The 133,516-nt window shown below is 46.1% G+C and overlaps 6 protein-coding genes across 17 annotated transcripts; 2 read left to right on the top strand and 4 right to left on the bottom strand.

The window, feature by feature from the left end:
- Positions 1-2,854: 2,854 nt before the first annotated feature.
- DNAJC5G (DnaJ heat shock protein family (Hsp40) member C5 gamma) lies at positions 2,855-16,534 on the bottom strand. 6 transcript variants are annotated; one of them, XM_043980744.1, is made up of 5 exons: positions 16,463-16,534; positions 4,804-4,919; positions 4,279-4,492; positions 3,977-4,115; positions 2,855-3,059 (listed from the first exon to the last, which is right to left on the bottom strand). In XM_043980744.1, the coding sequence occupies exons 2-5, from the start codon at positions 4,914-4,916 to the stop codon at positions 2,914-2,916; spliced, it is 612 nt and encodes a 203-aa protein (XP_043836679.1). In that variant the 5' UTR covers positions 4,917-4,919; positions 16,463-16,534; the 3' UTR covers positions 2,855-2,913. The 6 variants fall into 6 exon arrangements, with proteins under 6 accessions (XP_043836679.1, XP_043836675.1, XP_043836680.1 ...); XM_043980740.1 differs by lacking the exon at positions 16,463-16,534 and adding an exon at positions 10,330-11,003; XM_043980745.1 differs by lacking the exon at positions 16,463-16,534 and adding an exon at positions 5,052-5,998.
- A 22,171-nt stretch (positions 16,535-38,705) lies between these two features.
- Positions 38,706-46,399, top strand: SLC30A3 (solute carrier family 30 member 3). The gene is made up of 8 exons (XM_043990373.1): positions 38,706-39,001; positions 41,529-41,713; positions 42,253-42,399; positions 42,601-42,754; positions 43,168-43,366; positions 43,632-43,737; positions 44,805-44,939; positions 45,422-46,399. The coding sequence occupies exons 1-8, from the start codon at positions 38,907-38,909 to the stop codon at positions 45,568-45,570; spliced, it is 1,170 nt and encodes a 389-aa protein (XP_043846308.1). The 5' UTR covers positions 38,706-38,906; the 3' UTR covers positions 45,571-46,399.
- Positions 46,400-68,351: 21,952 nt separating this feature from the next.
- CAD (carbamoyl-phosphate synthetase 2, aspartate transcarbamylase, and dihydroorotase) lies at positions 68,352-96,992 on the bottom strand. Of its 2 annotated transcripts, XM_043987731.1 has the most exons (44): positions 96,721-96,992; positions 96,425-96,564; positions 94,118-94,247; positions 93,572-93,714; positions 93,004-93,145; positions 92,679-92,850; positions 92,256-92,441; positions 91,971-92,074; positions 91,454-91,599; positions 91,080-91,211; positions 90,564-90,797; positions 90,226-90,447; positions 89,820-90,008; positions 89,173-89,297; positions 88,925-89,055; positions 87,431-87,543; positions 86,701-86,945; positions 86,193-86,439; positions 85,651-85,749; positions 85,314-85,538; positions 85,052-85,234; positions 84,443-84,661; positions 83,560-83,727; positions 83,226-83,408; positions 82,978-83,082; positions 82,180-82,419; positions 81,326-81,407; positions 80,799-80,965; positions 80,398-80,562; positions 80,075-80,206; positions 79,614-79,815; positions 79,150-79,340; positions 78,809-78,949; positions 77,973-78,071; positions 77,140-77,236; positions 76,355-76,399; positions 75,860-76,026; positions 75,674-75,748; positions 74,651-74,863; positions 69,896-70,021; positions 69,473-69,628; positions 69,214-69,315; positions 68,964-69,058; positions 68,352-68,768 (listed from the first exon to the last, which is right to left on the bottom strand). In XM_043987731.1, exons 1-44 carry the CDS (start codon positions 96,800-96,802, stop codon positions 68,666-68,668), a joined length of 6,663 nt encoding a protein of 2,220 aa, XP_043843666.1. In that variant the 5' UTR covers positions 96,803-96,992; the 3' UTR covers positions 68,352-68,665. The 2 variants fall into 2 exon arrangements, with proteins under 2 accessions (XP_043843666.1, XP_043843667.1); XM_043987732.1 differs by lacking the exons at positions 68,352-68,768; positions 68,964-69,058; positions 69,214-69,315; ... (4 more) ...; positions 75,860-76,026; positions 76,355-76,399 and adding an exon at positions 76,698-76,823.
- A 230-nt stretch (positions 96,993-97,222) lies between these two features.
- On the bottom strand, positions 97,223-106,045 carry ATRAID (all-trans retinoic acid induced differentiation factor). 2 transcript variants are annotated; one of them, XM_043982934.1, is made up of 7 exons: positions 105,755-106,045; positions 103,456-103,574; positions 99,213-99,284; positions 98,391-98,462; positions 98,188-98,309; positions 97,791-97,888; positions 97,223-97,546 (listed from the first exon to the last, which is right to left on the bottom strand). In XM_043982934.1, the coding sequence occupies exons 1-7, from the start codon at positions 105,851-105,853 to the stop codon at positions 97,442-97,444; spliced, it is 687 nt and encodes a 228-aa protein (XP_043838869.1). In that variant the 5' UTR covers positions 105,854-106,045; the 3' UTR covers positions 97,223-97,441. The 2 variants fall into 2 exon arrangements, with proteins under 2 accessions (XP_043838869.1, XP_043838870.1); XM_043982935.1 differs by lacking the exon at positions 97,791-97,888.
- SLC5A6 (solute carrier family 5 member 6) lies at positions 105,646-119,945 on the top strand. 5 transcript variants are annotated; one of them, XM_043982930.1, is made up of 18 exons: positions 105,646-105,687; positions 106,319-106,431; positions 106,980-107,046; positions 111,119-111,669; positions 111,939-112,004; positions 112,562-112,613; positions 113,295-113,362; positions 113,527-113,681; positions 114,152-114,292; positions 114,480-114,609; positions 115,503-115,591; positions 116,094-116,206; positions 116,693-116,760; positions 117,203-117,289; positions 117,456-117,634; positions 117,809-117,912; positions 118,355-118,470; positions 118,962-119,945. In XM_043982930.1, the coding sequence occupies exons 4-18, from the start codon at positions 111,238-111,240 to the stop codon at positions 119,106-119,108; spliced, it is 1,947 nt and encodes a 648-aa protein (XP_043838865.1). In that variant the 5' UTR covers positions 105,646-105,687; positions 106,319-106,431; positions 106,980-107,046; positions 111,119-111,237; the 3' UTR covers positions 119,109-119,945. The 5 variants fall into 5 exon arrangements, with proteins under 5 accessions (XP_043838865.1, XP_043838866.1, XP_043838864.1 ...); XM_043982931.1 differs by lacking the exon at positions 105,646-105,687 and having other exon boundaries at positions 106,120-106,400; XM_043982928.1 differs by lacking the exons at positions 105,646-105,687; positions 106,319-106,431 and adding an exon at positions 106,488-106,582.
- A 2,625-nt stretch (positions 119,946-122,570) lies between these two features.
- On the bottom strand, positions 122,571-126,696 carry TCF23 (transcription factor 23). The gene is made up of 3 exons (XM_043982936.1): positions 126,442-126,696; positions 125,483-125,725; positions 122,571-122,747 (listed from the first exon to the last, which is right to left on the bottom strand). Exons 1-3 carry the CDS (start codon positions 126,655-126,657, stop codon positions 122,571-122,573), a joined length of 636 nt encoding a protein of 211 aa, XP_043838871.1. The 5' UTR covers positions 126,658-126,696.
- Positions 126,697-133,516: the final 6,820 nt, after the last annotated feature.

Raw genomic sequence — 133,516 nt, 5'->3', positions numbered from 1 at the left:
TGGGAGGGCCCAAGAGCTGGAGAGTCCTGACAAAGGGAATTTAGATATATCTTGGACCCACCACAATAACCCTGGACCTCCTTTCTACATCCACGTCAGATTCATCATAGCAGAAGATAATCCTTGGTCCTTGCCCTTCCCCGCCCCCCCCCCAGGACTCTGCCTAAGTCAGTCTGGAATGTGGCACCCAATGTGGCTGGATTCAAGGATCAGTTATTTCATAAATATGGAACTCATTCTACAAGTGCAGATCACAACTCCTCTGATGTAACAAAAGTTCAAGAATTGCCATGACTAAAAAACTGAGTCGCCTTGTTGTAAACAGCTCATGACGAGTCTCTCAGGCTTTAGCTAGGTCGGTCCTCAGACATACATAGAGTATGTGTGACCAGCTTATCCTCAAAAGCCCTTCTAGCATTGATTGTTGTTGTTTGTCCTTAGTTCTCCAAGAGGACCATGACATTAGGCTGATGTCATGACTTGCCCTAAACTGAATTTAAGTGAGGGAGGGCTGTGCAAAGTCACCAACTTCACTCTCTCTTCCAGAGCCATCTGAGTCCAGTGGCAAGATACACATCGGGATGACTGGAGATGGCCCCAGATGTTTAAGGCAATTGGAGTTAAGTAACTTGCCCAGGGTCACATAGCTAGTTTGAAGTGAGATTTGAACTCAGATCCTCTTAACTTCAGGGCCAGTGCTCTATCCACTGCGTCACCTAGCTGCCTTCTAGTTTTGATAGGACCTGGCAGAGCTTGGGTTCTGGTGGCATAGACATAAAGAACCCAACTTTGTCTCCATTTGACCACTGAGGCATCAATCAGACTTTAGTGAAAGATAGGTGCCTAGAGTGCCAGCACTTAAAAAGTGCTAATCAAGGCTTGAAATTGATTTGTCAGAGTGTATTTTTGAGACTGGATAGACCCACGGACCAAGCTCCTCTTCCCTTCTGAGTGATCTTCGAAAGGCTTTCTCTCATTGTGGAAAGAAAAATTTGCCCTCTTCCATCCATGTGCTGGGCTCTGCAGTGGCACTATGGAGGAGTATATAGACAAGGAGAGTAAATGGAGGTAGGCAGTAGAGAAAACAATTCCATGAACAAATTGTCAGCTATTACAGTTTATGGATGGGAGGGGGCAAGGAAATAAGAGCTGAGGTGAGTATAAACCCATTCTGGACATAGGGATCAAAGGTCTCCAGGAAAATAACTTTGGCTCACTAAGAAAAGGCATAATCACAAGGCTCTATGAAACACCTGCCAATTAACACTAAATTAGCAACTAAACTCGACAGCCCTGGTACCAAAAGCTTGGTACTCACCTCCTTCTTCACAGACTATTTCTAGGCTATTTTCTTTGTCTCCAACCCACACAATGGAGACTGGACAAAGTTTCTTTGTTTACTCATGTGTACTCAACCCCTCAGGCCTTCCTGCTCCCATGCAGTACTTGATTCCTACACTGAGTTACGGGGAGGTTATATAGGCTGGCCATTGGTAGAATGTTTGAAGAAAGCAGCTAACATAGGTGGAATATTTTGGCACAGAAGGCAATAAGTGAAATATTTTGTGAGAAGCACTTTTCCCTCCAGGATGTAACTAATACCTGTTTGAGGAATAAGAGCCTTGGAGATGAAGACAGACTACTTTGTCCCAAGAACAACCTGTGGATAAGGCTGGTGGGTACTTGTGCTGGTAGAAAGAACCTCTAGAATATTTGGAAAAGTATGGTAACCTCTTTCCCTTCCTTCCTCCTCACTTGTAAGAGTTGAGTCACAGTGAAATAATGTGGTTCAAATACTGTGAGTAGTAGAAGGTAGGGTAGATGGGGTCCACTCCAAGAAGGGAAGTTTAGGGCTCAGCCTAGGCATGGGATTACTGATCCAAAGGAATGGAGGGAAGGGTCGGTTGATTCATCAAGTCTAAGTACAGGATCTACCCTGCATGGTGGCCCCTGCTCTGAAGGGAGTGGAACGGGGAAGAAGAAACTATCTATCTATATGTATGTATGTATAAATATGTATATACATGTATATACACACATACATATATACATACACACACATATATAGTGTCTACTATGTGCTAGGCACTGTGCTAAGTGTATGTATGTGTGTATATATGTGTGTGTACACACATATACATATCATTCATATATATATTATATATAAAAAATTTGATCCTCACAACAACCCTGCAAAGTGGGGGCTATTATTATCATCCCCATTTTACAGCTGAGGAACTAAGGTAAATAGAGTTTGTGGTATCTGCCCAGAGTTACAGAGCCAGTAAATGTATGAGGCCAGATTTGAATTCTTCATGAGAGCTACAAGGTCTTCATGAGTTTAATCCAGTGTTCTTTCAGAGGTACCACCAGCTGCCTCTGAGGAAGACATTATCCCAGACAGCTTAGAGACACAGCCGCCACTAACTCCCATTAAGGTACATGGGAACAAGAGACAATTTTTGTGGGGAGAGGACAGCACTGTCAGTCTAAGATTGCACAAGGCTAGGATGGCATGAAATAGTGCTGCTCCCATCTACATTCAGGTTTGGGTTCAGGGTTGTAAAAATACATAGGGTTGGGGCTAAAAGAGATTGGGGTTTAGAATATTCTAGCCAGATTTGGTGATACCATGAAGGTCAGAGAAAGAATTCTCATAGGGAGAGGGCTGGAATTCAGCGGTGCTTGTGGCATTTGTGGCGCTTATAGGATTGGGGTTAAGATCAAGACTGGGGTTAGAGGTCCCCTTCAATGTTTACAGTAGACTGGGCAGCAGAAGACACATTCACAGGGTCAGCACCTGGAGACAGAAGAACTATGTACCATATTAAGATGAAAACCCCAAAAGAAAGTATACAGAAAAAACCCTTTATTACTTGTAATCAATATACAATAAAGTCATATAATTTTTCACTAATTATTTGCCTCAGCCTCTTCTCTTTTCCTTGAATACTGTTGCTTTTCAGTTTCTGCATTCTGTGCCTCTTCTTTGTTGTCTTCATCATCGTCATCTTCTTTTTCTTCTTCTTCTCCTCCTCCTTCATTCAGATTGGAGAATTCTTCAGTTCCATCCATGAAATTTGGAAAACAAACATTTCTTGAAATGAGCTACAATTCTCATTTTAATCTAATGCACTTAATCTAATTCTTAATATCATTACACTGAAGTTACTCCTGATCACCACTAGATGGTGATGAGGCAGAAATGTAAGACCATTTTTAGATTTAAATTGATCAATCAAATCAGTCAACAAACATTTAATTTGAAAAATAAAACTTGGTTCTATTTTTGAGCAAATATCATAAAGTATATCTCCTAACCACCTTCATCTATAACTTTAGACTCACTTCCCAACTCAACAAGACTCCAAATGGAATGTGTCCCACTCAAATGATCAATAAAGGCTATATCTAGGCAGCTCCAGCATAGACTGTGCCTCATCCCATTCAGCTGCTCATCCAGGACATCTCACCATTTGAGTTGCTGACACTCCTCCCTCTTGACACTTTTTTCCATGTCTAGGACTTAGTAATTACATTGACAATACCACCTTGCTTTTGAAAAGGGTATGTCAACTGAGCGTCCTATAGATCAATTCAACATCTCCTTGACTCCTCATACCAAAGTTCCCTTCCCAGGTCACCATCTCCTTCTATGTGTTGTCTTTCTATTGGGATAGAAGCACCATAAAGGCAGAGACTATCTCACTATTCATATTGTATCTCCAGTGCTTAGCATGGTGCTTGGTATACAGTAAGCACTTAATAAATGCCTTTTCATTCCTTCAAATGATATACACCTTGAGAACACAGCAGATTCTATACCCTGGTAATATTACCCTTTAATCCTATCCAATCCTAGACCTCATTCTCCTAGCTCTAGAGAACCCCACATTCAAAGATCCCTTTCATTCCAGACCTTCCTACCTTCACTCCTGGCCCAGATCTGACCTTGGCCACTTTCCTTTGGCCTCACCTGTCTCTGGAGGGTGTGTCTGTAGATCACCGTTACACTTAAAATAATGATATTCTGGTGGTAAGTTCATCCCACAGCAAAAACAGCAGCAGCAGCAGCAGCAGCAACAAGAAAGAAGTGTACACAAGAGGACCAGGCACTGGGAGATTGGGGAGAATGGCTTAAATCCAACAACTTGTTCTAGGGTTGTCTTTTCTCCCCCACCCCCAACTTTCCTAGCACTGACAGCGACAGGGCAATGTGCCCAGTGTATGGGCATCACTGCTGCCCAAATACTGGAGGGACTTCGAAGGAATGCATACCTTGAACCACCACTTGGTTACAATGAAATAGACTTTGAGAGTTTCTGGGCCATATCGGTTAGCCATGTATAAACCCTTGTCGCCATACAGATTGTAGATGTGGCGCTGATCAGGATCTGCAAGTACCGAATGGGCTGCATTGATCTCTTTGAACCGCTCTGCTGCATTAGGGTCTTCTGGATTCTTGTCTGGGTGGTACTTCCGTGCCAATTTCCTACCAGCCATTGCCCATGAGGGAGGGCACAGAGAGGAGCAACAGAATAAGCCCAGATTGGAGAGGGGAAAGGAAGATGGATGGAGGGATTACATGGGGTAGAGGCAGAATGGGAAAAATCTAGACATTTTGAGATACAGTAACAAGGATATATATATGAAGCAGGAAAACTCTTCCCGCTTCCATACTGACAAGGGAATGCGGCTTTCCCCTAGTTTTGATGGGAGGGTCAGGTAATTTGAAAGCAAGTGGGGTGGTAGCGAGTGGGCTTTGGGGAGACAAGGGCTTGATGGGGGAGCTTAAGGTCGGACCTGTAGGCTTTACTGATCTCCTCAGGTGTTGCTCCCTGAGGCAGCTCTAGCACTTCATAGAGGGTTTCTCCAGTTTTGTACAGCTGATAGACTTCCTGACGTCTTTGTGTCATTCTCTGGGTCCAGAAAGCAAGGAAGAAGAGGTGAGAATTTTACACAGGAGTGGAAGTCATGGGGAAAACAAAACTTGCCTGCATTTCTGGCAGACAGAAAGTAGTATGCCCGCCAGCATGAACAGTAGACTGTACCTTTCAAAAGGAGCAGATGCTGCACAGATAGATCTCTTGACATTAGGGAACCCAAGGAAGTGTAGGTAGGAGTAAAGTTAAAATGCTATGAAGTGGGTGTGACCTGGACCAAGAGGCAGGAACTGCATTGTTTTGTGATAAAATAGGACTTATCCAAACATTTTGTTCCTAGTAAAGCTGGATAAAGCCTCTAGAATTTCATCACTCACACTAATGGTCTCGGTCAGTAGAACCAGCTATATTCAGCTTAATAAGATGGGTTAGGAATGGGGAAGATCTCTGATTACCCTGGAAATATAATTCAGAGCCAAACCCTAAGCTATCCAAGAGAGTCCATAAGGATAAATCATGTTTCCTAGTGTCTGAGATCAAAGGGCATTGCTCATCCCGATTCACCCTCAGTGGTTCATCCTGGGCATCTCCCTCTGTTCCAGGGGAGCTTCCACCTAGGATACTATGGTGGCTCAGTTATAGGAGACACAGCAGGCAGTGGAGGACAAATGTGAAGTTACTGAAGTTAGGGTAAAAGCAAGATTTGTCAATGATGGAAAGAGCAGAGTTCTAGGGGCAGGAGAGAGAGAACCATAAGCATTGGAGAGAACAAGCTGGGAAGTAGAAAGGAGGCAGGATACTTTTGAGTCTGGGTTGGAGAGAGGAGCTAAAATGGAGGCTGTGGGATTGCCTTGGATTGGAATAGAAGGAGCACAAATTGGAGCTAGGAGGCAGGGGATACATTGAATCGGTATTGGAAGAAAATCTGGAGACAGGGGCTGGGGTTAGGAGAGCTAATACAGTACAGTACTCAAACTAGAGTACTAGTATAGTACAGTACTCAGTACTAGAGATAGTACAGTACTCAGAGGAAGGAGGAATGGGGGCTAGGGAAAGCCTTTCTGGTTAAAGGAGGGGCAGAGGGCAGGCAGAGGAGGAAGGAGGGAGACACCTTGGGTCTGTGTTCAAAAAAAAAATCTGAGATTGGAGTAAAGGGAATTGAGGATATGGCGGGGGGGGGGGGGGGAGGGGGGGTTGACTTGTAGAAAAGAATAAGGATGGCCCACTGCTTGAGCCAAGCACCGGGAGAGTGAAGTGGGGAGGGTTCACTTTGGGTTTGCATTGGAAAGAGTGGAGATAAGGTCTGAGTGCTACATTGGGATCCTGGAGAATGTAGATGGCCTTGGATAGGTAGAGAGGAAAGAGTAGGAATAGGAACTGGGAGGCAAGGCAACTTGGGTCACAGAAGGAACAGAGATCAGGGCAAGGGACACAAGGAGACCAGGGCCTGACTTTAGGGTTGGGCTACTCAGGCCAGGGAAGGGACCAAGGGTCAGGATGCCAGGTGCAGGGCTATCTGGGTAGGGGATGGAGGGGAAAAGGAGGCTCAGGGTTGCCCAAGCCAAGCAGGAGGTGAGTGAATGAGGGCAACCTGGGCTAGGCGGGGGGTGGGGGGGTGGGGGGAGAGAAGGGACAATGTTTCCCAGGGCCAGGAAGGTAGGTGGGGTGCAGGACAGTTCAGTGCAGGTAAGGGGGTGAAGTGCTGTCTGGGCCTGACAGGGGACCTTAGGGTGGTAGGAATGCCCAGGCCGGGGGAGGCTTGGAGTGGGAGAAGGGTCAGTGCTGTCCCAGACAGACGGGGTCTAGAGAGGCTGGCTGCCTGGGTTGGATGAAGGAGGCATCTGGGGCTAGGGGAAGATTCAGAACCCACTCTGGGGCAGGCAGGGGCTCTGGGGGTGGTCACAGAGACAAGGGACTGGGGTAGGTAGGGATCCTGGGGATGGACCCTGAGGTAGGCAAAGCTTCTGAGAGTAGGCTCTGAACCTGGCAAGGGTCCTAGAGGTAGGCACTGAGAGGTCTTGGAGCAAGCAAAGTCTCTGGGATAGCCAGGAGCACTGGGGGCAGGCCCTTGTGCAGGCAGAGCCTTTAGGGCAGACAGGGTCTCTTGGGGATGGTTACTAGAACCAGACTCTTAGGTAGGAATGGGCCCTTGGGCAGGAATTGATTCTGGAGCAAGTAGGAGCTCTGGGACTGGGCACTGGGATCAGACTCAGTGTGGGCAGTGGCTCTGGGGCTAGGTTTTGAGGATGTGTTCTGTGACAGGCAAGGTCTCTGGGGCAGGTAGGGTGACTACAGGTAGGCTCTAGAGTGGGCAGATGAATTGAAAAAGACAGGAGCTATGGGAGATGGTCACTAGGACAAAGCTTTAGGATGGGCAGGGGTTGGGCACTGGGGCAGGCAAGTTCTCTGGGACAGTCAGGGGCACTGGTAGAGGACCTAGGGATGATAGGGGCATTAGCTATGACTTTGGGGAAGGCAAGGACACTGGAGATGAGAACTGGAGACTGTAGGAACTCTGGTGTGGGCAAGAGCCCTGGCAGTAGGCACTATGACCAGGCTCTGGGTTGGGCAGGGCTGTGGAGGTAGGCACGGGGGTGGGCCATGGGGGAGCCAGGGGCTCTGAGTGGGCACTCATGGATACAAGGCATCTAGGGGTAGGCACTGGGGGTGAGTCCTGAGGCCTTTTGGGCAGACAGGGGGATGGGGCATGGGCTCTGAGGCTGGGCACTGGAAGATAGCCCTTGAGCAGGCAGAGTCACTGGAGAGCAGGTAGGGACTCTGGGGGAGGCAGGAGCACTGAGGAAGTCAAGGCCCTGTGAGTGGGCCCTGAGACCTATCTCCGAGGTAGGCAGAGGTTCTAGGGAGGGCACTAGAGGTGAACTCTGAAGAAAGCAATGGAAAAGTGGTCTGGAGGTGGACATTGGGACCAGACTTTGAAGTGGACAGGGATTCTAGGGGTGGGTACTGGGGCAGGCAAGAGCTCACGGAGGCAGGATCACTGCAGGCAGGTTCTGGGATAGAGGCAAGAGGACTGGAAAAGGCAGAGGCTCTTGGGGAGTGGGTGATTACTGAGACTAGGCTTTGGGGTAGGCAGTGATTCTAGGGGTAGTCAGAGTAGTCAGAAGATGGACTATGGTTGACTCTAGGGTGAAGGTGGGAACTGGGGGTGGGTACTACAGGTGGCCTCCGCAGCAGACAAGGGCATTGTGGGTGGATCGTGGAGCAAGCTTGGGGACTAGGTACCAACTCTGATGCAGTTAAGCATTTGGAGAGTGGCCCACTATGATTAGGCTCTGGGGATGGGCACCAGGGGCAAGCCCTGGGACAGACAAAGGGTAAGGAGAGGACATGGACTTTGGGATTGGGCTTGGGATGATTCTTGGGAAGGTAGAAGGACAGGGGTCTCTGGTACAAGCAAGGACAATGGGATTGGACACTGGAGATAGACTTTGAGGGTGGTGGGTTTGGGGGCAGGAAAGACTCCTGGGGCCATCATGGAAACTGGAGAAGGGAGGGACTCTGGAAACAGGATTTAAGGTGGGCAGAAACTCTAGGGGTGAACACTTGGGGTGGGCTCCCAGGCAGGCAAGGCCTCTCTGGCAGTCAGGGTTACTGGGGATGGGTCCTAGGGAGTGCAAGGGTTCTGGAGTGAGCAAAGGCCCTGGTTGTGGGTACTGAGACCAAGCTCTTGGGGATGGTCACTAAGGCATGCAGGATATGAGGTGAGCACCGAGGAGGGCAGGGATACTGCAGTGGACAAGGGTACTAGAAGCAAGTTCTAGGAGCAGACTGGGCTGGGAAGTCTCTGAGGGTAGGCACTGGGGTTGCACCCTGGGACATGTACGGGCACTTAGATCATGCTCTAGAGCAATCAGGGGTTCCAGAAGTGTACACTAGGGTCAGTCTCTGGCATAGGTAGGGTTTCTTGGGGCAGGTTCTGAGATGGAACTGGGTAGAAAATGGGGGTGAGCTCTGTGATAGGCAGGAGATCTGATGGTAGTGATCAGACCAAGTTTGGGATAAAGAAGAAACCTAGGGATGGGTATTGTGGATGGGTTCTGCAGTAGGGCTATTGTACTGGGTCCTAAGGCAAGCTGTGGCACTGGGTCACAGTGTTAGGGCTGGCGAACATTTGGGGGTGATCAATGGGATCAGGTTTTGGGACAGAGAGGGAGTCCAGCAGTGGGAACTTAGGACTGGAAGGGTCTTTAGGGCAGGCTGTAGCACTGAGGCCTGGCTTTGGGGCAGACAAGAGGCACAGGGGATGGGTACGGGGGAATGCAGGGGCTCTAAAGCAAGCAAGGGACCTGGTGGTAAACAATGAGACCAGATTTTGTAGATGGGCTCTGGGGGTGGTCATTAGGATAGGCAGGGGCAAAAAATGTTTTTTATTTAATTTTTTTAAAAAAATTAAAAATAAATTTTTAAAAAGGATAGCCAGGGGGCAGCTAGGTGGCACAGTGGATGGAACACCAGCCCTGGAGTCAGGAGGACCTGAGTTCAAATCCAGCCTCAGACACTTAACCCTTACTAGCTGTGTGACCTTAGGCAAGTCACTTAACCCCAATTGCCTCACTAAAAAAAAAAGATAGGCAGGGGCACAAGGATGGGCACTGGAGAGGGCAAGGACACAGGAGTATAAGGGCACTAGGGACAAAGGCACTAGGTTCTGCAGCAGGCAAGGGCACTAGGTTCTGGCTCTGGGAAGGCAAAGATTTCAGGAGTAGTCAGTGGGATCAGGCTTTAGAGTAGGCAGGGTAACCAGAATAGGCAAAGGCTTTGAGGAATTGTCACTAGGACTGGGCTTTGTGTTGGGCAGGGACTCTAGGGGTGGGCTCTGGGGCAGGCAGATTCTCTGGAGGTATGCACTGGGGTCAGGCCCTGGGACACTTGGGCAGACTCTGGGGGTGGGTTCTGGAGCAGATGACCTCTTGGACAGGCAGAGGTATTTGGGTGGGCCCTAGGGCAGGCAGAGGTACTGACTCCTGGTTCCCAGGCAGGAGTAATCACTGAGATCAGGCTCTAGGGGCAGGAAGGAGCTCTAAAGTTTGACCCTGAGGAGGGCAAGGGAACTGGAGAAGTCAACGCACTAGATTTGGTCACTAGTACTAAGTTCTAGGGTAGACAAAGGTTCTAGGGGCAGGAACTGTGGGTAGGCTCTTGGACCAGGATCTGGAGCAGACAAGCACACTGGGAGTGGGCACTGAAACCAGGCTCTGCCATGGGAAATACCTCTGAAAGTAGTCACTGGGACCAAGCTGTGGAGCAGGCAGTGGTTCTGAGGTTATTATGAGGCAATCTCTGGGTCAGGCAAGGCCTCTAGAGGCATGTGGGGGTCAAAGGAGGTGGTCACTAGGATAGGTAAGAGTTTGGGGCAAAGTTACTGGAACCAGACTGTGGGTTGAGGAGCCCCAGGGACAGAAACTAGAGGTGAGCTCTGACAGACCCTGTCTTCTGTAGCAGGAAGGTGCTCTGGGTCCCGGCTCTGGGGCAGACAGGCTCTCAGTGGGCAGTCACTGGGATCAGGTTCTGGAGCAGGCAGGTCCACTGGCGATGGGTCCTGAGGTGAGGCTCTGTGGTGGGCAACGATCCTAGGAGTGGGCTTTGGAGGTGGGCCTTTGGACAGGCAGGGACATTGGGAAATGTTGGGATGCTGGAGTGAGCAAGGGCCCTGGTGATATGCTCTCGGACTAGACTTTGGGTTGAGCATGGGGTCTAGGAGTGAGCACTAGGGAAAGGCAGGGGACTAAGTGCGGCCACTGAGAAAGACAGGAGCTCTGGGGTAGGCAGGACATTGAGAATGAGCAATGGGACTGGGCTCTTGGGTAGGTGGTAGATTTGGGTGTGGGCAATGGGAACAGGATTTGGGACAGGCAGAGCATCTGGGGGCAGGTTCTTAAACAGGCAGGATTCTGGGGTGTGTATTGGGGGTGTCCCCTAGGCCAAACAGGGACACTATGGAGGGCAGGGCTTGGGAGCCCCAAGGAGCAACAAGGGTGAATACTGGGACCAGTCTCTGTGGTGGGCAAAGACCCTAGGGTAAGCTCTGGGGCAGGAATGGGCACTGGGACTAGGTTCAGGGGTGGGAAGGGGTTTTAAGGGTAGGTATTGATACTTGACTCTAAGATTAGTTCTGGGGGTGGCATTGGAAGCAAGCACTTGAACAGGCAGGGCTTCTGGGATTAGACACTGGGGGGGTCAGAGACACTGGGAGTGAGCACTGGGGATGGCCTCTGGGGCAAACAATGATTCTGAGGATGGGCACTTGAGGTTGGCCCCGAGGCAGGCAGAGATCCTGGGGGTTGGGGAGAGGCAATCCTTGAGACAGACAGGGGCACTGGGGCCTGTCATGGAGGTAAACAAGGGCTCTGAGATTGGGAACTGAGGAGAGTAGCACCTCTGGGATGGGCAAGGGCACTAGAGGTGAGAACTGGAACCAGGTTCTATCATGGGTTGGGATTCTGGGGATGGTTACTGGGGTGGACCCTGGGGCAGGTGGGGGCTCTGGGATGGGCACTGAGGAGAACAAGGGTTGTAGAATGCACAGGGGCACCAGGGGTAGGAAGTGGGCTAAAGTTTTAGGGGGTAGACACTGGGTAGCGTAGGGTCTTAGAGTAGGCAGGGGTATTGGGACTGGGCACTGCGGGTGGGCCCTGAGGCAAGCAGTGCCTGGACACTTGGAGCTGGCTATGGGAAGGTAGGGTCTCTGGGGCAGACAGGAGTACTTGTGGTTAGCAATGCTACCAGCTCTAGATTGGACAGGGGTTCTGAGGATGGGCCCTCAGTTAAGGGCACTGAAGGGGGTTGGTGTCTAAGGCAAGCAGGGGTTTGGGGCATGAGCAATGGAGACAGGGCAGGGAGTAGGTAGAACCTCTAGGGTAGTCAAGGGCAGTTGGAAGGGCCTGAACTTAGGGGTGAGCATTAAAGGAGAACCCTGGGGTGGGTAGGCCTTTGGTGGGGGTGCTCTGGGATAGGCAGATGCATTAGGGCCCAGCTCTGGGGCCCTAGGACTTCTGGGGACGTACAATAGGTAGGGCAAGTCATTGGAGTGGACAAAGGCAATGGGAATAGTCACTAGAAGTCACCTCTAATGCAGACAATGGCTCTGCGATAGGGCATTTGAGGCAGGCTGTGGGACAGGCAGGGGCACTAGAGAGAACAGGGATTCTGGGGATGGGTACTGGGGGTATCTTTTTGGATCAGGCTCTGGGTTAGGAAGAGACTCTGGGGAATGGTGATTGGAACCAGGCTCTGATGTGGGTAGGGGCTCTAAGGGTGGGCACTGGGGGCTGGTCCTGGGAAAATCAGGGGCATTCAAATCAGGCTCTAGGACAAAGCCTTTGGAGGTATACACTAGGATCAGTCACTGGGGCATGCAGGGGCATTGGGTATGGGTTCTGAGGCACACTTGACCTCTGTGGCAAGCAGAAGAACCATGGGGAGGCCCAACATCAGGCAAAGACATTGGCTCCAGTTGTGGGGCAGGCAAGAATTGCAGGGTGGTCACTGAGGGGCTGATTCTGAGGCAGGCAGGGTCAATAGAGGCAGTCTCTGGGGCAGGCAGGGGCTCTGAGGGTTGGCACTGGGAAGACAGACTTTGAGGTGGTCACTGGGACCAGGCTATAGAGTGGATAAAAGCTGTTGGGGTGAGCACCTGGGGAGGGATCTGGGACAGGAAGGCATGCTGTGGATAAGGTCTGGGGCTGACAGGAAATCTGAAGGCAAGCATCAGGGGTGGGCCCTGGGGTAGGTAAGGCATCTGGGGCAGGAAGGGTCACTGAAAGTAGGCACTGGAGCAGACAAGGGAAATGAGGAAGGCAGGGGATTGGGGAGGGAGATAATCACTGGAACAAGGCTTTGGGGTAGACAAGGGCTCTTGGGGTGAGTACTAGGGGTGAGGTCTGGGATAGGCTAGAATTCTGGGGTGGGTTGAGTGGAATGAACAGAAATTCTGGGAATAGGCTCTGGCAGAGCCATAGGAGTCAGGAACAGGCAGGAGCACTGGGGACAGCAGGTTCTCTGAGGGATGAGCACTGGGAGCAGGTCCTTGGGCATGGAGGAGTACTAGGGACTGGCTTGGAGATAGGCAAAGAATCTGTGTATGGGCACTAAGAGGAATAGAGGTTCTGAAGAGGACAGGGGCAATGGGGGTAGGCACTGGGACCAGAAACTGGGATGGAAGGGGAACTGGAGGTGGGCACTGGGGAGGCCAGGGGTGCTGAGGAAGAGCACTCTACCAGACTCTGGAGTAGGGTGGGGCTCTTAGGATAGACACTTGCAGCAGGCCCTGGAGAAGTCAGGGCCTCTGAGGAAGGCAGGGGCACTGGTGATAGATAACATAAGCAAGGGCACTGAAGCCCAACTCTGGGGCAGGAAGGGGGTGGTTACCGGGAGGAGGCTCTGGGGTAGGTACAGCCTCTGGGGAGGACAGCGTCTCAGGGGACAGGCTCTGGTGCGGGAAAAGGCACTGCAAGTAAGCACTAGAACAAGGCTCTGGGATGGGTGAGGTCTGAAAGGGTGAGCACTGGGAGAGTTTCTGTGGCAGGCATGGCCACTGGGACTTTGAGGCAAGCAGGGGCACTGGGGTGAGTAGGGGTACTGGCAGTGGACATTATGGTAGGCCTTGGGTAAGATAGAGCCTTTGAGACAAGCAGGGGCTCTCAGGTTTCAGCACTGTGGTCAGGTCTTGATACTGGCAGGGTTACTAGGATTTAACTCTGAGGAGGGCAAGGGCTCTGGGGCAGACAGAGGCACTGAAGGTGGGCAATAGTGCTAATCTCTGGGCACTGGAGGCAGACTCTGGGGCAGTCAGAGGCACTAGGGTGGGCACTGGAACAGGAAGTTCTTATGGTAGGCACTGGAAGTAGGTTCAGGGACAGGCAGGAGCTTTAGTGGTAGTTACTGAAACTAGGCTCTGGGGTGGGCAAGGGCACTGGGGTTGGGCCCTGGGACAGGAAGAACTGGGCCCAACTCTGGGGTCAACAGGGACACAGGGGTTAGCACTGGAATCAAGATCTGGAGTGAGCACTGAGGTTGGGTTCTGTAGTAAGCAAGAGTTCTGGGAATGGATAATTGTGAGTGGGATATGGGGCAGGCAGGGGCACTGGAGGAAAGGGCATTCAGAAAAACAAGGGCTCTGGGGTTAGCAGGAACACTGGGAGTGGACACATGGACCAGCCTCTGGGGTAGGCAGGGGCTCTGAGTGCTTGTCATTGGGAGCTGGCAAAGACATTGGGGTTGGGCCCTGGGGCAGGCAGGGCTTCTGGGGGTGAGCAATTGGGGCAGGAAGAGCTTGTGGGGAAAGCAGGGGCACTTGGAGTGCAGAAATTCTAGAAAGTGGGCCCAGGGGCTCTATAGCTGGGCATTGGGAATGAGAGGAACTCTTGGGCAGGCAGAAGCACTATGGTTGGGACCTAGGGCCTCTGGGGGTGGGCACCTGGGGCAGGCCTTCTGGCACAGACCGTGGCACTGTAAAGGGAAAGGGTTCTAGGAGGTAGACATTGAACAGACACTAGGACAGGCAGGGGAACTGGGGCCCAGCTCTGGATGGGGAAAGAGTTTTTGGTACAGGCACCAGAGAAAAAGAAGAAATTCTGAGCCAGGGAGACTAGGGGGTGGGTACTGGGAGCAGATTTTGGAGTGAGCAGAGGCTCTGGAGGATTGTAACTGGAGGCTGGCCCTGGGACAGCCAAGGATGCTGGGGATGGACCTGGGACTGGATCTGGGACAGGGAGGGCCTCTGGGGGTGGATGCTTGGGGCAGGCTTTGTGGCCAGTAGAGGCACTGTTGAAGGGTAAGGAGTTCTAGGGGGTGAACACTTGGTAGGTGTCCAAAAGAAGACAGGGGCACTGAGGCCCAGCTCTGGGTCTAGCAAGGGTTCTGGGGGGTTGTTGCTGGGAGCTAGCTCTGGGGAAGTGGACACTGGGGTTGGTCTATGGAGTAAATGAGCAAACTAGGGTTTGGCCCTGGGACAGGCAGGGGCTCTGGGGCTGGGCACTTGGGGGCAGACCTTGTAGAAAAGAGGGCTTCTCAGACAGGCAGTGGAATGTGGAAGGCACAGGTTCTGGGGGGTGGAACCTGGGCAAGTGTTCTAGGACAGGCAAGAGACCTGGGGCCAGCCTTTAAATCAGTCAATGGCCCTGGGGTTGGACACTGGAAAGAACAAGTGTCTGGGGTAGGCAGGGGCACTGGGTGAGCACTGGGACCATGTTCTAGAGTGCAATGGGAATCTGGGGTGTTGTCACTGGGGGCTGGGGCTGGGGCAGGCAAAGGACACTTAGCTTCAGCCCTAGGACACAATGGGACCTGACTTTGGGTTGGGTAGGGGATCTGGGGCTGGGCACCTGGAAGGCCAGGGACTCTTGGACAGGTACAGCATTGAGATATGACTCTTGGTTGGGCAGGGACTCTGTGGTTGAGCACTGGGGGAGGATGCTGGGACAAGCAAAGGCCCTGGAGCTTGGTACAGGATCTAGGCTCTGGGGTAAACAGGAGCTCCAGGTGTGGACACTGGCAGCAGTCTCTGGGGTAGGCAAGGGCACTGGAGAGGACGAGGGTTCTGGGGAGCGGTCACTGAGGGAGTTCTGGGACAGCCAGACCATCTGGGGTATGCTGAGACACTGGCAGCAGGTCTTGGTTCTGGTAGGGCTTCTGGGGTTGGTCACTAGAAAGTGCAGGGACTCTGGGGCTAGATGCTAGGGAGGGTAGGAGACCTGGGGGGGTTGTCCCTGGCTGCAGTTAGAATCTAGGGCAGGTAGGGGTTCTGGAGTTTGGCTCTGTGTTGGGCAGAGGCTCTTGGGTGGGCATGGACTCTGAAGACTTGTCACTGGGAGCTGGCCTTGGGGCAGGTAACACTGGTTGGGCCCCAGGACGGGCAGGGGACTTAGATGGAGCAAGTCTTGCGGCAGTTAGGGCTTCTGGAGCTGGCAGGGGCAATGTGGTGGGCAAGGGTTCTCTGGAGTGGACCCTAGGCAGGTGTCCTAGGAAAGCTGGGGAACCGGGGCTCTGGGTCTGGACACTGGGGAGGGGAGGGCCACTGAGGTTGGGCACCAGGGAGAGAAGCTCGAGGGGCGGGGTAGAGTGCAGTTCCGGGGACAGGCTCGTGTGAGGGTCTCCTGGGAATGGGCACTAGGAAGCATAGGGGTCTGAGACAGACGTGGGCCCGGCGGGGGGGCGGGCCGCGGACTTCTGGGAACCAGGGCCAGGCTCTGAGGTGGGGGCCTGTGGCAGGCAGGGGCACGGAGCTGGGCTTTATGGCAGTTGGGCGCAGTGAGAAGGGCAGGGGCCCTAGGGAGGAGGCGGGAACTAGGAAGGCAGAGCCTCCGGGAAGCAGGCAAAGAGCCTGAGTTTGGGTTCCGGGCCGAACGGCCTGAGGACAGGGAATCCGGAGCTCGACCGGCTTGGTGGGAGCCAGCGAATCGAGAGGGGAGGCCGCGCTCCGCCGCCGCCTACGTCCCGGGGCAGGGCCTACACGCGGAACACCGCCTCCACGTCCTCCCTCGGCTCCCGGAGTCAAGCCGGGCTGTGCCCGGCCAGGCCCACACCAACGCCAGGCCCAGGTATGGATCCATGAGTCCTACCCCACACCCTCGGCCAATCCGCACTCTAGTCCGGCTCAAGTAGCTCCGCGTCTGCGTCTGCGTCTGCGTCTGCCTCTGCGCAGTCAACTCTCTCACATGACTTGTCACCGTTGGTTTGGCAGCTGCGCAGTAGACAGAAAGGCGAGAGCGCCTCCACGGACTTTTTACCTCACTCCCAGAACGTCCGCGCCAATGCGGAGGAATACGGCCAAGCTCTTTGGCTCTTGGTCTCTTCTAGGAGTTGGGCGGGGTCTGGGGGGCTCTGAGTTGCAGCTTTGTGCTAGATGGAGGAGGGAGGCCAAGGGAGCTGGTCTGTAGAATGGAAATCACTTGAGGACAGGGACTGTTTAGTTTTTTTGTCTCTACCCAGTGACTGACATAGTTAAGTGCTTAATAAAATGATTATTGCTTGACAAGATATATGTGTATGTGTGTGTATATCTATATGTACACATATACATATATAAGGGAGGGAGAGAGAGAAGCGGTGTGAGAGGAAAGAAATGCACTGTGTGATGCTGGGCAAACCCTTGAAGTCTCTCGTCTTCAGTTTCCTTATTTATAAAAATGGAGATAATAGTAGCAACTAACTCACAGTGTTATTTTGAGGATCGACTGAGCTAATGTTGCTAAAGCACTCTGCAAACCTCGTTACTGTATAAATGTCAGCTATTATTAAGAGGGTGCAAAAAAAGAGGGTGCAGCTTTGTTTACCTTGGTATCCTTTGGTCTCATGATATGTCTAAATCATAAGAGCTTTCTGATTATTAGGGAAGATGACAGGAATAAATTTAGACAGAGGGCACATATGGAAATTGTTTATGAAGGGATGATACCGGTATCCTTTGGTCTTACATACTTATGTCTATTTCTCCCTAATTCAGATCAGCCTGTTGTTCAGTCATTCTGTAATATTTATTGCCTGTTCCTACAAGGTGCAAAGATAAGACATTGAGATACCGTAAAAGAGGGATGGATCAGGGTTCAGGGGACCTGCGTTGAAATCCTGGCTCTTTTGATATGACATTGAGCAAGTTACTTAAGGGAAAACTTAACTACTCTCTGTAAAATAAAGGAGTTGACTGGATGACTTCTAAGATTCTTTCCAATTAAAAAAAAATCTACAAAACATAACCAGAATCTTAACTAGGAATCATTACACTTAAGATGAAAAATAGATTGTTGTTAAAACACACACACACACACACACACACACACACACACACACACGAGGGGCAGCTAGGTGGTGAAGTGGATAAAGCACCAGCCCTGGATTCAGGAGGACCTGAGTTCAAATGTGGCCTCGGACACTTGACACTGTGTGACCCTGGGCAAGTCACTTAACCCCCATTGCCCCACAAAACCAAAACCAAACAAACAAACAAAAAAAACCCACATACACAATAGATTGTTGTTGATGTTGTATGTTTGGGCAGAGAAGGAGAGAGAGCTAGTTAGCAGCCATGCTTCAATAAAAGCAGGAGAAGACATTATCTGTACCCTAGAAAGGTCACACCACAGAGGGGGATGAGAAGAGATGGCAGCACCATCTCCTCTTTCCACAGGAAAGATGTGTTTTGGTGATAGAACTCTGAAGATGGCTGACCAGGGTCATACCTTAAGATAAGGGAGCAGGTAGGTGGCGCAGTGGATAGAGCACTGGCCCTGGAGTCGGGAGTACCTGAGTTCAAATCCGGCCTCAGACACTTAACACTTACTAGCTGTGTGACCCTGGGCAAGTCACTTAACCCCAATTGCCTCACTAAAAAAACCAAACAAACAACAACAAAAAAAGATAAGGGAGCAGGGACATACAGTGCTTAAAAGTACTGGGCTGGGCAGCTAGGTGGCGCAGTGGATAGAGCAGTGGCCCTGGATTCAGTAGTACCTGAGTTCAAATCCGGCTTCAGACACTTGACACTTACTAGCTGTGTGACCCTGGGCAAGTCACTTAGCCCCAATTGCCTCGCAAAAAAAAAAAAAAAAAAAAGCACTGGGCTGGTAGAGGACAATGAAAATCAGGGCCCTTCAATATCAGATTACTGTGGAAAAGAAATGTATCTTCCCTTTCCCAGAGTAGTACCCATGCCCTTGTTCTGGGAAAGCCCTAAATGCCTTACCTTAGTTACAGCTCTAATAATATTGTCCATTATAGCATTGCTTCCTGAGAGTTGAGATCTTGCCTTACACTTCTCTGTGCCAGTAAAGTGCCTTGCATCCAGTAGATATTTAATGAATAATTTCTGAATGATTGAATGGCTAACTAGTGAGTGAATCAGGACATATCAAACAACAACAAGCACCACAATAGCTTAACAGTTTAAGGCAGCATGTCAAGTGAGTGGAAAATAAGATTGCCTTAGTAGTTCAGAAGAGAGAGGTATCACTGTAACCTGAGGTGGTAAGAAAGCCTGATAGAGAAGTAGGGACGAGTTTAGCTATAGTGGAGAACTCATTCATGTAGAAGAGTAGAAGGTGATGAGGTTGAAAAGGTAGGAGCTACTTTTCTGGTGGCAAAGAATTGGAAATTGAGGGGATGCCCATCAATTGGGGAATGGCTGAACAAATTATGCTACGTGATTATGAGGAAATAATATTGTGCTGTAAGAAATGATGAACAGGATGCTCTCAGAAAAACCTGGAAAGACATACATGAGCAGCTGATACAAAGTGAAATGTACTATGTACAAAATAACAGCAATAATGTAAGATGATCAGCTGTGAATGACTTAGTTATTCACAGCAATACAATGATCCAAGACAACTCTGAAAGGCTTAAGGATGAAAAATGTTACCCATACCCAGAGAAAAAACTGATGATGTCTGAATACAGAATGAAGCATAATTTTTTTTACTTTATTTTTCTTGAGTTTTTTGTTTCCTTTCACCACATGACTAATATAGAAATGTTTTGCATGACTATACATGTATAACATATTGAATTGGGGAGGAAGAAGGGAAAAATTTGGAACACAAATTTTTACAAATGGATGTCAAAATTGTTTTTTACATTTAATTGGGGAAAATAAAATACTAAATAAATAATTTTTAAAAACAACAAAGAAAGAAAAAGTAGGAGGTAAGGTGCTTCTTTTCTATCCTGTTAAGCCAGGAGCTCCCAACTTTTTCAGGAAGAATGGATACTTATTCCCCCAAAGCCTTATGTATGATCTTTAAGATTAGGAATAGGGAATGCTAACAGTGATGATCAGGAGAGCAACAAATGAGTGGGGCGTTGCCACCAGTTTTCCTTACCTCCATGCCCCTCCCTGCTTTGGAGACAGGGTATGTCCGAGAAGACAAGTAACAATGGTAAAAGTTTGGAATACTTACCACGTAAATATTGTGATTTACTAGGAGCCTCCAGTCTACTGGTATAGGCAGTTGGGAGACACTGAAAGTTTTGTGTAGATAGTGCTATATAGGAAGGACTCAACTTCAGTCAGAATGCAGACTGGATCAGAAGTAATAGTACTACCTCATGGCAGAAAGGTGGAGGACTACTAGTGCCGAAGGTTATTTACATGGTCAGACTCTTGAAAGCATATCAGGTGTTTGGGAGATTTTAAAATGTAACTTGTTTATGGAGTATTTTTATTTAACTTATTTTTTTTTCTTTTCTTTTCTTTTCTTTTCTTTTCTTTTCTTTTCTTTTCTTTTCTTTTCTTTTCTTTATAAGGGAGGATTCAGTGGGGGCAGGAGTCCAGAAATAACTGTGATGGAAAAACATAAAAGTATAAATAAAACTCTAAAAAGAAAAAAGAATGTCTATGAGGCAGAGAGATGAGTAGGGGAAGGAGACTAATTACAAAATGAGTCATTGATTTTTAAATTAGCAGTACATGTAAAACTTTGATAAGAACAACAAATAATTTCAAATGTATTTACTGAGGTCTAAGATAATTTCCACATCTAAGATCCTAGTATTTCCTGCTTTCATTTCATTGGGATGGGTACTGGACCTATCCCAATGACCTATGTGATTTCATTGGTATACCTGCCACAAACCAACATGTATCAGTGGTGGGATTTGAACACAGGTTTTCCTGGATCCAGGTAGCAAAGTGGGTAAGAGTGCTAGGCCTGAAGTCAGGAAGACTAACCTTCTTGATTCTGATCTGACCTCAGACACTTAATAGCTGTGTGACCCTGGGAAAGTCACTTAACCTTGTTTGCCTTAGTTTCCTCATTTGTAAAAGGAGCAAAGCAAGGAAACAGCAAATCACTCCAGTATCTCTGCCAAGAAAATTCAAAATGGGATCATTATGAGTCAGACATGACTGAAAATAATTGAACAACCTTCCTGTATCACCAAACATCTCTATGCCACTCTGCCTCAAAATATGACTTTTTTCATATTATACCCAAATAAATAAGTGGCAAAAGAAATAGAGAGCTCAAAGAGGAGTCGGGAAGCCCTAGGTTCAAGTTTTCCTCTGAAACACTTACTGTGCAACCCTAAACAAGTCAATTTAACTTTCCCAGTGCCCTAGGCAAATCTCTAAGACTATAAATTTCAGAATAGATGCCCATTTGCTTTGGTAAATGGTGTTTACTCACTGAGAATTCCCTATGCCAATGAAATTCACTGCTCAAGATTTGTTAAAGCCCCCCACGAAATGTAAGTGGAAATAAGAAAAAGGGAAAGGGGGAGAGAAAGACAGAGGGAGGATGTTGGTAAGATGACTTTCCTCCCAATTCAATAAAGTTTGTGTGGTAACATCATGGGGTCCTGGATCTCTCAAAAAGGAGATGTAACACTGCAATCATACTATAACTCTTGTTGATAAAAGTTTGAAAAGTATATTACAACCACCTTGTTCAGATAAATAGTTCAAGTAGTATTATTCCATTTTTCCAGATAAGAAAACTAAGGTCCAGGACTTGAATTGGCAGAGTTAGAATGACCCTTTCACAAAAATTGGAAGATTCCTACACAACCTGTGATCAGTTGTCAAGCTAACTTTCCTGGGAACACCTGGCCATTATTGTCTGAGGAAGAGATAAGAGGACCAGAGGAGAAGGGGGAGGGGGGGAAGGAGGATGTGTCTGGTTCAAGGCCAACAGGTTCACATCAAGCCAAGACAGACATTGTTGGCATTAAAGAAAATGCTTTCTAGATTTAGGGGGTGGAACGTCCTACTAAAAGCCGGATGCTTCAATACTTCATGAATCTTGTGATTTCACAAGCTATTGGTACATTTTACCCTCCATCAATACAGATCACAATCTCTCTTCCTTGGTAGCTTTTTTTTTTTTTTTTTTTTTTTTTTGGTGAGGCGGGGTTAAGTTACCTGCCCAGGGTCACACAGCTAGTAAGTGTCAAGTGTCTGAGGCTGGATTTGAACTCAGGAACTCCTGAATCCAGGGCCGGTGCTTTATCCACTGTGCCACCTAGCTGCCCCCGAGGTTATACATTTAGAGCTGGAAGGGGCCTTAGAGTTCAGTTAATCCCAATGCCCTTATTTTACAAATGAAGAAACTGAGGCCAAAGAGATTAAATGATTTGTTCAAGGTCACACAGGAAGTAAGTAAGAGAGGCAGGATTCCAGGGCCGGTGCTCCATCCACTGCGCCATCTAGCTGCCCCTGTCCCATATATTCTATATATGCTTATATATGTGCATGTTTTCTCTCTCCCCATATCCCTCATTAGAATGTAAGTTCTTTGAAGGCAGTGACTATTTTTCGGTTTTTGTCTTTGTGTCCCCAATGCTTTGTATTGTGCCTGGTGTGTATTGGGTGCTTAATTAAGGTTTGATGATTTATTAATAATCCCTACAGAGAGAAAAAGTTGACATTTTGGGGTGTTTTGCAACTTTGCTAAATAACCTCACTCTTTTTACCTATACATAGTAAGAGACAATAGAACTAGTAGGAACCACCTCAGTTTACTTCTGCAAGGAGTGCAAAGAAAAGCAGTCTCCCTCTGCCCATAGTATCCTGGTCATGCCTCCACAAACACCCTCTGTTTACTATTCACGGCTGTTCCTGGGTCAGTTCTCTTGAAAGCTAGAGCTTCATTGGGCAAAAGGCTCTGGTGCCAAGGCTGGGTCCATGGGCGACAATAAGAGGACATCCTAAAAAGAAGAGATCTGGGTGAAACCCAGGAACCAACATTCTATTGCCACACAGCTACTGGCGGGGGTGGGGGGGGAGAAAGAGAAAGGGAAAGGAATGAGGAAAGAAAAAGGACTGAAGTCAATTGGAAATGGGCAAACGAGCTCCAGTTCTTCCTCCGCTTCCCCTTCCCACAGATGCTAGCTTCATTGTCTTTTCCTCTTATCACTGTCCTTTGAAATGCTAATTAGCCAATTAACCTCTGTTTGTGGTTCTTCCAAGGTCTTTATCCCTCCATTCAACAAATACTTATCCAGCTGAGGTAGCAGAAGTCTTAGGAAGTGGGAAGGAGAAAGTTTGGATAAGATATCCCAATAAGGGGGCAGCTAGATGGCGAAGTGGTTAAAGCACCGGCCCTGGAGTCAGGAGTACCTGAGTTCAAATCCGGCCTCTGACACTTAACACTTACTAGCTGTGCGACCCTGGGCAAGTCACTTAACCCCCATTGCCTTGCAAAAAAAAAATATCCCAATGACTATAATGCACAATAATACTCAATAATAATAATAATAATAGATAACACTTACATAGGGCTTACTATGTGCTAAGCACTTTACAATTATTATCTTAATTTATTCTCACAACCAACCTGGGAGGTAGGTGTTATCGTTACCTCCATTTTACAGATGAGGAAACTGAGGCCAACTAAGTTTATGTGACTTGCCCAGGGTCATGCAGCTAACAACTTGTCTTGAGGTCCAATTTGAACTCAGCTCTTTTTTACTCCAAACCTATGGTGTATTGTGATACCTAGTCAGTTAATAAACATTTATTAATCACCTACTACATATGAGGCTAAGTGCTAAGTGTGATGTAAATGGTCAAGGGATGTTAATAAGTAGTTTTCAGAAGAAATCCAAGCTATCAATAGCCATATGAAAAAATTTTCTAAGTCACTAATAGAGAAATGCAAATTAAAATACCCTCACCATTTATCAATTGGGAAATGGCTTTTATTCTTGTAAATTTTACTCAATTCCCTATGTATTTTATTTTATTTTTTTGTGAGGCAATTGGAGTTAAGTGACTTGCCCGGGGTCACACAGCTAGTAAGTGTTAACTGTCTGAGGCTGGATTTGACCTCAGGTCCTCCTGAATCCAGGGCCGGTGCTCTATCACTGCACCACCTAGTTGCCACTCCCTATGTATTTTAGAAATGAGACTTTTATCAGAGAAACTTACTGCAAAGATTTTTTTCTAAGTTTCCTGTTTTTCTTATAATTTTAGTTACATTGGTTTTATTTGTACAAAACCTTTTTTATTTGATATAATCAAAAGTATCCATTTTGCTTCCTGTGAACCTATCTCTTGTATGGTCATGAATTATTCCCCTATCCATAAATCTTACAGGTCATTTCTTCCTGTTCTAATTTGCTTATGATATCACACTTTTTGTCTAAATCATTCACCTGTTTTGAGCATATCTTGATATACGGTGTGAAATATAGATCTAATTTCTGCCAGACAATTTTCCAGTTTTCCCAGAAGTTTTTGCCAGATAGATGGGATTTGGGGGTTTATCAAACACTAGGTTACTCTGGTCATTTGTTTCTGTGTATTATGTACTTAATCTGTTCCAGTGATTAGCCTAACTTCTTATCCATACCAAATTGTTTTGATTACAGCTTTGTAGGATAGAGACCTAATTCTGTTTACACCCCCTTCCTTTCCTTTTTTTTTAAAATGGATTCCTTGATATTCTTGACCTTTTTTCCTCCAAGTGAGTTCTTTTTTTCTAGCTCTATAAAGTAATTTTTTGGTTGTTTGATTGGTATGGCATTAAATTGGAAAATTAATTTAGGTAGAGAATTGCCATTTTTATTATATTGACTCAGCCTATCTGTGAGCAATTAAATAGTTCTCCAATTATTTAGATCTGTCTTTATTTGTGTGGAGTGCTTTGTAATTGTGTTCATACAGTTCCTATGTGTTCACCAAGGCTTTATCCCAGACGCTCGCTCACGTGCTCTCTCTCTCTCTCTCTCTCTCTCTCTCTCTCTCTCTCTCTCTCTCTCTCTCTCTCTCCTCTCCTCTCCTCTCCTCTCCTCTCTTCTCCCTTAAGTGACTTCATCAGTCATTTTTCAGTCATGTCCAACTCTTCATGACCCAGTTTGGGAGTTTTCTTGGCAAAGATACTAGAATGTCTTGTCATTTCCTTCTCCAGATCATTTTTGATAAATGAGGAAACTGAGGGAAACATGGTTAAGTGACTTGCCCAGGGCCACATAACTGGTAATTGTCTGAGAACAGATTTGAAATCAGGTCCTCCTGACTAAAGCCTGGCACTCTATCCATGATGCCACCTAACTGTCCAAAACAACTTAATAACGTCTTCCATATTAAAAATTGTTAATATAGTTCATAAAGATAAATTATATTAATTATATGAGTTATTTGGTTCTTTAAAATTTGCTGGCAGATTGGGAGTCTACCTACCAAGACAAATCCAGGAGCTATATGAACACAACTATAAAGCACCTTTCACATAAGTAAAGTCAGATCTAAACAATTGGAAAAACATTAATTGCTCATGGGTAGGCCAAGCCAATATAATAAAAGTGACAATCCTACCTAAATTGATATATTTCTTTAGTACCACACCCATCAAACTATCAAAAATATTTTATAGGCCTAGAAAAAATAATAACAAAATTCATCTGGGAGAACAAAAGCTCAAAGATATCAAAGGAATCAATGAAAAAAAAAGTGAAAGAAGATGGTCTATCAGTAGTAGATCTCAAACTGTATTATAAAGTAATTATCAAAACAATCTGGTACTGGTTAAGAAATAGAGTGGTGGATCAAGTGGAATAGAATAGATATGACTTACACTATAGTAAATGATTATAGTAATCTAGTATAAGATAAACCCCAAGATCCAAGCTTTTGGAACAAAAACTCAATATTTGACAAAAACTGCTGGGAAAACTGGAAAACGGTATGGCAGAAACTAGGTATAGACTAACATCTCACACTGTATACTAAAATAAGGTCAAAATGGATACAAGATTTACACATAAAGGGTGATACCATAAGTAAATTAAGATAGCATGGACTAAGGGGGCGGCTAGGTGGCGCAGTGGATGAAGCACCGGCCCTGGATTCAGGAGTACCTGAGTTCAAATCGGGCCTCAGACACTTGACACCAGCTGTGTGACCCTGGGCAAGTCACTTAACCCCCATTGCCCCGCAAAAAAACAAGATAGCATGGACTAGTTTATCTGTCAAATTTATGAACTGGGGAACAATTTGGGATCAAGGAAGATATAGAGAGCATTACAAAATGCAAAATAGATAATTTTGATTATATAACATTTAAAAGCTTTTACACAGGGGGCAGCTAGGTGGCGCAGTGGATAGAGCACTGGCCCTGGAGTCAGGAGTACCTGAGTTCAAATTCGGCCTCAGACACTTAACACTTACTAGCTGTGTGACCTTGGGCAAGTCACTTAACCCCAATTGCCTCACTAAAAAAAAAAAAAAAAGCTTTTACACAAACACAACCAAAATTATAAGGAAAGCAGGAAACTGGGAAATAATTTTTGTAACAAGTATCACTGATAAAGGCCTCATTTCTCAAATATACAGAGAACTGAGTCAAATTTATAAAAACACAAGTCATTACCCCATTGATAAATGGTCAAAAGATATGAACAGGCAGTTTTCTGACAAAGGAATCAAAGTTATCTAAAGTCATATGAAAAATGCTCTAAATCATTATTGATCAGAGAAATGCAAATTAAAACAACTCTGAGATTCCACTTATCAGTGGCAAATATAGCAAAAAGGGAAAATGTTTAATGTTGGAGGGGATATGGGAAAACTGGGTCTCTAATCCATTGTTGGTGGAGTTGTGAACTGATCCAACCATTCTGGAGAGCAATTTGGAACTATGCCCAAAGAGCTACAAAACTGTGCATACCCTTTGATCCAGCAACACCACTGCTAGGTTTATATCCCAAAGACGTCCCAAAAAAAGAGAAAAAGACCTATTAGTACAAAAATATTTATAGCAGCTCTTTTTGTGGTGGCTAAGAATTGGAAATCAAAGGAATGCCCATCTATTGGGGAATGGCTAACCAAGCTGTGGTATATGATTGTAATGGCATATTATTGTGCAATCAAAAACCACCTGGAAGGACTTATATGAACTGATGCATAGTGAAGTGAGCAGAACCAGGAGAACACTGTGCACAGTGATAGCAATACTGCATGATGAAGAACTGTGAATGACAACTATTCTCAGCAATACAACGAACCAAGACAATCCCAAAGGACTAATAATAAAAGCATACTATCCACCTCCAAAGAAAGAACTGATATTGATTGAACACAGACTGAAGTATGCTATTTTGCACTTTTATTTTTTTCCTTTTATTCAAGTTTTTTTGTACAAAATGACTAATTCGGTAATGTCTTACATAACTGCACATGTATAACCTATATCTGATTGCTTACCATTCCTTGGGTGGGGAGGGGGGAGGAATAAAAGTTAGAACTCAGAACGTTAAATAAAAATATTTTTAAAAAAAATAGATGGAAATGCAACAGGCGAAGAGGTGAGAGTGGACATTTTGGGCACAGGAAACAGCATGAGCAAAGGCAAAGAGAATGGAAATGGCATGTTCAGGGGATGTGTCCTTGTCTAGTAGAATATACATTTCTCAAAGGTGGGGACTTTTTTTTTTGTTTGTGCTAGTACAATGTCTTGCACATAAGTAAGTAATAAATCCTCTTTCAATTGTATTGGACATAATAGCTTAGTTTGACAAGTACATTCCCAGTACAATAGTTACTTAACAAATACTTATTGTATTAGATTGACTGAAGTGCATTATAAGGTAAGGTTCTGCTTTAAAGGGAACAGCTGAGGATTATCAGAGAATAAATTATTCTTTAGACAGAAATGATCCTAGAAATTTTGGCCCAGGATCTTGATAAAATTAAGCTCCTGACCTGATTCTTCTCGCGCGCACGCACGCACGCACACACACACACATATGGAGGTCCACCACCCACTAACCTTGAAAACTCATCCTGTTTTCCCTCTTTCCTCTCCTCTTTCAGAAGCCTGGTGACTTCTTTCAGAGCACTGGTCTAGGGAATAAGGAGAAATGAATTTTAGTGTCCATTCTACTACTCCCTAGCCTGAATTTCTAACCATTGTTTAGCAAGTTTCCTCACACAAAGCAAGTGCTTAATTAATGCTTTTTGATTGATCCCAAGCAAGTCACTTAAATTGTATGTTTCTTCATCTATAAAAACTGTTAATCTTATCTGCTCTATCAACACAGGGACTGAGCTTTGAACAATATATTATTACTAAGCTAAAACTTGTTTCTCTTCCTGCCTCTTGCCTCCTGCCTCCAAGCCTAAGATTTTTTAAAAAATCTATTTTCTACTTTCAGAGACATTTGGTCTCCCCTGGAGAAGAGAGAAGAGATAATGCTAATTTTACACACAAGGCTTTAGTCAAGTGGGTGGTGGGCTAGACAATCAGCCTAGAGACCCAAGAATCTCAGGCCTGGGCACCTACACACATATGCTAACAGGAGAGAAGAGACACAGATGTGAGCAGACTCTCTACTAGGAGGCTATGGTCTATGGGGTTATTATTTGTTCTTCTCTGTTCCCCTAATTGCCTTCAATTGGAATCTGTCACGATGAAAGCCTTTTAAATCATAGATTTAGAGGGACCTTGAAGGTCTTCTAGCCCAAGTTTCTCATTGTACAGAGGAGTGATGTTACAGATACATACAGATGATACAGATGTTAACATTTATTAAGTGAGAGCCTCTTTTGACTCAAAATTCAGAGTTCCGAATTGAGAGGGGACATCTTTAAAGTGGCTATTTGTCTTGACCAGTAACCTTGAATCTTTTTTCAAAGGTAGCCCCAGGCACCTATAAGGACTATGCCACTCACATAGCAGGCGGCATGATTCTATGCAGATGCCACAATGTATATTCACTCATTCATGCATTCACCAAATGTTTATTAAGTCCTTGGCCATATGTATATAGAGAGCAATGTATACTTTGCCTGGAAAAATCCATTCCTGGAAAACAGACCTGGATAAAGACCAGACAAGTGACTCATGCATTTTCCCTTCCCCAAAGGATGGACTCAGATGACGTCAGGTAACGATTTTCCTCACCAGTTCCCTATCCGCCCACCCAGGTTCTGAGCATGCCTCTGACCAAAAATTCCTCTGTGCACAGCTTCTGTTTGTCATTGTCCAATCCCTTGGAAGCCTTGGATTTTGTGAGAGAAAAATGTATGTGCTTGAGGAAGCAGTTCATGATCTCCCTTTTTTCGACCAGCCAACCTTCAGCCATGTATGACATGACAGTGGACCATAGAGCTTCCCTCTCTCATGAGTTTGGTTTTCTGAAGGGAGGAATGGTTTCTCTTCTGCTATCTGGGAAGAGGGGAGGTTCAGGGCTAATTCTCCAAGAAGTGCTTTCTTACCTTTTTCTCTTCCTTCTTCCATCTTCCTGGTAGCCCCACTCCCCTGCTTCTCAAGTTCTTAGTGCTTCTCGCTATCCTTCTCGGGTTTGCCTAAAATCCCTGTTGTAGCACCTCCCCCAGACCTGTCCTCTTCCCTCACTATCTCATGCATCAAAATGACCTTTTCACCTCTCCTTTCTCCTCTGCCACATCTGAATTCCTATTGCCCCAGTGGGATTTATCTGACCTAATATTAGGAGAGTAAAGGGATAAAACTACACCCATTCCCACTAAGGTATGAATGGCCCCCTTCTCCTTTATACTCATCAGAACTTTTTTGTTTGTTTGTTTGTTTTTTGGTGAGGCAATCGGGGTTAAGTGACTTTCCCAGGGTCACAGAGCTGAGGGCAGATTTGAACTCAGGTCCTCCTGAATCCAGGGCCAGTACTCTATCCACTGTGCCACCTAGCTGCCCCGACACTCATCAAATCTTAATAGTTGGAAGGGAAGTCACATAATCTGACCCACACTCCCCCTTTCCCTTAGAAGTATACTGTTAGTTGAATTTTGTGTGTGTGTATGTGAGGCAATTGGGGTTAAGTGACTTGCCCAGGGTCACACAGCTAGTAAGTGTTAAGTGTCTGAGGCCGGATTTGAACTCAGGTCCTCCTGACTCCAGGGCTGGTGCTCTATCCACTGCACTACCTAGCTACCCCGTGTTAGTTGAGTTTTGAGAAAAGACATTTGTATTCACTGCCCTCCTCTCCTCTTAGTATCGAAGTGGTGGACTACAGGTACAGAATATTACATTTACTGTCAGATGCAATCAATTTCACTGAAATGTTTTTCTTTTTGGAAGGATTCTAGCATGGGGTTATTGGAAAGTGACCGTGCAAAAAATAAACAGCATTTTTTTTTTAAGAAAAAGTCACTTCCCAACCCAAATTAAATTTTAATTAGTAGAATTTCAGTTAATACAAAAAAGTTCAGTGAAAATTTTCAGGCAGGTTGAGGGGAACAGTCAAAGTTCTTGAAATTAGTGCTTGCTCATGTATAATTTATATTGAATTGCTTGAGTTGTTAGGGAGAGGTGGGGAGGGAGGGAGGAAGAGAATTTGGAACACACAGTTTTAAAATAATCAATGTGAAAATTTGTTTTCACATGTAATTTGGGGAAATTCTAAATAAATAATTAATTAAAAATAAATTAGTGCTTGCTTACAGGTCATTTGCAGGGTCTTCTTGAGGTCTTTAGGGGGAAAAGGAGTCTTTGTGGCTTTTCTTCCCCTTCGGCCACACCAATGTGATGATGCCTCCTTTCTTGAATTCTGTCACAACATTCCTAGTTCTCCTCCTCCCTCTCTGAAAACACCTTTTCCATCTCTTTCCCTAATTTTTTTTCTCTTAAAAAAATTTAAAAAGCAGAAACATCTGATACAGTGACTGAATCAGACAATGTATATAACTTTGTGTCTTGGGGGTTCTCAGCTTCACTGGCCTGAGGGAGAATCCGATCTGTTTCATTAACTATTTTCTTGGGGGACTTTCAGTGCTTTCCCAAATACTCAGTATGTTTCCTTTTTAGTGATCTTTTGCATTGTTGTCATTGTTATGCATATTATCCCCTGACCTATGCTTATTTCAGGCTTCGTTATTAATTCATACAAGTCTTCTCACATTTCTCTAAATTTCTCTTCTTCATTCTCACTGAACAATTCCACTGAGCATTCCACAGCATTCATTCCACTACATTCAAATGACGTTGGTTTTTTTTTCATCTGTTTGCCAGTTGAAGGGCACCCACTTTGTTTCCAGTTCTTTGCTTATCATAAAAGAGTGCTGACTATGAGTATTTCAGCATATGATGAACCTTCATTCTTCAGTACTTGGCCCTTTTTCTTTCACCTCCTGAAGGATAAGATTCCCCAAGGTTCAATCTTCAGACGTCATTTCTTCTCTCTTTCAATTTACTCCCCTCAGAGATCTCATCTACTACTATGCCTATCTACTACTACTCGCTATGCTGATATTAAGAAAACAAACACATTTAAATAATTTTGGTTATGAAGGAGAGATGTGGATTTTTTCCTTTTAAAGAAACAAAAAGAAAAATTAAAATGTGTGATCCAAATGAGAAGCATTATGCTATATAGCAGAAAAAGCACTGGGCTGGGAAGTCCCATCAGGGTCTTAGATATACCTCCTGCCACCACAGTGAGCAAATCAATTTACCTCAATTTCCTCTTGTGAACCCAATTCCTGTCTTGACCATCTGTAAAATGAGGGTGTTGGACAAAGTGGATCTTATTCTCTCATTCTTTTTTTTTTTTTTTTGACTAAGTGGACCTTGAAAATCCCTTCCGGCTCAAACATTCGAATAAATATACATGGTCCAACCTTGCCCTCTCTTCCTCAGCTTTTTTTCCAAATTGGCTTTCCTTCCTAAATTCCCAGTTTGTTGATGGTACTGGCACTCCCCCAAACTCAGACTTAAAACAACTTATGATTTAAACCTTTTGCACCTCATATCACAAATGATAATTTATCATTTACACATGGTACTTTATAGATGACAAAATACTCTCCCATAAATTCTTTCTGTCCTCTCCACTATCCTGCACTAATTCCGCTCCACTAATTCTCGGAAGCCAAGTTCTGTTCAGTCTTCATTTTGGTTGTTTTTTGCTTTTGCCTATTTTTCCGTTCTTACTCCAGTCTTTCCTCTGCCTCTTATTCATAGCAAACAGTTCTGCCTGATTAATCTTCTTAAGACACTAATCTCATCAAGTCACTTGTCTGCTCAAACCTCGTTTTACTTCTCTCTATGGATTGTTGTTGTTCAGTGGTGTCCAACTCTTCGTGGGTTTTCTTGGCAAAGATACTAAAGTAGATTGCCATTTCCTTCTCCAGCTCATCTTATAGATGAGGGAACCAGGGAAACAAGATTAAGTGACTTGCCCAGGATCACACAGCTAGCAAGTGTCTGAGGCCGAATTTGAACTCAGTTCTTCCTGCCTCCATACTCGGCACTTCATCCCCAGCGTCACTTAGTTCCCTAAGGGACTACATTATAAAATCCAAACTCATTAGGCCAGGCATTCAAGGCTCTCCAGAGTCTGGTACAAGTTTACCATTGCAGCTATTGTGAGGGAAATCCTTTATAGTCCTTACAACTCTATGTGACTGCAAGTTATTGTTATTGTACGAACCTTTCGCTCTAGTCAAGCTGGTCTGCCTACTCAGATTACGGCATTCAAGGGAAGATTGATTATAATAAAGTTGTTGGACGACAGACAAGTGTCAGCAGGGCCCAAGCCTAAGCATTCTAGAGACAGCTTGTAACAAGCAGGGGAGACTGGGAGCGAAGAAAAGAAACATCAAGTTCATATTCAGCACCACGGGACTCTGAACCCGGATGGGCGGGTGGCGGGGGCGGAGTGGTCCCAAATCCTCGCTGGGGAAAAGAGAGTCGGCCGATTTAGCAAAGGCGAGGAAGCTGCGGCGTGTTACTCTACCCCTCCCCTCACGCTACTTGCCAAGCTTCCTAGTTGTGTTTCAGGTGTGAATTTGCAACTCCTCCGTTCCTGGCAGCCAGCTGAGAACGTGGGAGCGTCTATCCCAGGGCCAGCATCCCCGCCCCCGGCCCAGCACCCACAGAAGTGAGACCGCGGGAGAGTAGGGAGCCAGAGAAGTGGTCCTGGATCTCCCAGGTGTCCAAGGCTACACTCGTTCCCCGGGGCCCTTTGTTGAGTCCCTCGGGTTCAATTTCCATTCATTCATCTCAGCAATAGTTCACTTGCCTGTGGCGCTTAGCAGTTTACAAAGCGCACTCGTCACAACACCCACTGTGAAGCAGCTAGCGCACTTTGTCCTAGCCTGCTTGCCGCTGGTGAGGCTTCTTACTCAGACACTGAAAGGCATCCATTATCACCGGTGTCTTCTGTTCAGAAGGCATCCTGGTCTAATAGCGGAAGTCAGCCGGCCAACATGCATATGTATGCATAGATGTATATGAGTATGTATGTTTATATATATTTATGCATGTGTCTATACCTCTCTCTCTCTCTCTCACACACACACACCGCACAGGCTGGTGGAACTCACTGGATTAAGAGTCACAGGGCATAACGTTGGAATTCTCTGTTACTCCCTGGGTGACCTTGGGCAACATTTCTCCTCTCTGGACCTCAGTTTCTTCATCTGTAAAATAAGGGGGTTGAGGTGAAGTAGATGTTTTCGAAGGGACTTTCCAGCTCTAAGATTCTTTGATCCAACCTAGAAGGTCAGGTTTTTCCTCTGAATGACTTTGTAAAAGTCACTTTCCCAACTAATCAAGAACAGGCATGTATTATTTGGCTTTAAGTGGTTCTAACTCTATTTATCTGACGTGTGTGTATCAAAAGTTAAACCCTAGTTTTCAAAGTTCCTCTTGGTCTTCAAAATTGGAAATGGGAGTTTTCTCTTCTTGCTCACTCTAGATTATATTTTCTATCTCATCTGACCTAACATAGAGGGGAATGCAGAGTAGGCACTTAGATGTCTATTGACTGATTACCTTTAGCATTTCAATAAAACTATTTGACTTAAAAAAAAAGATTCTTTGATCCTATGGATCTGAGACAGAGAATCTTCCTTAGTTTCCACGATTCCATAACCCCTCCAGAACAAGCAGGGGCTTCCCTCTGTTCCTATATCATCACCCAAGACAAAAGGCTTTTCATTCCAAGAGTCCCTATATTGTAGCAGTCTAATGTCACAGGCTCATCTTGAAGCAGTCCTGGGCTTGGGAGCAGAGCTCCATTCTGGCTCTGGTTACAGAACCAATGAGACCATGTGACCTCTCTAAACTCCTCACCCTCTAATTGGTCTCTGCTTTCTCACCTATAAGATAAGGAGGTTGAAGTGAATGGTTTTAGTCTTTTCCAGGTTTAAACCTCAGTTCCATTTTCAATCAGCCTCTGAATTTGCCACTCTAGCAAGTCAAGCCCTGCACATTGATGCTTCAGATCTCTGGATCTGCCTACCTATGATCTAAACTTAACTGTGTCCCTACACTGTGAGACCTCAAGGAAGTTGCTTCCTGAGTCTCTCAGTTTCCTTATCTATAAAATGGTAATAACACCACTACTTCTCCAGTTTATGCAGTTGTGAGAAAAGCTTATCCCGGGTTTATTAACCTTAAACCCAGTTAGTATCAATAGCTAGATATTAACAAATTGACAATACATAGGTATTAAAGAATAAATAAACTGACACATCCCTATACACAGTCTGAGTAGATTGAACCACCACCTCTGAATTTTAACCTTGGACACACATTATAGGGTCCCGGGAACTGGGCTGTTGACACCAAATAGACAAGATTTATCATCATCACGATTATCACTTGCTCTATGCTTACCTTTCATTATTTCCCTTGGAAGAAGGAATGGAACCTTTAGCCCATTATATTGTTAGCATTGGCATTTCCACCTGCCACCCCTGGTTCTCTCAAATTTAGCAAGCTATCAGGAAATACATAGACAAGCAAATAACTAACACCTAGACCAGTGATTGATTAGACAGTGTATAGGGAGTGAAACAAAGACAATCAGAAAGAGCTGGTTTCCATCTTTCCTCTGACACTAGTGGTATGATCCTGAACAAGACATATAACCTCTCTGAGACTCAGGCAACTCTCTAAAATTTACCTATTCATTTATAGAAGGATTGGTAGCTGCCTCGGAGGAGGACACCCCTAAACCTTTGAAATCACAAATGTTTCAAAGGAGGAGAGGAAAAAAGACTTGCTATGTGGTAAGGATTCCCCAGGAGGAGAGGAGTAGGAAAAGATAGTGCTCCAGGGTGGTCAAGAAATAATATTAACAAGAGCTGACATTCATATAACATTTTCTAGGCTACCACATGCTTTACATACATCCTCTTGAAGACTTTCTTGATCCCCCCCGAGCTTCTAATGCTCTTTTGCTCTTTTTTGTATTGTATATAATGTATACACACATATATTTACATGTTTGTATATATACATACACACATTATATACATGCACACACACACATATATATGTTGTGTGTGTGTGTGTGTGTGTATATATATATATATATATATATATATACACACACAACATATTATCTCCTCAGTCCCATGGAATGTAAGTTCTTTGAGGCCAGAGACTTTCATTTTTTGTTTTTTGTCTTTTTATCCCTATTGGCTGAAGCTTAAAAAGTGAATGTTGATTGCTTGACCTTATTTGGTCCTCAAAACAACTCAGGACAGTAGTGGTACTTACCTAAATATTGTCATTGCCCATTTTACAGGTAGGGGAACTGAGGCAAAGTTGACTTTTCTGAGGTCAAGTAGCAGATAAGAAGCCAGTTCCCCTGCTTCCAGTTCCTAGCTTTTTCCACAGCACCAAGCAACCTTTCCTTTCTCATGAAGGAAATTTGACTGGACCTTGAAAGATGGAAAGGAGTAGGAGGAGATAAGGTGGGAGCCGAATAAACAAAGGTGAAGAGAGGGCAATGTGGAAGATCGTGGGAAAGGGAGGATGGGACAAGGGAGGGGCTGGGGAAATGACATGTTCACATCTTGTTCTTACTCCTAGCTTCCAATTTATCATCCATCCACCCATTTTGCCCATTCCCGACCTCCAAGTCTGGGCACATGCCATCCTCTTAGGTTCTATATGTCTTGTCGCCCACCATTCCCTTTCACAGTTTTAGCCCAGTCCTCAAACTCTTCAGCTCATTCTCTATACTTTCCTTTCTTAATTCCAGTCATCTGATTATCTGGGGTCCCCTTTTAGCCCTTACATAGTAAGGTGTATCATGGTCCTCATTCACTTGCTCACCTGTTTTCAAAGGCTTTGTGTGTGTGTGGATTGTGTTGGGGACAGAGACTCTGTTAATTCAGTAGCAAACTAGTTGTATGATCCCACTAACCTAGTCACTTAACCTTTCTGATCCTCAGGTTTCCTCTCTTTCTAGCCTCACAGAATGATTGTGAGAATTAATTAGGAGACTGGATGTGAAAGCACTTTGTAAACAGGAGTTATGCAAAAGGATATTATTTTAGGAATCCAGTCCTACTATATCATTTGGTGAAAGGAGTGGTGTGTGTGTGTGTGTGTGTGTGTGTGTGTGTGTGTGTGTGTGTGTGTGTGTAAGACAGAGACAGAGACAGAGAGAAACAGAGTCCCAGTGTTGAAACTGTCTCCACTACAGACCAACAACCGGTCTGTAACTTAAGAAAGAGAGAGAGGAGGGCTATGTTGGGAAATGTAAGTTATACCCATAAAATTGGTAAAGATAACAAAAATGGGAACTGACAATTGCTGCAGAGGCTAGGAAAACCAGGAATATTGCTTTTCTATTGATGGCGATGTAAATTGCAATCTAGTCATTCTGGAAAGCAATTTGGAACTATGCCCCAAAAGTCAGTAAAATGTGTCTACATTTTGATCCATCAATACCATTATTAGATCCATACCCCAAAGAGGTAAAGGAAAAGTACAAAAATATTTATAGTAACTCTTAATTATATAGCAAAGAAACAGAAACCAAAGAGTGTCCATCAATTGGGGAATGGGAGAATAAATTATGACATATAAATGTAATGGAATAGTATTTCCCCCATAAACAAAAAAAATGAGAAATGGGATGGCTTCAGAGAAACTGGGGAAGATTTGTTTGAACTGAGTCAGAGTGAAGTGACAAGTTAGGAGATAGGAGAACAAGTTAGACAATAACAACATCATAAAGAAAATCTTTTTGTTTCTTTTCCTAGTGGGGAGAGGAAGCCCTAAAAAAAGGAAAGGAAAGAAAAGAGAGTCATTGAAGCACTTTTTAAAAAATGCACAGAAGAGAATAGGTAAAAAAGAATAAAAGACAATTGGGACAGCTTTGAAAGTTACATGTATTTATTTTATATTTTAAAAGAAAAGCATGCTGTACATAAGAGACTCACACATAGCTTTTCTTTTCTGTTCATATATATACACATATATGTTCTTATATATGTATATGTACTCATTTTGTTTATCATGTGTTAAGTTCAGAATAAAAAAATTTTAAATAATTACAATAAAATTTAAAATAATTTACAATGAAATTGTAGACCCCCTACATCACATACGAACACCCTCTCCTCCCCACCAGCTTCCCCATTAAATTGTAAGCTGCTTGAAGTTAGGTAACTATCTTTTGTATTTGTAACCCCAGCGCTTGGCACAGTGCCTAGCACATAAAAGGCGTTTAATAAATGTTTATTGACTACTGTAGGTGATGTAAAAACAACAGATCAATTAAAAAAATTTTTAAGAGTATAAAAGTGTGGCCTGGGGGAACTGAAAGATTAACAGACTTACCCAAGATCATGCAATCAATCAAAAAACATCTATTAAGCCCTAACTATATACCAGCTACCTATGATGATGACGATCACTATTTATCATAAAAAATAAGAGGGCAGCCTTGTCAGAATGACTAGAGAGTCAGCGTAGTAATCAGGAAGATCTGGGAAGAGTTCTGCCTCCGACAACTACTAGCTGTGTGACCCCTGACCAAATCATTTAACTTCTTAGTGTTCTAGTCAACTCTGAGACCTTAAATTGCAAAGAAGGTGCCTATTTGCACTGGTAGAAAGTTTCCTCTTCTGGAATTCCCTACACCGGTGAAATCAGAGGTCCACAATTCCCATAATACCTATTAATATCTAAAGAATCTTCCCACTGTGCTCCAGACCCTGTGGGCCCCACTCCCTAAAATGTTAACTTGGCTGTTTTATTTTTTTCCTCTCGCCTAGCCCAACCTGCTTTCTGTATTCTCCTCTGTTCCCAAGTACTTACTTCTCCCTCGATCTCCCCTACATGGCAGCACCCCCCCCCCCCCCAGCCTTCTTTAGGATACTCGCATAGACGCCTCTAAAGTCTTGGCTCCGGGTAATCCCTCCATTCTACTCGGCCCTCAGGCTCCACTTGGCCACTCCCGACCCCCTCAAAATCTTCCTGTTTGGCTTAACTCTGAGGCTCTCTTTATCGTCTCTCCTCCCTCCCACCCACCACAATCTTCCTACCCAGAGTCATAACAACAAAGGCTCATTATTTCTATAACCCTTTCAGGTTTACAAAGTGCTTTCAACGTCATGTGGGGTAGGTAGTAAGAAGAAACTGAGACTCAGTAACTTACCCCCGGGCTGCGAAGTATCGACAACGGACCCATCCAAAACAGTTTCCGGCGCCCTACGGTGACTGCCTCTAGTGACTCTAGTGTGCCTAGTACCGTGCAAACCTCTGGTTGATTAATCCCTCCCTGCAATGGCCTTCAATCAGGTCTCTAGGTAGCGCTCTTGAATGGATGTGTGAAATCAGTCCTTGCCTCCCGAGAGAACTGATAGACTGACACCTGCTTGATAGGGTTAAAGACTTCGCAAGGTTGGAGGTTCCCGAGCTTACATTTCTGGAGGCTGGGGGACTCACTTAGTACCCAGTCCTATCGAGGCTGCTCTTGTTCTAAGGCCGTGGTCTCCAGGTAGCGAGCTGGGGGCGGAGCCTCGTAGTGGGGGGGAGAGGTGGGACCTGAAGCTGGGGGCGGGGCTCGCACTGAGGGGCGGGGCCCTAGTAGGGAGAGGCAGAGCCCCCAAGATGCGGGGTGGGGCGGGGCTCCGGTGGCTGGGGGCGCTGCAGTCCGGATGCCCGTCGCCACTGTCGCCGCCGCAGTTCTCACAGTCTCTGCTGTCCCCGCTGCCCTGAGGAGCCCCTCTCGGGGTTCAGTATTCTGATCCCAACTGAGAGGCCCCCAGGAACCTGACAGCTCGGTGAAGGGCCGGCTTCTTCCTCTTTCCAAAGGACCCGGTCTGACGGTCCGTGTGGACCCAGGATGGAGCCTCATCCGGCAGCTGCGGGAGACTCTGAGACAACTCGCTTGGTGAACCCCCGGGCTCACAGCTGTGCCGGCAGTCTCCGTCTCAAGAGGTCAGAGCCCAATTCCTCCCTACTAGACCCTGATCCCCTGACGCTCCATCCAGCTTCCCTCTGTCTTGCTTCCCCCCTTTCGTTGTCTCTTTTCCTTTCCCACTTCCCCCAGGGTCCCACCTTCTGTGCCTCGACCTTTCGATTCATCTGCTTGTCTGTCCCATGGCCTGTCACCCTCCTTCAGTTTATCCCTAGGAGGACTTCCTCTGTCTCCCCATCTGTCCCTTCGAGTTCCTTGAAGGGTTTCCTCTGCTACCCCGTATCTCTGTCCCCTCAGCTCCTGTACCTCAGTGCCTTTTCACTGTTCCCCCTTTCCCTACTGCTCTCTTCTTTTTCTCGGCCACCGGTTTGCAGCTGCCGCAGGGACAGCCTCAGACTCTGCTCTTGCAGGCTGCCCTCCCCTCTATCCGCATTATTACCCCCCCCTATTTCATCATCGCCCCCCACCCCTTCATTAGCCCCTCAACCCATGCCTCCCACCACGGCTCCCCCATTCAGAGCTGACCTGAGCACTTAGTGACCGCGGAGAAGCAGATCGCATTAGGCCAGCAAGACTGGAACCCCAGTTGCCCGCAAATTTGTGTGCTGAAGGCAGAGGGGCACCTTTCTGGCAGGCGGCACTCCTTCCGAACCGTGCTGGCTGCCCCAGATCCCGAGGCTCCCAATTTCAACAGCCTCAGTTCCCCAGTGTCCTTCTCTTCCTGATCCCCTTCCCCTGGATTCCCAGTTCTTATTCTTCTGTGCTGTGAGGCGAAGGTGGGGGGCTTCACTCCAGCTGCGTCCAGAGGGGCAGTGGGGATTCAGGCCTTGGCACCTGACGGTCTGTGAGGAGGACGAGCTCTAAGGGCGGCATCAGGGGAGGTGGGTCTTCTCCTGGGGGTACAAGAGATCAAAGCTAGTGTCGGGGAAAGCTAGGAGGGGGGGTGGAAGGAAAGGAGCAGGTGCGGTTTGGGCGGTGGGGGGTATTCCCGGCTCAGCACAGAAGTGGTTCCGGGGGCGGCGAGGTGTGAAATGAGCCGCGAAGCCGCCAGGGACAGAGGGGCTGGGGGCGGGAGAACCGCCCCCACAGCTTCGGTTGGCTTTCCTATTTAATACCCCCCCCTCCCCAGCCCATCCTGCTATACCCTTCCCACCCACCCCCTCAATCTTGCTTTCCCCCTCTCTGCACCGTGGCCAGACTGTGCGTGCGTGCCTTGTCTCTCTACTTATCTGTCTGCTGCTTGCGGTCCTCGGACCGTCTGTTTTTCTCTGAATTTGCTCCTTAGTCTGTATCTTTTTGACTAAGCTTCTCAATCTTCCTGTATCTCCCTCCTCATTTGTCTCTTTTTCTTTGTGTTTCCTATATTTTCCACTCTTTTCTCCTTATAGGTTTTAGGAATTGTGTGTAGGAAGGTCAAAGAGGATGGAACAGGATGACCCTATATGAGGGGCTGAGGAGAGAGAAAAAGACTCTTAACAAAAGAACGAATATAAGATAGATTTAGGGCCTCTGGTCCCTGAAGTTCTGAGCGTGATTCTTTTCACTGCCTACCTCTCCCTTCCATGCCCAAATCGTCCCTCAGACACCCCAACCCCCTTTCAAATTCCTCTTTCTAGGGAAGGGGGTTGAGGATCAAGAGAGGCCTGGGAAAATGTCCTTCCCTCCCCAGAGCAGAATTAAACCATTCCAATTCTGCTTCTGAAAAATAAACACAAACCCACTCCATATCTCATAGAACAAAAGAGAGGCCTGTTGCCTCCCTAGAAAGAGAGATTCTCGATATCAGTTTGCATATGTTGAATGGCCTTGCATCTGAGTGCGTGCTTCTACACAGAATGCACTTGAATGCAGTCTGTGCACAACTACCATCATTTGGTGCAATCACCATGTGGGTCTCTGATTCTGTGGGAGACCCTTTGGGAGCTCAGTCCATTCAGCACTCCCTTTAGAAAAAGAACTGGGCTGAATAATTCATCTAAACTTAAACATCTGCATATGAAATTGCCCTCTTCACCCCTAAGGGGAGGATGCCCAACCCCAGCTTTTCTCCCAACCCCCTTCTCTGGAACCCTTTTCTCCATTTTCTTCCCCAACGGTCACTTTGGGCTTCACTTTAAGAAAGGATTCTATTCATCTCTTAAATGGGCCATCCTTTAACCTTTTGTCAAAAACAAAAGATTAAAGGGACTGGGAAGGTTAGGGAGTGATTCTTAGATCCTTATGGGAATGAAGAATGAAAAGGCTATATGAGACACAGGGACTAGAGTGATAGTTTGGTCTTGGGGCCCTGACTGGCGCTAAAAGCTGAGGCATGGGAGAGAACAGTCTGAATTTCATGGTGTGTGTGGAAGGAAGGGTGCTAAGGTGTCTGGGGCTGGGCTCCCAGTGATAGTTACTGATGAACTATGTCCTGGGCCCTATTGTTTGAGGGGCTTGCCTAACATGGACTGGGCTGCCAGCATAGCCAAAGCTAAGCAGTGTCCTCATCTCTATAGTCTAGGGGTTGCCTAATGTAGGCTGCTTGGCTCAGGGCTTCCCCGGCATCAGTCTCTTCACAGAGCCTTCAAAATCGCCCCCAGAAGAGCAAGATCCTCTGGAACAACCGAGGTTCCGTCACTGCCACATAGACTGTGTCCCTCGGTCTGGCCTTAGCCCGGAGCAGCAGCAGGCCCAGAAGCAATTGTCTGCTGCCTGTGCAGTCTGTTTCCTCTTCATGGCAGGGGAGATTGTAGGTATGTCAGGCAATTCCCACCCCACTCTGCTCCGTACCTAAGGGTCCTTCCATAGCCTTAATCCTCTTCCCTGGGCAACCCTCAGCATTTGTCTCCTTCCAATCGTGGCTTCTGGGGAAAGGGCCAAGGACAGGTCAGGAAGGGGGTTAAGGATGGATGACTGGAGAATGAAAAGGGGGTGCTGTGAGGGCTTGGGGACCCTGGGGGAGGGGAAGAGTAATGAGGGCACTATCAGTCAATAGATAGGCATTTATGAATTTTCTCTGTACCAAACACCGTGCTAAGTACTGGGGATAGAAGAAGCTTACATCCTAACAGGAGACAACATGTGTACATATATAGGTATATTCAAGACACATAAAAAAAGAAAAAAGTCAAAGTCAGCTTGGCGGGGTGGGGAGAGGTTGGGGGTGGGGTCAAGAAAAGCTTCCTGCTGGAAGTAGCATCTGAGCTGATTCTTGAAGAAAACCATGGGGTGGAACTCAGACTTGGGGGTGGGATGGTATCAAGGAGCTAGCGCTAGTTTTGGGGTATTGCAGGTGGATATTTAGCCCACAGCCTAGCCATCATGACCGATGCCGTCCACCTGCTGGCAGACGTGGGCAGCATGGCAGGTAGTCTCTTTTCCCTCTGGCTCTCCACCCGCCCAGCCACCAGAACCATGACCTTTGGCTGGCACCGCTCAGGTAAGGGCTTCTATGGGATCCAATGTGTCCCCTACAGAACTCCGGGGAGCCCTGGAGTGACCCACACCAGACCTTGTTATCCTTTCCCCTCCAGCCTTTGGCCTTCGCGTTGTTCCCCCTGATTCCCTCCTCATCTTCTCCTTTCTCACAGAAGACCTGGTCTCCATGTGATCCCCCTAATTTCTTGCTTCCCCCTCACAGAAACCTTAGGGGCTTTAGCCTCCGTGCTGTCCCTCTGGATTGTCACTGCTGTCTTGCTCTATCTGGCCTTTGTGCGGCTCCTGAACAGTGACTACCACATTGAGGGAGATGCCATGTTAATCACCGCAGGCATTGCTGTCTGTGCCAATCTTTTGTACGTATGTACTGCCCTAGGGTCACTTGGAATGCTTTGTGTCTAAAAGGGGGCCTGGAAAGACGGAGTTCAGAGATGGGAGACAGGTGTGACTCACTCATTCATAGACAGGGAGAAACACACACATGTTTCCCATTGGTCCCCGGGGAGGAGACAGTCTGCTTGGAAAGGAGGCTGGAAATATCAGAGCTCTTCACTCTGGAAAGTTGAGGATTTCCTTGACCTTCCTCTTCCAACTCTCCCTTCTTCCACCTCTCCTTTGGGGGATGAGCCTGTATGCAGTAGGGCTAAGGAGCAAAGATGCTAAGAAGGGACCTCTGGGGAATATGAGAATAGATGATAGAACAGAGCATGAAGTGGAGCAGGTGACTGGTGCCCCAGGTCCAGTATCTTCTGGCTTCCCCCCTCCCCAGAATGGCTTTTGTGCTGCACCAGGCCTCTCCGGGACACAGCCATGGATCCAAGGGAACTGAGTATGCTCCACTGGAGGATGGGCAAAGGGGCCCTCTGAATTTCTACAACACCAGTGTGCGGGCAGCCTTTGTGCATGTTTTGGGGGACTTACTTCAAAGCCTCGGGGTTCTGGCTGCATCCATCCTCATTTACTTCAAGGTATGGCCAAGGAGGACCCCTGGCCCCTCTTCATAGTCCCCCCCCCCACCCTAGCCCCTGGCTCTACAGCCCAATACAGATACAACTCCCTAAGAATCCAAACTCTTGACCTTGATCTCAGACACATTTCCTACTCTTCCATCAGGGTCACTGGTGACTGTGTCCTCTTGAGTCTGGTCCAGCTAACTCCATCCAAGGGCCCCTACTTCAAAGTTTCCAGTTCTCTTACTACCTCACATTCTGCTTACTGGATTTTTCTCTCTAGCCCCAGTATAAAGCGGCTGACCCCATCAGCACCTTCCTGTTCTCCATCTGTGCCCTGGGTTCCACTGCTCCCACCCTCCGGGATGTTCTTCGGATCCTCATGGAAGGTGAACTATAAACCCTACTCAAACTACTCTTTAGACTGTTTCTAAAACAAATAACACTCCCTACCCAAAAAAGACTTCTGTTTTCAGCAACCACCAATATTAAATACACAAACACAACCCACTTTCTTTTTTTCTTTTTCTTTTTTTGAAGCAAACAGGGTTAAGTGACTTGCCCAAGGTCCCACAGCTAGTAAGTGCTTGAAGTCAGGTTTGAACTCAGGTCCTCTTGACTCCAGGGTTGGTGCTCAATCCACAGTACCACCTAGTTGCTTCCCATTTACTTTCCATAAAACCAGAAACTTTGTTAATAGTAATGGAATAATCCATTTTGTTTTCTATGTCCAAGGGCAATCTTCCCATATTTCCTTCTTGTGGTGTAATAAAGAAGTGTATTCCATTACATCTATACATTAATATTTGTTGATCCATTTCCCAGTTAGTGAATACAGAGTGGTTTCCAGTTTGTGGCTATTATGAATGGAACTGCTTGGAACGTAGCCTTTGTACAGATAGATATTTCCCACCCCCTCCCAGAACAATAACATCTTAAAGTATTGTCCTAGAAATGGTATCACTAGGACAAAGGCTATGGACCCTTTTGTAGCTGTTACTCTATGATTCCATATTTGCTTTCCAAAATGAATTCACCAATTGCAGCTCTCCCAGCTCCCGTAGAAGGAAAGCATTTTTTTAAAAAATGGAACACTATTTAGCAAAGTCACTGGGATACAGTTTCCTCTGGGAAGATGGCTATTGGAATTGTTATGAGATTAGAATATTGTCTTGTAAGGAATTAATTGTGATTTGGGGTTTCTATGACCAAAGACGGGGTCATAGAAACCCCAAATCACAAATAATTCCTTACAGTCTAAAGGTAAAGGAAAGGAACATGAACTAGAGGCAAGCTAGGTGGGAATCAGATCACAGGTCTTAAAAGCACCTCTGAGGTCAGTCATTTTGGAGTTGAGGAAACTGAAGCTCAATGACTTGTCCAGGGTCATACAAAAAGCAGAGTAGGATTTGAACCTAGATCTTCTCAACTACAGAGCCACTGTATCACATTATAGGTACTCCCTATGGCATCTGCTATGAACCAGTTCGGGACCTGCTACTGTCAGTGCCAGGAGTCAGGGCAATTCATGAGCTGCACCTGTGGGCCCTGACCCTCACCTACCATGCTATTTCTGCCCACCTGGCCATTGGTAAGTGTCAGGAATCCCCCAGGTCCTGTGTGTAGGAGATCTCCTCACCCTCAGGATATCTTCTTTACCTAAACCCCATCCTTGAATGCAGAACCAGAGTGGGTGGTGGGGTAGGGGAACAGAAATGTCTTCCCTACTTAAAAAAAAAAATGTCTTTTCCTCTGTGTTCCCTATGCCATCACACCCTTGCCCCCGAGACACACACACACACAGAGCTGTGGTCAAAGCAGGAAAATAATGGTTGGGAAAAAAAACCCCAAAAGTAGGTTTTCTGGAAAGGGTTTCACCCTTTCACAAGTATCAAAATGAAATTAGAAGCCTTGAACAGCTCCTTGTTTCCATCTCAATTCAAACTAGCTTTAATGAAATACCCAAGGGTTCTTCCCCATAATGTCAAGCCCCATTAGTCTTCATCTCATTCTCTTTTGCCCCCATTCTAATCTCCCCTGGGACTCTGATGCTGCCTTATCATTCTTCCACAGATGCCACTGCAGACCCCGAGGGCATCCGGGCTGAAGCTGCCTCTCTGCTCCACACCCGCTTTGGATTTTGTTCCATAACTCTCCAGGTGGAGCAGTACCAACCTGACATGGTTCAGTGCCCAAGCTGCCAGGAACCTCCCCAGGCCTAAGCATGTCAGATTCCCCAACCTGTCTTTCTTCCTGCTGCCCAGGGATTTCCTTTACTCCCTCCCCCAATCTCCTCACCAGGCTGCCATGCCCAGGTTCAGCACTGGACTCTTCATTTGCTAGGCCCCTTTTGGGGGATAGCCACTTTCCCATGTCTGACAACCTGATTTCTCTGCCCTAGGCAGAATGGACCAAGGATGGATCAACAACCCTCCCTTCCCCAACGACCTCAACTCTGAGCCCCACCTTCCTACCCCCAAGCCTTGTAGCCCCAGTGGGCATGACCAAAGTAGGGGGGTACCCTACTGGGTAATGACCAAATTCAGAGGTGGAGGTCTAGGGTCGAAGTGCAGCTAATATGAGGAGGGGAGAAGGATGCTGGGGAGTAACATGGTCTTCCTTCCCCTGTTTCTCTGGGGAGCTCCACATAGCCTCATGTTTGTGTACCTCATTCATCTGTTGTGATAGGCTGCCTGGCTGGCTGACTAACTCTGCTGTTTGTGTGGTTGTGGTCCTCGGCATCTGTCTGCCTGCCTGCCTGCAGCATCCCCTGTCTGCGTGTAGCCCTCTGTCAATGCTGCTCTCTGGGCATCCATGGGTCCCTCAGTCTGCACTATGTGTGTCCCAGCCTGTGGCTTGTCCGTGTATTGGTGCTGTGTTGTGTCTGTCTGTGTGTCCATCAGCCCATGTGGTCGTGCCATGGTCTCTGTGAGCCTCTTTGTCTGTTCTGTGTTCTGTCTTCCTCTATTGGTGCTGTGCTCTCAACTCTACCCCGGGTCAGAGGGGTGACACCACAGCAGCTTTGGGCCAATAAAGGAATGTCAAACTGTACCTGGCACTGTCTTCTTCGAGTGTGGGTGTGGGTGGGGAGAAGGAAGAGGGGAGGGAGAGAATCAGTGGAATCAGAAATGAGTTCAATCCTTCTTCAAGTCATTCAAGTACTATTCATCAAGTACCCTCTATGGGCCAGGCCCTGTGCTAGAAGCTAGAGATTCAAGACAAGAATGAAACAAGTCTTGCCTTCCAGGAGCCTGCATTGTCTCAACAAGTTGCTTATTTGTCCCCATTTAGATCTGAAAGCCTAATAATCCAGCTCAAAAATATCCAGCACTCTAATAGGGTTCTGACTATTTAGTCAATCTGCGAGATACTTAACATGAGCAACTTGAGTCCCATTTCCAAGTCCTGAGTTGTTTACTGGGAAGACTTGAGAGTTCACAAGTTGGAATCTTCCCTGCAGCAGGACGGGTGAAGTCACCTGAGAATAGAAGTCTGTAGAGTCCTGGGGTGAAGTATTCATTATCACAGCACCCTAGGCTTAGAGCTGGAAGGGCCATTTTACAGCTGAGAAAGCTAGAGTCCAGAGAAGTTAGATGATCATTCAGGTTCCAATGGTGGATTCAGGACTTAAACCTAGATCCTCTGACTCCATATCCTACTGTGTAACATGCTAAGAGATCCAGACTTTGGGAAGCTTTAATTCTGCTTATCTAAGGGTTCTTGATGTCATAGTTCTAAGATTGGGGCATCCCAAGTACCCTGAGCTCCATATTCTAGAGAGCAGGTGGGAGCCAGTGGAGTAAAAACTAGGACCCTGAGATAGGGAGGGTGGCTGAAACATGGCAGTGAAGTGTAAAAATAAAAGAGGCCCAGGTCTTATGCTCTGGAAATAGGAAGAACTTACTTATAGAAGGGACCATTTATAGACAAGGGAGAGGGAATGAGGTGAAGAGACTGACACAGTCTATCAAAGATTGAAGGGCGGGGGAGTCAGACCGGCAGCCCCAGCTGGTTTCCACGCTTAGCTAGCCCCTGATACCTTCTTGTTTTCTGTCTCATTGACTATGGGCCCTAGGGATGGGTGGGGGTGGAGGAGAGACAGAGAAGGATATGAAGGAAGATGAGAAAGGTGAGAGAGGGAGAGGGAGTGGGAGACAGAAGCGGAGGGAGAGAAGAGAAAGAGGTTGGAGTGTTTAATTTTACCTTAAGAATATTCTCCAGGGGCAGCTTTTCCAGACACAGCTGACTGCCCCTCTCCCTCCTGTATTTGTTGCAGGAATCCCCTCTGGAGTGAATCCTGGAATCCATACTGGAGTTAAACAATGGAATCTTAGTATATTGCTTGTGTGCTAAGAGCCCCATAAACCCCAGACCAGTTCCTCATGATTTAGAAATCACCTTGGCCGGTCCCGAAGTGCTTATCCTTGCTATCTACTACTATGACTCCCTGAATCATAGAATTTCAGAACTCTAAGTGATCTTGGCCACCAACCAGTTCAATGCCCTCATTTTATAGAGCAGAAAACCAATCCAGGAAATAGACCAAGAGAAGAGTTAGTGCAGCTGGGGCCTGTGTCTCCCAGGCCAGTGTTCTGTCCATCTCACATTGCCCCTGGCCCCCTTCCCAGCTTTCTCCAAGAGTTCTAATTCCCTCTTTAAACAGGGTTTCTCTTGGATGTTTCACATAGCCACGGCACCTTCTGCACTCTGGGCCTGCCCCACCAACCCTTCTTGCCCCCCACCCTTTCTGCTGCTGCTGCTGTTGTTTTGTCCTTCATTCTCTTAGAGGACCATGACATCGGGGTGATGTCATGACTTGCACTGAACTGGATTTAAGTGAGGGAGGGCTGTGCAAAGTCACCAACCTCACTCTCTCCTCTAGAGCCATCTGGGTCCAGTGGCAAGATATATATATCAGGATAACTGGAGATGACCTCAGATGTTTTAAGGCAAATGGGGTTAAGTGACTTGCCCAGGGTCACACAGTTAGTAAGTGTCTGAGGAAAGATTTTAACTCAGGTCCTCCCAACTTCAGGGCTAGTACTCTATCCACCGAGCCACCTAGCTGCACCTACCCTTCTGGCCGTATGAGGCATAGCAATTATCATGGTCCACAATGACTCCAGTATAGTGGAGGAGGCAAGCCAGTTCTGTCATCCGGGAGCATGTAGTTGATGGGTTCATAAGATAGTCATAAACTCTTCCCCATCAGAGAACCTGAATTTCTCCAGTTAGTTATCAGCTTAGGGAGGCTAAAACACTGACCATGCTTAGAAGGAGCCCTCACCTGGTGGCATGCCACACTCACACTCTAATTTGTTATGTCAGAGGAAATCTGGACCAAGTTTAGGGACATCTGTTTTGGAAGAGGCCCCGGGTTGGTTTTGGTCCAGGGTGTTGGAAAGAGATTTCCAGGGAAAAGGGAAACCTGTACTGGAAAGTCTGGTGGGGGTTAGGGGGATACAGAGGTTGAGAGAGCAAGTCTGGAGGATGGATGGAGCCTCGGCTAAACTGCAGCAAATCCCCTACCTTGCCTCACAGATAACGGGCTCCAGAGTATCTATCTACCCAGGGAAGGATAGTGAAATACAGTAAGAGGGGGAGAGCTGGGTCTCCTTGGAGTTCTTCCCCATTAGCCATGGCTTCTCCCGAGGGACCTGACTTGCGCCTTATCTCTCCTCCCAGCTGTCTCGACTGAGATTAGGTGTCTTCCCTCCTCTACCTTCCTCCTTTATCTCAGGAGGGGAGACGGGGGAGAGGGAAGGGCAATCAGCATATCTGGATGAGGGGATGGCAAGAAGAAGGGGGATAGGGCTCAAGGAGAGAAAACAAAGAGAAAATGGGGAAGGGATGTCCAGGGCCTCCCCGCTTCCTCATCCATCAGCAGCCACCCTGGCAGCACTTTACACAGCTGATTAATTATGAGAGGGAGAGGAGGGATTAGATATACACATACACACACACACACACACACACACACACACACACACACACACACACACACTGGGTAGCCAGCTGCAGAGAACAAGTGAACATGTGTATAATGAGAGAAAAAGAGAATCAATGTGAGGGTGGAGTTGGGTGACTGTGTATAAAAAACCTCAGGGCTGGCCGAGCCCTTATCAAGATCAATTGTTCCCTCCCCTTTGAGTCGTAACTCCCCCAGGACCTTGGAGTCCCTATTATTCCTCTTACCTTGAGGCTGTAGGGCCAGGAATCTCTCCTGGTGGGTTAGACTAAGTAGTAGCACCAGCACCTTCCTATCCCAACAGGTCAGAGTCAGGAGATCCAAACTGGGCAGAAGAAGAGCCTATTGCATAAGGTAAAAGCAAAAGCCAAACTTCCAGCCTCACACCTTAACCATCCCAGCCTTTATTGACTTCTCAGAAAACATCCTTATTTCTTGGCTACTCTCCCATGCTCCTCCTGCCTTGGTGCACCTTATTGTGGATAGTATCCAGATGCTTTTATTCTCTCAAACCACCCTTTCACTTTCTTTGCTGTTGTCATCAGCTACTTTACTGACGCAGAGCACTTAGGATTATATGAGTCAAATATTAAATCCCATGTGAAATGCACTTTTCCCTCATTCATTCATTCATTTTTATTTTAAACTAATGTTCCCCCCTTTAAACAACATATTGATTTTCTAATATATTCTTCTTCCCTATCCCCTATTCAGTGAGCCTTCCCTAACAACAAAGATTAAGAAAGAAAAGGAAAACAACTAAGCAAAATCAAACAACATCAACTGTTTCTGACAATTCAGAATGTTGCAACATTCCACAGCTATAGTCCACTACTCCCACCCATACCTATCCCAGTGAAGGGAGGGACATGCATTTTCTCAGTTCTTCTCCAGGACCAACCATGACTGACATTCATTTTCACTTTATTGTTTTTTCTGTGCATTGTGGTCATCATTGAATATATATTTTGTATAGTTGTTTAGTTCATTCCACCTCAATTTATATTTCTTTCTGTTTCTCTGAATTCTTCATATTTGTTATTTCTTACAGTGAAGTACAATTTCATTACATTTGTGAAACATGATTTGTTTAGCCATTCCCAAAGTAATGGGAATCTATTTTGTGTCTAGATACCACAATAAGTGCTACGATGATTATTTTGTTGCATATTGGATCCTCCTTTCTGGCTTTGATCTCCTTGGGGTATATCAGCCAATCTATGAGCATTTATAAAGTGCCTACTGTGCACACAGTCAGCATGCTAAATGCTATAGGTATAAAGACAGAAGAGAAAGTAACTTCCTTGAAGGAGCCTACATCATAGCATGGAGCAAACACACACACACACACACACACACACACACACACAAAGAAAGAGAATGAGAGAGAGAGATACAAAATAGATGAAAGGTAATTTGTAGTGGAGAGATCATAAAAAACTTCATGTAAAAAGTGGAACTTGAATTGAGCCTTGAAAGAAGGCTTTTCTCTCAAGCCTAGCAGTGGGATCTCTATGTCAAGAGGTATGAGCATTATAGTCACTTTTTTTTTTAGTATAATTCCAAATTGCTTTCCAGAATGATTGGATCAATTTATCTCCTCACCACCAGTGTATCAGCGTGCTTATTTTGGGGCACCCTTTTCAACTTTTATCTCCAAATTCTGGGAACCTCTAAAGTTCCTCACTTTTCTTTAAGGGAGAATTTCAGAAAGAGAGATGCTCCCAGACTCTACCCCAGTAAGAAAAAGAGTATGTCTATAATAGGTTTGCTTCACTTTCCTCACAAAAACTCTGTGGGGGTAAGTAGTACAAGTATTAGTACCCCAGTTTTATAGACGAGAAAACTGAGGTTCAGAGAAGTCAAACAACTTGCCCAAGGTCACATAGCGGGTAGAAGATAGAGCTGGGACTTTAACAAAGTTCACTAGGTCCAAATAAGTGCACTTATCACTGCACCATGATGGTAAGTCTGCACACTGCTACAGATTAGTCTTTCTAAAACAATTTCCCTTTATCCCATCCATGCTCAAAAATCTGCACTGGTTCATCATTGCCTTTGACAATGTTTCCAATTTGTCCATGAAACACTAAAACACTTATAAATTTGAAATATATGGATGGACTCCATATTTGGGGATTCAAGTGTTCTGTAGGGTTAAGGAAATGGGTAGTGGAGTATCTTTTTTGTTGTTGTTTTAGCATCTAACAATTTTTTTCAGTCCCACATTCTCTTCTTCCTCTCCACCTCTCCCCCATCCACTGAGAAGACAAGCAATACAATATCTACTATACATATGAAGCCATGAAGAAAACACTTCCACTTTAGCCATGTTGCAGGGGGTTGGGAAGCAAGAAAAATAAACTGGAAAAAACTGCTTCAGTCTACAGGTGAGTGGCTTTTTTTTTCAGGGCAATGAGGGTTAAGTGACTTTCCCAGGGTCACACAACTAGTAAGTGTCAAGTGTCTGAGGCTGGCTTTGAACTCAGGTCCTCCTGAATCCAGGGCCAGTGCTTTATCCACTGTACCACCTAGTTGCCCCCATAAGTGGCTTTTGAAACAAAATAAAGACAAGCTTATTTTCATTAAAATAGGCACATGTAATATTTTTATATGTATACATACCATAAAATTTATATTTTAATAGGTATATATATGAGAGAGAGAGAGAGAAAGAGAGAGAGAGAGTGAGAGAGAGAGAGAGAGAGAGAGAGAGAGTGAGAGAGAGAGAGAGAAAGAGAGAGAGAGAGAGAGAGAGAGAGAGAGAGAGAGAGAGAGAGAGAGAGAGAGAGAGAGAGGAAGGCAGGCAGGTAGGCAGGCAGGCAGGCAACTAGAAGGTACAGACTATCCCAGCCTAGAGTTAGGAAGACTAATTTTCCTGGGTTCACATCTGGCCTCACTTACTAGCTGTGTGACTCTGGGCAAGTCACTTAACCCTGTTTGTCTTAGTTTCCACATCTGTAAAATGAGCTAGAAAAGGAAATGGCAAACCATTCTAGTATCTTTGCTAAGAAAACCCCAAATGGAGTCACAAAGAGTTGAACATGACTGAAAAAAATGACTGAATATATATACTTCATATTTTAGTGGGAAAAATCAAACTAGCAGGGACACTGTCATAGAGCCTCTATTCACATTTTATGGGACAATTAACCATCAAGTATTTAATAAATACCAACTATGGGGGCAGCTAGGTGGCGCAGTGGATAGAGCACCGGCCCTGGAGTCAGGAGTACCTGAGTTCAAATCTGGCCTCAGACACTTGACACTTACTAGCTGTGTGACTCTGGGCAAGTCACTTAACCCCAATTGCCTCACTGAAAAAAAAAAAAGAATAATTAAAGTGACTTGCCCAAGGTCAGACAACTAGCAAGTGTCTGAGGTCAAATTTGAACTCAGGCCTTTCTGACTCCAGGTCCAGTATTTTATCCACTTGCCTTCAAAGAATATCAGCTTAGTTGGATTACAGAGGAGTTAAGTTGTAATATTGGGGAAGTAATGTACAAGGCTGTAAAGGTAAGTTGAGGTAAGATTGTACAGGGTTTTAAAAACTAAATAGAGTAATTTATAGTTGATGCTTCTTCTTCTTCTTCTTGTTTGTCCTTTATTCTCAAAGAGGACCATGACATCAAGCTGATGTCATGACTTGTAGTGAATTGGATTTAAGTGAGGGAGGATTGTACAAAGTCACCAGACTCACTCTCTCCTCCAGAGCCATCTGGGTCCACTGGCAAGATATACATCAAGACAACTGGAGATGACCCTGGATATTTAAGGCAATTAGGGTTAAGTGACTTGGCCAGGGTCACACAGCTAGTAAGTATCTGATGTCAGATTTGAACTCAAGTCTTGCCAACTTCAGGGCCAATGCTCTATCCACTTCACCACTTAGCTGCCCCTCTGAGTCTGTCTGTATCCTATGCTGGCTTATTTGTTCAGTAGCTAGCAAGGACCTGAATGAGCCTGATGAGTTCAATAGTTGTGATTCTTCATTTTTTCCACTTGAGTATTGTTTTCTTTTCTCTCAAAGCACCTGAATTTTGCTTTATGGAATATTGATATACCTCAAGTTAAGAATACCTGACTTAGGGGGCGGCTAGATGGCTCAGTGGATAGAGCACCGGCCCTGGATTCAGGAGTACCTGAGTTCAAATCCGGCCTCGGACACTTGACACTTACTAGCTGTGTGAACCTGGGCAAGTCGCTTAACCCCCGTTGCCCCACACACACAAAAAAAGAATACCTGACTTGGGGGACAGCTAGGTAGTGAAGTGGATAAAGTACTGGTCCTGGATTCAGGAGGACCTGAGTTCAAATTTTACCTCAGACACTTGACACTTACTAGCTGTGTGACCCTGGCCAATTCATACAACCCTCATTGCCCCACAAAAAAACAAAAACAAAAATAAAAAACATGACTTGAAAATTCAAGCTATGGACTTAAGAAAGGCCCAGTGGCTTTTTACTCACCTGTTATGATAACCTGTGTTCTTTATGTGTGTTTATTCCACCTTGAGTAGGCCTCCATAGGGAGACTTAGGACCTGCCCTCTGTTACTTCTTTCCATCTCTTCCCATCACCTCAAGAGCATCATTCTGACTCAACCTCCTCCCTCATCTCCCCAGATTGAAAGCCAAAAAAAAAAAAAATACTGTGCTAGTTATGGGAAAACAAAGACAAAAATAAAACAGTCTTTATTCTTTAGAGGAGACAGATACATATAAATGTATGCAAAATATATACAAAATAAATATAAGGTCATTTTGTTGCAGAGGATATAGGTAACTAGAATCAAGAAAGATAACCTTTAAACTGAGGGTTTTTTTTTCCCTTCTATGTTTTAATGATTTTGATTTAAAAAAACCATGACAAACATTTACAGATTACTCTTACTTCATGAGATGTCTCATAGCAAAGTAAAACATTTAAGTAAAACTAATAATACAGTGATCTCATCTGAAAGTTCATGCAACATTTTACATTGATTGTGTACCCCACCCACTAATTTTTAAAATGAATAGAAATCTATATTCTCTCCCTCTCAACCCCTAACTTATTGATTTTTGTTTTGTTTTGTTTTGTTTTGTTTTTGTTGGGCAATGAGGGTTAAATGACTTGCCCAGGGTCACACAGCTAGTAAGTGTCAAGTGTCTGAGGCCAGATTTGAACTCAGGTACTCCTGAATCCAGGGCCGCTGCTCTATCCACTGCGCCACCTAGCTGCCCTCAACCCCTAACTTATTGAAAAAGAAACCTTTTATTATAACAAATATTCATTTTCAAGCAAAACAAATTCCCTTGGTGACTGTATGCAAAATATATATGTCTCATTCTGACCCCTAAATCCATCATCTCTCTGTAAGGATAGCATATTTCATCACCTGATCCTTAGGAATCATGAATTCTCATTGTATTGATCATAGTTCATTCAAAGTTTGTTTTTACAATGTTATTTTGTTTTTGTTTTGTTTTGTTTTTTAGTGAGGCAATTGGGGTTAAGTGACTTGCCCAGGGTCACACAGCTAGTAAGTGTCAAGTATCTGAGGCCGGATTTGAACTCAGGTCCTCCTGAATCCAGGGCCGGTGCTCTATCCACTGCACCACCTAGCTGCCCCACAATGTTATTTTTATTTTATAAATTGTTCTCCTTGTTCTACTCATTTACTTCACTTTATTAGCATCCCCAAAATGTTAAAATATTTATAATAAAAAATTTTCTCCTCATTCTGCTTACTTCACTCTGCATCAGTTCATATAAGTCCTTGTCTTTTTAAAATCATCTACTTCCTGTGGAGCCTTAAAGGGAAAGAAGAATTAGTCTCAAGACCAAAAAGCCTTCTTGGAAGAGCTCAAAAAGGATTTTACAAACTGAATAAGAGAGGTAGAAGAAAAATTGGGGAAAGAAATGAGAGTTATGCAAGAGAGAGTCAATAGCTTGGGAAAAGGAAATAACACTTTAAAAATACAATTGGGGTGGGGGCAGCTAGGTGGCACAGCGGATAGAGCACCAGCCCTGGATTCAGGAGGATCTGAGTTCAAATCCGGCCTCAGACACTTAACACTTACAAGCTGTGTGATCCTGGGCAAGTCACTTAACCCCAATTGCCTCACCAAAACAAACAAACAAACAAACAAACAAACAAATAAATAAAATTAATGGAGAAAAAATACAGTTGGAGGCAGCTAGGTGGCACAGTGGATAAAGCACTGGTCCTGGATTCAGGAGGACCTGAATTCAAATCTGGCCTCAGACAGTTGACACTTACTAGCTGTGTGATCCTGGGCAAGTCACCTAACCCTCATTGCCCCACAAACAAAACAAAAACCAAACAAAAATACAATTGAACAAATGAAAAAGGAGGTGCAAATGAAAATTGAGGGGCAGCTAGGTGGCACAGTGGATAGAGCACCAGCCCTGGAGTCAGGAGGACCTGAGTTCAAATCTGGCCTCAGACACTTAACACTTACTAGCTGTGTGACCCTGGGCAAGTCACTTAACCCCAATTGCCTAACTAAAAAAAAAAGAATCAGAAGTGGACACATAGAAGCTAATGACTCAGAAACAACAGGAAGAAGTAAAGTAGAATCAAAAGAATATAAAAGTAGAAGAAAATGTAAAATACCTTTTCAGAAAAACAATTCCAATATCCTATTTGATAAACCCAAAGACTCTAGCCTCCAGGATAAGAACTCACTATTTGACAAAAACTGCTGGGAAAACTGGAAAATAGTATGGCAGAAACTAGGCATAGACCAGCACCTTACACCATATACCAAAGTAAAGTCAAAATGGGTATATGATCTAGACATAAAGGGTGATACCATAGGCAAATTAGAAAAGGAAGGAATAAATTTCTTGTCAAATCTTTGGAGAGGAGAATAATTTATGACCAAATATGAGATAGAGAATATTATGAAATGCAAAATGGGTCATTTTGATTACATTAAATTAAAATGTTTTTGTACAAAGAAAACACTTACTAGCTGTGTGACCCTGGGCAAGTCACTTAACCCCAATTGCCTCACCAAAAAAAAACAACAAAAAAAAATACACCAAAGATGCTATTGTTTTTCTTTTTGGAGATTTTTCCTTCTTGCTCTGATTCTTCTTGTATAACATGACTAATGCAGAAATATGTTTAATGTTATATATCAGATTACCTGCTGTCTAGGGGAGGGGGAAGGGGGGAGGGAGGGAGAAAAATTTGAAATTGGAAATCTTATCTAAACAAAGGTTGAAAACTTAAATAAATAAATTTTTTAAAAATACACCAAAGAGGGGGCAGCTAGGTGGCGCAGTGGATAAAGCACTAGCCCTGGATTCAGGAGGATCTGAGTTCAAATCCTACCTCAGACACTTGACACTTACTAGCTGTATGACCCTGGGCAAGTCACTTAATCCTCATTACCCTGCCCCCCAAAAAAATACATTGAAGAAAAGAAAAGAAACTCAAAAGAGGACATAAAGAGTAATTTTGTTTTTACCTTGTTTAAGTGTAAAAAAGTGTATATTTGTAAAAGTATATATACTTTTAAAAAATCTATTTACTATCAATAACTATACAAAGTATCTATAACTACACACCACATAACTATATAATATATATTATATATAAAACTATATAATATATTATATATAACTATATAATATATATTATATAATAGTTCATGGTTTTATGTGCCATTTTCTTCTTGTGTGTATAGAGAGAACTGAATCAAATATGTAAGAATACAAGTCACTCCCCATATATCCCATAGACATCTCAAACTCAACATGTTCAAAATAGAGCTCATTATCTTTCCCTCCTAAATCCTCAACTCCTAACTTCCCAGTTCCCATTGAAGACACCACCATTTTCTTCCAGTCACCCAGTTTCTCAACCTAGTAGTCATCTTTGGTTCTCCTCTATCACTTCTCCCCTGCCAATCCCTGTAGCCATTCAGTTGGGACCTTGGGCTATTCTATTTTCCCATCTTTCCCATAAGTTAATTTCTCCACTCATACCACAAGCACCCTAATACAGGCCTTCAGTTACCTCTCAGCTACTCTGTTGCAATAGACTTTTAACTGATCTCTGTACAATCATCTCCCTTCTCTAGTTCATGCTCCACACAACTGCCAAATTGAATTGCTGAAAGAAAGCACAGGACTAGCAGTGCCACTCCCCTGATCAAAAAGCTTAAGTGGCTCCCTATTGTTTTTATTTATTTATTTTTTGGGGGGGTGTCAATGAGGGTTAAGTGACTTGCCCAGGGTCACACAGCTAGTAAGCATCAAGTGTCTGAGGCCGAATTTGAACTCAGGTCCTCCTGAATCCAGGGCCAGTGCTTTATCTACTGAGCCACCTAGCTGCCCCCGCTCCCTATTGTTTTTAGAAGCAAACCCAGACTCCTCTATTAGTCATGTGAAGCCCTTCAAAACCTGGCAGTCTATGTTCTAGCCAAACTGACCTACTTCTTGTTCTCCATAGATCTCCATCTCCTCCTACACCTCCCTGCACTGTGTCTGGAATACTCTTTCCTTGCTTCTGCTTCATGGAAATCCTAATTCCCCTTCAAGCCTCAGGTCAAGTGACACCTTTTATAAAAGGCCTGTTCTTGTTCCCCCAGTGGCTAGAGAAAATTATTTCATAGCTAAGTGTTACAGTGGATAGAACACTGGATCTAGAGTTCGGGAAGACCTAAATTCAAATCCCAACTGAAAAACTTACTAACTGTGTGACCTTGGGCAGATCACTAAATCTTTCTGAACCTTAGTTTCCTTCTCTGTAAAATGGGAACAATAGTACCCACCTCTCAGAGTTGTTGTGAGGATAAAATGAGATATTTGTACGGTACTTTGCAAACCTTAAAGTGCTCTATGAATGTTAGGTGTTATCCACATGTACACAGAGGATATATATACAATATACACATGTGTACACACATTATATATACACACATGTATATGTGTATATGTGTGTGTGTGTGTGTGTGTGTGTGTATGTATAACACACACACATGGGCAGCTAGGTGGCGCAGTGGATAGAGCACTGGCCCTGAAGTTGGGAGGACCAGAGTTGAAATCTCACCTCAGACACTTACTAGCTATGTGACCCTGGGCATGTCACTTACATAACCCCAATTGCCTTAAATATTCAGGGCCATCTCCAGTCATCCTGATATATATCTTGCCACAAGACCCAGATGGCTCTGGAGGAGAGAGTGAGGTTGGTGACTTTGCAGAGCCCTCCCTCATTTAAATCCAATTCACTGCAAGTCATGACATCATCTCCCCCATGTGATGGTCTTCTTTGAGCATGAAGGACAAACAACATATATACATACACAGATAGGATATATAGACATAGACATAGATTCACACATATGTGTATATACATATACACACATATATACTTGTCTATGTGTATTTTGAATTCTTCTAGTAGATACAAGTTCCTTGAGGATAGGACTATCTCATTTTTGATTTTGTATCTCCAGTGCCTAGCACTTAGTAGGTCAAATGCTAGTCAATATGAATTGCAACAAAGAAATATATTTACATATACATAAATATACATATACATACATATATATACACACACACACATATACATACACATACGTACATATATATTTTAAATCCACCCAGGGCAACTGGGTAGTGCAGTAGAGCACCCAGAAGTCAAGAAATCTTAGTTCAAATCCAGCCTCAGACACTTACTAGCTTAGTGACCCTGGGCAAGTCACTTAACCCTAATTACCTCAAAAAACAAAAAAAAAACCTATAACCCATTGGCTTTGTCTGACAACATATGCTTTATTCCACAACTATTATCCAATTTTCTCTACTGAGAGTGAGGGAGGCATACTTCAACTTTGGCCATTTGAAGCCATCAGTTTTTCAGTTGGGTGGCATAGTTGGATAGAGCCCTGGAGTCAAGAGGACCTGATGAGCTGTGTGACCCTGAGCAAGTGACTTAACCTCAATTGCTTCTCTCTTCCAGTGTTATTTTTTATTACATTATTGTAGTCATGGTATAAATCACCCTCTTGGTTCTGCTTCCTTGTCTCTGTATCAATACTTACTCATCTTCCTAAAGTTCTCTAAAGTCTTCCTTTTGCTTCATTACTTTCACATACTACAATTTTCTTGAACAACTGATGAAAAACTCACTTTGTTTCCAAGTTTGGTTTTGTCTTGTTGTTTGGTTTTTGTGACCACATAAAGTGCTTCTATAAATATTTGTGAATAAAGGGCTGCTTTCCCTCTGTCTTTGGCATTCTCAGGGGGTAAAGGCCTAGGAGTGGCACTAATCAGTCAAAGGGTATGCACAGTTTACTGACTTCCCTAGCACAATTCCAAATGGTTTGTCAGAACAGTTGGACTAGTTCTCAGCTCCACCACCAATCCCTACATTAATGTGCATATCTTCCCACAGGCCCTTAAGCATTTTCCTCTTTTGTCACCATTGCCAATCTGATGGGTGTGAGGTGAAACTTCAGAGCTGTTGGAATTTGCATTTCTATTATTAGTGATTTGAAATCATCTTTCCTATGCTTTTTGATAGTTCGTGATGATTTCTAATAACACTCCTATTTATCTCCTGGTTAGCAGCTTGTGCTAATTTCAGTCATGGGAAGTCTTTTTGCCTTTCCCTCTCTTTAGCTTGCTGGAGGCAGGGACTGTGTCATTTCTGCATTCATATCCATAGCATGGGAGAGACAGCTTGGTGGAGTACATATAGCATTGACCTCAAAGTCAGGAAGGCCTGGGTTCAAGTCCTATCCTCTGACACTATATTTCAGTACTCCAAGACTACTAAACTGAGAAGGTGAAAACCTGAATTAGTAGAGGGATTTCTCCATATTAAGGAAATCACAGGTCCAGTCCCTATCTTTAGTATAAAGCAGGTCCTTAATAAGTGCTTATTGATTCATTGAACTAGTTTCTTACCCACTGGCTAAAGGCCTTAAGGGCATAAATGGCTCTCTTTTCCTCACATTGCAATACTAATGGGAGAGTGGCAGTTGGGTGGCATAGTTGGATAGAGCCCTGGAGTCAAGAGGACCTGATGAGCTGTGTGACCCTGAGCAAGTGACTTAACCTCAATTGCTTTAAACATCTGGAATCAGGGGGCAGCTAGGTGGTGCAGTGGATAGAGCACTCGCCCTGGATTCAGGAGGACCTGAGTTCAAATCCGACCTCAGACACTTGACACTTAGTAGCTGTGTGACCCTGGGCAAGTCACTTAACCCTCATTGCCCTGCAAAAAAAAACCCCAAAACCAAAAAACATCCAGAGTGTCACCTCTAAGCATCCTGATATATATATATATATATATATATATATATATATATATATTGCCATTGGACCCTGACTTCATGGTCCTCTTCGAGAATGAAGGACAAACAACAACTGATGGGAGAGCTTGTAGCCATGACCCGGAGTCAAGACTTCAACTCTCTCTCATTAGAATGGGTGGTTGGGTGGCACAGTGGGTAGGCATGCAGTGGAGTTCTGGGCCTGGAGTCAGGAAGACTCAGATCTGGCCTCAGACACTTCCTAGCTGTGTGATCCTCAGCAAGTCACTTAACCTCATTTTTCCCATCTGTAAAATGAGCTGGAGAAGGAAATGGCAAAGTACTCCAGTATCTTTGCCAAGAAAACCCCAAGCAGAGTCATGAAAAGTCAGACAGGACTGAACAGTAAGAAGAATTGTTTTGCTTTTTTTTTTGGTTTGGCATTTTGCATTTTGTCTCTCCAGTGCTTATTGCTGTACCTGGTACATAGTAAGCTCTTTCTCTCTCTCTCTCTCTCTCTCTCTCTCTTTTTTTTTTTTGCAGGGCAATGGGGGTTAAAGTGACTTGCCCAGGGTCACACAGCTAGTAAGTGTCAAGTGTCTGAGGCCGGATTTGAACTCAGGTCCTCCTGAATCCAGGGCCGGTGCTTTATCCACTGCGCCACCTAGCTGCCCCCATAGTAAGCTCTTAATAAAGGTTGATTGTTGACTGTTCAGATCTCCACCTCTAGTCCTCAGCCACTCCAGTTCAGTCCTCATTGTTCCACTGGAACTATTATAACAGCCTTCAAGTTTAGTGCCCTGCCTTCATTTTCTCCATTTTGCAGCCATCTCTTCACCAAGCTCTTTGTTCTCCACTCACCCACTTGATCTCCCTCCACTGGAGGGATCTCTGCCTCTGACTCTATTGGCAACCATGAACTTTCCCTTAATCTTACTGCAAACCAGGCCTCCGCTTCATTTCCCAGACACCTCCTCCCCATGGCATTGTTGTTGTTGTTCAGTAGTGACTGACTCTTGGTGATGTTGGGGGGACTTGTGACCTGGATCAGGGGCTAGCTCACCCAAAGAATTGGAGGCTCATAGAGAATCTTGTAAAATAAGATTTATTAGGAAAGAGGAGTCACTATGGAGTCTTTCCTGGATTCAGGAGTCTTTTGCAGACCTTGGTATTGCTTATCCGAGTACCAGGGGCACCACATTCCTGAAGTGGGTGGCAGAGCTTTTTCCCTTGGGAAAGTTTAAGGATTACTTGGGAATTGGGGTCTTTCAGTTTATTGGGGTCCCACTACTGTGACCCCTTGGACCATAGCACACCAATGTCCATGGAAGTTTCTTGGCAAAGATACTGGAGTGGTTTCCCGTTTCCTTCTCCAGTAGATTAAGGCAAACGGAGGTTAGTCACACAGCTAGAAGGTGTCTGAGGTCAAATTTGAACTCAGGTCTTCCTGACTTCAGGCCCACCACTCTATCCATTGAGCCGCCTTGCTGCCTCCTCTCCTCACCATGTCTGCCTCTTTTTATGCCTTTTGTGTTTGGTTTTTGTTTTGTTTTATTTGAGGGTTAAGCGACTTGCCCAGGGTCACACAGCTAGTAAGTGTCAATGTCTTAAACTGGATTTGAATTCAGGTCCTCTTGAATCCAGGGCAGGTGTTTTATCCACTGTGTCATCTAGCTGCCCCCTCTTTTTATGCCTTCTTATGGCACCTTCTCCAACACCCCTTGAAGTATTATATGCCCCATTAGAATGTGAACTTCTAGAACTCAGGAACTATCTTGCTTGATTTTATTCATATTCCCAGTGTTTAGCACAGTGACCGGTATACAGTACGTACTTAATAAATGCTTTATCTATTTCAAGCTACCATTCTACCCTTACACTTGCATGAGTCCTCCCATCACTGACAGGTTGATCCCCCCTGGGCATTTTGCCAACTAATGCTTCGCCCCACCAGGACCATAACCCCAGGGTCCCTACTCTACTCCCTTTGAGATGTTAATCTGATCAGTTTTGGAACTCTGCCCTAAGGCCAAGGTGTATAGATTGATGTGTGACAGTATTAGGTAAATTAGGAAGTGGAGGGAGACTAGAATGAAGGGCGGGGTCGAAGAGCTAGTTTAGTCCGATCTGGTTCCATTTATCTCTCTAGGCATGTCTGTCCTCTGGTTTAGTTTCTCAAGCAGAAGTTTCTTTGATGTGCTCCAGAGAACTTCTGGGGTGCTATAGGCCCATAACAAATTCAATGATTAGGTCTAGAAACCAGAATTTAGGCAAGAAGAGAGTGACAGGAACTGGAGGCATGATTGTAGACAGCCTTCTGAAGTTTAGCCAGAAATGGAGGAGAGATATGCGGTGATAGCTAGTGGGGGTGGATTAATCAAGAGTTTTTAGAGGAGAGGGGAGATATGGGCATGTTTGTAGGCAATGGGGAAGCAGACAGTAGATAGGGAGAGACTGAAGATAAGTGAGAGAGGAAGAATGATAGAATCTGCTGGAGAAGACAGTGGAATGGAATCAATTGTGCATGTTGAAGGGTTTGCTTTGGCAAGAAGTAAAACAGGGACGAAGGCAGAAATAGTAGCAGAAGGAATCTGGGTGACGTGAGATGAGAGAAGACAGAGCTCTCGGCAAATGGCCTCATTTTTTTTTTCAGTGACATGAGGCAAGGTTCTTGGCTGAGGGTGGAAGGGGAGGATCTATGGGAGTTCTGGAAAGGGATGAAAAGGTTTAGAAGGGCCATAGTGGTAAGTGGGATAGTGAGTCATTTTAGGGAGGTAAAAAAAGGATTACTTTGCTGCTAGGTGGTGCAGTGAACAAAGTGGATAGAGTGCTGGGCTGGAATCAGGAAAATTCATCTTCCTGAGTTAAAATCTGACCTCAGACACTTATTAGCTGTGTGACCCTGGGCAAGTCACTTCACCCTGTTTGCTTTCATTTCTTCATCTGTAAAATGAGCTGAAGAAGGAAATGGCAAACCACTCCAGTATCTCTGCCAAGAAAACCCCAAATGGAATCACAAAAAGTCAGACGCAACTAAAATGATTGAAAACAAGTTGCAGTGAGGGCCCAGTTGATATATGTAACATAAATTTGTGGTGGATCCAGTCAACATGGCTTTGTGATTTCTTTTGTTTTGTACAGGAGCAGACTGGCCCTGGAATCAGGAGCTGAGTTCAAATCCAACCTCAGACACTTATTAGCTGTTTGACCCTGGGAAAGTCACTTAACCCCATTGCCTCAAAACCCCATAACAGTAACAACATAAGTAGGAGTGAGAGCAGCAGATGGTGGGCGTAATTCAAGTCTGAGGGTTGTTGGGACATGATCAGCCATAGGATAAGGGGTTGAGAGACTCAAGAGGATAGTGTAGAGTTGAACTGGTTCATCAAGAAGTCAACATGGGAAAGGAACTGGGAAAGAAATGAGGGGTTGAGGTCAAGATGAGGGCTGAGAACAGGGAGCTGAAAGATGAAGGTAGAATGACAAGATTATGATGAAATAAGGGAATTTCAGAGTTCAGAAATAGTTTGTGGTGCTGGCAAAATCAAGGGTTTAACCACCTCTGTGTGTAGCTGAGGTGGGGGGTGAGAGAAGTGATTATTGTTCTATTATATTAGTAACCAATTATTAAATTAGGATTCGTTTTTTTCTCTTTATTTCCTCATTCAGGGACCAGTTGTAAATCTAATAAATGAGATTACCCAGATCCTCCAGGGATGTGCTCCTCTTGGGCAAGACCTCACCCAATTAGAAGACCTTCCTTTTTTTATAGTGTAAACAGAATCTAATCTAGGTCAATTCTAGCCCCCAAATGTTGTCTATTCCCTTGCACCCCTCCACTGGAGTTTAGGGTGACCCAGCTCATGAAGGAGAAAACTCTGAGTAGAGATGGATTTCTGTCTAGATGCTGGAAGCAGCTGAGTCTCATGATCAAGTCACATTCTCTGTTGGGAAGAGCTGAAGACTTTTAGCCCACCTCCTCATTAATGTGCCCATCCCCTCTTTAACTGTTCACCAATCAGGGTTGATTTTCACCCGTCGGGGGCACTAAAAGTATATTAAAGCATTTAGTATTTTCCCATTAGGGGCCTTTGGTTACCGAGAGAAACCATGGACCATCAACTTATTATCAGCTGGCCTAATTAATAAATGATTAATTACCCAGAAACTCATCTCTCAGGTTTTTTTTTCATTTGTCTCAGGGGGAGGAGGAGGCTATGGAAGATGAGTAAGTTGAGGAACTGGGAGGGTGTTTAAGGGAAAATCAATATGTATGCTGAGGTTCCTGGGATAAAGGCAGGTGAAAACACACATCTGTATCCTTTTCTAACTTTACACTGGCAAGGCATGTTTGTTTTTTCATGACATATTAACCAAGAAGAGTTTGCTTTGATTAATGATATATGTTTTACTCTTCTAGGCAGAATTTGACAGGTTTTTTTCTGATTGTATTTACTTTTGCGTGTCAAATTTTATCACATCTTTAAACAGATCAGAGGACTTATTATAGGTGCAATCATCTTAGTTTTAAAAATATACTTTGTGGTGATCATTATGCATGTACCATCATTTCCCCTCCCCCTAGAGAGGCAGGAAACAAGAATTTATTAAGCACCTGCTAGGCACTGTGCTAAGTGCTTTATAGCTATCTCATTTAATCCTCCCTACCTTGGGAAGTAGGTGCTAGTGTTAGTCCTATTTGACAGTTAAGGAAATAGGAGAGACAGAGGTTAAATGATTTATGAGGGGTCACACAGCTAATGAGTGTATGAGGCCAGGTTTGAACTTGGGTCTCCCTGACTCAAGGCCCAAGTCTCTATCCACCATACTACCTAGCTGCCCCTGACCATAATACACTTTCCACCTTACTCTGGGAACTGTTATCAAAAGTGTTGCCACTATTTCTGCAGAAGACATGATAATCTACTGCCATGACACCTCTCACCATTCTTGTAGCTCCCTAGACCAAACTCCCTGCCCCACCCCTTTCCTATAAATGTACTGTCTTCCCCTTTTAGAATGTTAGTGGAGGGCAGGGACTGTCTCACTTTTGTGAAGTTTGAATTTGAATTCCTGGTACATTGTTTGTTGTTCAGTGATTTCATTTGCATCAGACTCTGACATTATTTAGGGTTTTCTTGGCAGAGATCCTGGAGTGGTTTTGCCACGTCCTTTTCCAGCTCATTTTACAGATGAGGAAACTGAGGTAAATGGGGTTAAGTAACTTGCCCACAGTCACACAGCTAATAAGTGCCTGAGGCAGAATTTGAACTCAGGTCCTGACTCCAGGCCCAGTGCTTTAGCCACTACACCACCAAGCTGCCCTTGGTAGATAGCAAGTGGATTGTTGTTTGTCCTTCATTCTGGAAGAGGACAATATGACATCAGGAGGTTATGTTTTTGTAGTTGTAATCCCTCTACTTAGGTAAATCCAAATTTTTATGAAAGTAACATTCCTACAGAGGGCTTTCCAAAGAGATTCTCCAATTTCCAGCTGGGCTGCTCTTCCCTCAGCACCAGGTCCTAACCTCAAAATGCTGGTCAGATTCCTAAACAATATTTTTATGCCACCTAACTACTAAATGACCTACATGGGCTACTATTATTATTTTGGTGAGGCAATTGGGGTTAAGTGACTTGCCCAAGGTCACACAGCATCACAGGCTATTATTTATCCAATCATCTCAAACTGCTCAGATCCACACTCAGTATCCCAATCTTATCCAACAGCTAATCTAATTTCAAGGTAACATCAGCAAACACGTATGTCAAAAGGAAGACCAGTGGTTACGTGTATATAGATCTCACCTCTTCCACTAGATTTTTATTTCCTTTATGGTAGGTAGCAAAACATTTAAATTCTTCATTACCAGGGCAACTGACAAGTTGGTGGGAAGCAGGTGCTTTGATAATGTATTAACAATTCAGGAGCAAATTTACAGTTTCACAGAGACAGCTATTGGTATGGCTGCTCTAACTGTAGGTTGAGTAACTGAATGTGGGGATTGTGAAAAATTTGGTAACAGTAAAAGGTTACATATACCTATTTCATATACCTATATACCAGGGTTGTATAAAAATTTCTCTGGTGAAAAGGGGTCACAAGTGGAAAAAGTTTAAGAAGCCCTGCTCTAATTCAACTAGAGGCATCACTCAGGGTTTGAATACATCATTTTAGGATCTATATCAAAAGTGTCAGCTTTCATTTGTATTTTGTTGTTCAGTTGTGACCAACTCTTCATGACCCAATTTGGGGTTTTCCTGGCAAAGATACTGGAGTGGTTTGCCATTTCCTTCTCCAGCTCATTATACAGATGAAGAAACTGAGGCATATAAGGTTTAGTGACTTGCCCAGCATCACAGCTAGTGTCTGAGGCAGAATTTTAACTCAGGTCCTCCTGACTCCAGGCCCAGTGCTCTAGCCATTGTACCATCAAGCAGCTCCAGTTTGTATAGACAACATCAATCTGCTCAAATATAAATAAGCAGGGAGTATTTCATTTTGGTCTTTGTCCTATGTGCTAGGCACGCAGAAGGTCTACAGATCAGAGCTTGCATTTGAACCCAAGTCTTCCTGAATCCAAGCCCGGTGCTTAATCTGCTATGTCACATCGTCTCTATGGAAGCCTTTTACCAAATAACCCCCTCGTAGCTTTGGCCTTCACTGTGTCTGAAAGAAGCATGAGGACCAATGAGGCCAGCTTTGGGGCTATTTCCCTTGACCCCCAAAGGGGCATCACATGCCCCCAGTCATGGTGGGCAGGTTGAAAGAGCTTAAAAGATCCAAGAAGAGATGGGCATTGAGCTTCATGAATGGCACCAGAGATAGAAAGGTGCAGTGGAAGATAGCACTTGATTGGGAATCCCAAAACACTGGGTTCAAAACCAATCTTTACTATTTGCTACCTGTGCAACCCTGGACAATTCATTTTAACTTCTGATTCCTCATTTATAAAGTGAGGGTGGGGAGTGAAGTTGGACTAAATTACTAAATTCCCTTTCCTTTCTGAAACCATATAGTTTTGGGAGAACAGGGCTGCTGTGGAGGCTAACAGAAATTGTGGGTCTTGGCATTCGAGAGAAAGGCTGGCCAGATCTAGAACCTTGAGTCTCTGGGAAGTGGAGAGATGGGAGGGAAGGAGACTTTCCTGGAGAACTCTGCCTTGAAAGAGGATAAACACCACCCTGCTCGGGAAGGTTCCAGCATTAGTTTGGAGTTAGGTGTTAGGATGCTTTTGCAAGGTGTCGAAGCATACTTGGGCCTCTATGTTCCCTCTTTGGAAAATAGGAAGAAATATTACAGCATCCTGTCCTAAATCTTATTGTTAGTCCTTCTTTGCGCCAATTCTGATGATATTAAGGTTCACTCACTCCCCAACTCCTTCCCCCTCTTAATAGACAGAATGGTTTCAGGAAGATGTTTCTCTGAGATGTCAACAATTTCAGTTATCTTACCAGGATTCCATTTCAATAACTCAAAAATCCCTAACACCGAACTTTGTATCCTTGTCTGCCTCCCTCTACAATTGTCTCCTTCATGATCACTATAAAAATATAAACCATCTTTGATAGGCTTGTGCCCTAAGGGCCCAAAAAGCAACAGGATCCAGAGTAACCGGCATCAGGAGGAAGGATGATGGTGATGTAGTCCCTGCTGCTGTGTTAAGTAAACGAGCCCCAGTACACTCAGCCAGAGAAAATTCCTCCCTTCATAGACAATGTCAGATTTGGAGGAAACGATAAATAGAGGCAGCTCAGCTGTTTATTAAATCCAGGAAATGGCTCTGAGATCAGGTAATAGAAAAGTTATTATATACCTTTAAAGGCTAGTGATGGGGGGAAGGGGGGGACAGCAATGTGGGCAAGGTGAGGTGGAGGCCCTAACCCCCGACACCCTGCCTCACCCCAAAGCTGGAGAAGTCCCAGCCCAAAGGCTTGCAAGTTTGTATGTATCTGTGCTCTGAGGCTATGCCACAGTCTCACATTCAATGTGCTGCCCCCGTGGGGGGCACCAGGAATCCTTGCCCAGCGGCAGGAACAGCAGAGGGAAACTGGTAGAGCTGGGCTCTAGAACCGACCCAGTACGGTAGCAAGGAGGGCCATCCGCATGTACATGCCGTTCTCGGCCTGCCGGAAGTAGGCAGCCCGGGGGTCCGAGTCCACCTCCACGCTGTAGGGGGAGAGTGACAGGTCACTGTGGCATGCCCCAGTTACTCCTTGATCCCTTTTCCCCCTAGTGGGAAGCCTATAGAGAAGAGGGGTCTGAACCCAGAGGGGCTTCTGAGAACAATGCCAAGAGTCAGGTCCTGGTGGCTTATTTCAAGTATTTACTAGTTCCACTGCCCTAACCTCGAGCCCGTCTCACCTGATCTCATTGACTCGAGGCATTGGGTGCATCACAACCATCTTCTTCTTGGCCCGGGTCATGATGTGTGGCGTGAGGATAAACTGGCCGAAGCACTGAAAGGAAGGAAAGGGGGGGGGGGGGGCAGAAGTCACAGGTGTGTGGCCAACACCCAAGGGAAGCCCAGTGAGTTTGTTGGGGATAGGACCGTCCTTTTACCCAGCAACTACAGCCCCCCACCCCCTTCCAAGCCACTGTCCTGAGCACTTACAGCTTCATATTCCTGGCTGGAGCCAAACCGTTCCTTCTGAATCCGAGTCATATAAAGGACATCTGTGTCAGGCAGTGCCTCCTCAATGCTCTCAAATTCCTCCTAGAAAAATGAAGAAAGGGGGAAGAAACCAGGGTGAAAGCCAGGACAGCACACAAACTGCTGCTCCCTGGCCCACTCAAGCCCATCTGCCCAGGATGAGCTGCCACACCAAGATGACAGAGAAAGAAGGGCACCAGACTGAAAACGGGAGGCTCACCTGCTTAGTCCCTCTGGAAGCTACAAAAGACAGGACATCAGGTGGCATGCGCAGGCTGGGGGGTGCCACGTAGCGCAGGCTGACTCGGTACTGGGTGAGCAGGCAGGCAAGAGAGTGCACTGTCCGTCCGTGCTTGAGGTCTCCTACCATCGTGATCTAGGGAAAAGAACCAGGCCCTTTTACTCAGAAGTCACTCCAGTCACAGGAGCCCTCAGCAAGACCTAGCCTTTGCCTTAAGCAGTCAGAAAATGCAAGGGCTGCGAGGCCATCTCGAGTACTCATCTTCTCCTTCAGAATCAACCTGCCCTGTGATGCCTCTCAAGCCATTCTCAGCACAGTCAAGGCTAAAAACACAACGTCCCTTTGGAGGCTGGAGGCTGCTGACGAAGGGGCGGGACCCGAGGCTCCAGTGTTCTCTCTTACCGTCATGCCATTGACTGTTCCTAGCTCCTCTCGGATGGTAAAGACGTCCAGCAAGGCCTGGGTTGGGTGCTCTCCTACTCCATCCCCAGCATTGATCACTGGCCTCCGGCAGTGCTTTGCTGCCAGCTACACAAGAGATGTTAGAGACTAACTGAAATATCCATACCAATCTTAAAAAGTGCCTACTTTTAATAATAACCAAGAACAATGCAAATAAAAATAGGCCTATTGGGGCAGCTAGGTGGCGCAGTGGATAGAGCAACGGCCCTGGATTCAGGAGTACCTGAGTTCAAATTCGGCCTCAGACACTTAACACTTACTAGCTGTGTGACCCTGGGCAAGTCACTTAACCCCAATTGCCTCACACCCCCCCCAAAAAAAGGCCTATTACTTTCACTGCTGGTGGAGCATTTAGAATGTGTTCAAGAAAAGTTACAAAAGTGCTCCTAAGCAATGACGCTACGATGAAATTCAATAAGCATTTATTAAGTGCCTTCTGCATGCTGGGCAGTGTGCTTGGAGCTGGGGATAAAAAACCAATTCATTCTCTGCCATCAAGATTCTTCCATTTTACTTGAAGGAGGGCAGACAACACCTGCACAGGACATCAATAGGTACTAAATACAAAGCCTTTTGTTGGGGTCATTGGGGAGATCGCACTAACAACTGGGGCAACTGGCAAAGGCCTATGGCCCCCAGAGCTGACCTCTTAAAAGGAGGTAGGGAGGCCAAGAAGCCCCAAGTGAGGAAGGAGAACATCACAGGCACAGGGACGACCTCTGAAAAGGGATGGAGTCCAGAGATCATGGACCCTAGAGCTAGAGATGGAAGGTCACTAGAGGCTGTCTAGCCCAGCACCCCCTTTTTGGAGAGGAAGAAAGTGAGACTGACTCACTCAAGGCCACAGAGGTAGAAGGTATCAGAAACATCTCTCTCTGAACCAAGTGCTGAGGCCAAAGCCAGGGCACCCTCCACTGTTGTGTACTGAGAACGGCGAGGGGAGCAGTTTGGCTAGAACTGATGAATCTGTACAATATGGGTTTGGGGGGAGGACTAGAGGGCTACTCTCAGGCTACCCAGTCACAGGAAACGTCTAAGAATTGTGCCTTATGAACACAGTGTGGACTCATGAGGTATACGAATAGTCTCATGTACACTCGACACTTCAGTCCTTGTTCTTTCCCACCGACGACAGTGACATTTGATTCCAAGCCTCCCAGAACCCCTCAACCCCTGTCATCTCAGTCCAAGCTCCGCCCGCCCCCCCTTCCCTAGCCCCCTCTCCCCACACTGTTACTCTGTGCCATAAGGAATAACGAATATAGAGAAGTGAGGAAAAAAAAAAATTCAGGGATACATTTACAAAGTGACCAGGAATGAACAAAGCAGAACCAAAAGAACAATATGCTCAACTAGTACTCAGGTCACAATAGTTGGCGGCTCTTTCAAAGTTGTCTGTAAATGCAGACAACTTTAAATGGCAAGAAAACAGATAAAAAACTGGATGATATTGGTCCTAACACGCATCTTTTTAAGCAAGTGGAAGCCCTCTAATGTAAAAGCCTACGTGTACTAACAGTTCCCAAGAGGGGACTCAGGACCTCTTGAGGGAGCCTGTTCCATTTTGGGGGTGGCTAGGTGGCATAGTAGAAAAGAGTGCTGGGCCTAGAGTCAGGAAGACCTAAGTTCAAATCTTGCCTCAGACACTGTGAGACTCTGGGAAAGTCACTTAATCCTGTCTGCCTCAGTTTCCTCCTCTGTAAAATGAGCCAGAAAAGGAAATGGCAAACAATCCAGTATCTTTGCCAAGAAAACCCCAAAGGGGGTCACCAAGAGTCATAAACAACTGAATGACACCAGCTGTGAGGCTTTTCCTGAGACCTGGCCTAAACCAGGCTTTTCTGCAGCTTCCAATTCCTGCTCCTAGGCCAAACAACATGTCTAATGCCTCTTCCACAAAGCAGCCCTTCAAACACTTCACAACAGCTGCCACGTCCTCCCCAGGTTAAACACGCCCACATCCTTCAACTGATTCTCATATGGACTCAAGGCTTTGGTCTTCTTGGCTGCTCTTCTCTGGGTTCTCTCCAGATTATCCATGTCCTTCTTACACCACAGTGCCACAATATGAACCCAGCACTCCAGAAGAGGCCTGAGCAGTCTCTACATCACCTCTGTTTCAGGAAGCCACGCCTCCCGACACAGCACAAGATGGTGTCGTGCTGCTGAGTCATATGGAGCTTGGGGTCTACTTGAGGTCCTGGGAGCTTGTTCAGAACACCTACCAGCTAATCATCCTTCCTTCATCTTGGGTTTGTAAAGCTGATTTTTTTTTGTACCCAAATATAACGTTTATACTTATTCTGCCCTAAGTTTTTCTCATATCTAGCACAATGCTCTAGCCCGTCAAGAGCTTTTGGCCTCCTGACAGCCATCCTGTTTTTCAACTATCCCTCACAGACTCAAAATACATACATAGACATATATGCATACACACACACACACACACACACACACATTAAATATCACAGGGCCAAGCTCAAAAGAAATGCCCAGAAGATGGAAGCAAGGCCAAGTAACAGAAAATGAACACAAAAGCATGAGACATACTATAAAAAAATATGAGGAACACTCCGGCTCAGCATGAGCAGAGGCTGACTGATGGGGGATGCAGCACAACCAAATGGGCTTTGGGCTACATACACTGGGAGAAAACGGAGGAGCTAAGAAGAGGCAGGACTTTAGCCTGGGGTGGATGGAATGATGGCAGCTGACAACAGGAAGAAGGCAGGCAGGTCTGCCTGACTCATATGTTGTTTCTGTTTTCTCTGCAAGAGAATGGCCTTTACACTGGAAACGACAGACACATCAATGACTAATGGGGAGAGGATGCCCAACATAAATAAGAGAAGAGTGAGACAGCACCAGGCTGTCCCAGGTGAACTGAAGTTACGCAGTCCAAATAAATTAACTCCATCTTCTGGTCCTGACCTGAAAGAACTGGGAGGTGCGATTTCTAAGCTTTTGTCAGTGATATTTAAAAATCACGAAAAATGAAAGAAGCACAAGATTGGAGAAGGGCAGACGATGCTCTGATTCAAAAGGGGGAAGCTATCAGCCGGTGGGCTCGACAATTCTGATTCCTGGGAAAATTCTAGAAAAGATCATTAAAGAGATGGTGGAGGTACATCTAGAAAGGGAAGCAGGGATTACAAAGAGCTAGTAGGGCTTTATCAAGAACATCACACAGATCAACCTCATTAAGCCCTACTCTTTTTCTAAAAACAAGAGAAAGCAGAGATATGGACTGCATGATAATATAGCCAAGATGTATTCATTCAGAACTGGTTGGATGCCTGAGTCTAGAGAGTAGTTGTTAATGGTTCCATGTCCGTGTGGCAGAGGTCTCCAGTGGAGTGCCTCAGGGATCAATGATCTGGACAAAGGCATAGATAGTATGAGATGACATGTTCCCTAACTGTAGAAGACACAAAGTTGAGAGGGATACTTCCTTAACACATAAGGATGATAACAATAATGAAAATAACTAGCATTTATATGATACTTACTTTGTGCTAGCTACTGAGCTAAGCGCTTTACAAATATGATCTCATTTGATTTTCACAACAACCCTAGGAGGTAGGTGCTATTATTATCCCCATTTTACAGATGAGGAAACTGAGACTCGGAGATGTTAAGTGACTTGCCTAAGGTCACACAGCTAGTAAGTCTCTTGGGCTGGATTTGAACTCAGGTCTTCCTGGCTATAGGCATAGCACTCTATCTCCTGGACCACCTAGCTGTCCAGATGACAGGGTCAGGATCTAAAAATTCTGATAGGCTAGAATCTAAATAAGACAAAATTCAATAGGGTCAAATGCAAAGTCTTGCACTTTTGGATAAATCAAATTGGCTTTACAAGCGTAAATGGGGGAGGCATGGTCAAACAGCAGTTGTTCAACATGTCAGTCATCACAAAATGCCGAGGGGCTGCTTCTCTTGGGCTGCACAGTGGCAGTGCCACTGTCCTCTGCCCTTATTAGAACTCATTCCGTCTCCAGTTCTGAGGACTGTGTTTTGGGAAGAACAATGATAAACTGCAGCATGCCCAGGAGGGTCACCAATGAGGAAGGGCCTGGAGTCCTGGCCAGGAGAGCAGCTGAAGGAGCTGGGGAGGGTTAGCCCGGGGAAGAGCAGACCCAGGAAGGACACGACAACTGTTTTAGGGCTACTATATGAAGGAGAGATCAGACTTGTTCTATCTGACCCTAGAGGACAGAATCAGGAGTGATGGGCAGGGAACAGAGAGGCCCATTTGGGCTCGATTTGGGGAAAGCTTCCCTGACAGTTAGAGAGCTACCTAAGGTGAGCTGGGATGTCCTGGGGGTGATGGATGGGATCACTCATGGGATGGATGACCTAACGGGGATTCCTTTCATGGATGGGTGTCCTAAATGGCCCCTGAGGTACCTTCTAAATATCAATTCTGCGATGGTTTCCCACAGCCAGGCACAGTGGGTGGCTCAATACAGAGTATGCTAGATGTGTTTGTATTTGTTAAAGTAAAATTTCTCATTACAAATTCTTTAGAAAAAACAAAACTGAACAAAGGGACCGTAATAATGCCAATACAACTGACAATCCTGTTTCACACGAGTGTCTCCTCATCCACAGTTGGGTCCCCAGCGTCTTCCTAGTTCAATCCAACAGCCTACATCTCTTTTTGCTTCCCCCTCGGCCCTCGACCCTTCTTACCTCCACAGCTCCAGGCTGGGGGTGCCGGAGCACAACGACGTCGGCATAGCAGCTCATGGTCTGGACAGAGTCTGCTAGGGATTCTCCCTTCTGGACAGATGACGTGGCTTCGGAGAAGCTGAGCACAGAGCCCCCGAGCCTCGCCATGGCTGCTGCAAAGGAACTGCTGGTGCGTGTACTCACTTCATAAAACATGGAGGCCATCACCTTGCCCTGGGAAAAAGGACATAGGGGAAGTAGATTTACTCCAGAGAAGACAAAGGCAATGAATAACCTTCCCCCAAGGGCGCCATCTTACCCCCAAGGAGAAGTGACGGTCTATGTGGTATAAAATTCAAGATACTGAAAAGGCCCATCTACCAAGAAGTATTTGCCCCAGTGGTCTGCTACAGAGTAGAACACCCCACCATCGATTTTTGGTTAAAACTTTCTCTCTAGAAAATCACTGTTAAAAAATTTATGCCCTGACTATAACTATATGACATGTATAACTTATGTTGAATTGCTTGCCTTCTTAAAGGAGGAGGGGGGAGAGAAATATGGGGGAGGAAGGTAGAAAATTGGAACACAAAGTTTTAAAAATAGATGTTAAAAATTGTTTTTCCATGTAGTTGGGGGGAAAATAAAATGCTAAATAAAGAGAAAATAAATAAATAAATAAAAAGGAAAAGTAAAAATAGGGGAAAATAAAAAGTATATATATATATATATATATGCTCCCTAGGAGGGATAGAAGGCTGGCCCTTCCTAGTAATACAACCAAGTTAATTAAGTCAGATTTGCTAAGTGAGATTTTAGAAAGCAAAGCAGAAAAGGGGACAGGTAACATCCTCTGAGTGTTGGGGAGGGTAAGGTCTATTCCATAGGATGCTGCACAAGAAACATCAAAAGCTATGATATTATCTAAGTGTGTGGCAGAAAGGGGACATCCATGGAAACGATAATCTTCCCTCTTGCTGCTGACAGAAGGTTCACCATGGGAGCCCCATGCAAGCCCTACAGACCCACACCTCTGGTTCTGACCTTGAGAATGTCTATGCTTCGTTCCTTCTGTACCATCATCCGCAGGGTGTGTGCCACATTGAACAGGTGGGACATCTGAAGAGGGTCACACGACAGTCAGGGACTACACTTTTTTCAGATTACACCTTCCAAATCCCGACAGACCCCAGAGTTCTCCTGACGACACCTCCCCCCCAGGCCGGGTACCTGATCTTTGGTAAACTGACGAACAGACAGTATATGCTGTCCAACTAGAGAATGCAGCAAGGGTGAGGTCTGAGGATGTAACAGGCTAGGAGTACCCAAGTTCTGGGGCGATGCCTGCCTAGGCACTGGAGGAGGGTAGCAGCAGCTATCAGGAGTTCCTGCTAGATCTGTAGCAGGGAGACAAGAAAAGTGACTGGTCAGAGCATGGCTTACTTCAACCTGGGGTGGGAGGTGTGTCAAAGTATTTAACTCGGGGCAGCTAGGTGGCACAGTGGATAAATCACTAGCCCTGGAGTCAGGAGTACCTGCGTTCAAATCTGGCCTCAAACACTTAACACTTACTAGCAGTGTGACCCTGGGCAAGTCACTTAACCCCAATTGCCTCACTTAAAAAAAAAAAAAAGAAAAAAAAGTATTTAACTCTAGTTTCCCTCCATCTCCTCCCTACTAGCCCTGTGGTTCATGGTGCTTCCCCATAGAGAAAGCGTCTCCCACCTGGCTCCACTGCCTTCCGGGAGGGCTTTTCCTTGGGCTCTTCGGCTACAAAGGGAAAAGGACAGAAATAAAGGGAAAAGGACAGAAATAAGTTTTTGACTGGAGTCAAGAGTAGTCATTCTTCTCCCAGGATCCTTATTTATCACACTGTGTATATTAAACCAGTTCACACCAAGGCAGCCACAGCAGGTTAGTGGAGAGTAGAGAGATAAGTAGCTCTGGTCTACAGGCATACAGGTACACACCAACAACACGTGGCCTGATCCAGCAAACTGTACACAGGTAGCAGCTCTCCTCCTCATTCCCTCCCCCATCCCCAGTCCTCAGCCCCATGACAGCATGGCTCTTATGCAAGACTGAAAGGCCAGGCTCACAGCAACTTAAGAGACACTCCATGGGGAAATAGGCCCCATTTTACCCCACATTCTGTTGCCTTGTGGGGTCCTGGCTCTTGAGTTGATGAACGTAGCTGCCCATAACAAGAGAGGAGGAATAAGGGGAAGCTGGGGAAGGGACAATCACCCCTGATCTCTTACTTATCGAAATTGAAGGATAAAAAAAATGGATCAAACTTGGTGGGAGGAGTGGGGAGACAAGAACAGGAAAAGAGCAGGAGTTAGAGCGGGGGGGAGGGGGGGGGGAGGTCATTAATCTAGGGTGTTAAGCAAAAAGATGACTTGGAAGAACTGCTGAGCCCCCACAGACCTACTCCTCTACCCTGGGTCCTCAGATAAATGCAGAGAGAAGACCATCCCTATGGTCAATATTGGCAGAATCTCCCTCACCTGGAAGGCCAGGGTCAGAAGCTCGGTGAATTCGAGGTGGGAGGTGGAAGCGGCCGTCAGGAAGGCCTGGCATGCCACGGCGGGGCCTTTCAGGAGTCTGTGAAGGTAACACAGGTGCATCCTTTTTGAGGCATCAACCAAAGGTCCCTCCTTCCTTCCCCTCCCTGAAGAAAACCAAACTCACTGTTCTCACAGACCCCTTATCCCTCCTCTTCCCCATCACTAAGATGATCCTCAATATCATCTGTAAACTGATTCCTTTGTGTTTACAACACGCCAGTGCCTTTAGTTTGGCTTCTGGTGTAAGTTAATAATGACCCAGGGTCTGTCACAAATGTTTCAAATTGGCACCACCATGCTCCCCATCCATTCTGATTAATTCTGTGTTTCCTGCTATGGCAGTCCAGAGGAGGGTGACTATAATAGTGAGGGGATCTGAGGTCATGTCATGCTAGAGCCAGTTGGTTTGCCTGACAAAAGGAACATCCAAGGAAACATAGTGGCCACCTTTGAGTAAGAGGAATCAGGCAGCCCCAGAGGACAGACAGGAGGAAGCAGGAGGAAATCTGGGGGGAAAGTCTCCATCAAAGCTGTCCACAAAGTGAAATGGCTGCCTGGGGAGGGAGGAAGGGGGTTCCCTCCTCCTGGAGAGAACTTCAAGCAGATACTGGGGTGTTTATAACCAGTGTAGGCAATACCTGCACAGCTACAACTTAGATTAGATGACCCTAAGTTCTCTTCCAAGTAAAACCGTAGAGAAAATGTTTGAGAAGCGCCTCATGGCCCCTCTTGAATCAGCTGGCCGTGACCACCTGCACCCCTCGGCTCCGTACCTTGGTGCTCTCGCTGGGTGGGGCTGAGGGCAGGAGCTGAGGCACTGGACCCTGAGGCCACTTCCTCACATCTTGCCCATAACCAGGAGGCACTAGCACCTGTACACAAGAGACCAGGAAAAAAGGAGTGAGGATAGAGTCAGGGAGGGAAGCCACTGGAAATAGACTGAGCAGGAACATGGTGGGAGAGCAATCAGGGGTCATGGCCAATGCCTTTGTAATGCCCACATGCACATAGCAAAGCCAATGGCTGGCATCGTCTGGGGATCACCAGCACAAAGCAAACTCAATGGACGGTCTGCTGTGGGGAAGCTCTAAGTCATGGTTGGACTTGGGTCTACAGACAGCTTCTTTTTATTGGGGAAAGAGGGAGGGGCCCAGTTTGGGGGACAGATGGAAAGAGACCCACCTCACTGAATTACTTCTGCAAACAGCTAAAGGGCAGTCATGTAAAAGAGGTGTTACTTATTCTGGTTGGCCCCCAGGCTGAACCATCATCAGTGACAGTTAAAGGAAGCAGATTTTATCTCAAAATAAGGGAAAAAATTTCCTAGCAAATCCAAATAGAATGGGACTGTGTGGGGGGAGGGATAAAGGAGGGGGCGGAGAAGTAAGTTTCCACTCACTGGCATGCTCAAACAGAAGCTGAATGACAAATGGCTGGGAAGCTGGGTTGGATTTAATGACCTCAAAGGTCCCTCTAAGCTCTATGAAATTCTATAGAAGTAAAGGTGTAGGAGGGGAAATGACTGAATTATCTGAACAGGTAGGGTTAGAAAATAGGAAGGCTGGACCAAGAATTGAGAGGGAGGGATGGGGCTCATGAGCCCGGATACCTGGCCATCGATGTAGGCAACCTCCCCTCGAAGGACAACTCGCCGGATGGTGCCCTTCACCCGCTGCCCCTCAAAGGGTGTCCAGTGTGCCTTGGAGAAGGGCATGTGGCTGGGAATGATCCATTCATGCTCCAGGTCCACCTGTCCCGGACACAGGTTGGGGTGGGGGGTGGGGGGTCATAATTGGACACAGCATCCCCCCCAAAACAAGCAAACTCAGGGTTCAAAACTACCCTCCTCCCCTCCCCCCCATTCTCAGTAAGGAGTCCTCCCTCTTTCATATAGGCCTCCATCCAGGGGTCTTGTTTTCCTTCAGGAACCTTCCCACCCCAAGCCCACACCTCGACGTAGGTGTCCTCCTGCTGGGGCAAGTGGAAGATTCGCCGGGGGTTGTGGTGGAGCTTCTGTAGCAGGTCATCCAGGCTGAGGCGGCCCTCACTCACAGCCGTCAGCAGCAGCGGGAGCATGGTTTCCAGGCCAGGGAAGCCAGGGGGAGGCTTGTCCCCTGTTTTTTCTTCCAGGGTGTGAGGAGCTGAAAGAAAAGGGATTGTTGCTGGAAAGACCAAGATGCCTTCCCTACCTGAGGACTCAGAGCTACCTCAGGACCCAGCTCCTCTTCAAGGAAGAAATGGAAAAGATGGACTTGGGGAGGATGCTGTTCTTGAAAAGCAGAGGGACCTCTGCCCCTCTCCCCCACCATCATGCTGTCAATCAAGAGCTTAGAGACCCCCAGGCCTTTTAGCACAGCGAATGCTCACAACCAAACTAGCACTTAGAAAGTCAACACTGAGTCTTCCCTCCTTACCATGGTCGGTGGCAAAGCAATCAATGACAGCCATGTTCTCCCAGAGAGCCTCCACGTCCTCAGGGGAGCCAAGCTCAGGCCGGACTTCCCCTTTCCCAGGCCCTAGGCGCTCAATGTCTGCTTGGCTTAGGAACAGATGGTGGGGGGCCACCTCACAGGTCACTAGTACCCCCCGTGCCTTTGCTGCTTTAATTAAGAGGATCTGTAGGTGGAGAGAAGAGGGAGTCCCAGAGAGGGCCCAACTCTGGGGATGGAACCCCCTCTCCCCCCGTTTGTTTGTTCCTTTGGGACAGCTGTGGACTACCAGAAAGCTGTGAAGATCCTGGCCCAAGGTTCCATCTCCTATCTCGCACCCCTTGTCTTTCTATCACCTCATTCCTTCTTTCCTTCCCACCACGGACACAGTCCCCCTACCCTTCAACACACACTCATATGTGCTTGTGCTCACGCTCACTCCTTACCTCCTCCTTCCGGGCCACGTGGCAGATGTGCACAGGCCGCTGAGCCAACTGGGCTACCATGAGGATGGCGGCTAGAGTCTGTCGTTCTGCATGCGCCACAATGGGAAGATGGTGTGGCCAGGTCTCAAAGTGCTACAGACAGAGAGGGGGTAGCTTGAGGTAACTCTGGGTCCCTCTTACATCACTTCAGCAGGGCCGCCGAGTACTCCTGGTCCTCCAGCCCTTTTCATTCTACTCTGCTCAGCAGAGCTGGCCAGCATCCCATCATATTCCTGGCCAGCACCACTTTCCCCCCCAACCCAGTTCAATCTCTGGCTTCTCACCTCCATCCAATGGGCAAGGCTGTCCAGCCGAAGTTCAGAGAACGTTTCATTGAGATAGAGTTTCAATCCTGCAGCTGCACCAGCCACAGCACCCAGGGTTCCTGCATTCTCCGACGAGGCTCCAAGGAACAAGGCATAGTCACAGCGGGCCCCAGTCTCTGCCAACTAGAGGACAATTATAAAGCATATCAGTGTTGGCCTGGACATCTCAGAGCTACCTTAGTATACACTCAAGACAATTACCCTGGACCCCTGGGACCTTATCGGGTCTTACAGGAGTTGGGGTGTGATAGGGTCAATTAACAGATCTATTAAAAGGGGAGGAAACTGCCCAAGTAGGAGAGCACAATCAACACTAGCTTCTCTCTGAGTGAATAAATGAAGGGTTTGGGATCACTCACCTTCTGTGCAAGGGCAAATGCTGGGGCATCTATGATGGGAGGCCGGGTGTTGGGCATAGCACACACCATGGTGACTCCCCCAGCTAGGGCAGCTGCTGTTCCCGACGCAAAGTCCTCCTTGTGGGTACCACCTGGCTCCCGTAGGTGGACATGTACATCAATCAGCCCTGGGAGAAGGTGAAGAGGAGGAAGGCAGATTTATCTCTAAGGAACAAAATCTCTTAAGGGCATCTGAGGGTTTTTGTGTAGGACAAAAACAGTGGGACTCTATGCCACAACAGGAAGAAGGGAAATGAGGGATAAGATGAGAGAGGAAAGTTGGAGCTGTCCAAGGAAATGAGCAGGAACTGGTACAGGGGATAATCTTGGGCAAGAATTACATTCAGGTGTGCAAGGACAGGACAGAAGAGAGAAAGCAGAGATGTGCCCATGTGTAGAGACACACACGGCCTATAGCCCTCTGCTCACACACGTGAGAGCCTGATAGCCAGCTAGGGCCAATGTGGAGGCACAGAGCTGCCACTGACCTGGCAGACGCACGAGCTTCTGTGAGGTCATGCAGTCAACATGCACCTTCAGAGGGGGTGCTGGCCCGATCTGGCCCAATGCCTGCAAGAGGATCACAGCTAAATTTTATTTAGGGAAGGTGATGCTGGGAGTATCCAAAGCCCCTACTGAGGGGATAAGGATTCTAGGCCAGCCTTATTTTGTTGTGTTTTAAAAGAATGTGACATTATCAAAAGGGATGAGTAGATTAGGCACCGCTGCCCTGAAGAACAAATAGGAAAAGGAGTTCCCATGGGAAATGCTGATGGAAGTGGTAACTTGCCTGACTAAACTCCCTGTTATCAATTAGCCATCAATCTTCTAAGAGCTGCCACTCTAAGCTTATGTGGCCAATCTCCACTGTCTGCTCTGTCTGCCTCCATTCATCTCCCAGTTATATGACTTCGATTATCTTGTTTATCTTGTGCTACCTTGATTTGACTTTTGTTTGCCAAAGGACTGAAAAACACACGGGAGGGGCAGCTAGATGGCGCATTGGATAGAGCACTGGCCCTGGAGTCAGGAGAACCCGAGTTCAAATCCAGCCTCAGACACTTAACACTTACTAGCTGTGTGACCCTAGGCAAGTCACTTAACCCCAATTGCCTCACCAAAACAAAACAAAACAAAACAAAAAACACACGGAAGCCTGGTCCTGCCTCTCTCCTTCCAGTAACACAACAACTTTTCCAGTTAAGCAGCAACATTTTGTACTGATGCCTGCCTTCGCATGCCTCCCCAGGCCCCAGACACCCAATTTATTCATTGGAAATGCCCTTCAATGCCAGCACCATCACAGTAAAGTCCCACTGATCACTCCCTAAGTCCCAGTCACCTCTACAAACAGTTTAGTGCACTTGATGTCGATGATGAGGGGCACAGAAAAGTCAGCGGCAAGGCGACGGGTCCGGTAACCCTTGGTTACAAAGGAGGAGAGGCGTCGGCCCCCTGCCCCACGCATCGACAGATTGATCACCAACTCAAAGTGGTTTTCCGCCAACTGTTCCAGGATGCTTCGTTGTGGGGGGCATTCGCCTTCAACTGCTTCCTCAAAGTGCCAGTCCACGGCTGTAACCTATGTACCCAACCGACAAGCCAGCAGAAGTCATCAAAACAAGGAAGAGCAGGGTTGGTCCCTCTCAGACGAAGTAGAACCCAGGGAAAGGCAGACCATCGAGTCTTTGGATGGGATCTAGGAATCAGCTACTTCAAAAAGCCCTCAAGGGTAAGTTTATCTTTGGTCACGATGCAGGAAAAGTGATAGGAATGAGTTCCGACTCAAGGGATCTAGAGAGTTTGAGTACAGACCTCGCAGATACGCCAGGAACCCCAGGGAGACCTGGGTTCGAAATTGGAATTTATGTGACAATGAGTAAGTCACTTAAATTGAGGCTTAGTTCCCTCATTTGTAAAACACTTGTACCACTTGCCTCATAGGGGTGCTCTGCAGGAAGAGCTTTTAAAACCTTAAAATGCCATAAAATTAATAGCTGTTGTTATCACCCCCCCAGACCAACCCCGGGAAATGAAGGACAAAAATGGCATCTTTGAGGGGTGGGGGTGGTACTGGGGCTTGGGGTAAGGTACAATTGTAAGAGACAGAAAAATAACGTAGGAAACAGAGAGCAGGTACCTTGACACCATGCTCAGTGTAGAAGTCTGCGGTGCCCAAACTGGCATATAAGCTATAGCCTAGACTCTCCAGCAGCCTCACTGTGGGGAGCAGCTCACTTTTGTTCTGATGTAGGCAGGAGGGAGAGGGGGAAAACAAAGCATTAACTGACATTAGTGACATAAAGACACTCCCGAGACCCAACTCCTGCTCCCTTCTGCAAGACAGCTCGACTCTGACTTTGCTCCCCCAAACCCTAATTACCATACCTTGTAACTACCAATAGTCAACAGGATATTCTTCTTGGGTATCTTGAAGCCGGTGCTCAGCATGGCCTTAAGGTAGGCCTCACAGCGACTCTCCCCAAAGCCGGCCACCTCCCCTGTGCTGGTCATCTCTACCCCCAGCACCACATCTGCTCCTGCCAGGCGTGAGAATGAGAACTGGGGCACCTGCAGGGGTGAGAGACGGGGGAAAGCATTTTAAGAATGTCTTTGGAAACATTATTTAAATCGGGAAACTAGCTACAGCCACAAGAAAGACCTTGACTCCTAAGACTTCCCAATCCTTGACTCAAACTCCAGGGATCCCAGTCTTTCTTACCTTAACTCCTACAACTCCGGTTCCAGCCATGAGCCCAACAGGCTCCACCTCCTCACCCATGATGATTCGGGTAGCCAGTGCCACCAGATCTACTCCAAGAGTCTTGGAGACGAAGGGGAAGGATCGAGAGACACGGACGTTGCACTCAATAACCTTGAGCTGGTCATCCTGGGGAAGACAGAGATGGTGATGCCTACCTAAATGCCACAAGAAGCAGGCCCTGCTGCTGCTGCTGCTCAATCAGCCTCTTGTCCTTCCATCCACCCAGCTTTTTTGGACTATGAATTATAAGGTTACAATATAATTGTAATCAACTTTGTTGATTTGATGACTTGTTGATCTAATCCCTGAAGGGATTAAATGAAGGTAGGCAGGTGGTAGAGCCCACCCCTTCCCTAGTGCCAATTTCTGGCTTAAAATGCTCAAGGGTGCTGGGGTAACGTTTCCCGACATTTTAAGTGTCCATCAATGCCAGCAAGCCCATTCCATGTGTTAGGGACTATTTCTAAAGGAGAATGGGACCTGGCAAGACACTAAAGCTTCAAAATACTGGCAGATCTCACAAGGAAGGAGGTTTCTTCCTCCCCATCTGTAATCACATAATTTTAGGCACAGAATACAATAACTCCTTATTACAAAGTTTGGGGAACTCTGCTTTAGCAAAAAAAGAGGACATTAACCTTTTTTTTTTTTTTTTTTGTGAGGCAACCGGGGTTAAGTGACTTGCCCAGAGCTGCACAGCTAGTAAATGTTAAGTGTCTGAGGCAGGATTTGAACTCAGGTCCTCCTGACTCCAGGGCCAGTGCTCTATCCACTGTGCCACCTGGCTGCCCCGACATTAATCTTTAAATTCTACTTCCAATCCAAGTCTTGCTCCTGTTACCTTGGCAATAAGCTGCAGATTGAAGGGCCCCGTGACCTGCAGCTCTTGACCCACAGCATGAACAATTGCTTTGATCCTTTCCAATGTCTTGGGTGTGATGTCTTGTGGAGGAGTCACCAATGTGGCATCCCCTGAGTGTACTCCTGCGTTCTCCACGTGCTCTGAAATAGCCACGGCTACCACTATGCCATCACAGGCCACAGCATCCACATCAATTTCCTGAGAGCCACAACACAGAATGACCATGCAGCATGAGAATTCTCCCCCACCAAATAGCCGTGCTCAACGCTCAATCTCTGAGTCAGGGCTTCTTATATTTTTTCCACTCTCAACCCCTTTTCAATCCAAGAAATTTTTATGCAACCACTTGTATATAGGTATATAAAATAAGTATACATAACCTTTTACTGTTGCCAAATTTTTCATGACCACCACATTCAGTTGGTTATGCAACCCCATATGGGGTCGTGACCCAGTTTTAAGAAGCTAGGTTCCAAGCAACCAAAACCATGATGCCCTAAGATGGGTAGGAGATGATAGAGAATGTGGGGAGCAGCTAGGAGCGGGGGAGAAGAATGGAAACATTTCTGCTCATTCACTGTCACCAACCTTGGCCTCTTGGATGAACTTGGAGATGACCACAGGGTGCTCTTTGGAGACAGCAGCTGCACTGCTCAGAAAGCGCTCCAGGTCTCCATCAGTATAGGCCACATTCATGGCAGCACCACTCAGCACGTAAGAAGGGCGGACAACACAAGGATATCCCACAGTGTTGCAGAACTGGCGGGCAGACTAAGAACAGCAAGGAGGTCAGGAGATGCCTGTCAGAGCCAAAGTCCCTTATGTTCCACAGCACCCACACCAGGCCTACCTCTAAGTCACTGAGTTCTCGCCAGTGAGGCTGACTGATGCCAATGGTGTCAAGGAGCCGAGAAAACTTGAATCGGTTCTCAGCCGAGTCGATGGCCTCTGGGGAGGTCCCCAGGACCCGACACTGCTGCCTATGCAGAGCCATGGCCATGTTGTTGGGTAGCTGACCTCCCATGGAAAGGATCACACCCTCGGGGCTTTCCAACTCATAGATATCCATCACCACCTGCAGGGGGTGAGATAACAGGGATCAGGAAGCAGTTGCTATATACCCCCTGTGAAAGGCTGAAGAATGTCAGTAAAGCAGTTAACCTTGCCCTTTTCTTCCTTTTCCTTACCTCAAAAGAGATCTCATCAAAGTAGAGTCGGTCACACATGTCATAGTCAGTACTCACTGTCTCAGGATTGTAATTCACCATGATGGTCTTATACCCCATCTGTGACATGACAGCAAATGTCATTCAGCAATGAGTTATCAAGGAAAAGGCAGAGACTAAGAAAAATGTCCTAATTGAAACTGACCCTAGGGGCCTAAGAATCCCTCCCCCCCCATAGCTGTGAGACAGAGGAACAAGCTGCCTCAAGAATTAACAAGCCCCCAGCTACTCAAAATGTTCGTGCAAATGCTGGAATGGGTATTCCTACATGGAGTGGGAGGCTGGACTAGATAACCTCCAAATGGATTCCACGGTCCCTAAATCTATGACCTACAACAGACACGAGGTATAGAGAACAGTGGTTTGGATGAATAACTAACCAATTATCACTAAGTAGGTGCAGGAAGAAATCTTCCCAATTCATTATGAGCACAACTAACATTTGTCAGGGATGATGGAAACAAGAAGAGGACCTAGTCCTGAATTTGTGTTACAGCCCAGACCTTGCGCAGCTGCCGGATGCAGCCCACAGCACACCAATCAAATTCAACACTGGAGCCAATGCGATAGACACCAGAACCCAGGACCAGGACGTGGGGAGCATGGAAAGTCAGGTCATGGGTGCTACCCCCATAAGTCAGGTACAGATAGTTGGTTTGAGCTGGCCATTCTGCTGCCACTGTATCAATCTGTTTTACTGCCGGACAGATACCCAGCTCCTGCCGTAGTTTTCGGACGGCCAGCTCTGTGCTAGAGAGAAAGCAGGGTCAGAAATGGGTGCAGCAGGAGTGGCACATGAAACTGTTCTAAGGCAAAGATTAAAAGGAAGACCTGCAACAATGCAAATCAACTAACCCCCTTCCCAGAGAAAAGACCTTGAGATCTCCAGGTTTGTCCTCACGAAAATACTCTATCCCCAACTCCCTCCACAGCCTTGGTGGACGGGTACCAAGGTTCCCTGATCCAACTAACAGGCCCTGACTCTGACCTCCCCCATCCACCCCCCCTGACCTGAGCACTGCAAGGGCAATCTGCTTGTCGGAGAAGCCAAGACGTTTGGCCTGGTGCAACAAATCAGGGGGCAAGGGCTGCCCACGGTGTTCTTCTAGTTTTCGGGTGTGTTCTATAATGCGCTTCATGCACTGCAGGAACCAGCGATCAATGCGAGTAAGCTCATAGAGTCGGTCTATGGTATATCCTGCCCATAAAGCAGCTGCCACTACAAATATCCGCTTATCAGTTGGTGTCTCCAGCTCCTGGTGGGGGGTGGTTGGAAATAAAGGGGTCAAGGTTTGAGCAAGAGTATTGAGAATGGGGTTGTGATATTCCATAGGGGAAGAGAAATAAGCATTTAATGGTGGCTACTATGTGCCAGGCACTGGGTTAACAACCACTTAGTATAATATTATCTTATTTGATCCACCCAACAATCCTGAAAGGTGCTATTCTTATCCCCATATTACAGCTAGGGAAACTGAGGCAGACAGGGATTAAAGTGACTTGCCCAGGGTCACATAGGTAGTAAATGTCTGAGGCTGGATTTGAATTCAGCCTTTCCTGACTCCAAGCCCAGTGTTCTATCTGCTACACCACCTGGCTGCCCCTGCCATATGTCAGTACCTAATGCATCATCAACCCAACTAGGCCCTAGGGAGTGCTAGTGGCTGGCACCATTAGTAACAGGGGACAGCAAGATAGGTTTCAGGTAACATCGTTAGAGTGGGTGGGGCTGCCCTCTCACCATGTCACTGACAGGCTTCATTGTGTGATCAAAGCCAACACAGTTCTCATCCACCATGCGCAAGGCCTTCTGGAAGGCCTCCTCGAACCCACGTCCAATAGCCATGACCTCACCTGGCAGAGGCAAGGAAGAAAGGAGGAGTAGCAGAGTCAGCCTGAAGAGCCTATGGAATATTCCGGTAGACCTCGGCACAAGGATGTCTTGTCTACCATATGCTTCATTTTGGGGGGGGTTGGGAAATGGGGGGGAGGGTTGGGACCAAACCTGTAATTTCATTGGTAAAGTGACCTCCCAATAATAGAATTCCCTCTACCAGGGCAGATCCACAACTTAGTTTTACCAAAGTCACCCAGCAAACAGGTGGCTGAAAAGGGCCTTGAACCCAGGAGTCCAACTTTCTAACTCTAAGCCTGGCTCTCAATGAATGATACTACAAGACCTCTCCATAATGTTTTACAGAGACTTTTCACCCAGTTCATCCATTTCGGATTAAAGTTTGATGCAATTTTATATGTGACCACATCGTTTAAATTATGCATGTATATGGAGTCTAAAATTGCCACCTAAAACACTGAACAATCTCATCCATTTACTTTGTTCCTATTACAATGTCATTATGTTTCCATTATCTCTTTACACTTTTTACAATATCTATTTCAAGCACTGTATATCTACTGCTGACATGACAAATTCTCTTATAAGGTTGGCTAAAAAAAAAATAATAGCTAGCATTTATTTAGAGCTTTAAGGTTTCTGAAGTGCTTTACAAATATGATCTCATTTTATTCCCACGACGACCCTGAGAGGGAGGTGCTATTTTACAGATGAGAAAAGTGAGGCAGACAGAGGTTAAGTGATCTGCCCAGGGTCATACAGCTACAAGTTGTATGAGGCTAAATTTGAACCCGGTTTTTCCTGATTCCAGGCCCTGTGCTCTGTCCATCATGCCATTTAGCTTTGCTTTTTCCAAAATTACTATTACAACTGCTATTTACCCCAAATTACTCAAAATCATTTCAGTCTAGCAAAATCCATTCCTAGTATCTGATACTTAATTTTCACTTGCTATACGGACCACAGTTTTGTTAACAGGGCCCCTTTTTTGTTTTAAAGTCATGCAACACGGATAAAAATTAATTGGTATTATGAATGCTCAAGGAAACATATGCTATTAAAAAGCTAAGCCAAGTCTTTTGATTGTTCTGGTTTCAGTTAATTAAACTGAATCACAAATACTATAGATTTCACCTTGTTTCTGATCTTTGTTTCAGATATCATCACCTAAGTTGCTGGATCTCCTCTAGAAGAGAAGGGCTCCTACAGAATTTGAATTGCTGCTGCTCCTTGGAGAAGGCAGAGAAGTACATTCCTATGTGAGGTAACCTTGAGATATTCTTGAAGCCTAAAGGGATACTGTGAGGCTGTGGCACCCCAGGGGGCTGTTATCACGATAACATAGAAACTTGGTGGTAATGGGGTCCTTTGGTTTCTCACCAACACTCTTCATGCAGCTTCCAATCTGTGTGCTAACTCGCAGGAACTTGCTGAGGTCCCAGCGAGGGACCTTAACCACGCAGTAATCCAAGCTGGGCTCAAAGGCAGCTGTACCCCCAGTTACTGAGTTCCTGAGAAGCAGTGGCCAAGGGAGAAGTGAAGAGAGACACTCTTTGCATTATCTCTGTCCAAGAGGGTTGCATGCTTTCAGTCCTATCCTCCTAGACCCCTCCCTCTCCACCTCGTACCTGAGCTCAGGTAGGGAGATGCCCAGAGCCAGCTTGGCTGCTACGTAGGCTAGAGGATAGCCAGTGGCCTTACTGGCAAGAGCTGAGCTTCGAGACAGCCGGGCATTCACTTCAATGATATAGTACTGCAGAAGCATGCAAGGGGAAAGGAAGAAATCAGTGAGTCCGATCCAGAAACCCAGGGTCTTATTGGCTAGGGAACCCTTGCAGGGCTAGAATATGGAAGGGTTAAGAAAGAAAGAGGAGGCAATACCCTGCTGAGCGAGAGAGCGCGCCAAGTTCTGCCTGAAATGGAGAGAGAGAAGAAGAAAAAGAGCTCCAGAAGGCCAGCGTGCCCCAGAATGGGGATTCAGGGATCTGAGACCCCATTTCTTCAGGCCTCAGTGGCTTTACAGTTTGAGGGTGAGGAGGTTTTTTATTATTATTGTAATTTTTGGGGGGGTGGTGAGGCAATGGGGGTTAAGTGACTTGCCCAGGGTCACACAGCTAGTGTCAAGGGTCTGAGGCCGGATTTGAACTCAGGTCCTCCGGAATCCAGGGCCTCTATCCACTGCGCCACCTAGCTGCCCCAGGAGGTTTTTTTAGATGGGAGGCAGGGTGGAGAGGGAGAGGGGAGAGGGAAGGAGGGGGAGCTCAGGGTCTTTTACCTGTTCAGACTCAGGGTTCAAGGCATATTGTACATTGCACTCCCCAACAATGCCCAGGTGTTGGGTCACTTTGATGGCAGTTTGTCGCAACAGCTGGTATTCCCTGTCATTCAGTGTCTGGCTTGGAGCCACAACTATGGATTCACCAGTGTGAATGCCCAGCGGGTCTAAGTTCTCCATGTTACATACCTAGGAAGGCAGAGGTTGCAACTAAGGGCCAATGCAAAAAAATATTAGTAATCAATGCAAAGGATCCTTTCTGAGGATTTCTGGTCCCAGGGACACAATCTAATAAAGGTTTGAGCCCTGACCTCTCAATCCCTAAAGTCTTTCCATCATCTCCACTTAATTCTACTGCCCAAAGGATTGTCCAGAATTGATGGGGATCCCTCCCAACACGACTTACCGTGACACAATTGCCGTAGGCATCTCTCACCACTTCATACTCTATTTCTTTCCATCCCTTGAGACTCTTGTCCACCAGCACTTGGCTGGTGTGAGCAAAGGCTGGAGCCACCAGGGAGGAGAGCTCCTCCCTGCTGGAGGCAAAGCCAGAGCCGAGGCCACCCAGGGCAAAGGCAGCTCGTACCAGCACTGGGTATCCCAGTCGTTCTGCAGCAGCTTGTGCCTAAGGCAAGAAAAGGAGAAACACAGGTAACAAGGTCTGAGCTCTCACCTCCTACCTACACCCAAAGCAAAAAGGGAAAGGACCAGATGATGCCCAGGATCCTGTCCCCACTATACCTGTTCCAGGGAGTTTGCAGCCTCACTAGGGGCCACATACTCTCCAATCTCTGCCATCCTTGCTGCAAAAGCACGCCGATCCTCAGTCAGCTCAATTGTCTCCACAGGGGTGCCTAGCACCCGAACTCCATATCGGGCCAGAACGCCAGCCTTAGTCAGCTCCACACCACAATTCAGTGCCGTCTGGCCTCCAAATGTCAGTAACACACCATCGGGACGCTCATTACGAATGACCTGAGAAGGAAGAGGGACAAAGTGTACTAACAAGCAAGGGGTATAAAAAAGATCAGAGGGGCAGCTAGGTGGCACAGTGGATAGAGCACTGGCCCTGGAGCCAGGAGGACCCGAGTTCAAATCTGGCCTCAGACACTTAACACTTACTAGCTGTGTGACCCTGGGCAAGTCACTTAACCCCAGTTGACTCACCAAAAAAAAAAAAAGATCAGAATGCCAAAGCAACAACCATCACACCACCACCCATCCCCCAGTGCCACCACTGCCTCCTACTGATAATACCTGGGTCACATAATGAGGGGTAATAGGCAAGAAGTAGACTTTGTCAGCCAGTCCCTGGGAGGTTTGCACCGTGGCAATATTAGGATTAATTAGCAGCGTCTGAATGTTTTCCTCCTTTAGAGCCTTGATTGCCTGAAATTGTAGGAAGAATCTGTTACCACCCAGATGCCAATCTACAACTGCTCCCTAACAATCCCTAGTAATATTCCCTTACAACTCTCCCTCACCATCTACCTCTGTCTACACCTCTGGGTCACCCTCATCCCAAAAGAACACTCAAGCCTCTTACACTTTCTATCCACCATGGGGGTAGGGAGAGGAGAGGGAGTAATGAACAGACACCAGAGGAAGGAAAGAATGAAGGTGGGCCTCACCTGAGAGCCAGAGTAGTCAAACTCTCCAGCCTGGCCAATGGAGAGACCCCCTGAGCCCAGGATCAGCACCTTTCGGGGAAATGGAGGCCTGTCTGCCAGGGGTGGGGTACCAGAGGGACAAAGCCGCTCCATTAGCCTTTCATGAACTAGAAAAAGGTAAGAAGTTAGTCACAGAAACTTAGATCTAGAAAGGACCACAGAGATTATCTAGTCCAACCTTCTAATTTTACTAATGCAGAAACTGAGGCCCTGAAAGATAAAAAAGGAATTTTGCCCAGAACCACAGTTAAGTTGATAACAGAATAGCAAGGACTAGAACCTGGGTTTCCTTACTTTCAGCCTAGTCCTTTTTCCCCTAGAGGAAAAAAATGGACCAATCATTTTGTGGCTTAGACCCAGGATCTTCAAACCATACCAATTTTCCTAGTCACACCCACCTTATTCCCATCCCAAAGCCACCCCCATCCAATCTTGTCTGCCTTTAGGACCCCAACCATGTCCCACTCAGGCCCCCCACCTGTCTTGCCCCCAGCCCTGTTCTCCTTCACGGTGTCCAGGAAGATGTCAAAAAGCAACTCCATATCAGAGGGGCCAGCTCGGTGCTCAGGGTGGAACTGGACGCTGTAGAAGGGGAGCCGGGAATAGCATACCACCGTTATTACAGTTTCTGGTATTGCCAGTGGGTCCTTCATCACCACCCTCAGCCCCCATCCTAGATGAAGGCTCTTCTGTCTAGTGACTGCTCCTTTGTTAGAACAATTACCAGACATAGATACCAGCCAGTCCCTCATCTGGCCCCCACCTGAAGAAGGGCAGGGTCTCATGTACAATGCCTTCATTGGAATGATCATTGGCATTTGTGAAGAGGGGGGTCCAGCCTGGTGGCAGAGAGTCTGTTTCCACTGCAAAGCCATGATTCTGGGATGTTAAGAAGCACCGTCCAGAGCCCTTCAGCAGGCATGGCTGGTTGTGGCCACGGTTGCCATACCTGAGGGAAAAAAGCAGTCAGAATATTTTCTCCTCTTCTACAAATATCAACTCATAACTTTACCTGCCTTTAGAGATGTTTCACCCTACCAGGCCACCTGTTTTCACCCTTTCCCAAGCATTCCAAAGCCCTTCTCTCCTGGCACTAACACCAAGCCTCAGTACCCTCAATCCACAGCTTAGCGGTCTTAGTCCCTTAACACACCACGCCCTCTCCCCATTCCAACATATTTCTCACCTCATCTTGTAAGTCTTGGCCCCGATGGCTAAGGCCAACAGCTGATGACCCAAGCAGATACCAAAGACAGGTCGGGGGTTTGGTTCAGAGAGGACACGACTCAGGGTAGATACCACAGTGGGGTAAGAAGCAGGGTCCCCAGGACCATTACTTAAGAACAGACCCTCATACTCTGGTAGGGGCAGAAGATATGGCATCAACAAAGATAACTACAGCTAGAACAACTCTTTCATTATTCCCCAGGACAGAACCTTAATCCCTTGCATCTTTATTTCCACCAACCCTAGGTAATGGTCAGTGATTCCTGGTTACCTGCCCCACTCACCATGGTTGTCTAATTTGTAGTCCCAGGGCACCACAGTGACCTCAGCCCCACGCTGGCACAGGCATCGGATCTGATTGTATTTTAGCCCACAATCCAGGGCAAGAATCCGTGGGCACCCCCCTGCATTGTGTACCCTTGGTTCCTGAGGGTAGAAAAGACAAGATATAGCATTCTAACAGCTGTCATAGTAGTCATCAGCCTCCTCTCCCCACTATATCACAACCTTTCCAGCCTTCAAATTAAAAAGATTACTCCCAGTTTTCAAGGTGCATCTGTGGGTGACTGTATCTTTTTAAAATTCAAGCTAGTTTATTTTTCAAAATTAATATAGTATATAAAAAATTCTAATGTGTTAAATATCTACTATGTGCAAGGTGATGAAAATACCAAGACAAAAATCAAAACAGCCCCAGCCTTCAAGGAGATGGTCTAAGGGATTGGACTACATGACTTCTGAAAGTCAATGGGAAACCTGATGAAGAGAGAAAATCCTTGTTTTCTGGACAATTGACATATAGAGTTAGTCCTGGTGACACTCAGGCTCCATTCTACCCCCCAAGGTCCTTACCTTAATGGAAACCTCTGGTACCAGAGCTCGAGCATTGGGATCCAAAAATGGTAGGGATGAAGGCTCTACCCCATCTTGTACCAGCTTTCCCAGAAGCGATCCCTGTTCCCGCAACTTCTTTGTCAGTTCCCTAGTATCGACTCCTGTTAGACCAGGAGATCAATAGCTGTTGCTCTTATCCGGACTCAAGCTCAGCAGAGAAATTAAACTTCAGGGGCGAATTTCCCCCTCAGTATCACACAACTATTTCCATAGGTATCCAAGTCCTAGACCAGGGCCTGCCCCCAGAACACAGACAACCTTTCCATCCACAGCCCCAGGCCCCCTTCCTTCATTGCTGATCCTTTTACATCAGCCTCAGATCTCCTGTCCCAAATTCATCCCATCTCCCCCTAACAGCAGCTCTTGATTCTCCCCAACTGCAGCACTCTATGCTCTCTCTAAGCCAGCGTGCGCACGCACGCGCACACACACACACACACACACACACACACACACACACACACACACACACACACCCTCCCCTTCCACTTTCCCCTCTAGTACCTTGGAGACCAGGTATACCATGTTCCTCCAGCCACTGGTGCAAGGTTCGGGTGGCACTCCAGTGGCTAGGTGTAGAGCAGCATTCTCCCACCACCAGTCCTGCCACGTGAATCCCTGATGACTCAAACCACTACAAAAGAAAGAGTTAGTGAGAAAGATCCCAGGGGCTACAACCCTCCTACTATGTCATCAGTTATCATCAATCATAACCACTCATCATTGAACACTGTATCGAATTTACTATGGTGCCTAGGCACAATAGAAAATTGGAATAACTTGGAGATGTTGAAGTCCCTTGCCTTAGAGATGCTTATAATTTATAAGACATGAGAAATAAAACTGCTAGCCAATCACTAGATTGCACTGAAATCAATTATCAAAAAGAGAAATATTTAGCTCACTTGGGACTGAAAAAGACACAGCAAGCACTGCTGAACAGTGGAATATTTTATGGAAAAGTCAAGTGAGGGCCCTACTTTCAGGATGGAGGGTACTTTACAAAAGAAAACTGGGAGCCCATTCCAGGAAAAAGAACTTAGGCAAAAGCAGAATGATAACATCTCCAAGTGAAAAAGAGAGACCCCCTGCAAAAAAGCAGAAACTAGGCTTGTCTGGCTGTGAAAACAAAAATTAGGCTAGAAAAAAAGTAGATAGTAAGAGGAGTTGAAGAAGGCTGGTCTAGAAAACCAGAAATCAGTTCTAACTTGATTTGTAAGGGTAACAAAAGCCTTCCCAGCTCCTAAAGAGAAGTACCAGAAACAGGCCCTTAGCACTTCCAGCTTTAGTCATTCCACCTTCCCATATTTCCTACTCGGCTCCCCTCCCCTACCATTCATTCAACTGTATTCCCTGATAATATCATTAATCTTCCTAAAGTTACTCTCTTGCTCATACAAACTTCAATTATTGTTCAGTTGTTCAATTGTGTCCAACTTTTTGTGACCCTGTGGACCATAGCACAACAATGCTGTCCATGGGGTTTTCTCAGCAAAGATACTGGAGTGTTTGGCCCAGTAATTTTGGGTTGTGACAACGTCACAGAGGCCACATTTGAACTCAGTTCTTCCTGACTCCAGGCCCAGTGCTCTATCCCCTGAGCCATCTAGCTGCCTTCACAAACTTCAACAGTTCTCCATTCAGTCCAAACTCTGAAGCCCGGCTCACAAGGCAATTCATTCCAGCTAGGTCCAATTTGTCATTCTAACCAAGTCACCTACTACTGCTTTTGCTCCAGTTAAACTACACTTCTGATGCCTAAATAATTTCCTGCCTTCGAGCCTTTACTCAGAATACTCCCTTCAACTGATTGGCCTCTGCCACCTGCATTTGTCTCCACCCTTTTAGAGGTTTAGCTCAAATGCCAAGTACTTTATGAGGGCTTTCCTGATCCTTATAAAATATGAGTTCTTCGGTACTCCCAAAGAACTCTGAATCCCTCTTATGGTAATCATACTAACCTATAATGGTTATTTATAAATCAAATTAGGTATTATATATAGAATACTTTGCAAGACTCAAAGCATCGCATAATTATCAACGATTATTATCACTGTCCTCCCTACTACAAAAAGCACCTTGAGGCCAGCATAGTGGGAAGAAGACTGAATCTGGAGTCAGCAGACCCGATTAGCTATGTGAGTTTGAGCAAGTGACAATATTTTAGAGTCTATATTCTTATCTGTAAAACAGGTCTGATAGCTTCCCTACCAACCTCATGGCAATATTGTGAGGATCATATGAAATTGTTTTTTAAACTAAAAAGTACTACATGAATGCCAGATCTTATTAAATGAATCATCTTCCCATCCTCTCCTTCGCTCAGCAAGCACCCAGCAGGAGTTTCATGTTCATGGGCAATCTATAAATATTTTAAGTCAAAATGGGTGTGGCAATATCCCTTAAGATAGGGCCAAGTTAAGAAGGCAGCCTTTGCCGACACCAAACCTACTGTTCTTAACAGTATGTGTCACCAAGTTATAGGATGCTTCTGAGTCCTTAGGGCTCCTGATACTGGGGTCCTGCTTGTCTCCTTCCAACAGTACATGGAAGGAACTCGATAAATGCTTGCTACCCGGCCAGAAGTGGGTAGAAATCCTGTTTACACGTGTATGGGGGTGGGGGCAGCGAAGGGGACAAAACCCTTTCTAGAGCTTCCTTCCTACCAGTCGGGGCTGTGGAATGATGACAACTAGAAGACCAGCACATCCTAACTCTTCCCAGGTAAATTACAACATGCTCTCTGCAAAGGGCGGCAGCAGGGGCAGGCAGAAAGGCTTTGGGCGGGAGAAGCCGGAGAGGCCCCCGTACCTGGCTGAGGCTGAACTCGTCCTCCTCGTCTGGGGGGATGCCATAGTTTCCCACGAGCGGATATGTCAGGACCAGAATCTGGGCTTTGTAGGAGGGGTCGGTGAGAGCCTCGGGATAGCCCACCATGCCCGTCTGGAACACTGGGGGAAGACAGGTGGGGGACAGCCCTCAGCCACCTGGCTCGGGGCAGAGTGGCAGGGGGAGGCTGGTTAGAGCACCGCCCTGGGGAAGATAACGGGTCCCGCCGGGGATCAAGGGGAAGAGAGGGCCCGGGAAACCTGGGCCACGGGGCTTACCCACTTCGCCGGCTGCGCATATGGCCGCGCCGAAGGGCTGGCCCCGCAGGACCGACCCGTCCTCCAATACCAGTGCCGCCATGGAGCCGGAGCAGTGCCACAGAGGAGGGCGCGGGTGGCTGCGAGCCACAGGGCCCGGAGGGGACCACGTGCGGAAAAGCGGAGCGGCGAAACAGGGCGGCGCGCCGGCCAGTCCACGTGGCCCACAGCGGCAGAGCGGGCCGAGCCGGGGTATGCTTCTCCTCTCACTCCCGGGTGGCGGGAGCTGCGGCTAAGACGGCGCCACCAGCCCACGACGTCAGAGGCGGGGCCGAGCGGACGCAAAAGAGGCGGGGCCGAGTGATGGGACGTTACGTCACCAAATCCGCTCCGGTCCGGGGAGAAAAACCCTGGCTTCACCAGCCTGGATTAGCCGACCTGCCCTTCAGCTTTCGGAAGAGAATCATTTCCGGAGGGGAATCATTTCCTTACGGCAGCCCAGAAACACACACAGAGAGCACGATTCCTTACAAAGGGGGCTTTTATTAGGAGCAAACATCCCTTACAAACACTTAACTTCAGGCCAGGTCTAGATCCAGCCAGACCGTTGGTAGAGTCCAGCTCTTCTCCCCGCCCCCCAGGTGTCTGCACCCAGGATCAAGGCCCAAGCGGTGCAAGGCAATTCCTGGGCTATGCCCGAGAAGAGTTTTATTCGACTTTTAGGTCCGCAGGAAGACCTGATTCAGGAGGCTCTAATTTTTCGAAGCTGGGTCCCCCAGAGCAAGACGGAGATGCAAAATGTGGTCGTGCCCAGGATTCCAGAGAACAGAAGGACTGGGAAGGAACCCTGTAAGGAATATGCCGTGAGGAACAAGTGTCAGCAGAGCCTTTCAGAGACCTCTATTTTGTCATTCCCCCTCCACCCTAGCACACCTCCCAAAACAGCAGCTCTCCCCGGAGGTTCCCTCTTAATGCAGTTGATTCCAACCACTCCAGGTCCCAAACCTACTCCCCACACCCTACATCTTTTGGCTGTCAGCTGTTCAATATAGTTTTCTCATCCCAAGCTGTTTCAAATCCCCAGTCTTCACCTCACGCAGACACTTGTAGCCATGGAAGCCACTAGTACAAAGACACTGGAAGAGGCCTGGGCCATTGGGGACACAATATGCATTCTCAGGGCACAAAGCTGGGGGCAGGAGAGAAACAGTAGTACGTTAATGACAGATACATTAGGTAGATGAGGCTCCTCATACTTCTGCTTCAACCCCAAATCCTTCAAACTGCTTTCCGGGCCAGCAGCAATAATAGAAAAGATGAGACTAATTATGTCTTTTATCTACATGGGGTGAGGGTCTGTGAAATATAAGAAAGCTCTTGAAACAGTGGATGCTAATTAAAGTCAGGGACTACTTATCCTTATTCAAAGGGTATAGAGTTGAAGGGAAGTGAGACAGTTCCTAGAAGCATGGAAGTGAAAAGTCATACCTGGCTCCACAGTGCTATTGCACTGACTTCTTTGTCCCTGGCAGGTACAGCTGTCAGTGCCACAGGTCATATTATCCCAGGCATAATACCCTCCAGGACAGTCTACTTTCAGTGGCAGCACCCTGAACATAACATACAGTTGTCATACCACACAATCAGATGTTGCTGATCATATTGTACATTTCCTACTTCACTCTACTCACAGTGTCTGGAGCTTAGTGAAGTTACGGAAGACTGTGGTAGATATATTCAGGAGGGGGTTTGCTTGAAGGTCCCTGCAAATCAAAAACACCCACTGTTACTCTGCCTTACCTAAGGAAGCTCCCTGATTCTACTTGTGAGAAATGAATATTTCTCTCTTATATTCAATAACATTATTAGGACCAAGGTTTTTCCCCTTTTCTATTTCCTCATTCAGAAATCAACCAGTATGGGAAATCTCTCTTAGAGTTCTCCCCAGTTCAAGATCTAATCAGACAGTAAAAGAAATTCTAAGTTTGGGCTAATGGGTATGTTCCTGTTCATTGTGTTTGCTCTGACAGGCCTGAGAAAATGTTGATTCTCCCTATTATTAAGACAGGAGATAAGGAAATTGATATCTCTTTGACCAAGATTTGAGTGATCTAAGTCATGTACCTCAACATGGCCCATCTCCCATTGTGTTAACCAATCAGAAGTGATTAGGCATCCCTCAGGAATACCTCCTCTCCAAAAGGCATATAAACTGTGACTGCACCAGTATTAGGAGTCTTTGGTCTAAGAGATACATCCAAATGATCATCCTTTTATTAATAACCTGATGGCCTTATTAATAAAATGATTAAATTACCCAGAAACTATGTCTCTCAAACCTTTTTAATTATCACACACATGTTTCTCATAGTGCCCATTGTTCATCCTGGACTGTCCGGGTTGAAGTCGGGACCCCCCCTCCCCATTTCTCCTAGAAGGGCTCCCTCCCCAGGGAGCCAGCTTTTCAACCCTCTACACTTATGTTCTCTAGGGAGGAACCTGAGACCACTTACAGAACAATGACAGAATAGGCCTCAGCAAAGGGTGGGTCCAGTTCTTTCAGGGAACAGTTCTGAAGATCTAGTCTAAAGGAAGAAAAAGGTCAGTGCAGTCCTGTCCCTCTTGCCCCATCCACCACTTTTTTCCCCACTAACAGGACTGTGCCACCTGTCTTTTTGTCATCTTTTACAGCCAGCTATCATTTATTGCAGACCAGCTGTGCAGACAACACACCCCAGGGCACTGTGCTCCATCTTACTATTTACCTGTCTGGGACCAACCTGTCAGAATATTTGTGTCTATTTGGAAATAAGGAGAGGGTTCTGTGCTTCTTATCTAGAAAAAGTGTTTCAAATCTGTTACCAGATTACTGGTGGCTCCTTACAGGATGGGATAAAATGCAAGTTATATAAAAATATAAGTTTTTATTTTTCCTCAGGTATAGATGTGAATGTCCACTAAACTATACTGCAAAATCCTCAGAGTTTGAAATTGTACTTTAGCCTTGTTTTTCCTTCAATAGCTTATATTTATTCAACAAATATGTATTGAGAGCCTACTGTATGTACTATTACACTAGCAGATGAAAACAAAGATCCCTGACCTCAAGGAATTTACAATCTATTAGAGGGAGAGGACAAGAAAAGACACAAAAAACAATTACAAAAATTACTTGGGAGTTTAAGAATAATATAACAATGTCACAAGGAAGAATTTGATATCATGTGTTACAAAGCTACAGAAGATCAGAGAGAGGGATCAGGATGGGTTAGATTGATCAGTGAAGGGTTCATGAGATAGATGAGACTGACTAGTCTGAGAAAATAGTTAATAATGGATTTCTTGGGGGACCCAGAGATCACTTTCTCAGTCCTCCCCCTGCCCTTCCAGAAAGTCCAGTTCTCCTAGAGAAACTTTATCAAATCTCATTTGAGACAAGCCCAAGGGAACAAAAGAAGTGAAGATCGATTCTTAAGTGAGGGATTTTTTGCATTCTTTTCCCAGATGTCATCTCTAGAATTCATTTTAATATAGACCTCCCTTCAAATAAGGTCAACCAATGGAACTGAATGATGCTAACAAATTAGCTTTGATCAATGTATAATAACCTGCCTCTATCAAAAGAGGATAAAAACCCTTGGAAGAGGCCAGGAAGGTCTTTTAAGGGCAACATGGGTCTTTACAGGGTCAGCTTTCTGGGCCACAAGGGTCTCTTTGAGGTCTTTTTGGGGCTTTTCTCTTGCTTTCACCAAGTGGCATGCTGAACCTCTCTCTCTGCTTTCTCTACCATGAGGCCTGAGACCATCAAAAGTTAGAGAGACACATTGTCAATCCTTTACTGGTATAACATTGACTATATTATTAATAAATGCTTACCCAAAACTTATTTATAGCAACAGCAAATTAATTTCAAAAAACACTATGATGGGTATTGAGTAGTATGGACAGTATTATAAGAAGAAAAGCATGATCAAGGAGACAATGTGCATGGGAATCAGAGCACAGAAAAGAGCAATTGTTAGAAAGAAAGCTTGTGTCCAGAATGCCAGGTTCAAGAGTTTATGCTTTATTCTGTTGGCATGGGGAATCTCAAAGTTGATCTGGCAACACAATAAACAATTCAGAGGATAGAAAGACTAAAAGAAGTGTTATGGGCCCATAGCACCCCAGAAGTTCTCTGGGGGCACATCAAAGAACCTTCTCCTTGAGAAACTAAACCAGAAGATAGACACGCCTAGAGAGATAAGTGGAACCAAATCTGACTGAACAGGCTCTGCGACCCCCACCCTTCATTCTAGTCTCCCTCAACCCTGGGATGATAAGATTGGGTGTGGCTGCTTCCTTTGTGTCCTGAGGAGATGGCTTGAGAAATCTGTAGCCACCCCTCACCCAATTCCTCCAGCCACCACCAGTGGGGGATGGTCCCCCCTCACTAAAGGAACTTTCCACAGTCAGATGGTCACCCCCATCAGTCCTCTATAAAAGTACCTGCCAGTCTCCTGCTTGAAGAGATTGGTGTCTCTCTCTGTGCCCTGCCTTTCTCCCCATGAGATGTCTAAGGATTTCTTTCATGGTTTCCCTTCCCTTCCTCAGCCCTGGAATAAACTACTATCTTGTTCTAACTGCTTTTATGTGCAAGACGGTGTAATTCTTTAAAGAGGAATTCCTAAGGACCCCAAACTCCTACCCCTTACCCCATTTTCCCCATGACAGAAGGAAGAACAATAAGGAGACAATTCAAATACATGCATTCAAGGCTAGATTAAGATGATGCCAGTGAGAATGGAAAGAAATAGATTGAAACAGATATGAGAGACAGAATGAATGAAAACAGAATGAACAAACTTGGTAACTTACTGGGGGCAAAGAAAATAAAGGAGTCAACATGACTGGAAGGACACCTTTAAGCTGTGTGGAAATTTATTTTCATTTGGGGACCCTACCTTTAGGCTGAGATTAGAAAGCCTTGGGCCCTCAGGGTCTCTTCTGTCTGGGAGGTGCTGGTGCCCCTCCCCCTCAGCTTCAGCTGAGCCAAAAAGCCTGGTGGGCTGTACAAGACGCCAAGTCAGACATCTAGGGGGAGGGAGCCCCAGCTCCCTCCACCCTGAGCGGAGCTATCCCAGAGATCCTGGGCTCATCCAGGCTGGGGTTCTGGCGTAGCCTGTGCTGAGGCACGGGAGGCTCGAGCGTCCCCCCAGCCCCAGCCGCAGCTCTGGCTGGTGGATTAGCTTGGTCTGTGGGGGCTCAAAAAAAGCCCCGAGATTTGAGTGGAGAGAAGGAAGTATATATAGACCTGGGAGTTAGACAGAGGGTGGCTGAGAAGAGGACTGGAGGCTGGCTGACAAGATTAGAGGGGCGGCAAAGGTTGGAAAAAGACAGGGATGCAGGAGAAGGCTAAAGAACGGGAACAGAAAAGAGAGACAGGTTGTACGTTTTATTTTCCTGTATTCATAATTTTAAATTGTATCTCATAAATAAACTTTGCTTTGATTATTTAGTTAAGAGGTTTCTTAATCCTTTGCTTACCAATTTTGGGAGTGGAGCAGTGAGGTGGAACTTTATAAACGGCCCACATTAAATTAATAGCAGTCAGATAGTCAGATAGCCAAATAGTCAAAAGTCCCAGAATTAGTCCTCCAGTCAGATTAGCCCCCAAATTAGGCTAGTCATTTAAAATATTTTCACATTTGAATGGCAACTGTGGTAGGACTTACAGCCCAATTATAATTTTTCTAAAATTATCGTTTTTCATATAATCATAATTTTTCATAAGTCCAATTATATAATTTTTTCAGACTAATTTTTCTAGATAATAATTAATTTTTTTTTACAGCTGTGCATTTGAAGCAATTCATGAAAGGTTTAGTAGGTAATTGGAGATATACATGTGGCAGTATTTTGTCCTTAAAAATATATTTATTGATATTCTACAGAAATAACACAAGAGAAATTGCTATTGTTGAAATTTAAAAAATAATTTAGCTTAAATTATTTTAGGAACAGAGAAAGATGTAAAAAAGCCCACCATTTCTATGAATCAAAATAAATTAACATAGTCACTGGACAAAAGTTCAATTTCAAATCCATATATATGTTGTCATATAACTGAACATTTACTGATTTGTATTCAGCTGAAGGGTAGAGACATTTTGTAACATTCAAAGGATGATACATGCCTGAATTTTAGACATAAGGTCCTTTCTGCATCATACCCAATGCTAGCTTCAATGTCAAAACAAAGGAAGCAATGGCAGATAGTTGTACTTTTACAAGTTTAACAGCAAATATCAATAGTCTATATGCTGCTAGCTATTGAAATGAATGGAGTACCAGGCCTGGAATCAGAAAGACTCATCTTCCTGAATTCAAATCTGGCCTGAGACACTTTCTAGCTGTGTGTTCCTGGCTAAGTAACTTAACCTCGTTTGCCTCAGTTTCCTCATCTGTAAAATGAGCTGGAGAAGGAAATAGCAAACTACTCCAGTATGTTTGCCAAGAAAACCCCAAATCAGATAAGACACAAAAGACTAAACAACAACTATCTACCTAGGCAAAAGGTATATGATAGTATTTTTGTGCAGTAGTTATATAGAGTCAAATGGGACAGGTGGTTCATAGGACTTTCCCTAGCCAAAATGGCATATGGATTAAAAAGTATAAGAACCAAATGTCTGTAAGGTTGTATTTTGGAAATCAAAAATGATGTATCGGACCACATAGCTGTATATAATCACACAACCCATTCCTCTTCCTTACCCTACGATGGTGCCCTCTTTGGTCAGACAGCAACGTGCTTCCAGCTTTAACTCTTCTTTCTCACAGTAATGGCCAACCTCTGATGTGTCATGTACAAGTCCAAGACAATATGTGCATACCTACAGGACATATAAGGTCAGGAAGAGACAAGAAAAAGAAATGGTCAGAGTAGTGCTAACTGACCTCCAAATTCTTACCTTATAAAGGGGCAAATTCCCACCTCATAGAGGGACAATGAGATTGCATTATCTCTTCACCCAACATAGAAAAATTAAACTCCCATTCGAGATTCTCTGAAAGAGGCCCCACATAATCCTCCCTACAGTCTAATCTGGAGAAAAATGTATTCCTTTCTTTTCCCTTTCTTTTGTGTTAGGTGTCAATTCTCTTTCCAAACCTGAATCTATTAGTAAAAGCCCCTCAATCCACTTGCAGATTACCATTCAAAAGTATTTATTAAATAAATACAGTAACTTATAAATGCAAACCTGTCACATTGATTTTGAAATATAAAAGATTGTTATAAGAACTCAACACTGGCAACGTCCTACATTTTAGATCTGCATTATAGGCAGGCATGTGCTCATGGAGGGTATGAGTTGACCCTTAAAATGGCAGAAAGGGTAAAGGAAGTGATATGTTAGGAAATTTTGAACTAATAATAGTTTTGTTAGCCAGCTCAGACTCACAAAATGTTAAAAAGTTAATTTTGGAGATCATTTCCTACAACCTCCTCCACCTCTCAATCTCAGATTTACTGGGGACCAGAGATATCCTAGATGTGACTATGGATAAGCCACTTAAATCTCTATTCCCCCTCAAGCAACTAAGACTATACAGTAGAAAGCATTGCCTCTGCAGTCCAAGGACCAGAGTTCAAATCCTATCTCTTAATTAGAAAATGCTCTTAAATCCCTGGGCCTCAGTTTTCCCATCTGTAAAATGAAGACATTGGACTACACAGATTGAGGTCCCCTCTAGCTCTACAGCTAAAGAGAGGGAAAGTGATTTGCCCATGGTCACACAGCCATTTAAGTGTGAGTGGCTTGGATAATTCAGTAGATAGAACAGGAGATCCCAGTCTGTTAGTGCTGTGTTTAAATACTAGCTTTAGATACTCATTAGCTGTGTGACCCTGGACATGTCACTTGACCTCTGTCTGTCTTAGTTTCATCATCTGTAAAGTGGAGATAACAACATCTACCAGACAGGTTCTTGTGAGAGTAAAATGAGATACTATTTATAGAGTTTCACAATACAAATTATCATATTCTGACTTCCAGTTCTAGGCTCCCTTATGACTGAGGAATAATAGTAACTGACATTTATAAGTAATTGCATAAACAGTAACAGACATTTAAACTAACCTTTAAGAGTATTACTTATAAAAAAAAGAATATTACTTATTAGTAGGATATGGTCAGAAAAACCTGGGTTCAAGTTCTGCTTCTGATGTATTAGAAGTGACCCTTGGGCTAGTCCCTTCAATCTGCCCCCAAGCAGCTCTCAAACTCTAAAGCAAATCATCTTGATTTTGTTTCTACTTCCTCTCCTCTAACCAAGTTGTCAACAAACCCTGGCTTCTGACTTTTCCCGCCTAGGCAACTGGGGTTAAGTGACTTGCCCAAGGTCACACAGCTAGTAAGTGTCAAGTGTCTGAGGCCAAGTTTAAACTCAGGTCCTCCTGAAACCAGGGCTGGTGCTTTTCCCACTGCGCCACCTAGCTACCCCAGCAAAGCTTCTTAAACTGTAGGTCGCTACCCCAAATGGGGTCGAGTAACTGAATGTGGGGATTGAGAAAAATTTGGCAATAAATGTTTGATTTGCACACCTATTTTATATACCTACATAGCCGGGTCGAGTAAAAAATTCTCAGGAGAAAAGGAGTCCTGCTCTAAAGCAGCCCATCTGCATAGTGAAGGGATTTCCATACCGGGAGTTTCCAACCAGATGAACCCACCCACCCCCACCAAACCGTGGTTCTGACCTAAAATTTTATGAGGTGTTCCCTGTACGTTAATTATCCAGTCGCCCTACACACACACATTGGCCCCTTGACTCCTTCAGTGTAATACTTAGGTTAATCCTTTACTAACATTTTAGGTCACGTAGGAGTGGCGAGGGCATAGGGCAGGTTACGGTGGGGGTCCAGGCGAGGGTGACCGGGCCAGGCGCCCCGGGAGACCCATCAGCCTCGATCCAGCCGAGGAAGGTGGAGCTTGTGGTGACCCGGTAAGGCCCAGGGCTGATCACCCCCTTTCCCCACTTCCCCCGACCCCGCAGACAACCTCTCCAGTACCTCGGGCAGCGCCAGGGAACTTTCCGCGCTCAGAGCGAGGAGAAGGGGTATAGCCCAGGACACCCAGTCCAGAGACCGGTCGCACCCCACAGGCGCCATTTTTCCCCCCTCTTCCCTCAGCACGAGACGTCAATCATCACGTATCGGAGAATACGCGGGCGCGTCGTTATGACGTTTGCCCCCCACCTCACCACCTTCCCTCTAGCCTCGGCCGTCGAATGGTCTCCTTAGGAATAAATTTTCGCCGGCGCCCCGAGGACTTTAGGAGATGTTTTTTCTTTGCTGGCGAGTGAGCCCTTCCCGCCCCCAGCTCTCGAGTTGCTCGACGGGTTTCTTAGGGTTTCCTTTCCCGGACCCGTGGGGGGGAGGGGCAGACCTTCTTCCTTCTGTCTGGGGCCCCGGTCGATTCTTTCAGCAGGCTCGGGAGCTCCCTGACCCGCGGTCCCAGGGTGGCGTACTCGGCACCAAGCTCCGGGACCCCATAGTTACTCGACGTCCAACCTGTACGTGCCCTCAATTAACATGGTGGGCGTAGCCTCCGTGGACCTCATTTGCTCCAATCAGGAGGCGTGGCTGTGGAGGCACGGCAGTGGCATCATCAGTCGGCGCGCTCCCGGCTCCGAGTAACTTCGTCCGGGGAACCCACGTGTGTTGGAGGCGACAGTACTACGCTGGGGGTAGCTGCCAGTGGGACTGGCTGGAGTGGGGTGGGGTGGAGTGGAGGCGGGTGGGGGCGGGTCTGGAGAGGTAGAGATATTTAATCTGCCCCGGGCAGAAGAGGAGCATTATGATTTGGAGGCAAGGAAGTAAAGAGTCTGCTGGACAGAGGTAAGCAGTGGAGGGGGAAGGAAAGAAGGAAGAAGGACAGAGCATCTCAACCTTGAGATTTGGAAAGGGAGGGTTCTTTTTGCGTAATCCAGGGTCATTGTCCCCTGTCGAGGAGAGAGTGATTTGAGTTTGCTGCGGGTAGATAAGGACTCTCGCCTACCTAGAGACTTCCAGTGGAAGAGGAAGGGAGGGGAAGAGAAAAACTGGTGGGTGTGTGGTGAGCAATAGAGAAAGTAGGAAGAGGAGAGGACCCTGGTGATGGTAGTGGTTGTGGTAGGAGCAGTTTGAGGAAGAGGTAGAAATGAAAACGCCTGTGTTGAAAAGGAAAGAGGAGCAGCCAGGCAAAGGTCAAGAGAAGATCGTTTCATGTCTAGATCTGTCCTTTCTTTAATCACAGAAAAGTGAATAATGAGGAGCTGGAAAGAGATGGAGGGGACTTCTTAGCACTGGCCTAAGCAAAGGAGGTAAGGCAGTTGGGTACACCATACACAGTCCAAGTAGTGGCCTACCTGTATTCTCAGCTTTGCTGTTTTGTGACCTTGGACAAACCATTAATCTTTGGGTCTCTGTTTCTTTTGTAAAATGAGGGGATTGGATTAGTTATTCCCTAATCTACATGCCAACTCTAAAACCTGTAAAAGAGAAGGAGAGGGTTTTGCTAGGGAGATGGAGATGTAGGTTTGGAAAGATGAAGATATTGACCTTTCAAAGGGTTTGGGGGCAGTTTCTTGCTTAGAAAGGAGTAGTCAGGCAGTCGGACAGTTTGACAAAATGACGATTAAGACGATTTGTTTGCATACCTTTTGGGTCAACAAGCATTTATTTGTGTCACACTTAGTGCTAAGCACTAGGGATACAAAGAAAAGCAAAAAGTATTGTTCTCAAGTCCCTCACAGTTAATGAGGGAAACAACATGAAAACAACTATGTACAAAAGCTATAGACAGGATAGATCTGAGGTAATCACAGAGAAGGGGCACTTATATTAAGGAGGGGAGTAGTAGCCAGGAAAGGCTTTTTGCAGTAAATGGGATTTAGTTGTCACTTGAAGGAGTCCAACAAAGCCAGGAGATAGGGATAAGGGGAGAGAGAGAGAGAGAGAGATTGAGAGAGAGAGAGAGAGAGAGAGAGAGAGAGAGATTGTTCCAGGCATAGGGGACAGCCAATGAAAATACAATCAAGATATGGCATGCTTGTTCAAGGAACAACAGAAATCCAGTGTCACTGGATCACAGAGTACATAAAGGGGTGTAGTAAGGTATGTATAAGAAGTTGGGAAAGATAGAAAGGGACTAAATTATGACTGGTTTTAAAAGTACTAAGTAGCAGCTAGGTGGCGCACTGTATAGAGTGCTAGATCTGAAATCAGACCTGCCTTTCATATCCAGCCTCAGACATTTACTAGCTGTCATCCTGGGCAAATCACTTAAACCCTGTTTGCCTCAGTTTCCTCATCTGTAAAATGGGGATAATAGTAACACCTGCTTCCTAGGGTTGTTGTGAGGATCAAATGAAATAGTCATTGTAAAGTAATGCCTGACACATAGTAAACACTATATATATATATATATATATTAGCTGTTTTTATTATATGGCTCCTGATGGTAATAGGGGGCCACTGGAGTTTATTAAATAGGGAGGGGATATGGTCAGACCTGCACATTAAGATCATTTTGATAGCTGAGTGGAGGTTGAACTGGGAGGTTTGTGGCAGGCACTAATAGGCAGTAATTACTTAACAGTAATAAGGAAGTTCTGAAGAAGAGAAGGCTTGGAGTGAAAGATAATGAGTTTATGATGTCTGTGGGACATTTGTTTTAACATATCTAAGAAGCAGTTGGAGATGTGAGGCTAGAGGTCAGTACTTAGGTTACCTGCCAGCCAAGTGCACTTATCTTGCATTTATTCCATGGAACCAGGACTCATCTAGTTCACTACAGCTCATTTCTAAGACATTGGAGGTATCAGAATTTTAAAAGAGGATTCTTGGAAATGGAAAATCCTTCCCCTACCCGCCATTTCCCAAAAGAATATCAGGCACACAGTGACAAGCATTGGAGGAAATATTTTAGAGCAAGACATTGTGTTCTTTGTGTCCTCACACCACTCTTCTTTCTACTTTTGAAACTGATCCTACTGAAATAGGGTTCTTCTCTAATTTTTAGGACAGTACTTTCTGGCTTTTTTGTTTGTTTTTTGGTTTATTTGTTTTGTGGGGCAATGAGGGTTAAGTGACTTGCCCAGGGTCACATAGCTAGCGTCAAGTGTCTGAGGCTGGATTTGAACTCAGGTCCTCCTGAGTCCGAGGCTAGTGCTTTATCCACTGTGCCACCTAGCTGCCCCTTTCTGGCTTTTTAAAGCCTAATACATGGGGGCAGCTACAGTGGATAAAGCACCAGCCCTGAATTCAGGAGGACCTGAGTTCAAATCTGGCCTGAGACACTTGACACTTACTAGCTGGGTGACCCTGGGCAAGTCACTTAACCCCTGCTGCCCTGCAAAAAAAAAAAAAGCCTAATACACATCTGGGAAGGGCATCTAGTAATCCATCAGTCCAAGCATTTGCCCACCCAGAAGAAGCACATAATATTAGGCCTTCCTCATTTTATGTATGGGGAAGCTGAGACCCTGTGAGATGAAGTAATTTGCCCAAAGTTAATCACTTAGTGGTAGAGCTGGAATTAGATTCCAGGTCATCTGATTCACAGGAAATTCAACTGTCCATCAACTGGCTTTCATCTTATCTTTGCCACACACACACCTCTACCCCCACCATAAGACTGAGGAAGAAAGAGGGAAGAAAACAAAGGCATGTTGCAATAATATCCAGGACATCTTTGTGCCAAATGGGAGGGTCCCAATCAGAGACAGTTGGGAATTGGTTATGATTATGCAGAGCATGTGATGCCCCAGATCCGGCAGACCTGGGTTGCCTTCCACCTTGTTCTGACAAAGTTCACAGTCCAGGGCCGAACTTTGTGAAGTCACGCTCAGCCTAGACATGTGCAGTGTGACACTAATGAGAAGAAGGCCAGGTTGTTTCCTTGAGGAGAAGGGAAGCCTAAAAGGGGGAGGGGGGGAGAGGATTAGGCCGGGCGGGGAGGAAAGCACAAGGCATGTTAATCAGTCTCTAGATTACTTAGAGCTAAACTCTGTTTCAAGGGTGATGGCCCAGTGCCTGTTCTGGTAGTAGAGGTTAGAAAGTCAGAGGAGCTGCAAAAACCCCTCTCAGCTTCCCATCAGAGTTCTAGAGCGTTCCTTGTTTCCTTCTCTATTGTACTGATCATATCTCTCTCACATTTCTCCCATCTTGGATTCAGAACATACGGTATTTATTGTCATTTGTTTTCCTTAAGTTGTTTATGTTCTCCCCTGGAGCAGATGTCAGAGCTCCTGGTACAGACAGTAGTGTGGGCATTGTCTCTAGGATTAAAGCACCTTTTCCTTCCACCTCTTCCCCTACCCCCAGTCTCCTTTGTCATAGTGTCAACTGGTGCACTACAAGAAGCCTAAGCCCTCTAGGAATGTTTCTGAAGCCCTGGTGTTCCCTCTGCCAATCGCCCGCTCCTAGGCATCTCTAGTCTTAGTTTAATTTTGCACTCCTAGGGTCACTGCCACAGGTATCTGAGGAATTGAGGCTTTAAGGATTTATTCCATGAAAGGGTGGAATGGAATTTATTCATTATTAGTTGCAGGAATTTGTTCACACCCTCTTCCTTGGCCCCACCTCAGCTTACTTAAAAGATCAGACCCTTTGTAGCTAGTCAGAGCTCCAACCATTGAAAGCCACTTCACCAGCAGTAGCGGGATCTCATCTCCAGGTGTGTGTCAGCCCCCAAGAAGACCACTGTCCTGTTTGCCTTCCCTTCATCTTCTTTCCTTCTCTAGCTCTGAGCCCCTCAGCTTGCCCAGTACCCTTTTGTGTTTCTGCTAGGGGAGTAGTTCTGGGCAGGGTTTGGAGGTGCCATGTTGTGTGTAACTGGGGATGCAAAGAATAGTTTGTGTTAGCCCCGGGAGAATCCCAGCAGAGAATTGCTAGGACCTTGGGGTTACTTCAGGAGGATACTGAGAAGAGACAACAAAGATGCCAAGAAGGACAATGAAAGTTTGGGAGCTTGTGGCCAGAAGTACTGATTGAAATACCAAAATGGTTCATATAACATTCCTGTTCCCTGCTGGGCTCTGGAGCCAGACTGGGCTGTGCTGGCTTGGTGAACTGTAATTATTGGTTCTGTGCTGTGTTGACTTTTGTCTACTTGTTGGAGTGTTGACCCTCTAAGGGCTTTGAATTTGAGCAGATCCATAGACCTTGGCCAGGCCTTGATGTCTCCCCCCCATCTCTGTGCTGGTTTCCTGCCCTACTCCACCCTTCTCTAACCTATACTACAGACATATCTGTCTGCTTTCAAATCCTTCTGTAGTCCAAGGCTGAACTGGCTGGCTTCAGGAATGGGAAGCACCATGGGGAGTGGATGTGAGAATCTGACCCTGACTTGGAATGGGTTTCCTTAACAGGATTTTCTGATTCCCTTGACAGCTTGGCTTCTACCATGCCACCCGGCAGAGGAAGAAAACAGTGAAGAGTGTGAGTGGACACCAGGTTGTACTTGTAATTCATCTTTTGCCTTTGCACAGCTAGAAAGCATTGTGAAATCTATGAAGGATACCTGGGTACAGGGCATGGGCATCAGAGAATTCTATTCCGGGGTGAGTCCATCTACCATAACCCTTCCAACAGCAACCCCACCGACAACCCTATCCCAATTCACCCTTGTGGACTATGGAGTCTGTGTACTGTTATTGGTGTTATCACTTGCAATTGGACTGTTCTATGCACGTCGAGGCAGGGGCCAGAACACAGTCCGCCAGTTCCTGTTGGCCAACCGTAGCATGGGCTCCCTACCTGTGGCACTTTCTCTGCTCGCAACCTTTCAGTCAGCTGTGGCCGTCCTAGGAGTCCCTGGAGAGATCTTCCGTTCTGGCACTGAGTATTGGTTCCTAGGCTGTTCCTACTTACTAGGTCTGATGGTGCCTGCCCATATTTTCCTACCTATCTTCTACCGACTGAATCTCTCCAGTGCTTATGAGGTGGGTGGAAAGGGAAGACTATACAAGGATGGGGAGGAAGGGAGGAGAAGCAGTGGTGGGCTTTCAGGCTCATATATCCCAGGGTTTTTTCTGTCCCATAAGAGCAGCACTTGAAAATGATGAGAGAATGGGGTAGAATTCCCAAAGTCTAGTCTGTGATGGAACTAAGATTTTCCATCCTACTTCTTGCCCTCTGTACCTCCATAAACAGCATGAGATCAGAGAGACCTAGGCTCTGACATGATTCTCTTCATCCTTACACATTCTAGTACCTGGAGCTTCGATTCAGTAAGGTTGTGCGACTCTGTGGAACCCTAACCTTCATCTTTCAGATGGTAAGTAGGAAAAGGATAGGAAGTTAGGTGTGGAATGAGGCATATGTTTTTAGATCTAGCCAATGTATTCATTTAATTTATTTGACTGTTTTGTTACAAGGAAGGGTCTTATTGTGGAGTTGTTGGAGTAATATCACAGTGATTTTTTTTAAAGAGCATCAATAATTTTATCTTTAAAAGAGGATAGGGAATGAATAGGGCAAAGAGGGATACACAGTAAATTAGCATACTCCTGCCCTCATTTGCCTCCAATGGCACAAAGAGTGTGTGTATGCACACATGTGTATATGTACACATGTATATATACATATACAGATAGATAAAATATATATCACTGTTGCCCTAAGCTCTGAAACCTTAAGCCTAGGGCAGGATCCATAGGGACATGCCAAGGGCTAGAAGAAGACAGAGAAAGAGAAATGTGCTTGGGCACAAGGGAGCAGTGTGGGATATTGGAGCTGAAATATAGTTCTCTCTTCTCCCTTTCCCACTCTTATTCCCTCTCTGACTCCGTCCCCTGTTTTCTCTTCCTCTTTCCTCCTTCCTTTCCCCAACAGGTGATCTACATGGGTGTTGTTCTATATGCCCCAGCCTTGGCACTCAATGCAGGTAAAGAGTCATGGCCTTTGTATAGGACTGGCAGGCTGCCTAAGAAATGGGGGAGGTTAGAGCTTTCCAAATAAGAATTGGTGTAAAAGGGGGAGGTTTGTCACTTTCCAGGCCCTTTGGACTAGTTTGAGGGAAATGGCTGTTTAGGTCACCAGAAATGTGTTTAATCACTACTCAACTTAAATTGGTTAATCAACAGCTTTTGGTGTTATTACTCAGGTACTTCAAAGCTAATGAATGATTCACTTTGGCTTTAGTTAGACATGCATCAAGGCATCTTCACTACAGTTCCTCTCTCAGCCTGCATTTGAAAGTTTTTAAATTGAATTAAATTTTGTCCGATGAAAGAAAAACAAAACTCCAGTTGTGACAACCAACCTTGGCTCTAGAGAAAAATTAGGAAAATGCATCTCTCCTTTTCTTTGTCGAGGTGGGGGAACATATTAAACATAATGTCAGACTGGATTGATATACTGAGCTGCTTTTCTCCTTATTCTATTACAAGACTAGGACAGGAGGGGATGGAGGGATATATTTCAGAAAAGAAGGTTATGTAAAAACAAAAATATATACACATCTATTGTATACATATGTTTGTTTAGGTTTTTGGTTTTTTTAATAAAAATGTATCTAGGAACCTCCCTCCCCTAGTGAGAATTTTACTTTGTCATCTGCTTACAGTGACTGGCTTTGATCTGTGGGGCTCAGTGCTGGCTCTGGGTATCGTCTGTACTATCTATACTAGTCTGGTAAGTGCCCCGGGGATGGACTAGGATGGGATGCAGTGGGTGACAAAGGAGAAGTGGTCCTGAAAGGATCCCAGCAGCATAACACAAGGAGGAAAGTGGGTGGGCCTGCATTCCAGACATTTTGGAGAAGAGCTACGTAAGGCCTACCTTCTTTTCTTCTGCAGGGTGGGCTGAAGGCAGTCATTTGGACAGATGTGTTCCAGACATTGATCATGTTCCTAGGGCAACTAGCTGTTGTCATCGTGGGGGCTGCCAAGGTGGGCGGCTTGGGGCGTGTTTGGGATGTGGCTTCACAGCATGGCCGTATCTCTGGAATTGAGTGAGTACTACCCTCCCCCCAACAAACCAACTGTAGCATGTGGGAACTTGTGGCCTGACCTCAGAGGTCTGTGCACCAGGTGGAATGCTGAGACAAGAAGGAGCTTGATAATGGAAGAAAAGGAGACAACAGTTAGATCCTGGGGGCATCTGAAGTGTGCAGGGAGCCAGGATTTTACATGAATAAAGTATGGTATGGTCAGAGACCATCCCTAACACATACATACGGGACTTTGAGGTTGTTGGGAGAAGCAGAAGGGCTCATCTTACTGACTTCAAACATTCACCTTCCACAGCCCTCCTGCATTTTCCGCTTAGCATTTGTATAATTGTTTGGACTTTGAGTGTCCTCCCTCAATCCCTTCCCCGAGGTTGGCCCCAGTCTTGCTCTCCCTCTGGCACCTTCTCAAAGGAGGGCAGGGAGTCTCCATCCAGGGACGCATCATAAGGTGACTGGCCATTCTGTTGCAGCCTGAATCCAGACCCGTTTGTGCGGCATACCTTCTGGACTCTGACTTTTGGAGGATTCTTTATGATGCTCTCCTTATATGGAGTGAACCAGGCCCAGGTCCAGCGCTACCTCAGCTCCCGCACTGAAAAGGCTGCCATTCTGTGAGTTGAAAAGGGAGAAACGAGAAAGGAGGGATTCTGGGGGGGTGGGGGGTAGTAATGGTCCTAGGGAGGGCAGCCCTACCCCAGAATCAATGGGGTCCCTGTTCTGGGACTTTCCTGCAGACTTGGGTTGTTGTATCCCAGCACTCTGACATATGTCCCCCCACTACCCTGCCTTCTCTTGTAGTTCCTGCTATGCTGTATTCCCCTGCCAGCAAGTGTCACTCTGTATTGGCTGCCTCATTGGTCTCGTCATGTTTGTCTATTACCTCGACCACCCCCTAGCACCAGAGCGAGCTCACGTCTCCTCTGACCAGGTCAGTCTCCTGTAGGGCATTGTCCTGCACGGCTATAAAAATAACGGTAACGGGCAGCTAGGTGGTGCAGTGGATAGAGCACCGGCCCTGGATTCAGGAGGACCTGAGTTCAAATGTGACCTCAGACACTTAGCACATACTAGCTATGTGACCCTGGGCAAGTCACTTAACCCCAATTGCCTCACCAAAAAAGAAAAAAAAAAGAATAACGGTAACACATAGCACAGTCACATTTACACAGCACTTTTCAGGGCAGTACAACATAAGCTCCTTGAGGGCAGGGACGTTTTCATTTCTCTTTGGATCTGCAGCACAGATAAGGAAATGGAGCTTGAGTAACTTGCCCAAAGTTACATAGCTAAGAAAAGGCAGAATTTGTGATTCAAACAGGTCTTTTGGTTGTAAATTGAGGACCTTTCCCCCATACCATTTCTGTGTGCATAGGGTATGTACTTACTGTATGCCAGTTCCCCGCCTCGCCTCTGTGAGAGCGGGCACTCAATGTTAATCATTTTAATGTCTCCCTCAGAACTTAGCAGAGGGGCTGGGGCCTTAATACCAGGCTCTCTAACTAAGTCCTGCACTCCTTCCTCCTAACCAAGCTCTTAAGGCTGAGTATGGTGAAATATTCATACAGGCGACATTCCCATATCCCATAGCAGACTAGTATTTCCTAAGAAGCTCCCCCCCCAAAAAAAACCACATGCACATGCATGTCCACGCACTCAACCTTTCCCCAGTTCTGCTGTTGCATTTCAGCTTTGGGGTGACTGGCTTTCCTGGATGCCTTGAGCTGGGATATCCTGATAATATCTTATAGAGACATGGGTGTGTCATGTGCTTGCCTCATCACAGCAGCTGTCAGACCACTGAATGTGCTGCTCTGTCCACAGATGGTCCTATACTTCGTGATGGACATCCTAGGGGGGCTACCTGGCTTACCTGGGCTCTTTGTTGCCTGTCTCTTCAGTGGTTCTCTCAGGTAAAGTCTTTGGCTGATTTTCCCTACAGAGTTAGTGATGCTGCTCCTTGGCCCTACTTCTGGGGTCCTAAAGGTTAGAGACCATAGCTCCCCTTGCCCTGAGGGAATCCCAGTATGTGGAACACTTTTTAGTCTAGCTTTATTTGCATCCCCCAGGTATGACAAAAGTCCATATAGGAAGACTCCTTCCCAGAAGGTGTCTCCTCTTTTTTCATGGACAACTTTCCCTGTTACACTAAGCCGTTCCCTGAAATTAAGACCTTTTAATAGGATTTATCCTTGAGCTCTACCACCCAGAAAGAAGGCTCCCTGTTGTTGGCATTTCCTTGGTCCAGCAGCAGAAGGCTGTTCAGACTGTTGCCTGTGGCGATAGCCGTCCTATAACATTTTCACCACCTTGCCCAAGCCCAATGCATTACAACCAGTCGGGCCACGTCGTGCAAAAACCTACCTGCTCAGCCTTAGAGCCAGAGCAAAGCTGCATCCTCATCTGGCTTTTCAGCACTATCTCCTCAGCTTTTAATTCACTCGCGACGGTCACCATAGAAGATCTGATCCGGCCCCACTTCCCTGAAATCCCAGAGAAGCGTGCCACCATGATTTCCAAGGTCCTTGGTAAGCCCTGGCCCCATATCCCTTCGACCCAGTAACACATGAGCTTCTTGAGAGCAAGAGGACAAGGGCAGAGACTTTCTGTTCCGGGATCCCCAGCCTCTGATGCTTAGCGAACGACTCCTAAATGCTTGTTGGGTCACACTGAATCGGCCCTTTGGTATTTTTGTTGATCACTTCCAAACTCATCATTACTGTTGTGATTAAGGTTTCATTAAGCTCTTGTTCCTAGCCCAGACTGAGCTGGCTTCTTTATCTCGAGGTTTAAGCACATAGTTCATTCAGTTCATTCCCGTGAGCAGGAGAAGTCCCCAGCTCCCCTGGGAGGGGGTAAAGAAAGAGACTTCTGGGTGGGAGAACCCTGGGACTGTGACAAGACAAGTATAAACCTTAAAAGGAGGCAGAAAGAGGGAGGCTAGTCCTGCTTCTTTCTCCTTTTATTCCATATTAGGATTCATCTCTTTGTCTTCTTCCTTTCTCCTTCCCTAGCTGTACTCTATGGCCTAGTGTGTCTGGGAATGGCCTACATCTCCTCCTTAATGGGGCCTGTGCTGCAGGTAAGGAATACAGTAGGAAAGAGCAGGTATGGTGTGCTTAGAAAGGGGGAGAAGGGGGAGGACACAAGAAATCAAGTCAGGAGTTGGCTTCCCCTAGTGAGGAATGACCTACATTCCTACTTAGTGACCCCACTTGTGAGACAGCCAGGGCCACTCACACTGATGAAGCAGAATTCTTTTGACAGCTCCAATATTTAACCTTAGTTTTTTATTTGTACATGGAGGAGATTGGATGAACTCTACATCTTATAACTGTGAGCTAGAGAGCTTATCCCCACGGGAAGTAGATCTCCTCCCTCATCCCCTCTGGCCCCTCTAGTCTTTACTGTATATGAGGCGATTGATTGATGGGAAGAACTCTCCAAGTCCTGGTGCCCAGATATCTCTGAGGCTGCTAAGTACTTATGCTACTTGATCTTTTTTGTTTACTCTTCCTCTCCAGGCAGCAATTAGCATCTTTGGGATGGTTGGGGGACCTCTGCTTGGATTATTCTGCCTTGGCATTTTCTTCCCTTGTGCCAACTCAACGGTGAGTTTCCCTATCAGCCAGATGAAGAGGTAGCCCCAAGGAATGGCCAAGGAGGGACAGGGAGACTAGGTCAGGGCCTTGGTTTTGGCAGGGGTTAGGGAAGGGAATGTGTGCTGGGGAGGGATGGCTAGAGCCCCTGAATTCTGAGTGCAAGTATGTGACATAGGGTGCAGTGGTGGGTCTGCCAGCTGGACTCATCATGGCCTTCTGGATTGGCATCGGGAGTATGATGAGCAGCATGACCTCAAAGACAGTGCTCCCTCCAACCAACAGCACTGGCTTCCCCTCATATAGAAACACTACAGTTGTCACGATGACCACACTGATGCCCTCAGCAGTGTCCAAGTGAGTAAAGGTGGGCTGGGGTTGGAGGCAGAGGTTGCTGATCACTGGGGCCATCCTAGAGTAGACCTAGGAATGTGCTTTCAAGGTGTCTGATGGAGAATAACAAGAGGAAGACATAGAATGTTGTGATGCCTCAAGCTCAGGACTCCCCTCTTACCCTTCTGCTCTCTTCAGGCCCACAGGACTACAGCGGTTTTATAGTCTGTCCTATTTATGGTACAGTGCACATAGTTCCACCACAGTCATCATTGTGGGGCTGCTTGTCAGTCTCCTCACTGGTAAGGAGAAACTCAGTGGGGGGCAGATGGAAACAATGATGGGTGATAGTAGGGGTTAGAGGTGTTTGGGGAGATAGCAGCTAGCCCAAGTGATTCTGGAAGAGGGTACTAGAGGACAGCTAGGTGGCACAGTGGATAGAGCACCGGCCCTGGAGTCAGGAGGACCTGAGTTCAAATCCAGCCTCAGACACTTAACACTTACTAGCTGTGTGACCCTGGGCAAGTCACTTAACCCCAATTGCCTCACCAAAAAAAAAGGAGGGTACTAGGCTTAGAAGGAGGGCAAGCTGGTGCCAATTCTCTAGCTCTTCTATAATCAATTTTTTTCATGTAAGATGTGTGAGGGTACTGGGATAGTAGAACATTGATGAAGAAAAGATTGCTTTGGGACTGGGGAAAGCTGAGGGCCTAGGAAAGACTAATAAGGACCTTTTGTCTTTAGGTGGAACAAAGGGCCAGCCTCCAAACCCTCGGACAATTTACCCAGTGTTACCACGGTTATTTGCCCTCCTGCCCACCTCCTGTCGGGATCGTCTACCCTGCCAAGGCTATAGCCAAGTAATACATGTAGTATTTAAATACCCTTCTACATTTGTTCTTTATGTATCCTTTCCCCATGTCCTCTCTAGCACCTTCCTACCACATCCATCCCCTTACCTTGCCTAATTTTTTCCCAATACTTTTTCCTCCTTTTCTGACAAGTATGAAATCTTTCTAAAGACCTCGTAGGGGCATCTAGGTGGCACAGTGGATAAAGCACCCGCCCTGGATTCAGGAGGACCTGAGTTCAAAGCTGGCCTCAGACACTTGACACTAGCTCTGTGACCCTGGGCAAGTCACTTAATCCTCATTGCCCCACAAAAAAAGAGAAAAAAAGACCTCATAGGAGATTCCTGATGAGCCACATATCCTTTGTTCCTCAGAGTATAGAAGAGAGTCACCTCTTCCGTTTTTCCCATCTGTACAAAATGGGGATTGGTACCCTTCCCTAGGATCCTTGTCTCCTCAATTCCAGCATCCCAACTGTATCCCACCTGTTTTATCTCCAGGATCTCTCCTATAAGACAGATAAGATACCAGAGAAGATGAGCAATGGAATGCTGGCTGGCTGTGGGGAAGAAGTGGCAGTACCTGAGCAAGGCCACATCCAAGAGGACCATGGTCATGCCTTCATACTACAGGAGACATCACTGTGACCCGGGAGCAGAACAGAATTCTTTGGCTCTCATTCTCCCTCTTCCCAGGAGGCAAACGCATCAACCCTCTCTCCCAGTAGACCAAGAGCAAGCCTGTGTCTGTTCCAGTGGGGTGGGTGGGGAGGGGATATTTGATCCTGGTGACCCAGTATGTACCAAAGGCCCATCTTACCATGACACACCCTACACAATAGCTGGAGCTATGATTTCCTGTCATTCACCATCTTGTTATTTCTGATTATTGTTGGGCTTTTTCTCATGCACTTAAGAAGAAAGAAGCCTATAAACAGAAGAGGAGCCAATATATCTTCCCCAGAGAAGGAAGGCCTTCTTCAGAGAGATTCAAAGGGATCTCATGGAAGACTAATTGAACTTAAAACCCTCCATTTCCCCCCCAACCCCAATTCCATGCACCAATCCAGGACCTTGGTGTCAGGTTGCTAATGGCCTAGCCCCAACCTAAGTACAGTGCCCACAAGACACTGGGTTCTCCAGACAGAGGTTGAGAAGAAACCACGGTCCCCAGAAGCTCCCACTGGTGGAAAACTTGGCTATTTTGCTCCTGTTGTGAATCAGAACTAAAGGGTTTATTAGACCCTTTTAAACTAGTAGAGGAAGCTTCTAGCACACTCTACAGGAGCATGTAGGGCTAGGACAGGCTCTGACCAAAAGCAGAAGCAAAGAGCACTGACTAAGCTGGCTTCTTCCTGCCCACTGACTGATCTTGGTCTCGTGCCATTTGTCCTGATTGAGCTACTGCACTGGGCCCATTCTGCCTCTTGTTGAGGCTTTGTCACATACCCGTTTGCCCTGCGGAATACAGTTCTTTTACCTGGACCCATCTAGCCTTCTCTTTATTGCAACTGTCCTGTGCCCATCCTGAAGGCACCTCTCTTTATGGTGTGTGTAGCTGACCTAATGGAGCCTCCTTTGCCTGCCTACCCTGGGACCAAAATCTGAGTCAATGGGAATTTGATCTGAGCAATTTTTCTTCTTGAAAAGCAGTTACTGGGAAACTCACTTTTCCCAAGTCCCCTTTTTATCCCTTGCTCCTTCCTTTTCACATGCTCTTCTTTGTCAGCCATAGCTCAAGCCTTCCTTGCTCTGGTAAGTAGGCTGCCCTTGGAGGGGTGCTGACACCTGTGCGAGAGTTAAGAGTCATTCTAAGCACCCAGGAGAGGACTTGGGCCCCAAAGGAGAGTGTGGCAATCGGATCCTGAAGTATTGGGTAGGGGCAAGGTCAGGGTTCTCTCTCCACCACTGTACCTCTCTGATCTGGTGCACCTCTACCATCTCTGCCTCCCCTCCCAGGGAAAAGAGTCTGTGTAGTGTGTGACAGTTTCAAAGTAAGGGGCCCATACCTCTCTTGAGACTTGGAGCAGAAAGAAGTATTTACCAAGAAGGTCGCAGGAGAAATAGGCAATTGAACAGTCTTCCCCACCCTGATCCAAGCTAGTTAATTCTAATCCTCAGTTGCTCCCTGGAAAGCTTGCTCCCCTGTCCTTCATCCCTGGAGTATACATTCCCAGACTCTTTCTCCCCCTTCACAATCCTAACCCTACCCCCACCCCTGCCATCTCAGTCCAATGAAGAAGAAATTGCTATTCGACTTTTAAAAATAGACTATTTGAGCTGGACTTTTATGGTCTTGGAGTGAGGAACACTGTGCTCACACCCTCCTCCCACACCTGGACACTCCACAACCCCCGACTCCCTCCCACCCCCAGTGCAGCTGCCTGAGAAGCAACTCCATCCAAGCTCCCCATAGCCTGGTTCCAAGCAGATTTATGAGTTTAGCCTTGGCTGAGGCCTCCTCATGGCTTCCAGCCATGTCTCAACTGCTCCTCCACATCCTGGGCAGCCCTAGATCTCAGGCCCTCCCTGTTTCCTCTTCTACCCCACCTCAATTTGAGCTTTCTCCACCAGCCTCATTCTCTAATGTGCCCCAGACGCCCAAACTTGTAGCTCTTCATCCTAGAATTCAGGTCTATGTCCACTTTGAAGTACAGAAAAAAATATCCCTTAGTATTCCCATGACTCTGTAATGGCTTCTATGTAAGGACAAGTTGGGAGGAGACTACGATCTCTCTTCCCATCCTCACATCCCAATCAGACCCTTAGATAACAAGGTTTTAAGCTGAGAGCTGATGCCTCCAGATGGGCTCCGAGCTCCATTCCCTGTTACTTTAGGGGCAGCAAACTTCATGGTTCTAGTGATCACATTTCAGATACACCAGCACAGGCTGGGCTTGCAGAGTCCCATGTTTGTCCTGTAGGTGTGGGTGACAAAGGGAGTCTAGGCTTGGGAGAGTTCGGTGGAAGTAGAACGTGTGGCGGAAAGTGTCTTCATTCTAGATTTATAAGACACAGATTTGCAGGGTTCAGATCCTGCCTCAGATGCATGGGGCTTCAGGCAGTCACAACCTCCCTGAAGCTGAATTTCCTCTACTCTAAAATGTGAGAATTAGACTAAATGGCTGCTGAGGACCCTTCCAGCCTTGGATCTAGGATGTGGTCATCCTGAAGTGGACAGACAAGACAGTGGGAACTTTTCTCTGGAAACTAGAAATGTAAGAGCTGGGAGTTTGTTTACATGTAAATGTGACTTGCAAAGGAAAGGAAAGGAATGCAGCAGTGGCCCAGTAAGGGACAAAAAGAGGGGCATTTACTGGAAGGATGTCCTGCCAACAAGACTATCTAGATACCTTAGATTTGGTTTATGTTAGAACCCCCTGGTCCTCTCTCACACACTCTTCCGTAATTCCCAGTGATATTTATTTGGTCTTGGGGCCTAGCTCTTATTACAATTTTGAACTTGCCGAGATCACATTGAACAGCCTCCCCTCCTTCCTTCCCAATGGTGCTAAATGCTTGGCTATAGGGGCGGCTGGGTGGCGCAGTGGATAAAGCACCGGCCCTGGATTCAGGAGTACCTGAGTTCAAATCCGGCCTCAGACACTTGACACTTACTAGCTGTGTGATCCTGGGCAAGTCACTTAACCCCCATTGCCCCGCAAAAAAAACCAAAAATGCTTGGCTATGCCTGCCATCCAAGTCCCCTCTGCCTTTGCCCTTGGGCTGGGTCTGTTCTCATGCTTGACAGAGAATTAACTCAGATCTCTGTAAGAAAGGCAAGAGGCAGAGATGGTTTTGAAGAATCCATCACTCCAACACAATAACAGGCATCCAGAGCTGTCACTCCCAATAATGGTAACAGTCACTGTGAAGCTGTACCTCAAGTCAGGTCCTTGTACTTCTACCTTCCCTGTTGCCACTCAGCCAAAAACTCCCCCTCTCTGCCAGCTCCCAGGGCCCCAACTGCTTTCCTCCTAAGGAATGTATTATGTATTTATAATTCTAAAAGCAGACCCTGAAATGGACCAGTAGACTAGAAAGTCATAGAAGGTTGAGGGAGTTGGCCCTTTACTAAGTTAAGGGGCCAAGCACAGGGGAAACAGATTGTTATTTGCCGCTTGGAGTTGGTGAGACTGGCTTAGGAGGAATGAATTCCACCTCTCCAGGGATTTGGGGGCTGACTGCTGATTCCCGAATTCTCTGGCCAGGAGCACTGGTAGTTGGAGGGTCAAGGCCAGATGGCCCCAAGGCTCCAGCGTAGAGGCGAGATCTCATTGGCCATTTCTGCAAGACATGGGAAATAAGTAATGTTAACAGTACACAATTACAGAAATCCCAAATCATCCTCTTGCAAGCCCTGAATTCTTAGAACCCAAACTCGGCTTTCCTCTAGCATCTCTACCTCATTAAAGTTCCTACACCCCATGAAATTATTTTGCATTTAATTTATATCTACATCCATGTTGTTCTCCCACTTCGCCCAAGAAAGGCAAGCTCAGGAGAGCTGCGACTAATTCATTGGTCCTTTTCCCAGTACCTGGCACATGATTGATAAGTGCTGGTTGAATGGGCCAGTTAAAACTGATAAGGGGCTTAGCCCAAAATTCCAAAAGCAAATAGAGAATGAAACATCTACCTACTCTACAATCAGTGCTGGGCCTAGCAATGTTGACAGTGGTTGCAGGTTATAAGGAGTCCCCATAGAGAAAAGCCCTCCATCCAAATTGAGGCCATGAAATGAGTACCCAGTCTTCTGCCCTAAATTTCATTGGCCGGTGAAAGGGCTGGTCTGCTCCCTGGACTGCTCCGTCCCAACCCCTTCTCATGGGGTCCCTGAGTAGGATGAAGCCCAGGCTGTTGTCCTGTTAACATAGGTCATCGGAGATTCAGAGAATTTAAGGATTGGGAGGAACCTGGGCAGCCAACCCAACCCAAAAGGCTCCTCACTGATACATCCACCAAGTGGTTCTCCAGCCTCTGCTTAAAGGCCTCTAGTGATGGCACAGGAGGCAGTCCAGTCTGCTGTAGGGTGACTCTAATTATCCTCAGATCATCCTAAATTCTCCTCTAGGCAATCTTGAGGCCACTGTTCTTGGTCCTGCCCCCCCCCCCCCCCCGGGCCAAACAGTCCTATGTCCACTCCCTTAGAAGCAGTATGTTATAGTATACCCATTCTCAATGTGTGGCCCCAGGCACCCCAAGACCCTTGCAAGGGATCTGCTAGAGCAAAATTACGTTCATAATAAACACATTTTAACTTCCAAAACAGTAAATGTTGATAGATATAACCTACATGAACAAAAGCTCTTTGAAGTCCTTAGTAGTTTAAGAGTGTAAGCAGGTCCTGAGACCAAAAAGCTTGAAAACCACTTGCTCTGGTAGAAAGAGCATTCATTAGTCACAGTGTTAGAATACCTGGGTTTGAGGTCCACCTCTTCCACTTAACTAGCTGTTTGTCCTTGGCAAACTCACTCCCCCCCCCCCCCCCCCCCCCCCCCCGTCCAAGTTTCCTATGAGAGAATGATATCTGAAGTCTTCCCTCTTTACCTGGTTGATGGCCCAGCCCTTCCCCTACCTCTTTAACTAACAGTGTGCTTATTCTATCTTCTCCCTGACCCGACCCCAAGTCAATTAATTGCATTTTCTAGGTGATGTCAGGATTCTCATTCAAAATTCTTACCCCCTTGGATTCAGATTCTTGCCTTTGAGCTAAATTTTCCTACTCCATACTTCCAGGTAATCCATCTACTAACAGCCCACCACCTCTCTTATGTTTTTGGATGAGTGTTAGGCTTACAAATGAGAAACAGTGATGGGGGTGTAGGGCAAAAAGAGTTACGCTTGGAGACAGGAAGACCTTAGTTCAAATCCTTCCTACACTCAATAAATTTTGTGACCCTGGAAAATTTACTTAACCTCTAGGCTCAGTCTTCCCATCTGCAAAATGGTGATAACGGTAGCTATCTCGTAAGGTTTTGAGGCTAAGATATCTATGTAAAGTGCTTTGAAAACCTTAAAGTTCAATATAATGTTATCTATCTTGTTTTTTTTAAGAAGAGGGGAAAACATAATTCGTTACTCTGCAGCCCATCTGGTAATGGGCCTTAACCAAATTTAGTTAGGCAGGGCCTAGGGATAACAGACAGTGTCCATAAAGCCTCTCCAGCCCAGGAGGACTGCTTTCTACCAGGCACAACCTTTGAGAATAATAACAATGACATGCCAAACAGTCTTCCTAAACTCCACCATGGTAAGGCTTTGGTGGAAGAAATTTTTAATAAACCCAAATATTTTCCAGATACTGTTTAAGAATAAAAAGCATGAGAATGAATCCAGGTTGTCACAGGTAATCATCCATTACAATATTGTTTTTGAGGAATAAGGGCTTGCCCCTTCCCACACACCTACCAGCTGTATTCTAAAAAGGGTGTGTGACTGTGTACATAGGGACACATTGGATAAATGGGCTGGGTCCCCAAACCTGTTTCCCATCAAAGGGAGTGCTGTACAATACTGTTAGGAAATAATGACTGGGGGCCAGCCACAGCTAAGCATCTTCCTGGCTATTTCTCTCTCTTTAGGAGGCAGACAGGGTCGGCCTCAGAATCACAGCAGCTCAGAGCTGCAGGAGATCTCAGAGGTCATCTAGTGCAAGACTTTCATTGGACAGAAAAGGGAGCTGAAGCCTAAAGGGGGGTGGGGGAGGGAGGGTCATGATCACCTAGCTAGTGAAGTCGTCCAGGTGGGCTTCAAATTCCAGTCTTGTGGCTCTGAGTGCTCTTCTCATTATAGTCCGCTCCTCTTTCCAAAAGCTGCTCTTGGCTCTTCCCCACAACCCTACATACACCCTGCACCCTCCCCCCTCCCCACTGCCACTGCCAGAAGGCTGAAATCTGCCAGCTCCAGATCCAGGATTTCCTATTCGAAGAGGAATCCCGAGCCCAACACCCCAAAGTGAGAGCCTACGGTTTCAGGCATCCTCCAGCTGTATCATTGGGAGAAGTATCTCATAGAGTTACCTTGAGAGGGTGCAAGTAGCGGAGTCCACGAAGGAAGGGGGGCCAAGCTGCCCCTGGCAGCTCCTGGCCTAGGGTTTGGGTAAGATGGGCTATGTAGCTAGTGGCCAGGACCAGTACATCCAGTTTGGAGAGCTTGGTGTCTGGGGGTACCGCTGGTAATGCCGCCTGCAGGGCCAGGAAGGCCTGACGCAGAGTCCTGACTCTACTTCGTTCTCTGGCTGCATTCTCGGGACTAGACTCGCCCTGTGTAGTGGTCCAGGATAGAGAAGAATTTACACTACTGTCCTTTTTCTCAAATACACTACTTGGCTCCCTTATGTTATTCTAGCCCTCATCGCCTCCTTCCTGAAGCCAGCTCTGAGCCTCTGACTGATACCGAAGCCCTACTCCACCCCAAAACGTAAGTATTAGAATCAGAAGGCCAGTCCTTGACTGGGCTTAGTGCCACAGTGTTGAAAGGAGAATAACAGCAATAAGAAGTCATATTTCTATAGTGCTTTGCATTCTTCATACCATCATGTGGTAGGTCGTACAAGTATTATGAGCTCCTTTTTATACATGGGAAAAGGAATCTCTCAAAGAGATGAAGCCATTGGTCTGTGGTCACACAGCAAGTAAATGGCATGGCTGGGACTTACACTCGGTCTTTGGATTCCTCAGCTAACATTCTTTCCAATCTACCATTCAGGAGTAGGTGCCTGCCATGCCATGCACTGGCCCTTCAACTCCAAGAGCTCCAGTGCCCCCTTCTAGGAGAGGAGCATTAGCCCTGTACTAGCTCCATCCCTCAAACATGGCGCCTCACCTTTGACGGAGCTGCCACCCTCCTGCCATCCTCTCCACATGGAGACTGCCCACTCTACTCCCACCCCCCCTTAACCCAGCCAGTTCCATCTTCCCCTTGGCCCTGGGGGGTCAGGCCTTTGTTGATCTTCTCTAGGGATGCCCTTTCTCCTTACCCTGCCAACAGCCAAGCTCCTGGCTCTGGAATTATGGATGGTGGGGCCAGTTCTGCTCCATCTCTGGCTGCCCCAGCTAGTCTCTCCCCATAGTCCCTGCTTCGCCTTCATCAGGCGGCTCCTCTTCCTGTCCGTGCCCAGTGCCAGCCCAGACCCGCTGCTGGGGCCGCCTAGTCCAGGCATCCCTGGAGAAGTCCTGGCTTCTCTCTGTGTCATGTCACCCTGCTGAGATGGGGTGCTGCCCACAAGACAGGGAAGCAGCTCCTGTGTGGGCCCCTGGGCTGTGGCTGGCCGGAGCTAGATGGTCAGCTGGCCAGGAGTGTCTTTATCTGTGGGAGCTGGGCGCCAAACTCGGCCCTGCTCCACTCCTTGCTCTGGGAGAAAACCGCCACACACCAGCCCATCCCCCTCAAAAAACCTCCTGTTTGCCTTGCAACCCCAGCCTGGGCAGGGGGAGGACATTGTGAGCTGGGGTTGGGGGGGTGGGGAGGAAAGGGAGGGAAGAGGGTGATGTCTACTGGGAGTGGCCAGGCACTGGGAGGGGACCCATGCTAAGGAAGGCTGGAGGGTTGATGGAAGCTGAAATTCGTTCCCCTTAGTCAGGCCCCACTCTGAAAGGCTTCTTGTGGTGGCCTTGGGATCTCAGTTTTGTGACACCAGTCTTGCCTGTGGGGAGTTCATTAGAGACTACTAGGACCCAACTCCTCCCTCATACACACACACACACACACACACACACACATACATCCATTTAGTCCCTGTGAAATGGTGTCTCAAATATGACTGTGCTTATGAGAATCTATCTATCTTCCTTTCAGTGAGAGTGCTTTTTCTCCCTAACCTCCAAGACTCAACAAGCATTTACTAAGCTCTTTTGTGCACATCTCTGGGCTAGGTGGCTGCAGAGACAAAACTGAAACTGCTCTTGCCCTCAAGGGACTTCCATGGCCAGAGGGGAGAGGGAAAAGGGACAATTACACAGATTAGTGTAATTGGGGGTGATGGGGACAAAGGGGAGATCTAGAGAGTGCACAGAGAATGTTTGGGGAGAGAAGATGACATCTAGGAAGGTTATGTGAAGGAGGTGGTTCTTGAGCTGAACCCTGAAAGCAAATAAGTCTTCTGGAAGGCTTAACTGGGGAAGAGAATTCATTCCAGATATCTGGCTAGAATGCAGAGTAAAGAAAGGGAGGGATGGGAAATAAGGATGAAAAGGTAGCTTGAAGAAAGACTGAAAAGGTTCTTAAATGCCAGAGAAAGGAGTTTTTATTTTATCCTAGACATTACAAGTCACTAGAGGTTTTTGTGACATGGCTACTCTCAAACTTTGAAAAAGCTCCTTGGGCAACTGGGTGAAGGAGGGATTGGAGAGAAGGAAGGCTGGACATAGGGAAGACAATTGGGAGGCTACAGCAAGAATCCAAGTATGTGGGTAATGAGGTCATAAACTAGGTTGGTGGCTACGGAAGTGGAAAATAAGGCAGAGGCAACAGATACTGTAAATAAAGAATCTGTAAGACTTGGAACATGATTTGATATGGCAGTTGAAGTGGCTCTCAGGTTTCAAACCAAGGTGTCTGTGAGGATGCTGGTGCCCTCCACAGAAAGGGGAATGTTGGAGAAGGGGCAGATTTGGGAGCATAATGATGAGTTCCATTTTTGACCTGTTGAATTTGAGGTGCCAGCAGGTGAAGGTTTCCAGCCGGCAGTTGGGGAAAGCAGGCCCAACACGTAGAAGAGAGATCAGGATACAGATTTCAGGGTCATCTGCATAGTGTTGGAAATTGAAGTTATGGAAGTTATGGAGCTCACCAAGGGAATGTAGGGAAATAAGAGGAAAGGGCCCAGGATGGAGCTTTGAGACACCCCCACACTTAGGGAGCAAAAGATGGAAGGTGAACTGGGAAAGGAGATTGAAAAATGGTTAGGCAGACAGGAGGAGAAGGAAGAGTATCCAGGTGGAAAGAGGTGCGTTCAAAAGTGTAGAGGTCAAAGAGGTGGAGGACTGAGAAAAGGCCATTGGATCTGGCAGCTAAAATCACCCATGGCCTTGGGGAGCAGTTTCAGTGGAAATTGGTCAGAAGCCAGATTGCTAGGGGTTGAGGTGAGGAAGTAGAAGCTGAGAGTGTAGCTAACTTTCTAGGATTTGAAAGGGAAAGGAGAGATAAAGGAAAATGCCCTGAAGGGATAGAAAGGTCAAGTAAAGGTTTTCTACCTTCCTCCTCTGGGAACACAACCACCATCATCAACACCAGGGCCCAACCCTGAGGATTAGGTTTAGTATTACTATATCTTGTGACACAAAGGTCCTTCCTCTCACAGTGCCTGATTCAGAAAGGGAGCTGAGAAATTAATGCCTGGTATTTAAAGTCCGCTGTAATCTTTCCTCCTTCAAAAGGTACAGGAACCAACAAAAAGACATTTTAGTCTAGGCATGCTTCTCACCAAAAGGGTGAGATAGTTCCAGGAGGCTTGGAAGTATTCAGTAATGTAAAGCAGTGAATAATGGGATTATTATGAAATTGTTCCTGCTCTGAACACAGGATTAAATACCCAAGAGACCAGAGTGGTTTGTGGTCCCATGGCAGAATCATCATTCTAGGAAGACAGGGCCAGAGAAGTGTGCTAGAGATACCTGAATGCAGCATGTTTCAGAGAAAGTAGAATAATTCTCAGTCTCGTCTCTCTCTCTTCTCCCTCTCCTTCCTCCCCCCTCTCTCTTTCCTTTATCCTCTTCCTCCTTCTCCCCCAAGTGCCTATGGGCCAGAGCGTAGGAACTGCTTGGACTGGAAATTCAGCCTGAGTTACAACATGGACAATGAATTTAAAGCATGAGCTTGTGGGCCCTCAGGTCCCAGGAGCATGAATGGATATTTTTGAGAAGAGGCTACAAAAACATCTGGATTCGCCTGAATCCAGGCACTGAAGGAGAGTTCACACTAGACACCTGGACTCACCAGCTGTTTGAGAGTTTCCTGACCAGGGCTAATTTTCTGGGTAAAAAGGACAGTTGTGAGCTCTTAGCTCTCTACTGCAGGGAATGGAGGGACATAACAGACTTTTCACCTGACATGTATTCAGTTGTTCAGAGATCCTTAAAATGTTTATTTTATACAGTAAAATATACTCTAAACCATAACATAAGTTTGTTTTCCTTTCGGGTCACAGAAAGTTGTGGAGGAGCTCAGAATATGAATGGACTGGGACAAAATATAAGCCAATTTGTGAAATGTTATATATCAATAATTTTATACTTAAAACCCTCCACCAAGATGAAAGGAATATGGACCAAGGTAGGGGGGGAGGTGCTTTTGTATCTAGGAAAACTTCCTATCCATCTATAACTACAATATCAATACTTTTCATGTGGAAGGTACTAATCCTCTACCTTCTACATACAGGCTTCTATGCTGTTTTGGGCTATGCTGAAGAGAAGCCAAAGAAGGGATAGTACCACTGCTTGGGGAAGGACAGGGGGGATGGGATTATTACTATTTACCAAAGAGAGAAGGAAGAGCTCTTTGGTTTTTAGGAAATACCTGCTTGTCTTTATTTTCCCATCTAGAAGGCACCAAAGGGAGTGAAAAGCTTCTGTGACTTGTGCATCCCCAGGGGAATAAACACAAACTGTTTCATTACTCACAGTCCTATGGTGGCACAATTTTCAAAGGGTGAACTTTTCTTATGGCAACCATACCAGACATGTTCAGAGCAACTGTATAGACATCAAACTTGCAGAATGTTGGGTGAGAGTCACTCTGATTCTTAGATCTGGGACTCCCACCTAACTCCCACCCAACCATTCCTGTGCATTTGGAAGTTGGGGCCGGCAGTGTATAAGCCGCTGTCAACGACATGATTGCCCGGATACTAAAGACACCAAGGAGAATGTTGGAGTCCTGCAAGAGGAGACAATCATGATGCTCAGGACCTTGAAACTTCAATGACCATCAGACATCAGAAGTCACCTGGAGACAGACTAGGAAGTAGCTGCTGGTATTACTCAGCTAGACTAAGACATGTTGTTTAACCATATGTTAGAACTGTTATTTCCCCACTCGGGGAACAAGGATTGTTTCCTTTTTATCCTCAGTGCCTAAATAGTGCCTCTGGTACATATTAGGCATTTAATAAATGCCTGTTAATTGAATTGAATAAGGGATAGGGGAACTAAATATATATTTAGGCATCAAGAAAAGAATAAGTAGATAGGGAGAAAATGTAAAACAAGAGAGGGAATTAGTTTGATGGGACTAAGCTCCCAAAAGAGGGGGGAAGGAAAAGGAATCCAAGGAATAAGTGGAGGGGGTTGACCATGCCAAGGAAGTCACCTTATCCTCTGAGAGTACCTTTGTATAAGCTGCTAGAGGGGAGTGAGCCTGGGGGAGATCATAGGTATGCACAAAAGAAGTCCTACCCTGAAGATCCCCATGGAGAATGTGTGGGGATAGGCCTATGAGAACCAGGGCCCCTTGCCAGAGAAGGTATGATGTGACCTTTCTGAGGTCAATTGGCATCTGGAAGTCACCTCACAGAGTCATGGACCACCATTAAGTCATGTCAATCAATAGGACTTGCATGCTACCAGCCAATTAGCTTGGAGCTGTGTGTGGACCTGTACCATAGGGGATCTCTCTCTCTCTCTCTCTCTCTCTCTCTCTCTCTCTCTCTCTCGTCTCTCCCTCTCTCTCTCTCTCTCATCTCATTTCAGAACCTTGTGTTGGTGGCTGAAGAGAAGGAGAAGAAGGAGTCCATTCTGTTTTGTTGTTGTTTTTTTTTTCCCCACGGGGCAATGGGGGGTTAAGTGACTTGCCCAGGGTCACACAGCTACTAAGTGTTAAGTGTCTGAGGCCAGATTTGAACTCAGGTACTCCTGAATCCAGGGCCGGTGCTTTATCCACTGCGCCACCTAGCTGCCCCAAGAAGAGGTCCATTCTGAACCCTAGGGGAGATAGGTTTCTTTCTTAATTTTCTGAACTCTACGTGTTCTCTCTTACTAACTTCTAATATACTTTAATAAATGCTTAATGCCTAACTGTTGCTGAAGCTTCTAATTTATAAGTAAATCCTACTAGTTTCCCTCCCCAATACTGGGGCACAAAAAGGCGACCACAACATTAGATTTAAACGTCACAGGCCTTTGTCCTGATAACAAGTTCGCTGGCAGACACCTCCCATAAAATGCTAAGCCTTGCCCTGGCCACTTCCACAGAGATGTGCTTTTTGCCTCTTGATAAGGGTGCATACAAAGATTCTGGTTGGTCCCCACTACTCTATCACAGCTGCATCAAAGAGGATTGGCCACTGAGCAACCAATGTGGCTTACTTAGTAGATTATAAACTCCAGGGCTCATTCTTCTGCAATAGTGTGGCCTCTTCTCCCTTGAATTTATGGGGGAAGGTAGGGAGGACCAGAATCACACACAGCTGAAAAAAAGCAAATACCAGTATGGTGAACCTGAGATTGGCTCTCAAGGCCCCTGCAATCTCTTTTGTTTGATATTTGTTTCCTAGAACGCATGACCAAATAGTTGTTGTTTGTCCTTCATTCTCAAAGATGATTGATTGGTTTTGGAAAAGGATCAGTCATTGAAAGTGATGTCTTGACTTGCAAGCAGTGAGCATGAGATGAACGTTTGCAGCCTTGCTGGCAACAGAAGGTGCACCTCACAGACATGGACTCCTCAGAGGGCATCACTATTTATAGGGAAAATGAGCCATGCATTCCAGGCTGGCCAGAAGATATGGACCTTGAATGAACTGCTTAGGAGAGTACAGGTCTGAGGTGAAAAGGAAATGCCTGATCACCAGTCCTACAAAACTAGGTGGCACAGTGAATAGAACTCTAGGCCTGGGGTCAAGAAGCGCTGAGTTCAAATTCAGCCTCCAACACCTACTAGCTGCCTGACCCTGAGCTTTATTTCTGTTTACCTGTTTCCTCATATGTAAAACGAGGATAACAGTAGCATGTCCTTCCCAGGATTGTTGTAAGGATCAAATGAAATAATATTTGTAAAGTACTCAGCACAGTGCCCGGCATGTAGTAAACACTATGTAAATGTTAGATATTATTATTATTACTTCATTAAATCATGAACATTAATGTTTTAAGTGTCAACCTTTTGTTGCTCAGTCATGTCTGACTCTTCCTGACCCCATTTGGGGTTTTATTGGCAAAGATACTGAGGAGGTATCTTCAGATCTTTTTACAAATGAAGAAACTGAAGCAAACATGGTTAAGTGACTTGCCCAGGGTTACACAGCTAGTAAGTGTCTGAGGCCAGATATGAACTTACGTCTTTGGGGCTCCAGGCCCAAGGCTCTATCCATTATGCCACCTAGATGCCCCAAGTATCACTCTTATTATTTTTTTTTTTTTGCGGGGCAATGGGGGTTAAGTGACTTGCCCAGGGTCACACAGCTAGTAAATGTCAATTGTCTGAGGCCGGATTTGAACTCAGGTACTCCTGAATCCAAGACTGCCGCGCCACCTAGCTGCCCCTTCAAGTATCACTCTTTTTTTTCTTGATGTATCAACAATTTTTCTTAACATTTGGTGGGGTTTGTTTGTTTGTTTGTTTGTTTGCAGGGTAATGGGGGTTAAGTGACTTGCCCAGGGTCACACAGCTAGTAAGTGTCAAGTGTCTGAGGTCAGATTTGAACTCAGGTACTCCTGAATCCAGGGCCGGTGCTTTATCCACTGCGCCACCTAGCCACTCCCTCAAGTATCCCTCTTAAGGAGAATGTAATAGAAGTTATGGATTACTGTTTTGGGGAGGACCAAGACATCAACCAAACTGAAATTTTGAGAAATAGTTCTACTCTGGGTTGAGGGACATAATAAAGAAGAGACAATAACAGTAAATAACTTAGCCTCTCTTTTTAGAATTCAGGCTCCCTTAAGACTAAACCCAGTTTACATAAATAGCTGGTGCTGCTTAGTGGGAGAAGGCATGACCTCGAGTCCTCTGAACAGCTATACTATGACAGACTATAAAGGAACACCTAGTTCAAATATCTCTCCCTTACTATAGAGAGTCCTAGCACATAAGATAGGCAGAGAAGGAAAAGGAAG

Source organism: Dromiciops gliroides, chromosome 2 (genome assembly GCF_019393635.1).
Source record: "Dromiciops gliroides isolate mDroGli1 chromosome 2, mDroGli1.pri, whole genome shotgun sequence".
Lineage (NCBI taxonomy): Eukaryota > Metazoa > Chordata > Mammalia > Microbiotheria > Microbiotheriidae > Dromiciops > Dromiciops gliroides.
This window is presented reverse-complemented; position numbering and strand designations above follow the sequence as displayed.

Bases quoted from the DNA above. Each gene is read 5' to 3' on its own strand.
- DNAJC5G (XM_043980740.1), bottom strand. From the start codon at position 10,593: ATGCTCAACCCAAAGTCTAGTCCGAGAGCATATCACCAGGGCCCTTGC. The intron at 4,920-10,329 runs GTCTGTCAGAGC...TTCTGGACCCAG, and splicing joins TTCCTGCTACAGAAGACAGG to AGAATGACACAAAGACGTCA. The intron at 3,060-3,976 runs GTGAGGCCAAAG...ATGGAACTGAAG, and splicing joins GACACACCCTCCAGAGACAG to AATTCTCCAATCTGAATGAA.
- SLC30A3 (XM_043990373.1), top strand. From the start codon at position 38,907: ATGGAGCCTCATCCGGCAGCTGCGGGAGACTCTGAGACAACTCGCTTG. The intron at 39,002-41,528 runs GTCAGAGCCCAA...CCCCGGCATCAG, and splicing joins GGCAGTCTCCGTCTCAAGAG to TCTCTTCACAGAGCCTTCAA. The intron at 41,714-42,252 runs GTATGTCAGGCA...GGGGTATTGCAG, and splicing joins CATGGCAGGGGAGATTGTAG to GTGGATATTTAGCCCACAGC.
- CAD (XM_043987731.1), bottom strand. From the start codon at position 96,802: ATGGCGGCACTGGTATTGGAGGACGGGTCGGTCCTGCGGGGCCAGCCC. The intron at 93,146-93,571 runs GTAAGGACCTTG...TTCTACCCTCAG, and splicing joins TACCAGAGGTTTCCATTAAG to GAACCAAGGGTACACAATGC. The intron at 69,316-69,472 runs GTGAGCCTCCCG...TCATTTTTCTAG, and splicing joins CTTCCAGAGGGACTAAGCAG to GAGGAATTTGAGAGCATTGA.
- ATRAID (XM_043982934.1), bottom strand. From the start codon at position 105,853: ATGGCGCCTGTGGGGTGCGACCGGTCTCTGGACTGGGTGTCCTGGGCT. The intron at 99,285-103,455 runs GTAAGGAAGAGG...TTCTTCCTTTAG, and splicing joins AAAGAGGGCACCATCGTAGG to ACTAGATCTTCAGAACTGTT. The intron at 98,463-99,212 runs GTAAGTGGTCTC...TTTGATTTGCAG, and splicing joins GCCTATTCTGTCATTGTTCT to GGACCTTCAAGCAAACCCCC.
- SLC5A6 (XM_043982930.1), top strand. From the start codon at position 111,238: ATGAAGGATACCTGGGTACAGGGCATGGGCATCAGAGAATTCTATTCC. The intron at 114,293-114,479 runs GTGAGTTGAAAA...CTTCTCTTGTAG, and splicing joins ACTGAAAAGGCTGCCATTCT to TTCCTGCTATGCTGTATTCC. The intron at 116,761-117,202 runs GTAAGGAATACA...CTTCCTCTCCAG, and splicing joins TAATGGGGCCTGTGCTGCAG to GCAGCAATTAGCATCTTTGG.
- TCF23 (XM_043982936.1), bottom strand. From the start codon at position 126,657: ATGACACAGAGAGAAGCCAGGACTTCTCCAGGGATGCCTGGACTAGGC. The intron at 125,726-126,441 runs GTAAGGAGAAAG...ACCACTACACAG, and splicing joins GGAGCTTGGCTGTTGGCAGG to GGCGAGTCTAGTCCCGAGAA. The intron at 122,748-125,482 runs GTAACTCTATGA...CATGTCTTGCAG, and splicing joins GCTACTTGCACCCTCTCAAG to AAATGGCCAATGAGATCTCG.